The 142760-nt window shown below is 41.3% G+C and overlaps 12 protein-coding genes and 1 long non-coding RNA gene across 22 annotated transcripts; 10 read left to right on the plus strand and 3 right to left on the minus strand.

The window, feature by feature from the left end:
• Nucleotides 1–2622: 2622 nt before the first annotated feature.
• On the plus strand, nt 2623–9553 carry scrn2 (secernin 2). 3 transcript variants are annotated; one of them, XM_083765147.1, is made up of 9 exons: nt 2623–2766; nt 3534–3704; nt 4200–4381; nt 5729–5928; nt 6513–6728; nt 6881–7046; nt 7310–7490; nt 8537–8693; nt 9046–9553. In XM_083765147.1, exons 2-8 carry the CDS (start codon nt 3543–3545, stop codon nt 8687–8689), a joined length of 1260 nt encoding a protein of 419 aa, XP_083621273.1. In that variant the 5' UTR covers nt 2623–2766; nt 3534–3542; the 3' UTR covers nt 8690–8693; nt 9046–9553. The 3 variants fall into 3 exon arrangements, with proteins under 3 accessions (XP_083621273.1, XP_083621274.1, XP_083621275.1); XM_083765148.1 differs by lacking the exon at nt 9046–9553 and adding an exon at nt 7873–7927 and having other exon boundaries at nt 8537–8606; XM_083765149.1 differs by lacking the exon at nt 9046–9553 and having other exon boundaries at nt 7310–7516; nt 8537–8656.
• A 2631-nt stretch (nt 9554–12184) lies between these two features.
• On the plus strand, nt 12185–17864 carry LOC310858785 (uncharacterized protein). Of its 2 annotated transcripts, none has more exons than XM_083765046.1 (5): nt 12185–12364; nt 13473–14280; nt 14422–14523; nt 14803–14904; nt 15340–17864. In XM_083765046.1, exons 2-5 carry the CDS (start codon nt 13513–13515, stop codon nt 16516–16518), a joined length of 2151 nt encoding a protein of 716 aa, XP_083621172.1. In that variant the 5' UTR covers nt 12185–12364; nt 13473–13512; the 3' UTR covers nt 16519–17864. The 2 variants fall into 2 exon arrangements, with proteins under 2 accessions (XP_083621172.1, XP_083621173.1); XM_083765047.1 differs by lacking the exon at nt 12185–12364 and adding an exon at nt 12837–12981.
• A 5621-nt stretch (nt 17865–23485) lies between these two features.
• On the plus strand, nt 23486–28881 carry LOC310858252 (uncharacterized protein; the record flags this gene model as incomplete). The annotated part of the gene is made up of 4 exons (XM_083764360.1): nt 23486–23950; nt 25366–25521; nt 26848–27654; nt 28297–28881. The coding sequence occupies 4 exons, from the start codon at nt 23486–23488 to the stop codon at nt 28879–28881; spliced, it is 2013 nt and encodes a 670-aa protein (XP_083620486.1).
• A 7588-nt stretch (nt 28882–36469) lies between these two features.
• LOC310858935 (uncharacterized protein) lies at nt 36470–37855 on the plus strand. The gene is made up of 2 exons (XM_083765241.1): nt 36470–36579; nt 36803–37855. The coding sequence occupies exons 1-2, from the start codon at nt 36481–36483 to the stop codon at nt 37709–37711; spliced, it is 1008 nt and encodes a 335-aa protein (XP_083621367.1). The 5' UTR covers nt 36470–36480; the 3' UTR covers nt 37712–37855.
• An 825-nt stretch (nt 37856–38680) lies between these two features.
• LOC310859107 lies at nt 38681–40827 on the plus strand. Its single transcript, XR_014569274.1, has 3 exons — nt 38681–39349; nt 40312–40391; nt 40616–40827. It is a non-coding gene; the product is annotated as an uncharacterized lncRNA (long non-coding RNA).
• Nucleotides 40828–43968: 3141 nt separating this feature from the next.
• LOC310858253 (uncharacterized protein) lies at nt 43969–52267 on the plus strand (the record flags this gene model as incomplete). The annotated part of the gene is made up of 5 exons (XM_083764361.1): nt 43969–44112; nt 47069–47723; nt 48935–49081; nt 50730–52201; nt 52249–52267. The coding sequence occupies exons 2-5, from the start codon at nt 47106–47108 to the stop codon at nt 52265–52267; spliced, it is 2256 nt and encodes a 751-aa protein (XP_083620487.1). The 5' UTR covers nt 43969–44112; nt 47069–47105.
• LOC310858515 (uncharacterized protein) lies at nt 52188–56155 on the plus strand. Its single transcript, XM_083764650.1, has 2 exons — nt 52188–52976; nt 54850–56155. Exons 1-2 carry the CDS (start codon nt 52317–52319, stop codon nt 55186–55188), a joined length of 999 nt encoding a protein of 332 aa, XP_083620776.1. The 5' UTR covers nt 52188–52316; the 3' UTR covers nt 55189–56155.
• Nucleotides 56156–57918: 1763 nt separating this feature from the next.
• On the plus strand, nt 57919–65115 carry LOC310858557 (uncharacterized protein). 4 transcript variants are annotated; one of them, XM_083764723.1, is made up of 6 exons: nt 57919–57984; nt 58587–59180; nt 59688–59843; nt 61707–63470; nt 63869–63948; nt 64571–65115. In XM_083764723.1, exons 2-5 carry the CDS (start codon nt 58629–58631, stop codon nt 63944–63946), a joined length of 2550 nt encoding a protein of 849 aa, XP_083620849.1. In that variant the 5' UTR covers nt 57919–57984; nt 58587–58628; the 3' UTR covers nt 63947–63948; nt 64571–65115. The 4 variants fall into 4 exon arrangements, with proteins under 4 accessions (XP_083620849.1, XP_083620848.1, XP_083620847.1 ...); XM_083764722.1 differs by having other exon boundaries at nt 57936–58150; XM_083764721.1 differs by having other exon boundaries at nt 57936–58141.
• A 629-nt stretch (nt 65116–65744) lies between these two features.
• Nucleotides 65745–68182, minus strand: LOC310858254 (group XIIB secretory phospholipase A2-like protein; the record flags this gene model as incomplete). The annotated part of the gene is made up of 4 exons (XM_083764362.1): nt 65745–65863; nt 66724–66883; nt 67061–67149; nt 67912–68182. 4 exons carry the CDS (start codon nt 68180–68182, stop codon nt 65745–65747), a joined length of 639 nt encoding a protein of 212 aa, XP_083620488.1.
• Nucleotides 68183–69566: 1384 nt separating this feature from the next.
• On the plus strand, nt 69567–78934 carry LOC310859069 (uncharacterized protein). 2 transcript variants are annotated; one of them, XM_083765441.1, is made up of 12 exons: nt 69567–69951; nt 70043–70181; nt 71066–71422; nt 71606–71699; nt 71863–71976; nt 72108–72217; nt 72300–72445; nt 72915–74815; nt 74912–75025; nt 75600–75769; nt 76368–76499; nt 78819–78934. In XM_083765441.1, exons 1-12 carry the CDS (start codon nt 69851–69853, stop codon nt 78837–78839), a joined length of 3399 nt encoding a protein of 1132 aa, XP_083621567.1. In that variant the 5' UTR covers nt 69567–69850; the 3' UTR covers nt 78840–78934. The 2 variants fall into 2 exon arrangements, with proteins under 2 accessions (XP_083621567.1, XP_083621566.1); XM_083765440.1 differs by lacking the exon at nt 78819–78934 and having other exon boundaries at nt 76368–76818.
• LOC310859068 (integrin alpha-X) lies at nt 78154–93027 on the minus strand. Of its 3 annotated transcripts, none has more exons than XM_083765439.1 (31): nt 92945–93027; nt 92202–92334; nt 91314–91402; nt 91158–91225; nt 89476–89590; nt 89188–89327; nt 88942–89084; nt 88636–88795; nt 88271–88409; nt 88084–88157; nt 87341–87458; nt 86888–87030; nt 86516–86662; nt 86175–86372; nt 85792–85922; nt 85483–85643; nt 84595–84758; nt 84232–84348; nt 84052–84122; nt 83670–83814; nt 83231–83329; nt 82982–83061; nt 82766–82846; nt 82539–82614; nt 80342–80449; nt 80198–80254; nt 79972–80097; nt 79765–79878; nt 79636–79671; nt 79204–79314; nt 78154–79014 (listed from the first exon to the last, which is right to left on the minus strand). In XM_083765439.1, the coding sequence occupies exons 1-31, from the start codon at nt 92991–92993 to the stop codon at nt 78823–78825; spliced, it is 3585 nt and encodes a 1194-aa protein (XP_083621565.1). In that variant the 5' UTR covers nt 92994–93027; the 3' UTR covers nt 78154–78822. The 3 variants fall into 3 exon arrangements, with proteins under 3 accessions (XP_083621565.1, XP_083621563.1, XP_083621564.1); XM_083765437.1 differs by having other exon boundaries at nt 91158–91228; XM_083765438.1 differs by having other exon boundaries at nt 91158–91228; nt 92202–92331; nt 92945–93020.
• A 3080-nt stretch (nt 93028–96107) lies between these two features.
• LOC310858255 (nicotinate-nucleotide pyrophosphorylase [carboxylating]-like) lies at nt 96108–99477 on the minus strand (the record flags this gene model as incomplete). The annotated part of the gene is made up of 4 exons (XM_083764363.1): nt 96108–96305; nt 96436–96567; nt 97891–98201; nt 99225–99477. The coding sequence occupies 4 exons, from the start codon at nt 99475–99477 to the stop codon at nt 96108–96110; spliced, it is 894 nt and encodes a 297-aa protein (XP_083620489.1).
• Nucleotides 99478–100986: 1509 nt separating this feature from the next.
• On the plus strand, nt 100987–119827 carry ppp1r12c (protein phosphatase 1, regulatory subunit 12C). Its single transcript, XM_083765442.1, has 20 exons — nt 100987–101312; nt 101538–101715; nt 101850–101980; nt 102710–102828; nt 106544–106703; nt 109194–109338; nt 109486–109560; nt 109695–109774; nt 109988–110100; nt 110792–110865; nt 111586–111743; nt 112575–112662; nt 113440–113539; nt 114468–114583; nt 115764–115828; nt 115927–115966; nt 116972–117076; nt 118505–118555; nt 118815–118865; nt 119007–119827. The coding sequence occupies exons 1-20, from the start codon at nt 101107–101109 to the stop codon at nt 119091–119093; spliced, it is 2142 nt and encodes a 713-aa protein (XP_083621568.1). The 5' UTR covers nt 100987–101106; the 3' UTR covers nt 119094–119827.
• Nucleotides 119828–142760: the final 22933 nt, after the last annotated feature.

Raw genomic sequence — 142760 nt, forward strand, 5'->3', positions numbered from 1 at the left:
TGTATTTGCAGTAGTCAGTCTGCATGGACAAAATAATATGGATGGATTCTTAGTTTGAAAGATATTTTCAGTTTTGCATTCATTGAGGTTTCGAAATGGTTTGTCTAACCAGGTTTTTACATCTTCAATCTAATCTAAGCAGTCAAATTGACTTTGAGAGGTATACGTACATCTGCAGTGCTAATTCTTTTAATTTTAGTTTTTGGCTAGATCAGTGCTACTCAACCCGTTTGTATCTGCGGCTCGTCATGGTGGTTACCAATACAAATATAATTAGTCATTTTAATTGTTTTGAACAAAATTGTAGGTATTGTATTGTTTGTTCCAAGAGAAAGGGATATGGCCTGATGTCAGCTGAGTATTAACCACTTCAATATTCACCTGTGATAATCTGTTCATTATATGTTCTCTTCACATTTTGTGAATGAACTGAAGCCTCATTTTGTAACTTCATCATGATTAATCACAATGTTTTTGTTCATTGAGGTTTGTCCTTATAGATGGAAATGTGGCTTTTTACTGTGTGTTTCTTTAATTTTTATACTAGTCGTGTGTAGTCTGTTACAAAATCACATTGTAAACGTTTCAAAATAATACTGATATTTTTAGCGTGCAGACTTTGGACTTTTGTAATTTCGCTGAGTGGCCCCTGAGCCATCTTAAATTCAGTAGCCCTGGGCTAGATTGTCAATGGTGGTACAATGTTTTGCTAATAATTAAACAATAATTATTATTTATTTATTTTGACCTGATTTTATCATGTCACATGAACCACGTCACATTGTAAGTGTTTATTTTGAAGATGACTTGATATGAATTGTTTCATTTCTAAATTAATTCACACTGTGCTTGTTCGACCGTCTGTACATACAGTATGTGCAAGGTGTTACTAGGGTGTGACTGTCTTTGGCTCAGGTGGGTGTTTACTCCTCCTGGTGTATTTAAGTGTTTGTGTCTTTGGGCAGACAGGATGTGCGGCTGTTTTCAGCACGCTCCAGGAGATGAAAGGCCGGAGGGGGTGTGGAAGTAGCCAAGTGCTGTTCAGGTAACAGACTGTCTACTCAGAAATGTTTTAAAGAATCCAAGTATGTTGTCCTCAGCATTCCATGTGTGCCACAAGGAAACACCACTCACCACCATGCCACTTTGATATTCTCTCCTCCAAACAACTCAACACACCCTGCAAAGCTGGGCATATTGCTACCACTTATAGGTCCAGGTGCTCAGCGGAATCTTGAAACATGTCCAAAAGTCAAAAGCAGGATCTGTGATTCTAAAATTGTCCATTGTCCATTAAGTCTGTGCTGTAAAACATTGTCACGTTACTGTCAGTTGTGTTGAATTAGACTGATATAACATCTGTCTTCAGGCTCAAATATATTGCAGAAGAATAAAGAACTGCAGCTTAGTCTTTATGGTGACTGACATACCAAGACTGCAATGCTGTTGGGCAGGTTTACTGTTTTTTTTTTTGTTTAATTATTTATAACCACATCCTTAACAAAACCCATGGTTCACATAGGTGAAACCATATATTTTAGAGTGTTTCTGTTTGGATTCATGTGTCCTTGAGACTGAGCTGTTGGTTTCATTATGAGGTAGAAGGAAAGATTACACATTTTTGAGACAATAAAGATCTTTTGTGTGGAGGTACAGTGTAAATATTCATGAACGATAATAAAAACCTGACTCATTTGTCTACATATAGACTGTGTCATTAAGACATGTGAATCCCTTGACTCCTTCAAAACCGCTCTCAAAGGGCACCTACGGACGGCTGCAATTCGAAACTGGCCCCCGTAATATCTGAATCCCCCACCCACCCCTTTTCCCCCTCACTGTATATGTTTCCCCCCCCCCCCTTTTTTTACCTACTTTATGATGATTTCCTGTTTTTGGCTATATAGTGTATATAAGTGTATATTTGTCTTTAAATGTTATGATGAATTGAAAACGGTGGACCCTCTTGTAAACAAGTGTAATGCTTTATGGTGTCATCAACTCACAGTTAACAGTTTTTGTATTGAGTTGTGCTTAAATGTAGGCTACTGTAATTCTGCAAACTGTTAATAAATACTTCAATCAATCAATCAATCAATATCTTCCACAATAGTACGAAAATAACAGTTGGCTGGCATCAAAATATACTTACAGTATCAAAGTAGAAGTACCTATTAGCATTAGTAGTAATGTAAAATAGGCCTATACATAATGTGAACATGTTTCATCCTTCAACTTCAAGCCCCCAAATGACTGGATAATATACAGGTTTTGTATAGCAATTTGTAGCCCTATTAGACCTTAATCGAATGTTTAATCATGTTACATGTGGGCACATAAAATGTCCTGTTACAATTTTTACACAGGTCTGTTATCTGGTTTAAACAACAGCTTTCTATTTATTGTAGGCCTACATCTTTTTGTTCTGCCCTGGGTTAAACCAACATGTGTATATTTATTTACTGTAGACCTACAGTTTCTGTATCAGGTTCTATGGGACTGGGTTAAAACAACCTGTGTTCTATGTATTTACTGTACAGTAGGCTACATCTTTACACATGGTCTATGCTCTCTAGACTCTGAGACTGCATGGGTTGTTAACCATGTGTTCTATTTCCAGACAGTGATTTGCAATGGGCAGACGAGACGAGACCTTTAAGTACAGACCAGAGTGGATGGATCACAGTGGGTCACGTGATACAGTACTAGCGCTACAACCTGCCTTCTCCCAGCTAGCTGTCCGGTCCGTGTGTTGCGATTGAAAAGGTAACATTTTCTCCGCCAGGTTTGAGGATTATAATTTAGTTGTAGTTGTCACAGTAGCCCTATTGCTCACACTTTTATAGAGCCAAACGCCCCATGCATTGACAATAAATGGCACGCGTGCTTTCTTTCGTTCTCCAAAAAGGAAACGATCAGACTATCGACTGTAGGCCTGAATTCATAATTCAATTGATTGAAACACGTCGTAGTAGAATCAATGCCAGCAATTATTTCATATTTGACTGCATTATTCCTTCCGCAATGAACAGAAAACAATATCGATGGCAAGAATGATATGACAAGGACCTGTGTCGAGTCGGATTTGTGAAGATTACAGTCAATAAAGTGCTCTGCACAAGACTCAGACTGCTTCCTAATCCCTGTGTGAAAGGGTTGGGCAGTGACTGACTGACAGTGCACCGGTTCAATCTGACTTTTCCCCAAACGGTGAAGATTTGAAGCATGAATGAATGGAGATGAGTCATTCTGATTTGTATAACCAAACCTGGCTGTAGACTATATGTATGCTGGGTGTCATACGTGGTTTTAGATGCAAGCCCACACTTAACAAATTACAGAATGTTGCCATTGTGTAACTTTATTTATTTGTGTCATTATAAAACGTGCGTGGTTTGGCCGATATATAATCAAAGAGCAAACAAAGTCACATCACATGTATCATTATAATGTATGCCTGTTAAGATTATTTTTAATTAAAAAAAGTGAATAGATACATTTTCTAGCCTACTCTGGAATTCTATTTTGTTCAGTTCTCTAGGATGGCAGAGCCCCCCCTGTCATGTGACTGTTTTGTGTCCTTGCCACCTGGCTCTCGTGATGATCATGTCATTTTTGGGAAAAACTCTGATCGTCCCAGGGATGAGGTTCAGGAGGTGGTGTACCTCCCCGCTGCCTCTCACCCGACAGGCTCCGTGGTGGAGGTAGGCAGGCTAAACTCTATATTAGCTCATAGCTGTCAACCCTTGCAACACAGTTGCTAATCTATGCTACTTCATGGATGTTATATCAAATTGTAATTGTATCTGGACTGGTATCTATATGGTAAATGTGAAAATTGTATAGCTATATCACAACTCATTCATGCTAATAATTTGTTCAGTGGTATACTGATGGCATGGATTGAGTATGTTTTAATAGAAAGGTTTATTTTGCTACACTGACATTGTGGGACGGTGGACCTATTTGTTGTCAATTAACTTAAACAATCAAATATGAGACATAGACTATTTTGTACAAGCTGAAGCTGGTCGTCAACCAATACACATTACAGTCTACTAGGTATTATATCCACATTTAGGTATAAAATACCGTATAGCACTTGAAAATATAAAATACATGTGCTCTTTGACATCATTCATTTTAAATTTTTACTGCTACAAATCTTTCTCTTTTTCTCTCTCACTCTCTCTGTGTAGTGCACATACATTCAGATCCCTCAGGTAGAGCACACCCATGCGGTGGTCCTCAGTAGGCCTTCCTGGTTATGGGGTGCTGAGATGGGAGCCAGTGACCATGGGGTCTGCATTGGGAATGAGGCTGTGTGGACCCGTGAGCCTGTCACGCCTGGGGAGGCTCTGTTGGGCATGGACCTAGTCCGGTAAGTATTGAACAATGGAGAGAAAAGTTTTTACTTAAGTACAAGTATCAATACTGCAATTTAGAAATATGCTCTGTTATTAAAAATCTGGTATTCAAAATTATTGTTCTAAAGCAAATCAATTATCAAAATTTAATACTTAAAAAAATCTTTATTGAGAGACTATATCAATGGCTAGGATGCAATTCCTTTGTTCTTATTCTTTGCATGCTTTATTTTTATTTTTATGATCAGTACTTTATTTTAGATTTTTTACAAACACATAAAACAGAAAACCTACAATACAAACACAAGCAACAACAGCAGAGTACGTATTCACAATCAAATTAAAATGTGAAAATTTTTACAGTATTTACACGACCAAACGCAGCATCATCAACCGTATCATAATGTGTAGTAATACAATAAACAATCAAGAGGGCATTGCCTGACCATGGATCACACCAAGGGACCTGCAACATGACTGAGGAACACGTCCCACTTCAGATCATATTTATCCAACTGATTATTCATCTTAAAGGATAACCTCTCCAAAGCAGCCACAATACCGAGCTGAGTGAACCATACATGTGCTGGAGGTAAAACCTCAGACTTCCATTCCTTTTTGCATGCTTTTTATAATGTTGTGTCAGAGCTGTTTTCTTGTTTGTTTTTATGTTTATATTATGTATGTGTGTTACATATATATATATATATATATATATATATATATATATATATACTTAAAGTTCCGAAAGTAAAAGTACCATACTTATTATTGAGAATGTCCCGTTTCACAAGTTATATAATTTATAAAAACTCTTTTGAAAACAGCCAAAGTTTAAATGGGCTGAAGTTTACAGTGAAGTTTTCACATTATTGTAGCGGAGTAAAAGTACAATATTTGTCTCTGAGATGGAGTAGAAGTAAAAGTATTGAAAATTGGAAAAGTACTTCAACTTGTACTTGACTGAATCCTGAATCCTGGTCTGTTTCCAAAAATATATAAAATCCATCCATTTGATTGGCTAATTGATGGCTTTTCTGCAGAGGGTTCTGTAATTCTGTTTAGTTAATCATATCAATTATTCTCAGTCAATGAAATGAGTCAGACAAAATGTTATCCCTGGATGATGTCCAAGCTATAAATCACTGTCTTCATTCCAGTAATGTTTCCTATCAGGTGCAAGCTCATGACATTTTATTAGCAACCCCTTGATGGGAAAATGTAGCTTCTTTAATATGTAGTCACAATCCTTCCTCCATAAAACATCCAGAGGAAAAGTGCAGTGCTAAACATGACAGCGTTTTGGCACCAGCTTGTCCTGTTCCTGTTCAATATAAACAAGCATGTCTCATAATTGGCAGCTTGGGACTGGAACGTGGAGACAGTGCATGGGAGGCGGTGACAGTGATCACTGACCTCATGGAGCAGTATGGCCAAGGAGGACCTTGTAGAGAGGATCCTGAACCATTCAGCTACCACAACACATATCTCCTGGTGGACCGCAATGAGGCCTGGGTTCTGGAAACTGCTGGCAGGCTCTGGGTGGCACAGAAAGTCACAGGTGAATTTTGTGTTAAAGCTGCAATCCACAACTTTCATGTTCTGACAACTGACGGGAAATACACGATTTCATAGTAAATGCGAATCTATTGACAGTATGGAAAATATGAACAGTCTATACACAGTAGATAATGGGAAATGCAAATGAGACAGGCCTATTATGCTAGTTTGACGGGCCGGGCCAGCCCAGTTAGTGCCCAGTTATGGCCGCAGGCCAGGTGAGAACTCTATTCCTCGCCTCCACCACCACCTCCACACCATCCATTTTAGCACCAACGATGGAGCTGGCCCTCTTCACCAGCTTGTTCAATCTGTTAATGTCCATTGTGTTGATGTTACCCACGCATGTTTTATGATAAATGCTTTTGTGATGTATTCCCATGCTTTTGTTCTTGATTATTGTAAATCGCTCTGGATTAAGAGCGTCTGCTAAATGCCTAAATTGTAAATTGTAAATTGTAGATGATATGTACAGAACTGAGGCTTAGGCCATTCTAGTACTTGAAGTCTTGAGTTTTGTATAGAAAAGTTGACTTCATGTTCATTGGGATTTCTACACAGAATGTAACTACTTGTTTCTCTCAGAGGGTGTGAAAAACATCTCCAATCAACTGACCATCGGCACTGAGATCACAGTAGAGCACTCAGAGCTGCGGTCTGTGGCCCAGGCCCATGGCTGGTGGGATGGAGTGGGACAATTCAACTTTTCTCAGGTATTCAGCCCAGAGAATCCCCCCGCAAGAATGGAACTGGCCAAGCAGCGATACAGTGGAGGCACAGAGCTTCTCCAAAAACATGATGGTGAGGGGGACACAGCAACACCTCACAGGATCAGGATGCAACAGAGAATGTTTATGCCCAATTACGGAATATGTAATTTATTTATTTTTTTCTGTGAATGACACAGCCATACGACAAAGTATAAGTTAGGCCTTACCTTGTTTTATCTACAGGCTCAGTGACAGCAGAAGTAATGATGTCCATTCTAAGGGACAAGCCCAGTGGCATTTGCATGGATTCAGAAGGTTTCTGCACCACTGGCAGCATGGTGTCCATCCTGCCAAGGGACCCAAGCCTGCCCTGCATTCACTTCCTCACTGGGACCCCTAACCCTTCCAGGTTTGTCACTGGCCCAGTCCTAAATACACACTTCAACTTTCTTAGTCTGCTGTATCTAAGTCCTATTTGGACTACAAGGACTGGACAGACACCAAAAGCTGGATATAGGAGGGGCTAGTGTCCCTTAAAAAACAAAATGGTGGCATATGGAGTTATATGCCATGGTTTCTGCCCAACAACAAGGTTTATTTTATTTTATTTTTAATGTCTGTGTTCGTGCCTGTATGTCCTGGTTACCTTGTTGTCCCCTTGTGTTTCTGTAGGTCTATATTCAAGCCTTTTGTCTTCACTGACTGTATCACCCCAGTTTCGAGGGTTGTCTCCCCACAGTATGGACCTGACGACCCAGTCAGGATGCAGCCTCGCTTTCAGAAAAAGGTGGAGCGCCGACATGACCTTTACAAGGCCCATCAGGTCGCTCATAACACTATGAAGACCAACCCAGTGAGTACTGTTGAAAGACTTGCATAGTAAGTCTGATTAACTCTGAAGAGTGTACAATTGGAAGTTAAAGGACGACATCATCACCCATTTTCAACCTATCTTTGTATAATTGATCCTCAGGAATGCTCATGATAAATTGGTTATTTTCTACTCGATCTATGAATCTTAAAAAACAACTGACAGATTACAACTTGTCCAAAATGCGACAGCCAGAGTTTAAACTAAAACTAAGATTTATTACTCCAGTTTTAGCTTCACTGCATTGGCTTCCAGTTGTTTTTAGGATTGATTTTAAAATTATTTTACTTGTTTATAAAGCTCTCAATGGTCTCGCACCTTCTTACCTACATGACTGCCTGCCTGTCCCAAACCGCCCCCTCAGGTCTTCCACTGCTGGCCTGCTCGCTGTGCCTAAAAAATGCCAACTATAAAACACGGTGAAGCTTTTTATTGACCTTTTAAATTCCTTGTTATTCATGTCCTCACTGTATTGCATCACTGCTATTGTTTAATGCCTTGCTTTTCTTTTTCTTTTTTCTCCATTGCTCTGTAAAGCATTTTGAGCTGCATTTCATGTCATGGTGCTATACAAATATTATTTTTTTAAATTATTATTAAGATAGACACCCGCCTACCAGCGACATAGGCCGTTTCTTTTTTTTCTTTTCAAACGAGATGTAGATTAAAAAATAAATAAAAACGAGAACGATGACTTCTATTATAGCATGCTAACTGTCCAGGTATAGAAAACCTGCAGTTTCTACTAAATTGGATTCCCCATCGATCGTCACTGGTAGGCGGGTTTCTGAACTATTCACAGCCCTCCTATGAGACAGACTGAGTTGGCAAAAATGGTACCATATTATAAATTACTGAGGAGGACCAATTATATGAATAAACGTTGATAATGGGTGATGTCCTTTAAGGGTTAATTTTGTTGCACAATTCGAACGCTCTTCTGAGTTAAATTAACACTATTTTAATGTGTGGCATGATCTTTGTTTCTCTGCTTTCTATCTCTCTGACCCACGTCCTGTGTCCTTCAGGAAGAGGGTTTAGCTGTCTATGAAATCCTAAGAGAGCTGGAGGTACAGTGTCTGAGTGAAATTTCAGCCATGCTGAACGGAGAGATATCAGGGGATGAACTGGGCGACTTGTTCTTCGACTGTGTGGACACAGAGATAAAGTTTTACCAGTGAGAAGGTAAGCAGACATTCTCTTTTGTGTACCTTTATGTGAGTATCACATGGATGTGTGCATGCGTGCGTCCGTGAGTGTGTGTGTGCGTGCGTGCGTGCTGTTGTAGCTGGTAGGTGCGAGTGAGTGCATGTGAGCACTTTCTGCCAATTTCTGCCAGTCTGTATGTTGATACCTTCTTGTTCGTTCATTTGTTTAAAATATTTGAAATATGTTGAAAACGTTTGCTTATAGTTATACTGATATGCCCAAAATATTAACACCAGGTTCAAAGTAGTGGTAACATATTGCCCGAATGTTATGCCAGACTGTTGGTCATTTTTCAACATCTGCTGTATTAAATTGTCTTTTGTTACAGTGCCCCCAAGTGGAGATCCCTAGTGCTCTCAGACGGCCCTGGGACTGGCTCCTTGTTCCCTGTTTGAGCAGTCTCCCTCTCACAAAACACACAACCCTGACGTCATCATTCCATCATTAACACAGACTAAATGTCTCAACCATTGTTTCTCTCTCTCTCTCTTTAATTCTTTTCATTTCAAAGACCCCTTTAACTGTTACAGACCTGTAAGAGTACTTTTGGAACCCCCTCAAGGAGCCCTGAGTGGAGAACCACTGGTCTAAACGCTCCACGTGATTGGAGCATATTATCATCAGTATCTCTCCGGGGAGCAATGACTGCACCTCATTAGTGAGTGAATGTAATGCTGTAGATTACACAGGCGTATATGTAGAGCTGAATATGACATTGCACAAATATTGTAAGTACAGTATGGTATTTTGTTTAACATGCTATTTATGTTGCCAGTGAATGGGCTCATTCTATGGACACCCCTAGGGGAGAGATTTAATAAAGATTGTACTCAGTTGTGTGTTATGCTTTTTTAACATTATGTATAGTTTTTAGTTAAATTGCATAACAATGAAAGCATTTGAGGTGATGAATACCGTGGCGCTGTTTATTCCCCCAAAATCTTAAAACTCAAAGAAAATACTGTCAAACTGTTTGTCAACTAAGTATATTACTATTATGTAATGTATGCGTAAAACTATCTTGCTGCTTAAACACTTAAATCCCAGCATAAATTTTGTGGGGCAAAACCGAAGATATTTAACGTAGAGTGAAAAGTCACTAATAGCATAGAGCCCAGGAGCCAGTATAATGTCACTAATAGCATAGTGCCCAGGAGCCAGTATAATGTCACTAATAGCATAGAGCCCAGACTCAGAGGACTATGGTATGGGGTGGTTAATATTTATTTTAGTAGCAAGAACATGGTAAAACGTAGTCCGTCGCCAACTATGAAATAAACTTGCGCGTGTGCGTGTGTGTGTGTGTGTGAGAGAGAGAGAGACAGTGAGTGTGTGTGTAGAAATAATTATTAACAGATTGGAGAATTACAGTACATTTCAAGCACAACTCAATACAAAACTGTTAACTGTGGACGACACCATAAAGCGTTACACTTGTTTACAATAGGGTCCACCATGTTCAATTCATCATAACAAAATTTAGAGATTTTACAATAGGGTCCACCATGTTCAATTCATCATAACAAAATTTTGAGATTTTATACACTTCTATATTGAAAAACAGGAAATCATCATAGAGGAAGTAAAAAGGGATTGGTGGGAGAATCAGATTTTATGGGGACCAGTTTCGAATTGCAGCTGTCCGTAGGTGCCCTTTGAGAGGGCATTTGAAGGTGTCAAGAGAGATGTTGGTAGGGCGTTGTTTTTTTGGTAGGAGCGAAAATAATTTAGTCCCTTGTTTGTGCCGAATCTGGGTTAATGGTTTGTTGACCTCCTCTGGTGTTATGGGTGTGGACTTCGTTGACATTAAGGAAGTATTTAGACACATGGGTATCTTGGTGGTGTATCGAATCTTGTGGACGAGTCACGAGACCAATTGCAAGAAAGATGCTTTACTCTGTCGTCGACCCTAAACCATTCCAGCCTATATTAAAGTGGGCAGGGGTGAGGTGGGTCCGGGGAATGAGGCCAAGTAGTAGCCTGACCAGTTTGTTTTGAGAAGTCTGGAGCCTTGTTTTAAGGGCCTTTGAGGTGCTGTGGTACCAAGAGGTGCATGCATAATCAAAGAACCTTGTAGTGGGTGACAATATTATCACACGAAAAGATGAAATTACCTACCTAGGTTCCATCCTGGAGGCCAATCTTTCCGGTGATAAAATGGCCACCAACGTAATCAAAAAGCTCAATCAAAGAACAAGATTCCTTTACAGGATCTCCTCACTGGTCAACAAAAACACCTTGAAGACCTTAACAGGAGCCCTCGTACAAGGTTTCTTTGACTATGCATCCACCTCTTGGTACCACAGCACCTCAAAGGCCCTTAAAACAAGGCTCCAGACCTCCCAAAACAAACTGGTCAGGCTCCTTCTTGGCCTCACCCCCCGAACCGACCTCACCCCTGCCCACTTTGACAGGCTGGGATGGCTTAGGGTCGATGACAGAGTACATCATCTTGCAATGGGTCTGGTCCACAAGATTCAATACACCACCAAGATACCCATGTACCTGTCTAAATACTTCCTTAATGTTAACGAAGTCCACACACACAACACCAGAGGGAGTGCAACAAACCATGTAGGCCTACAACCCAGATTCGGCACAAACATGGGACTAAATTATTTTCGCTCCTATGCCACCAAAATGTGGAACGCCCTACCAACAGTCATTAAGACATGTGAATCCCTTGACTCCTTCAAAACCGCTTTCAAAGGGCACCTACGGATGGCTGCAATTCGAAACTGGCCTCTGTAAAATCCGAATCCCCCCACGCCCCCTTTCCCCTCACTGTATATGTATTCTTTTCCCTTTTTGCTTCCTATATGATGAATTCCTGTTCTGTTCTTTAACTACATAGAAAAGTGTCTATTTGTATGTCTCTAAATGTTTTGATGAATTGAACAATGTGGACCCTGTTGTAAACAAGTGTAATGCTTAATTGGGTCGTCCACTCACAGTTAACAGTCTTTGTATTGAGTTTGTGCTTGAAATGTACTGTAATTCTACAAACTGTTAATAAATATTTCAATCAATCAATCAATCAATCAAAACGAGGGCTCCTGTAAGGTTCTTCAGGGTGTTCTTGTTGGCCAGTGAGGAGATCCTACATAGAGAGACTATATATGTTGTTTATTAACTAGAAATAAAAAGACATTTCGATGAATAGTGAGTGTGACTACTTCACATGCTTGGCGTTTAAGCCTCCGTCCAGTGGGTGGAGGTAGTGCAACTCATGTCAGACACTCAGAAGTCCAAACAGTCAGCAAAGAGATCTCTTTGCAGTCAGTAAACTGACGGCGTCGACGTCGAGTCGATTAAACCCATAGAGTATATATACTCTAAGATTAAACCTCGCGTCACCACTCACCAGCTAGTCTAGAGTCTATACTGTATGTGGTCACCAGACTTTCAGAAAGCCTGGTGACGCGAGGTTAGACTTTCAGTAGACGACAGAATTTTTGGGATCGCAAACAAGCAAAGCAACTAGCTCACTGTCACCCCGGTCCCGCGCGAGCGCCACATAACGTTTTTAAAGGCGGTTTATTTGTATCCAAAAAAGTCATTTCACAAAACAAGAATTCCATCATTGTTTTCTTGTAGTAAACGCATGCATTTGTAAATTGCTATGACGATCGGAAGCAGCAGAGAAGGTAACTTCATTCTACAACAGCTAAGTGCACGTTGATGCTATGCTAGCCCCGATACGTTCCCTCAGTCTCTACGCTCATTCTGTAGCTCCGAATGAGCGTAGGGACTGAGGGAACGTATCGGGGCTAAATGCTATGCTAGGTTAACGTTAACGTTGTGTAGCCTGGATCTGCACAAACGCAAATAAAAACGACGTATCTTTTTTAAATCATAGATTTTACATTTATTTCAAGAGAGCTAGTGGTAACACATACCACCATTCATTAACTAAGCAACAGTAGCCACCACTAAGATAAATGAGTTGAATTGCTAAGGTTAACTTAGGCTTTTCGCTCGGGCCGAGCCAGTGAGTGATCCTCTAGTAGTCTAGTTGAAAAACGAGTATTATTCCAATCTAATCAATGGAGACAAGTTATTGTCACCAACACCAAGACAACACCTTGCTTGTAGTGTTCAATATGGACACCCTTCATCTCCTAGACTCCTGATGAAAATGCATTTGCAGCAGATCATGATATCAATTTGATCCTATCAGGAGAGAGAACTCATACAGGATATTGAGGTTAAACAAGTGGAAAAAAAATTTGCAAACTGGAACTAGAACACTGATTTGAAGCTGGTGGGTTGGTCACTTGATTTAAAGAGTGGGCATTCTCCTGATCCCAAGCACTGGCAATTGCATTGCAATGAGAATATAGAGCTTCAACATTTAACTTTTGTTTAAACCAAATATATTTCTTACACTTCCTGCATAGTACTTGCTCTGTTATGGGCCTTATGTATGTTGGTAATATTGGTGTAAAACTGATAGGAGCGTGCTGAGGGAACATGGCACTTACCCCAAACAGATCTGCCTTCGAAAACAATGAAATAGGATTGTGTTCTTTGCATTATATACATTTTAAATCAGTCATTAGTTTAAACTTGTGTTTTGTTGAACATTTTTGACATAGTAAATAGCTTTGCAAAGTTGGCATGGACCCAAAGACATTATTTTGCTTAGTAAATGTGGTATGGGGTGCAATGCATCGAGGAGTAATTGAATTTTGTTTTTGTGAGATTGGCCAAGTGTAGTAGTGTAATTGTTTTTGTTTTTTATTTTTGTTGCAGTACACCTTTGAAAAACACCCAGCCAGGCCCACTTGAGAGAATGAACTCAAGGGAATCAACGTATTACCGAAATCCCCAGTATGAAGATGAAGACACAAGACATGAGGATTATTATGATGACGGATGGGAAGAAAGACAAGAACATAACCATGATACACAAAGGGATACACACTGGTATGGTGGAGAGGTACCGAGTAGTATGGAGAGGTCCGGAGGAGATGGGGAGCACAGTGACACCCCTAGGAGACAGGTGTTCATTGAAAAATCGTCGAACAGCGACCAGACTAGAAGAAGCCCATTGAAGAGGCACAGTGACAGTCTTGGTAGCATTTCCCCTGTAAAATACATGGACAGGGAATATCCAAGATTCAAGGAGATGGACGAGGAATTTGTGCGAAAACAGAGACAGCTTCAAATGATCGAGGAAGAGATTGCCCGCAAGAAATCGGCCATCAAATTCTTGTCTTCTGAGACCGAGCGATGCCTTTCTGAAAAGAAACGACGGAGGTTTACAGAGGATGTTGACGATTTCAAATATGGGCAATCACCAGATGATTCTGAATACAGGCAATCATCTAATCATATGTACAGGGAAAATGATTTCCCATGTAGACAACCACCTAGGGATAATTTATCCTACAAGAAAACATCTAGGGATTCATCACACAGGAACCAACCTGAAGATTTCACATACAACCAACCATCTGATGATTCCACATACAGAGAATCACCTGCACACTACAAAGAGAGACATTTTCAAGACTGCAGCAATGATGAAGAGACACAATCTACCCAGTTCTCTTCAACGGTATTGTGACAAGTGGTTTATGTCTTCACCTTTGTTTATTTAATTTCCAGATCCATTTGTATTGTGGGATTAACTCAGAAGTTTGATTTTAAAGTTAAAACATTTCCTAATTTGTATCACTATTCTTCCATTTTTAATCAGGTCGATGCCATACCCCGGGAGAGAGACTACAGTCCTTCCTCAGACTATGGGGATCATCGGAAAAATAGTTTGAGACATGAAAGGAATACATCTTATGAACAGGTAAGCTCTTCTTTGACAAGATGCTCATTGATGTTTAATGCATTATGTATCTATCCACATCTTTGCAGTGGCATAATTTTACCAATTATTTTCAAGGTTATTGTGACGATTGATTCAAACTGGTTTGTTTAATTATTGCAAACTTTTAATTTATTTATTTCCAACTGCATTTGTATTATGCTTAGGTTGGATGAACTCAAGTGTGATTTTAAAAGTTTAAACTTCATTTCCTTTTTTGTTTATTCAACATTGCAACATTCTTCAATTTATTTTCATCAGGTTGATGCCATACCCCGAGAGAGAGATTACAGTCCTTCCTCAGACTATGAAGATCATCATCGAAATAGATTGAGATATGAAAGGAATACATCTTATGAACAGGTAGGCTTATTCTACGAGATCCTTTTATGAATGATATTTATCTCTACTCACATCCACGTCTGTGCAGATAATGGTTGCTTAAGTCTGTTCTCTTGCCCCTCTCTCTTTCACAGTCCATATTTCGGCATAATCATTAGCAAAGCCTATTTGCACATGTTCATATTTCGGCATATCTGCATGCCGTTGCCGGAGTAATTCACGTGCAAATGTCCAGTCCATAAATGGGTATATCTGCGCACCCTCCACAGACAGACACTGGCCGCCTGCCCACCACATTTTGAACTTTATATAGTAGATACATTGCAGTGCATGCACATTTGTTAAGATGGGGCAATCTCTGCTCATGGCGATATGTCAAAATTAGACTAGTATTGTGACTATTGTCCTTTAATGTGTGATTGATTGCTTATTTATGTTTATTATTTTTCATTTCAGGCTTTTGAGGATGAGCTTGATGTCACCGGCGAAGGTCCTGGTCTTGGTGAAAGGCCAGCACAGGAGCACAATGCAGCTGAAAAGGGTTTTGAACGTTTCCTTGGTTTGCTTAACAAAGGAGTGAATGTTGACAAGCTCATCAAGATTGTTAGTCAGTCTACTGTTGCAGCTGATGGCCCGACATGTCCTCAGACTCCTCGCCTGAATGCTGAGAAGCCTTTGTGGTCTGACAGGACAACTAGTCGACAGGAGCGACAGCCAGATAAGCTTGCCTGGAGTGAGAGTCGGGGATCCCCAGTTCCCCAAAAGGGGAACGGGAGCAGTCAACTGCCCCGTCAAAACTCATCCTACAGAAGTTTTCAAAAAGGCTCTCAGTCTGATGAGATCTCTCTGAACAAGAGTAGTGTAGAAGGCAATCTTGTTCGCTCTAGAGCGATGTCTCCCCAATTGGTGGAAAATATTCTTGTTAGACCTGTAGATGAGCAGAAGAGCAGGCAAATGCAGGATCTATTGCAGGTCATTGGTATGGATCTAGGGTTTGAAGAGCTGGGCCAAATGTCAAGTCGAATTCAGGAGCGGTTGTATGGAAAGAAGGATGACTTTGAGAAAAGCGATAGTGACCTGAGGAGGGACAGAAGAGTGTCTTCTCGTCATCATAGCAGATCCTTGTCATCAAGCAGATCTAGTTATGGTCCTCAGAAAAAGGAGTCAATAGAGATTCCAAAAGAGGCAAAGCCTTCCTACTTTGTATCCAAACCGCCTGGGATGCCACCTTACGATATGTCTAAGCCACCTCCTACGCTTGTGATGCCAGTTTACAACGATATGTCTAAACCACCTCCTACGCCAGCTTACCCTCCACCTCCGTTCTTTCCATATACATATTCAACAGCCACCCCTGCCATGCCTCCTACCTGGGGAATCAGATTTGGAATGCCGCCTCCTGTCCCTTTCGTTCCTGGATACCCCCCTTGTCCAAGTGTATCGACTTTAAACACCTACCAAGCACCATCTAGCCAAGTGAACACATCATACCAACCTAGTCCTACTATAACTCGTCAGCTCATTCATTTGAGTTGTCCAACTCAAAATCAAAACACGATTCAGCCTCGACCGAAAAAAACACCGGCAATGTCAAGGCCTCGCTTTTTGCAAAATGTAGAAACAAAAACAGACTAGAGGCTACTACTGATACAGAAAAGCATCTCATGGAAATGTATTGCAAGTACCGTTAAACTTTTAAAATGTTCCCACCAGACAAACAATTAAGCAACTATTGTCAGAAGAGAATTGAGTCATGGTTGCTACCTGAACAGGAACAAATGGACTGACTTCCAGGATGTTTGGAAGTGCCTTTTGAGGCAGGACCAAATCATGGATTCATATGACCTCATTTTTATCACAAGATGTAAAGGCTTTGAGGGGAATCACCTGTGCTGAAGCAGTTTATGGTAAACAAAGGAAATAGAATCTGACTAAACTATACACACTTAGCTAATAACCTAGTGCACTGGTTTGACCGAGTTCCACACAGGCAGTATTGAAATATCCCTTAAGCACTGAGATGACCAAGTATTGTGAGCAGCGAAGGTGGCGTTCTGATGTGGGTATGTCTGTTTCTTTACACCCCATGTGACCAAAGTGCTTTTGATCAATGTTTTTCATTTTCTCATTGCCAATTACGCCATTTCATTGCACCCACTACTAATTGAAGGTGTACTTAGGCAACCACGTTTCCTCCACTACTAGGGTTGCAAATTGTCGATTAATTAATGAATTGATATCCTTATCTATCGATTAACTGGTTAGTTGATAAGTGTTTTTTTTTTAATTTTTATCTAAGAATCTTCATTTACCTCCCCTGTCTAACATCAAAATAAACATTTTGCTGATATACAGAAATAATACAAAAGGCATATTATAGCCATTAATCAATTTTATATTTGACCATTTGAGTTACAGGGCCAGGCAATGGCATCTTTTGAGGCATAAAATTAAATGAAAAGTGCATGGTCACACTGTCACATCACATGCAAAAGCAGAGATGTTTCTGTGGCTACCAAGGTGGTTGAGACTTAACCTGCGTGCGTTCCTCTACCGCGTGCAGACAGCATTACATTCACAGAAAATTGCTGAATTTTCAGTTCATTAATTGTTTTGTCGATTTTTGATTAATTAACATCCCTATCCACACATAGTCACCAGCCACTTTTCAGTTTTCAGTGAAGACAGTGAAGTTTCACCAGGCTTAATACACGTGGAGGAACAGTAGCACTCCTAGTGCTTCTCCGTGCAGAATTCCCACCCACAAACATGGTCAAATGTGTGTTTGGAGCACTTGGCCAAGCTGGAGACACGGTGGAGGAAAACAACTCGGTCTCTACAATGGTGTTCAGGTACTTTTCCCCCTGCACCACAGAGGGCTGATATATTGTTGCCGATTAATTGTCATGTAAATATTTGCGATTAGAAATTGTTTATTTGGCTTTGAACAGTGGAATATAAATAAAACATACATTTCCGTTTGCCTTTTCGTCATTGTAAACAAAAATGTGACATAACTTAAATATACAAAGAAATTACTGACTTGTACCCATAATCAAATTGGTGGAAATCTATGCATCATGGTGCAGTTGAGCTTAAATTTCTAATTAATTTGTACATAGTAATGGTGACAATTGTTACTAGTATAGAAAAAGAATTGCAAGTGATTGTGACAGGCCTAGTGCCACGAGATGTCCTAAACAAAGTGGTTTTAACTGACTGACTGGCCTAGACTAGTCTTGTGTTCTCGTAGCCCCATACCTCTCCCTACCTTGATATTGTATCTCTAGAGCTACAGTATGAGGGGGGGGCTAGTGTTCTAGCTGGTGCTAAAAAGAGAAAAAATTAATACTCTGCAGCATGCAGTGTGCACATCAAACTGTTGCCCACAACGGTATGTGGCAACAGTATTGAATTTGACTGTATTAGAGATATTGTACGTAGGCCTATGTTTAGTCCTGATTCCATTGACGGACCTTGATCATGTGGTTGCTAAGTACAACAGTGCTTGAACACCTAGACAACCCTGTTGTAAGTGGGGAGTGTTGTTTGGGAATATGTTTTAAATCATCTTTGCACCATGGGACGTACTACCCTTTTCTTTTTAAGATTTGTTTTTAGCATTTTATGCTTTGTTTCAGAGTGGTCAGTCAGTGTAGGAAACCAACCATGGGCAAGAAGAGACATGCAAGATAAGACTGGTCAGATTCGAACACGGGTCCTCATACTCACTATGTATATATTCATATAATATGGTCTGAGCCACCAGCCAACTATTACAGTCTAATCAGTGGAAAGGGAATTGGGCTCTCATCAGTGTCATCACTGGATCCTTTAAAATGATACAATACCAGTGGTTGATTATTTCATAGAAAAATTGTAAAGGGCAGTTTTGTAATAAAAGCTAAAATTATTTTACATGGCTAAATTGAGTCCCTTTACTCTATCAGGGAAATTAAATGTTTAGTAGTATATGTTTTGCTGTCTGGCAGAAACCTTGCATCTCCATATTTCAATATTTTGGTTTTTCGTAAATTAACACCCTTGAATCAGAATCAGAATCAAACTTTATTGTCACATCACATTACAGGTAACATGAGTGAAATTCTTGTTTGTGCATGCTCATCATTGCAGTTAAAAGAAAGAAAGTGCATAGTACATGACTAATCTACATGGTACAATATGTATGCATATAAAAAATAAATAAGGTGATGTAGCCTATGTGTATATACAGAGTAGTCTCTACTAAAGGAGACCAATCCGTTCAGTCTGTGTCTGCGTCACCAATCCTAGCTCTTGTTCAGCAGTCTACTTGTGGACAAGTAGAAACTGTTCAAGAGTCTGGTGGTGCTGCTCTTGATACTCATGTAGCGTTTGCCCGGCCGTGGGCGTGGAAGTGGTTTGAACAGGCTATGGCTGGGGTGATGGATATCCCTGATAATGCTCTCAGCCTTAGCCACACAACGTCTCTCGTGTATTTCCTGGAGTGGGGAAAGCTCCCCTCCCACGATGCGCTGTGCTGTTCGCACCACTCTCTGCAGTCTTTTCTGTTCTGCAGCGGTGCAATTTCCGAACCAGGCAGTGGTGCCGCTCGTCAGAACACTCTCGATGGTGCTCTTGTAGAACGCTCTGAGGATGCGGGGGCTCACTCTGAATTTCTTCAGGCGCCTCAGGCAGTAGAGCCGTTGTTGGGCTTTTTTCACCACTGTGGTTGTGTGTGTGGCCCACTTCAGGTCCCTCGAGATGTTTATCCCGAGGAACTTGAAGTCGCTGACCTGCTCCACTGCAGCACCATTGATGACAATGGGCGCGTGCTCTCTCTCTGGTCTCCTGAAGTCCACGATCAGCTCCTTGGTTTTGCTGACGTTTAGAGCCAGGCTGTTCTCGTGGCACCACTGTGTCAGCGTTCCAACCTCTGCTCTGTAGGCCGTCTCGTCATCGTCGTCGATCAGGCCCATCACTGTTGTGTCGTCCGCATATTTGATCACGACGTTGGAGCTGTGCGTGGCTGTACAGTCGTGTGTGTACAGTGAGTAGAGTAGAGGGCTCAGCACGCAGCCCTGGGGGGCTCCAGTGTTGAGGGTCAGGGGGTCCGACGTGATGTTGCCCATCCTCACCACCTGACGACGGCCGGACAGAAAGTCAAGTATCCAGCTGCACATGGACGAGTGCAGGCCTAGGTCCTTGAGCTTTGTGTCCAGTCTGGTTGGGATGATCGTGTTAAAAGCAGAACTGTAGTCCACAAAAAGCATCCGTACGCATCTGTTCTTCCCCCTCTTGTCCAGGTGGGAGAGTGCAGAGTGTACGGCCAAGGCAACTGCATTGTCAGTTGATCGATTTTGACGATAAGCAAATTGCCATGGATCCAGCGTGGCAGGCAGTACGGAGCAGATGTAGTCTCTCACCAGTCTCTCAAAACACTTACTGACAATCGGTGTCAGAGCGACCGGTCTCCAGTCATTAAGGCACGTCACCTTAGAGTGCTTGGGAATCGGGACCACGATAGAGGATTTAAAGCCGGAGGGGACCACAGCTTGGGAGAGGGAGAGGTTGAAAATATCCGTGAATATTCCCGCCAGCTGGGCTGCACAGACCTTGAGCACACGGCCGGGGATGCAATCCGGGCCTGCTGCTTTGCGGGTGTTAATCCGTCCGCCTCCGAGATGATGAGAGGGCTGGTCTCCACAGATGGTGCAGGCAGTGGCTGTACTGTACGTCCAGTCTCGAACCGGGCATAGAAGGTGCTAAGCTCGCCAGGAAGGGAGGCAGAGGGGGTCTCTGCAGATCTGGCTCTCCCTCTGTAGTCCGTAATAGTATGCAGCCCCTGCCATGTAGTCCTCACGTCCCCGCTCTCAAACTGGGCCTCCAGCTTGGTGGTGTAGTCCTTCTTGGCCTTCCTGATGGTTCTCAGGAGTGCCGCACGGGTGTCCCCCAGATTCCCAGATCTGAAGGCGATGTTGCGTGCATGGAGAGCAGCTCGTACCTCGCTGTTAATCCACGGTTTCTCATTGGGGAAAATCCGAACTGACTTTTTTGGAACAATGTCCTTGTAGTGAACATATTGCATAATAATGCATTTCAAATATCTTTGAAATAGTAATGAAAAAGAAACTGTTTTGGACAAAAGGTTTAAACCTGACGGCAATGATATGCATGTGTGTGTGTGTGTGTGTGTGTGTGTGTGTGTGTGTGTGTGTGTGTGTGTGTGTGTGTGTGTGTGTGTGTGTGAGAGTACTCAAACACACACATGGGTTCAAATGGTAACTTAAAATTATAATATTGCAGCCAGCTTGCTTTTGGGGATTATTGAACCTTGACCACCAGGTCAAAATTTGTGTCAGATCCTAGATACATTGACCTGTGACACAGTTTAAAATGTCTCAATTAAAGAGCAGGGAGACAAAATACAACCACCCCAATTGTATAATATATTGTATTAACATACTCTACCATAAAGATCTGGTAAAATTATGCTGTATTCATAAAAACGTATTAACATTGTATTAACGGATACAGTGATATCCAGCAGCATATTAATCAGGCCCACCTTTAGTTATTGTAACATGAAAGTTATGAACATAATGCTGCATTGCTAATGCTACAATACAATAATATGCTTTTACGGTACATTTGGTAGGCCTACTGTAATTATATTTTGAACACTTTTATATGAGCTCGTCTGTGTGTGTGCGTGCGTGCGAGAGAAAGAGATTTGTTTTTCAAAACAAATAAGACACAGGCTACTCCGCCCAGATGGTGGCAACCTAGGCCTGTTTGCGCCTTCCGCTTTGCGCCGCAGAAAAAGAATAGATGGGACGATGTGTTGGCTAACTTTGCTAACATTTACATTAGCTAGCCTCTTACTCACGTCACGTTAAACTTCCATGTACATTGTCCTTTTTTTTGTTAATGTGCAAGCATTAATTTGTAACAGTTAATGTTATTGTTTTACTAGTGTCACCAGTGGCAGTGATGTGAAGTGGATAAATCATATGTTTCGTCGTTGACTGAAGAGGGGCTCGTCTGGACTGGACAGTTAAAAATAGGTAAAAACCATGTCGGTCAATTTGTCTATTTGTACGTCTCTAAATGTTTTGATGAATTGAACAAGGTGGACCCTCTTGTAAACAAGTGTAATTCTTAATTGGGTCGTCCACTCATAGTTAACAATCTTTGTATTTAGTTTGTGCTTGAAATGTACTGTAATTCTGCAAACTGTTAATACATTATTTAAATCAATAAAAAAAAGCTATGAAAAAAGGTCTATGTTCTGATAGCTCTGGTCCATAGCTCTAATGCCTTCATTAGGGCACTTATAGGGCTATCATGGACCAGACAGAGCTATATGTTCTGATAATCATGGTAATCACTGAGTGTGAGACTGGTGAGTGTCAGTAACAGCCGGCCGGGTGTCTTTCTACTACAAAATGCATTTTCATTGGGGTCGGTCGACATCCCATTAACGAGTTGGTAGGGGTAGTGAAGTTGGGGAACTATACGTGGGCATAGGGGGTGTCATGATGAAAATATATGCATCAGCATATTGGAACTGTACGATTATGAAATTAAAGCTGATAAATGGGTTCTATCTCCTGATTGGATGAAATAGGCAACCCTCCTGAAAATGTATTTTTGTTTATTAAGGGTTGGGGTCGGGGAGAGAACCACTCTAATGATTATACTATCACAATAGAGCTCCCAACTTTTTAACCAAAAAACGTTTTGTTTTAACGAAAAAAATATATTCCTCTAATGTAATTTAAGTCATTGTAATAACTAGGTAAAAATGCAGTCTCTGTCACTGTCTTCTAATCTAGCTAACCAGTAATCTAGCTAACTAGTGTGTATTCTCACTAGCCTTGTATTTTCCCTTTAAACCCTATAGCAAGATCTTTTGCTTGTCAGTGAGACATTGTGGAGACCAGATAGACATAACAAGAACTACAAATACATCAATGTCTTTAGTCTACTCTAAATGCCAACTTGTTGTCAGTTTGGGATATCACGTGTGTCACACATGTGTGTATTACTACTGTATAAGGGAGGGAGGAGAAGGCCCTGATGTAAGTTTGTAGTAAGCATAAGCAAAGCTAAGGCTAAGAGAAAACGAGTTTGAGACAGGGAGCAACGGTCTAACATGAATGTATATCTGTCTGTCTACTGTTTACTCAATCTTTGGCCGATGTTGTATATGTTGATATACTCTCGAATAGGCATCAAATAATTATTAGTGTAATCATTATTATTATTAACTTGATACTGTTGCATGCTTTAGTAATGTTACCTAAAAACAGTGGTTATGGACCTAGACACAAGCTCACACAAGCTCATGTTCTTCCCATCTTTTACTATGCAGTGATCCCACCAACATATGAAGTGGAACTGTGTAACAATGGATCCTACAGACTGGCAATACACTCACCAGAGACAATGGGAAAGCCTTGATCCAAGACAGATGTCTGATTCCAGGGAAAATACAGAAAATGTCCTATATTGTGGTTATTCAGTGAACAACAAAAGGTCACATACCATGAAGGGTACTAATGCAGATTTGGAGTATCATAATCCTTCGTCCCATGATAGACATAGGTCATACAGACCTATGTCAATCACGATCAATAACGTCGCCACCTCAGAATGTGTCACAGACCCAGAAAGCGAACCAGAGGAACTGAGTAAGATAGATGAAGAGTTGGCAAGGAAGAGGAGAGAACTTCAACTGATTGAGAAGAAAATACTCCACAAGAAAACTACGGATGCTATAAAAACAACTGGCAAAGCAAAGACACCATGTCAGATGTTTAAAGAAGATCGGGAAGAAGATCTCTCGCATAGCATAGTGGACAGTTCTGTGAAAAATACTCCCTATATACCCTTTATAAGTACAGGAGAAAACTATATACCCTTTATAAGTACAGGAGAAAACGATATACCCTTTATAAGTACAGGAGACAAGGATGTAGGTTTCTCCTGCAGGAAATGGTCTTCAGCCTACAACAATGGACCACTGAAAGAGAGGGTGAAAGTTATTTTGCAGCGAAGGTGGCCTGATGGGTTTCTTGCAAAGGTATGTGGTAGCTTGATTTATTTGTTATATCTATGGAGACAGAACAGGCTTTGTGAATAACTGTAGTCTCGGGTTTCCAATCATAATAAGCTATATAAGACACTGAACTGAAACAGGAAATTGGTATGCCACCTTCTGGAAACCTGGGACTAGAGCCAATTTTTATCTATATATAGGGTTACAGTATTTTTATTTATTTTTGATGCGTGGCACTACTTTTAATACTCTATGGTGGCGCTAGATGTGAGCGTGAAGGCGCTTGAAGCTGTGAACATCTAGAGCATGGGTTCCCAAACTGTGGTGCGTGCACCTCTTGTGGTGCGGGAATGCCCTCTAGGGGGTGCGTGACATGAAAAGGGTAATGGCGGTTTTATGGTGTTTGTGGTGCACAAATGGCAAAATCCTGTAAACCACTGAGATGTATAGGAGCTGTGGGAGTATACAGCAGCTGCATGTCTCTCAGTGCAGTGACATTCTGTGATTATTTGCCATAATCATGTAAAAAGAATATATCATTTCTGGCCAAATACAATGAGACTGAGCGTTGGGGGGTGCATGGCCAAAAGAGTTTGGGGACCGCTGCGTCCAGAGTCTAGTAACTAGACTCTAGACTAGTGGATAGATATTTACATATTGACATTTGCTTTCTTACAGAACACTGCTTGTGGCCCGGGCCCGGTTGTAATATACTAGAAGCTTGCACACATCTAGAGACTAGAGAGCATGGTCAGCAACACGCCACGCGTCTATGTGGCAGTGCGATCTGAGTGAGACAGACACACACAAACTGTACATTTTGAACGAAGGCAGACAGCGATCTATCTTTGGCCACTGGCACTGACTGTTTCTTCCGTGCTGGGCAGGTTGTGTTGTTTCTGCGTGAATATCACATGTCTGCTGTCTGTATATTTATGCATTATTATGGATAAATGGAGTAGTTGAAGACCCACAAAGCTGGGTTGAAAACGCAGAGGTAGAGTCTTTGACGTGTCGCGGTCGCAAAGTACAGGCGTAAACGGAACTTCTGCATAATCCGCATAGTACGTCACAGTCTATGACTTGGCCACCCGAACTGCGACACAAAGTCGGATGGCACATTCGAATGTCAGAAAGGATACACCTAATGAGTTTCTGGCTATAGTAATCAAAACATGCTGCACAGACCTCATACTTACTGACATTTAATGCTGTTAAGCCTTCATCGCCCTGAAGAAGGATTCATAGCTGAAACTTTGATGGGTGATGATTATTAAATGTCAGCAACTATGAGGACTGAGGAATGTGTGGCTATTTCTTGGATTAATACATGTCCTACACTAGTACACCATATGTTCGAACGAACTACCCCAGGTAGCAACATGCGTTTTCCGTTTTCTAATTTATATGTACTGAACAATTTTCTTTAAACTGTGCAGGCTTTCTCCACTCCATCTGACCACCTTTCATCACCTAATCCTGTGGAGAAGACAAATACGTCGACCTTGAACAAAGATGACCATCCTCTAAAACTCAGAGTGAGAGCCTTGATGAACAGGCGCTGTAATTCTGGTGTATTGGATTCACATGTGGAGGTTTGTAGTTCCTACAACTTTATGTTAAATGTTAATGTACACAGAATACACATTTTGATGCATTTCTTTAGGAAAATTCCATGCTAGAAGGCTTTCTTGCCTTTCTTACCTTTCTTTGTAGTCGTTACGTCCCCACCAAAGAGGTCCAGGTGTTTCTTTGTGCAAAAACTCCTTATTGGCTATTTCCCCTACCATAAGCCCTCAATGAATTGCATTGAATTGAATGGGGCTATGGGGTGTTGTGCTAATTCGCTTATTTCCATCGAAATAAGTAGTAAAGTGTGCCGCTTGGGATATTATTTACATTATGAAGAGAGGATATATACAAAATAATAATAATTTTGAGCGATGGAAATAAGCGAATTAGCACAACACCCCATAAACCCATTCAATTCCCATTCAATTCAATGCAATTCATTTAGGGCTTATGGTAGTGGAAATAGCCAATTAGGAGCTTTTGCACAAAATAACACCTGGACATCTTTGGTGGGGACGTAACAACTACAAAGAAAGGTAAGAAAGCCTTTTAGTATGGAATTGTGTACAGTATTTGTTAAAATATCATTTTGATGTGGACATGCCCACCAGTTCATTAAGTATGCCTGGTTTGCCTGGTAGGTGGTGATGGGTCGGGTGGTGATCCACCTGAACTGAAACCACGCCTACAGCCTACCTACAGTTATATGATAAAGAGGGAGGGGATGATATTGTGATGTAACTATATCACTGTTTATTTATTGGCATGTTTGACTGTCAAGGATTCAGCCTCAAGGAAGAATCCCTAAATACAAAAGGAAGACATCATTGCACTTAACAACAAAAAATCACGGCACTCTATCTTTAAAATTCAAATCAACATTTTGGATATAATGATACTTTTATCCGCACAATGGTTTAAAGCTGGCCAAATGGACCCTTATGGGGTCTTTGAGAACAACTAGTATTAGTGGACTGCTAATGTGCCATAGTGTCAATTATTATGACTCATAATAAATAAGTGTCATACATATTTTGAAAAAACCCTGGAGACTTGACATTCAGTAAGTGGGTATCAAAATGAGAACATTATAATGGTGTGTAAAACAGAAAATCAAAAATTTGCCACAGACAACCTAAAATTTGCCACGGACAAGACAAAGTCACTGCCACAGTGCCACAGACAGACATGTTGGTGACCCCTGGTCATTAGACATTCTTAATGTTTAACAACTCACACAAACAAAGCACACTTGAAAATGTATGGTTCATTGTTTTGTGTAGTTTTGAATTACATGACGCATGAAAGTGAACAGATAATGATATTGTCTTTTTTGTGCCCTTCGGTAGGTTCCTGACCCTGTTGTTAAACCACACTCTCTCGGCCAGAGCCCTAGTACCACAATTGTGGAAAATAACTTGGTTGTCAACGAATTCCAGCGCTTCCTCAGTATACTTAACGAAGGGGTGGACATTGAGATGCTGACTAAATTAGCCAATGATGACAATGAGCATCCTCCTACTGGTCAGGAGCTTCTGCATAGTCAAACCCCTGTTGTGAAGGAAAAGTCAGGTGTGTGCAAGAGTGACAGCCAAGGATTACAATGTGGAGCTGGGCAGATGGACCGTCGGTCTTGCAGTGAAGAGAGGAAGACTGAGCTACTCGATCAAGATATTTCACATGGGGGATGTAAAAGAAAAATCCAGCCTGAGGAGAAATCTGCCCAGAATGATGATAGAGACAGTAAACAATTTGACCCTAGTCTAGGATCCAGGTCTCCCCCAGTGGTGGCAAAGAAACCCAAACTGGAGCAGCATCATGGACAGCTGCAAAACATTCTGAAGACAATTGGTTTGAGCCTGGATGCAGATGACTTGTGCAAACTAGCAGAACGTACACAGGAGAGGCTCTATGGCAGAAAGAATAAAACCAAACGGCGGTTGGACAGTACAGGGGAGAGCAAGAGAATTGAGCAGCACATACAAACTGTTCACAGTCATTCCCCTTCATCAACCTCAGTGTCTGACAGGCAAAGTTCTAGTCCCTCTCTCACTATCATTCCTACAGTTAAACCTACAGGGATAGCAGAGAACAAACACAAACATCTGAATACCAACACACTCGATAAAAAAAGCAGAGAGAAAGAGGGAGAGAGAGTAAGAGGTGGTTATAGAGATCATTATATCATTTGTTCCAGGGGTGGCTCTTCTGATCCCCATCCCTCTCCAGAGGACCCAGAATATCATGTTTCCTTTGCTGATGTTGCTTCTGCAATTCCAACATACAATACTGCTGCTGCATCTGCAATTCCAACATACATTTCTGGTGTTGCATCTGCAATTCCAACATACAATACTGATGTTGCATCTGCAATTCCAACGTACTATTTTGATGCTGGATCTGCAATTCCAATGTATCATTCTGATGTATCTGCAATTCCAACGTATCATTCTGATGCTGGATCTGCAATTCCAACGTATCATTCTGATGCTGGATCTGCAATTCCAATGTACCATTCTGATGCTGGATCTGCAATTCCAACGTATCATTCTGATGCTGCATCTGCAATTCCAATGTATAATTCTGATGCTGGATCTGCAATTCCAATGTATAATTCTAATGGTGCATCTGCAATTCCAACATACATTTATCATGATGGTGCTTCTGCAATTCCAACATACAATACTGATGCTGCATCTGCAATTCCAACGTATAATTCTTCCTCCTATCCCCCTGTTTTTTGTAATTATTCAACTACTCCTTTATGTCCCTCTCCTGACACTGGATCCTTTGGCCAGGATTACCCTCATCCACATCCACCTGCTGGTTGCGACACTACACTTGGACTTTCTCACTTCAACACAGATCTGTCACTGATTGAGGGCCAAACTGGACAGAGATCAAGCTGTTTCCTCCACGTCATTAATACTGAGGAGTCTAAGGGGACTACGGAAATCTTGGACAACTCCCGAACGGCCGGTCTAGTCCAGGACAAAAATAACACCTTTCCCAGGTTGAATCAGAGGCCAAATCACTGTACGGGTTCATTCGTCGCACAACCAAAGGGCCTCGACAAATCAATTTCCCAGCGCGAATCCATAAAAATTGCTAAGAAAAAAGAAACGAGGAAAAGAGTACAAGAAGAGAAAAGGATAATACGGCAAGGACGAGCAGAGAGGCGGAAGTTAAAGAAAACTGACAAGTGGCTTAGAAAGTACATACGTCTTGCAGATTCAAACCGTGATAACTACTCTGATGCGAAGCAGCAAAAGACTTTGAAGCGCCTACAACAGAAGCAACAAAGAATTGCATCTCTGAGAGAAGAGAAGCATCAAGACATGATTGTATCACTCTCTAGTCAGGTTCCCAAGAAAACCCTTTAGAAAATAGACCTGTATTGAGGAAATAATGTGTTGTTTCTATATGATTTGTATGTGCTGAATCCATTTCTGCCGTATGCCGAGTGTCAGAAATTCCGTTTAGTCAGAAATTGAGGAATTAGGTTGGTGAAAGGGCCGTTCTCCCCGTGTCCCCTAGGGTAGGTACCCTCACAAAAAACATGCAGTAATCCTGGTCTCTAAACTGCCTCCCCCTGGCCAGCCGGGGCGCCTGATGGAGGGGAAAGGAACTGGTTAGAATAACGTGTTCCTTCCACGCGCTACGTCCAACCAGGGAAACTCCCCCCTGTCGGGTGTAAAGGAGCGACTTGGATACTCTCCCCAGGTTGGCGGAGGGTGTGTAGAGCCCAGGATCACAATAGATAATTTACATAGGGGTGAAAAATGGGTTACAAAATCATGGGATAGAAATTATACTTAAAAAAATAATAATTGAGGAATTGGCATAATTAATCACCAAAACTGGAAATGGCTATTATTCTGATGAAATCAAGCAATTAATCTATCATAAACACATATTTTGCCATTGCCATAATTTTCACAACTTTGTAATAGCTAGGCAAAAACTAGAAAATATAACAATAATTGACAAATCTCCATCAAATGCCATAGGTACTTAATTTGATGTTTCTGTATTAGGTCATGAATCAATTTCTGTTTTATAATAAGGTGTAGAAGTTTAGTAAATATTAATACTACGTAAAAACTGAAACCCTCATGGGATCCCTGGTAGCCTGGTTTCCAGCCTGATTTGCTGCGTTCCATGAAGAAGCCCTAAGCGTAAAATAAAAGGGTAAAATGAACATCTCAGAGTAATCAATGTTGTCCTTTTATTATACCATTTGAACAATTGACATCATACACATCATACAAACTGGCTGTCTTCGATAGAATTCAGTCAAATGGCAAAAACCCTGAACAGTGAACACTCCACATTTCACCTGTTAAATGTTATTTGTTATAAATTTCACAACTAGTGTAACTAATTACTGTACTATTGAATAACAGTTTGGGTAATTCCTATTTTATACATTATCTACTCCACTACATCTGAGGTAAATATTGTATTTTCCTGTCACTCGTTTTGTCTGGTGTATGTCTTTGTCATGTCTATAAAAAACCAAATTAAAATTAATATAAAAAAAAACAATTAAGACAATATATTGTATTTCCATTTCAGGTTTACATGATAAATATAAAACATGCATGAATGATATGATTATGTAATATACTAGGTTAATAAGGCTACCCAGCAGCACCTGAATTAATTCAAATCTGTCCCATCTTTACCAGCTGCTAGGTAGCCAGGGTATGATCTCTTTTTAAGTGTTAAATAATATTCTGGTATTAATCATTGCAATAGTTCTTTCTCCCTCTCCAACTCCTTTTGTAACATTTCCTTGGTAAACAGAACATACATTTTCAGGTCGGGATACTGTATTGTATCCAATCAACAGTGTTGATGACTTGAGTACAGTATAATGACAAAGAAATGAATAGACAAAATTGATACTGGAACACAAAAAATTAAGCTGATAAATGGGTATCATAATACTTGTTCATAAAGGTGTCTATGTCGTGACTCGTGTCTATGTCTACTAAAAAGCCAACTCCCTAGGGAAACTTTGTGGGAGCCAATCAAAGTTGGGGTACCCGGAGGGCATAACCATACTGGTTAACAAGCTAAAAGCAATTGGTTTCGATAGCACATCAGTGAGCTGGATGCAATCCTACCTGGAGGGGAGAGAACAGATGATGGAGGTGAATGGAACACTGCACCCGCCCCCCTCCCAGTGAGCTGTGCCGTTCCACAAGGAAGCATACTAGGGCCTTTACTGTTCCTAATATATGTAAACGACATGACATCAGCTTGTGACTGCAACTTGTTCCTGTTCGCAGATGACTCGGCACTGCTAGTCTCGGACAGGAACAAACTGCAGGTTGAAAAGGCCCTCAGCTCTGAACTCGGTAGAATCTGCACCTGTCTCGCTGATAACAAACTATCTTTACACCTGTGAAAAACTGAATCCATTCTCTTTGGATCTAATAGTAATCTCAGCAAGGCAAATGGCTTCTTGGTTAGAGTGGGTGACAATGTTATCACACGTAAATTACCTACCTAGGTTCCATCCTGTAGGCCAATCTTTCCGGTGATAAAATGGCCACCAACGTAATCAAAAAAGTCAATCAAAGAACAAGATTCCTTTACAGGATCTCCTCACTGGTCAACAAAAACACCTTGATTGAAGACCTTAACAGGAGCCCTCGTACAAGGTTTCTTTGACTATGCATGCACCTCCTGGTACCACAGCACCTCAAAGGCCCTTAAAACTAGACTTCCCAAAACAAACTGGTCAGGCTCCTACTTGGCCTCACCCCCCAAACCCACCTCACCCCTGCCCACTTTGACAGGCTGGGATGGCTTAGGGTCGACGACAGAGTACAGCATCTTGCAATGGGTCAAGGGATTCGCATGTCTTAATGACTGTTGGTAGGGCGTTCCATATTTTGGTGCCATAGGAGCGAAAATAATTTAGTCCCTTGTTTGTGCTGAATCTGGGTTGTACATGGTTCGTTGCACTCCCTCTGGTGTTGTGGGTGTGGACTTTGTTAACGTTAAGGAAGTATCTAGACAGCTGGGTATCTTGGTGGTGTATCGAATCTTGTGGACCAGACCCATTGCAAGATGCTTCACGCAACACATCTGTTTTTACTAACCTACGCTATGGATCAGAACTACAACTACTAGAGGTGCACAGTCTTCTGGAAGACTGGCCACCTATGGGAGAAGAGTAGGTTAGCAATGTGATGACTTGTGTTCGACGAGTACAGCATCTTGCAATGGGTCTGGTCCACAAGATTCGATACACCACCAAGATACCCATGTACCTGTCTAAATACTTCCTTAATGTAAACGAAGTCCACACCCACAACACCAGAGGGAGTGCAACAAACCATGTACAACCCAGATTCGGCACAAACAAGGGACTAAATTATTTTCGCTCCTATGCCACCAAAATGTGGAACGCCCTACCAACAGTCATTAAGACATGTGAATCCCTTGACTCCTTCAAAACTGCTCTCAAAGGGCACCTACGGATGGCTGCAATTCGAAACTGGCCTCTGTAAAATCTGAATCCCCCCCACCGCCCATTTTCCCTCACTGTATATTGTATCTTTTCCCTTTTTTGCTTCCCATATGATGAATTCCTGTTCTGTACTTTAGCTACATAGAAATGTCTATTTGTATGTCTCTAAATGTCTGTATGTCTTTAAATGTTTTGATGAATTGAACAATGTGGACCCTGTTGTAAACAAGTGTAATGCTTAATTGGGTCGTCCACTCACAGTTGACAGTCTTTGTATTGAGTTTGTGCTTAAAATGTACTGTAAATTCTACAAACTGTTAATAAATATTTCAATCAATCAATCAATCAATTCTGCTGGAGATCAGAATACAATCATATCATGGGTAATAGGATAGGTAGGTACTACTAGAGACATCTCAGCACCTCAATTAAATTGTCTATTTTGACAAAATGATTACACCTCATGTTTTCCTCTTGTTTTACTACACAGTAATAAATCCAACCAACATATGAACTGGAATAGAGTAAACGACAATTAATCCTACAGACTGGCAATACACTCAGACAACGGGAAAGCCTTGATCCAAGACGGAGGACTGATTCCAGGCAAAAGACAGATGTCCAATAACATCACCCCAGGAAAGGCCACAGACCCAGATGGTGAACCAGTGGAACTGAGTAATGTAGATGGAGAGTTGGCAAGGAAGTTGAGAGAACTTCAACAGATTGAGGAGCAGATAAGTCTGAAGAAAGCTACCATTTCTATGAAAACAACTGAGCCATTTTTTAAAGCAAAGACACCATATCAGATGTTTAAAATTGACCGGGAAGAGGATCTCTCACTTAGAAAAGTGGACAGTTCTGTGAAAAATACCCAGCCCTTTATGAGCGCCAGCGGAAAGTATGTAGGTTTCTCCTGCAGTACATGGTCTTCAGCCTACAACAATGGACCACTGAAAGAGAGGGTGAAGGTCGTTTTCTTGCAAAGGTATGTGGTAGGTTGATTTGTATCTATGGAGACAGAACAGGCTCTGAATAACTGTAGTCCCGTTTTTTTGTCTCCACCAGGCCGTGAGCAGCTAATCTCGGCCACCGTTAACCCGGTCGATGCCAAATTTTGCACACACACTCCCTGGATGCCAACGATGAACCTCTGCCCCAAACTTTCCAGAACGGCCTGTTATAGCGCCACCAAGAGGCCGCTTTGTGCAAAACAAGTTTTTGCACAGTACACCTACAGATTTTGTCCAAACATCACGCAAATTCGTACACAGTCTCTCTAGAGCCATTCAACGAAACCGGTCTTTCAGATTTCCAGAGCGGCCTGTTATAGCGCCACCAGGAGGCCGCTCCAGGAGGCCGCTTTGTGCAAAACAAGTTTTTGCACAGTACACCTACAGATTTTGTCCAAACATAATGCAAATTGGTACACAGTCTCTCTAGAGCCATTCAACGAAACCAGTCTTTCAGATTTCCAGAACGGCCTGTTATAGCGCCACCAGGAGGCCGCTTTGTGCAAAACAAGTTTTTGCACAGTACACCTACAGATTTTGTCCAAACATCACGCAAATTGGTACACAGTCTCTCTAGAGATGAACCTCTGCCCCAAACTTTCCAGAACGGCCTGTTATAGCGCCACCAAGAGGCCGCTTTGTGCAAAACAAGTTTTTGCACAGTACACCTACAGATTTTGTCCAAACATCACGCAAATTCGTACACAGTCTCTCTAGAGCCATTCAACGAAACCGGTCTTTCAGATTTCCAGAACGGCCTGTTATAGCGCCACCAGGAGGCCGCTCCAGGAGGCCGCTTTGTGCAAAACAAGTTTTTGCACAGTACACCTACAGATTTTGTCCAAACATCACGCAAATTGGTACACAGTCTCTCTAGAGCCATTCAACGAAACCAGTCTTTCAGATTTCCAGAACGGCCTGTTATAGCGCCACCAGGAGGCCGCTTTGTGCAAAACAAGTTTTTGCACAGTACACCTACAGATTTTGTCCAAACATCACGCAAATTGGTACACAGTCTCTCTAGAGCCATTCAACGAAACCGGTCTTTCACATTTCTCAGACTCCATCCTGATTGGTTAAGATTGGCTTCCAAAGTTCACAGGAGTGCTCAGTTTCAAACTAAATGCTGCAAATCATGAACACATCGCGTGATTTCCGTGAAATTGTGCACCCACATTCCCACTAGGCAGAGGACGAAATGCCACATGAACAATTTCAACTCAGCCTCAAGGTGGCGCTATAACTGGCCGAAAAGTGTTTTTACCTCTAACTGCACGGATCTGTGGATAACTTTGTATGCCAACTCCCTAGAGGCCAAGGAAAAACCTTTGCCTGGAATTCTTCACATCTGCTCATCCTGGTGGAGACCTGTGCCCAGTAGGGCACTTTTTCTAGTTTATACCTGTTTCAATTTCCAGTTCATTGCCCTATCGCTTCATTTAAATGGATAGGCAGCAGATTTTAATGGGAAACACATGAAGGTGTTATTTGTGTTTTTCGGTCAAATCTGCTGCCAAGCCAATCAATGCCACCTTCTGGAAACCTGGGACTACAGCTCATTAATATATACTGTATTTATGTACATATTTTGCTTTATCAAAGCAAATATATGATATATTAAATTTGTAAATAATAGCTAAAATATTGAGTCATTAGTCAGGAACTATGAGGACTGAAGAATGTGTCGCTATTTCTTTGATTAATACATGCTTTACACACCATGTTTTTTTGTGTTGTATACAGATGTACACATACAGTATCTGTACTATTTCTTTAAAGATGGAGTGTGTGATGTCTCGTCCTAGGGGAACCGAGACAACATAAAGTGTGGAAAACCGACCTTCCCAGCTCCCAAGAAAACCGCCGTCCAAACAGTTTACTTTTCAATGTTTTCTTTTTATTTGTTCTCTTCACTTCAGGCAACGGGTACTGAACATCAAAACAAAACTAGGAAGAAAAAGTGAATGCTTGCCTCAATGGATTCAAAACCAAAATACAATCTCTAACCTCCCTGTCAGAAAACAATATATAAACGGAAAACAAAAGATCAGCCCTCCTCCCAATATCTTTAAATGAGAGCCATAGCCTAGCGGAGCAGAACTTGGCAGGAGGCAGTGTTCAAGTCGGACTGTTATCTGTTAGCTATACTGGATCAAGTGAGGATCAAGTGAGGCAATGTTCTCACTTGATCCACTGACATCCTTTTAAACTTGGCGGCGTCGTCCTCTGTGCACCAATCTGGCAAGGCTGCGTCTGTTCCTGGTACTCCCCCATGTTACAATCACCCACTCACACCATGACACACACGCACGCGAGCCTGCACACACAGGCCATGCGCGCACACACGCAGACTACACATACACAGGAGAAAACACTGCCCGACTTCCCCTGCATAACCTTTAATATCATCACAGAGTGCCACGATTGTTTTCCACCCTAAAACAAGATCATCAGGTATTATAAGGAGGAAGAACTTTTTCCAAAAAGTGTACAGTATTTGTTAAAGTAATGCTTTTATGTGGACACGCCCACCAGTTAATTAAGTATGCCTGGTTTCAGTGGTTTGCCTGGTGGGTGGTGATGGGTGGTGATCCACCTGAACTGAAGCCGCACCCACAGCTGTAGTTGTATGATAAAGGGGGAGGGGCTGATAATGTGATGTCACTATATTACTGTTTATTTCATTGGCCCGTTTGACTGTCAAGGGTTCAGCTTCCAGGAAGAAACCCTAAATACAAAGTTAATACACCATTGCACATAAAAATGACTCCAGGGTGTCTAATGAAGTACTTTCACCACATAGACACATGAAAAATACAAATATTGTGGCACTCCATCTTTAATACATGCCGCATTGCCCCTACACAGTGTATACGCTACAATGTGCAGGCCCAGGTATGTCCCAAACTCCCAAACCGCCCCCCCTTAGGTCCGCCACTGCTAGCCTGCTTGAAAAGCCTAAAAAATGGCATTTAAGAAATATGGCCAGACCCTCTCTAGATGTTTTTAAAACACAGCTTAATTAAATGGGGCGGCTGTGGCTCAGAAGGTAGAGCAGGTTGTCCAATGATCCATGGGTCAGTGGTTCGAATCCCGGCTCCTCCTGTCTACATGTCGAAGTGTCCTTGGGCAAGACACTGAACCCCAATTTGCTCCCGATGTGCTGGTTGGTACCTTGCATGGCTTCCGCCGCAATCGGTGTATGAATGGGTGAATGTAATGCATCACCCAATCTATGTAAAGCGCCTTGGATAAAGGCGCTACATAAATGCACCATCGCTAGGGACACATGCATCAGTAAGCAGGAACTGGGGATGGCAATGAAGGACCGGAAAGTCTGGCGTGGCATTGTGAAATCCATGATCTCGACTGTGGTCTCGATGATGATAAATAAAGTTGATTATTATTAAAATAAGTGTAATGGAGCATTTTCATTCTAACTGCAGGCCTTTTCCAGTCCATATCCTGTGGAGAAGACAAATATGTCGACCTTGAACCAAGATGACCATCCTCTAAAACTCAGAATGAAAGCTTTGATGAACAGGCGCCGTAGTTCTGGTGTATTGGATTCACATGGGGAGGTTTGTAGTTTTGTTGAACACACCAAAAACTTTATCATGCCAACACTTATCTATTGTTCAATTCCCCTTTTCTTCCTGAGACCGATAAAAAAAAAAAATATATATATATATATATAGCCATATACTGTACATAACAGGGGTTCCCGTCCTAAATGGGTTAATTACTGTAACTGAGCATCTTTAACAAACACAGTGATGATTTCTTTCATGTGCCATTCGGTAGGTCCCTGTTGTGAAAACACACCCTCCCAGCCAGAGCCCCAGTACCACAGTTGTGGGAAATGACTTGGTTGTCCAAGGATTCCAGCGTTTTCTCAATGTACTTAACGAAGTTGTGGACATTGAAGTGCTGACTAAAATAGTCAATGATGACAAGGAGCATCACCTTACTGGTCAGGAGATTTTGCATAGACAACCACCTATTGTGAAGGAAATGTCAGATGTTTGCAAGAGTGACAGTCAACAATTACAACGTGGAGTTGAGCAGAAGTACTGTCAGTCTTACAGTGAAGAGAGGAAGACTGAACTACGCAATCAAGATAATTCCCATCGGGGAGTTAAAAGAAACATCCAGCGTGAGGAGGAATCTGTCCAGAGTGATGATGCAGGCAGCCGCAATCTTGTCTCTAGTCGTATATCCAGGTCTTCCCCAGTGGTGGAGAAGAAGAAGAAACCCAAACTGGAGCAGCATCAGGAAGATCTCCAAAGCATTCTGAAGACAATTGGTTTTAGTTTGGATGCAGAAGACATGTGCAAACTGACCGAACGCACACAGGAGAGGCTCTATGGCAGAAAGAATGAAACCAAACAGAGGTTGGACAGTACAGGGGAGAGCAAGAGAATTCAGCAGCACGTACAAAGTGATCACAGTCGTTCCTCTTTGTCGACCTCAGTATCTGACAGCTCTAGTTCTAGTCCCTCTCACCATCAGCATTCCCCCAGCAAAACCTTCAAGGATAGCAGAGAACAAACACAAACTTCTAACTCTAGACAAAAAAGCAGAGATCAAGCGAGAGATGGTAATGGAGACAATAATATAATTTGTTCCAAAGATGTCTCTCCTGATCCCTCTCCAGAGGACCCAGAATATCATGTACATTATCCTGATACTGAATCTGCAATTCCAACATAAATTTTTGATGCTGCATCTGCAATTCCAACTTACAATTCTGGAGCTGCATCTGCAATTCCAACATACAGTCCTGTCCAGCACTCAGAGTACACTGCCTACCACACTTACCATAGTAACGGTGCTCCCTCCATAGCTTGGAACTATGGGCCCAATGCTATTCCACTGTCTTCCTACTCCTATCCCCCTGGTTTTTGTAATTCAGTGAATAATTTATGTCCCTCTAACTTTGGAGCCTTGCCTGCCCAGGTTTACCCTCATCCACATCTGCCTGCTGCTCCCAACAATGCACTTGGACATTCCTGCCAAACCGGACCGCAATCAGGCCCTCAGTACCACCACGTCATCAATACTGGGAGGTCTAATGGCACTGTCCGCTATCTGACACAAGTCAACATAAAACCGCAAGGGCAAATGCATCATGTGCAGACAAGGTATTTACATTCTGGGATCACTACAAATACCCTTCGTCCAGAGCAGCCTGTAGTGGCCGGCACAAATGTACAGCAGAAGAAGACAGCAACCCACGTCATCAATACTGAGACGTCTAGTGGAACTGTTTTCTGTCAACAACTAAATAAAAAACCCAAAAATCGAAGCCATAGAAGAGCAAAACTTAAAGCAAAAGCAATTAAAAAAAAGCAGAGGAAAATTGAACAATCTAAAGTAAGGGAATTAATGACTCCAGCTCTAGGTAGTATCTCTGAGAACAGTCAAAAGGATCCAGCTCAAATGCAGTCAAGTAATTCCCCTTGTGGGATCACTACAAATACCCTTTGTCCAGAGCCACCAGAAGAGGCTGGCACAGAAGTACAGCAGAAGACAGCAACCCACGTCCTCAATACTGAGACATCTAGTGGAACTGTTTTCTATCAACAACTAAACCAAAAACCAAAAAAGAGAACAAAAAAATCAATACGTAAAGCAAATAGAAAAAGGAACAGGATGAATAAAATGCAGGAACAGCAGTCTAGTGGAACTGCCCACTGTCTGACACAACTCACTGAGATGAAAATAGACAAGATGGAATTCGCCACATTTGAAGCATATAAATATGCAGTATGTAAACAATATAAAGAAATGCAGAAGCTAGAGAGCACAGCAAGTTGGATTGAAAGGTATATTCGAGTTGCAAAATCGAACCGTAAGGGATACTCTGAATCGGCGCAACAGGAGAATTTTAAAAAACTTCTCAGGAGGAAACGGAGAATTGATATTTTGAGAGAAGAAAATAAACAAGAATTAGATGCCCTTAATTCATATCCGCTTGATAAGTTTAGCACAGAAGCAAAGCAGTTGGAGGGAGAATTGCCAACTGTCTTGTTCAACTCAGATCTGTCACTGAGCCAAACTGAACAGCAACAGGGCCATCGTTATTGCCACACCAGTAATACTCTCACCGATGTGAACATACAAAGAAAAGAAGCGAAAATAGCAGAACAAAACGAAATGACTCTAGCAGCCTGCAGCTCTGTAAACGATGAAAAAGATCCAGCTCAAATGGGAAAAAGTAAATTACCTTCTGGGAACACTACAAATAACCTTTCTCCAGAGCTGCCTGGAGAGGATAAATCGGAGGCAGGGCAGATGGAACGAGCATTGCCAACAGAAGAGCAAATAAAGGCAAATCTGAAGAAAAAGGTGAGCAAACCTTTTTATATGGTCTCTTTCATACTAGCATTTACACATTTTCATCATTTCAACTGATTTAATGTTTCCACTATGTCAGTAGTTTTCAATCAGTGGTCCAGGTGGTCCCCAGCTAAATTATGGAAAGTAGAGTTACATTTTTGTAAACATCTGTATTACTAAGTTAATTTACAAGAAGTTTACACAATTGGAGAATGTAAAATAATTGTTATTTTGGTCAATGTTTGCCTGTTATCTCTCCTGGACAAAATCTTAATCAAGGACAACAAAATATACTTTAGTTTTTTTTGGTCTGCACATGCATAAAGTGAGTGGCAAAGAGAGTTTAACATTGTTTAATGTAATTTAATGCAATGAGATAGCACTATTCTGTTTGGATGTATGGGCTGTCAAGGCCAGAAAGTAGTTTTTTGCCACTCAGTTAGTCAGTTCTCACCTAACGTATGATGATGATGATGTCATGCACATAGCCTCTGTAGACGTCCTCTAGTCCTGAGTATTGACCTCCTTCAGCATTTAAAGTTGACATCAGGCAGGGTGTGTGTCTACATCTCATCCAAGCTATCTGCTAGTTAGTATTGCACAAATGACTCGATAGGGATTTGTCCCTTTTAAAAAGGTTCATAATGTTGCACTAGTGACATTAATAAGAGCCGAAGTTTATAATATGATTTTAAATATATAGTAGAGTATGACGTTGTGCTACTTTTAACCATTGAACACGTCATCGTTAATGGTCACTTGACAGAGCTCATATAGAATAATTTAACAGTTGTAGCATGCATCATGGGAATAGGGTGCCGCACATTGATTTTCTTTGTTTTCTGGTAAACAAAACAACAACAATTCATGCATGCTGTCGTAAAGTGATGCCTGAGGCCCTTGACCAAGTGGGGAAATATGACACCTTGGGGTTCATTTGACATTGACAATTTTGTTATTCCAATGTTTAGCTTGCAGCATTTAATCAGAAGATGAAGCAGCAGGTCCAAAAACCAACAGAAACTCAGCCTAATGCAAATGACTGATGAATGTAAGTTAAACCGCTCTACTACACATTCAGTGAATTATTCCAAGTCAAATGTTTTTGTGTTTTTAAAACATATAGCTCATACCAAGGTGCATGAGCTTGATGTAGCCTAACTCCAGATATAGACCAACTCATTTTTATATACCGTATATCATACAGAGCCTGTCAAACATTTGGACTCAAGGTTTATGCTTACTTGCCATGGCTTGCAACCCCCTTGCTTACAGGTTGTTGCTGCTGGCTAGCCCTTGAAGGGAGCAAGGAAGCAAACCCTAAGTGTAACTGTTCTCCTGCCAGAACACAGCCTCCCCATCACCGTGACTCCTACTGGGCCTCTTTCTTCATGGGCAGCACCCTAATTGTTATGCACAGTATTTTGGTATTTGTTATGTACAGTATTTGGGTGCTTAGAATTGTCAACATTTCTCGAAAAAAGAAATGGTTTCGAATAGTCAAAAATAAATAAATTAAGTCTAAGCATTTAAACTGTTCCTCATTTTACTGGACACCAAATGGATTGATTGATTGATTGAAGGTAGTACAGTCAAAAGGTTATGCTAAAATGATAACACAAAAAGCCCAGGAGGCTTGTTTCATTGTACTCAATACATACATCATTTACATCATTAATCTTCTTCAAGGAAACCTGGGGGACCCCAGGACCCCATTTTTCAGGCAACATCACCCCACAAGAATCACATTTTAATTGGGGACCCTGGTCCCTGCACCCTGACAAGCACTTGGAATTATAGGCCCTCCTGGATTGTCTATTTTCACAATATTTTCCTCTTTCTTAGGTAATATTTTACCATTTTTATAATGTTTTTAAGGTATTAAAAAGGTTTTAAAAGTTAATCAATTTTCACTTTAGGGAGATTCACACTGATTCAAAATGTTCCTGAATGCGATTTCCTGGTCCCTGCTGTCCATGATTCACATCGGCCTTAATTTCTTCCACAACAGAGTACACTTCATTCAACTGTGTTCAATGCTTTCACATTGCATCAATCCGTATCCGAGTACACTTCAATCGGTCCTGAGACTACCTCCATACCGTCCCGGGAATGGTTGGGTGATCCTCTGGGGAACGGTACGCAGCATTCACACTACCACAGCATCTGCCAAGTGTGTCCCGAGTGCGCACCCGGGACCTTAGTTACTGTGAATCTGCCCTTAGATTAGAAATGTGCAGATACCCTTTTATACACTTTGAGTGAGAAAACAAGTATGTTGCACTTTGACTCATGAACCTCACCTCCTCACCTTGCAGTTTAATGACGAGATAACACATTTGTGTATTTTTGTACATAAATTAAAAGTAAAATAAACATCTCAGCTTATATCAGAGTAATCAACAGTATCTTAAACCTAAACCATTCAATGTCAGCAAAATCGACAACATCACACAAACTGACTGTCTGACAGAATTCAGAAATGTCAGAAACAGTGAAAAAACAGTGAACACCAGTCCAAATGTCATCTGTTAGTAGATTGTACTTGTAATTAATATTAAATACCAGTATATTATTTGAGATATGATCATTAGACTACACATATCTACTCCACTACATCTGAAGCAAATATTATATTTACTTTAAATTGTTAATAATAAAAAAAAAGATACATAATGATGTAATATTTAAAGGTTATACAGAGCAGCACATGAATTGATTGAAATCAGTCCCATTTTTAACAGCTCAGCTGCAACATTAAAGCGAACACATGATGAATTACAAATGACAATCCATAGGACTTTTAAATGGGCTGTTTAGCACAACAAGTAGGCTAGTCTACTGTCTACTATAAAACTATTATTACTTAACTGTACTGGTTTTCAACATCCCGATTCCTGAATAGACTACTTGGGTGACCAGATCCAAACTTCATTTGAGGGAAAGGAGTATCACTTGTGTGGGACAGGGGGCTTTTGATTGATTGATTGATTGAAATATTAACAGTTTGCAGAATTACAGTACAATTCAAGCACAACTCAATACAAAGACTTAACTGTGAGTGGACGACCCAGTAAAGCATTATACTTGTTTACAAGAGGGTCCACCTTGTTCAATTCATCAAAACACTTAGAGACGTACAAATACAAACTTCTATAAAGCCAAAGAGCAGAACGGGTATTCTTCATAAAGGAGATAAAGAAGAAAAGAAAATAAACATATACAGTGAGGGGAAAATTCAGATTTTATGGGGCCAGTTTTGAATTGCAGCCTTTGAGAGCGGATTTGAAGGAGTCAAGGGATTTGCATGTCTTAATGACTGTTGGTAGGGCGTTCCACATTTCGGTGGCAGAGGAGCGAAAATAATTTAGTCCCTTGTTTGTGCCGAATCTGGGTTGCACATGGTTTGTTGCACTCCCTCTGGTCATCTGGTGTTGTGCATGGGTGTGGACTTCCAGACCTGGTGGAGATTAACCTCGCCTCACTAGTAAACTCAGCAAGGCAGATGGCTTCTTGGTTAGAGTGGGTGACAATATTATCACACGAAAAGATCAAATTACCTACCTAGGTTCCATCCTGGAGGCCAATCTTTCCGGTGATAAAATGGCCACCAACGTAATCAAAAAAGTAAATCAAAGAACAAGATTCCTTTACAGGATCTCCTCACTGGTCAGCAAAAACACCTTGAAGACCTTAACAGGAGCCCAAGGTTTCTTTGACTATGCATCCACCTCTTGGTACCACAGCACCCCAAAGGCCCTTAAAACAAGGCTCCAGACCTCCCAAAACAAACTGGTCAGGCTCCTACTTGGCCTCACCCCCCGAACCCACCTCACCCCTGCCCACTTTGACAGGCTGGGATGGCTTAGGGTCGACGACAGAGTACAGCATCTTGCAATGGGTCTGGTCCACAAGATTCAATACACCACCAAGATACCCATGTACCTGTCTAAATACTTCCTTAATGTAAACGAAGTCCACACCCACAACACCAGAGGGAGTGCAACAAACCATGTACAACCCAGATTCGGCACAAACAAGGGACTAAATTATTTTCGCTCCTATGCCACCAAAATGTGGAACGCCCTACCAACAGTCATTAAGCCTCTGTAAAATCTGAATCCCCCCCCCCCCCCCCCATTTTCCCTCACTGTATATTGTATCTTTTCCCTTTTTTTGCTTCCCATATGATGAATTCCTGTTCTGTACTTTAGCTACATAGAAATGTCTATTTGTATGTCTCTAAATGTTTGTATGTCTTTAAATGTTTTGATGAATTGAACAATGTGGACCCTGTTGTAAACAAGTGTAATGCTTAATTGGGTCGTCCACTCACAGTTGACAGTCTTTGTATTGAGTTTGTGCTTAAAATGTACTGTAAATTCTACAAACTGTTAATAAATATTTCAATCAATTTAAAAAAAAAACAGGCTTTCCAAGGTGGAGATAGCGCAGACCAGAGCTGGCGCAGACAGAAATGCAAAGCGCACTCCGTCCAGATGGTGGCATCATATTTGCAGTCTTTATCATTTGAACACCACAAAACAAGTTGGACGAATGGATGCTCTTGTTTGCTAACTTTAGCTTCCTCACGTAGATTTTCATGGACATGGTAAAAATAATATTAGTTGTGTGCAACCCATATAACTCTACTTTAAACTCAACTCACTTTAACAGCTTACACCTGTGATGTGAAATGGACATATTGATGTTTCGTTGGAGATGCGACTGAAGATGGGCTCGTCTGGATAGTTATATTTCATTTTGAATAGGTAAAAGTCGTTTGTCCAATTTGTTGAATTAACACAGTAGGTCCTTGCAGACTAGTCGCGTTTTTCGGAAAATCAGCGGAAAAACGCTGCTATAAATCCGAAAAACGCAGCAGTGTGCAGGGACTGTAGCAGCATGTTTTTATAATGTCAGGTCTACCTAAAATGAGACGGTCATTATGGTCGTAGAGAGAAATGTGTCATGCTACTCAACTTAAGATGGCTAGGAGCCACTCAGCAAAATTCTAAAAGTCCAAGTCCACAAATGTATTTTGTAACAGACGGGGTGCATACTGCATACTTCGTTTAGACTAGTCATTGATTGATTGATTGATTGAAATATTTATTAACAGTTTGTAGAATTTACAGTACATTTTAAGCACAAACTCAATACAAAGACTGTCAACTGTGAGTGGACGACCCAATTAAGCATTACACTTGTTTACAACAGGGTCCACATTGTTCAATTCATCAAAACATTTAAAGACATACAGACATTTAGAGACATACAAATAGACATTTCTATGTAGCTAAAGTACAGAACAGGAATTCATCATATGGGAAGCAAAAAAGGGAAAAGATACAATATACAGTGAGGGAAAATGGGGGGGGGGGGGGGGTGGGGGGGGATTCAGATTTTACAGAGGCCAGTTTCGAATTGCAGCCATCCGTAGGTGCCCTTTGAGAGCGGTTTTGAAGGAGTCAAGGGATTCACATGTCTTAATGACTGTTGGTAGGGCGTTCCACATTTTGGTGGCATAGGAGCGAAAAGAATTTAGTCCCTTGTTTGTGCCGAATCTGGGTTGTACATGGTTTGTTGCACTCCCTCTGGTGTTGTGGGTGTGGACTTCGTTTACATTAAGGAAGTATTTAGACAGGTACATGGGTATCTTGGTGGTGTATCGAATCTTGTGGACCAGACCCATTGCAAGATGCTGTACTCTGTCGTCGACCCTAAGCCATCCCAGCCTGTCAAAGTGGGCAGGGGTGAGGTGGGTTCGGGGGGTGAGGCCAAGTAGGAGCCTGACCAGTTTGTTTTGGGAGGTCTGGAGCCTTGTTTTAAGGGCCTTTGAGGTGCTGTGGTACCAAGAGGTGGATGCATAGTCAAAGAAACCTTGTACGAGGGCTCCTGTTAAGGTCTTCAAGGTGTTTTTGCTGACCAGTGAGGAGATCCTGTAAAGGAATCTTGTTCTTTGATTGACTTTTTTGATTACGTTGGTGGCCATTTTATCACCGGAAAGATTGGCCTCCAGGATGGAACCTAGGTAGGTAATTTCATCTTTTCGTGTGATAATATTGTCACCCACTCTAACCAAGAAGCCATCTGCCTTGCTGAGTTTACTATTTGGTCATTGGTTAGACATGCGGTTTAAGGTTAGGTTTAGGTGTGCTGCCCCGTGGGAGGTTATAGGTTTAGGGTGAGGGTTTGAGATATAGGTTGTAGTTGTAGGACTAATGACTGGTCTAACCAATTACAATGTCTAAACCAAATACTGTATCTAAAAATTAAGTAAACAGAGTAACAAGCCACAAAAACATTGTGATTAATAATGTCAGGTCTACCTAAAATGACAGTCATTATGGTCTTAGAGAGAAATGTGTCATGCTACTCAACTTAGATGGCTCAGGGGCCACTCAGCAAAATTCCAAAAGTCCTATCCACAAATGTATTTTGTAACAGACTACACGACTAGTCTAAAAATTAAGTAAACAGAGTAACAAGCCACATTTCCATCTATAAGGCCAAACCTCAATGAACAAAAACATTGTTATTAAAATTAGGCGTCATTCACAAAATGTGAAGAGAACATAATCACACACAGGTGAAGTAAGTGGTTAATATTCAGCTCTTGGAACAAACGATAATTTTGCCCCGCTTCCCTCAGGCAGGAGGTGAAATGTGTCATAGACATCGCTTTAGGGGCAATCTACTCAATTTAAGTAGGCTCAGGGGCCACTGCAAAAGACAAGTTCAAGTCCACACATTTATTTTGTAACAGCCTACACGACTAGTCTAAAAAAAATTAAGGAAATAAGCCAAACCTCAATGAACAAAAACTCAATTAAGCAGGGGCCCGTGCGGCCCATGGGCCGTGGGTAGCCCCTTTCGGGACCCTACGTAAAACTTTTTTGATATTTTGTTGAGTTTTACGTTGGGTCCCTGCTCGCTACTGTACTTTCGTATGGAAATTCCTATATGCGGATATGGAGATTCTCTCTAAAATAGGACCCGCGGCATGTGACGCCATTATTTTCCTTGAGTTATTCTGAATTCGGTAACTTTAAGTAGCTATACATCCCGGTGCGAATATCTCCTGTGGCGCGGAAGCCGTTAAGTATTTTTAATCTTTGTTTGACCGATTTGGTCGCTTTATTTCTTCTTGTTTGTTTACCGTTTATTGTACCGCCTCCCGGTGTGCGGTTGGCTTGTGAGGCTACGTCCCTGCCTCTGATCTGCTGTGTCATAGCTATAGCGCCACTAGCTAGCCAGATAGGCGGTACAATGAGGTGTCAATAAACAAGCAGAATCCAAGCTTCCAAATCGGGCAAACATATATTAAAAATACTTAACGGCTTCCGCGCCACAGGAGATATTCGCAAAGGTATGTATGTGTACTTATACTTTACATATTCAGAAAGCCTCATACTGAAGAATATCGTCAAAGAGCGCGGGGAGGCGTTTTAACATGTAAACATGAGCCAGTAAATGTTTTAATCAGGTGGCATGGACGACGCGGAACAGGATGTCAAATGTCAGAAACTTCAGTAGCATTTGGGTTCTGCTTGGAGGGCTAGGCCGTGGGTTGAGTAGCAGTGTTAGCCCCATATGGAACCTCTCCCTCCGCTCATATTGGAGGGAGAAGTTCCATATGAGGCATAGGCCTATGTGTTATTTCCGTTGGACATTGTTGATTTATTTTAATCTTCTTTAATCTTTCCCCCTTGTTTTACTATGCAGTAATCTCACCAACATATAAACTGGAACGGAGTAAACAATGAATCCTACAGACTGGCAGTACACGAACCAGAGACAATGGGGAAGCCTTAATCCAAGACAGAGGACTGATTCCAGGGAAAATACAGAGAATGTCCCACATTGTGGTTATTATTCAGTGAATGACAACAAACAACCACATACCATGATGGCTATTGCTACTAATAAAGAATTAGAGCATCACAATCCTTCATCTCATAGGCATAGGTCATACAAGCTGAATTCCAATATTCTTAACCCAGAAATGGTCACATCAGAGTCGGACCAAGACAGTGAACCAGAGGAACTGAGTAAGATAGATGAAGAGTTGGCAAGGAAGAGGAGAGAACTTCAACAGATTGAGAAGCAGATACTCCACAAGAGAATTACGGATGCTAGGAAAACAACTGGACCATTAAAAGCAAAGACACCATGTCAGATGTTTAAAGAAGATCGTGAAGATCTCTCGCATAGCAAAGTGGACAGTTCGGTGAAAAATACTCAGTCCTTTATGAGTACAGGAGAAAGGGGTGTAGGTTTTTCCAGTAGTAACTGGTCTTCAACCTACAACAATAGACCACTGAAAGAGAGGGTGAATGTTATTTTGCAGCAACGTTGGTCTGATGGGTTTCTTGCAAAGGTATGTGGTAGGTTATTTATTTACTACAGCATCAGTATGTGAGGGGTCAAAAACTAAGCATTTGTTTTACACAAAAAACACTCCTTGGGCTAACTGTTTTTAGCCACGTGTTTTTTGTGCAAAACAAATACATATGCAATGGATTCGGAATAACAAAAAAACCCTAGTTAGTAGTTTGACCCCTCGCATGCTACTTGAAGCAGAATTAAATTTAGCAAACTTTGCCTGCATATAGGTTATTAATGGTACACCAACTGTCAGCAGCTGTCACAGGTGTGTTACTAGACATTTACAAACACATAGAAGAAAGTTATTGGTAAGGAATCTATTCTCAGGTCTCATAGTTACAGTGACTTTAAATCACACACCAACTTTTCGGGTAGGAAGCCTTCATTCAACCTTTTATTTTCTCTGAAATACATAGAGGGCACGACTCGTTATCAATAGTGCAGAGATTACAGAAGGCACAACGGAATCATGTTATTGAAATAAGAACCTTATAAATACAATAGTTATGTTAACTAATCGTACGACGTACACGTTTACCATTGGTAGCTAAATTAACTAATTAAGGCTTCACAGGGCGGCTGTGGCTCAGGAGGTAGAGCAGGTCGTCCAATGATCCTTGGATCGGTGGTTCGAATCCCGGCTCCTCCTGTCCACATGTTGAAGTGTCCTTGGGCAAGACACTGAACCCTGCATTGCCTCCAATGAGTCTGTCGGTGTGAGCTTGCCACCATTGGTGTGAATGTGGGAAGTGAGGACGCTGGCGTCTGCTGTTCCCCGCTTCACCTTCCAATGTATAAATGAATGAGCCATTGTAAAGCGCTTAGAGCACTTGGATAATAATAATAATTATATAATACTATAATAGGGCAATTCATTATAGCCAAAATATTGGTGTTTGATTAAATGTCTGCAACTGTGAGGACTGAGGAATGTGGCTATTTCTTAAATTATTCATGCCCTTCACGCATGTATTCTTGTGGTCTATTGTGTGTGAAGGTTTGTGAACATAATAATTTATTAATATATTGTATTAATATATCCTCCATATATATCTGTTTTGGTCTTGAAAAATATGTTTTAATCTCAATGGGATGATTATTAAAATAAAGGTGATTTTAAAAAAAGTTAAAAGAAAAACTATATTTAATATGCCTGCTGTATATGTGCCTCAAATGGTGTAATGAACAATTTTCTAACCGCAGGCCTTTTCCACTCCATCTGACCACCTGCCATCACCTAATCCTATGAAGACGAATACCGTGAACAAAGATGACCATCCTCTAAAAGTCAGAGTGAAAGCTTTGATGAACAGGCACCATAGTTCTGGTGTATTGGATTCACATGGGGAGGTTTGTATGGAAAATGTCAACACACTATATTCTGATGAAGTAATCACTGCTATTGAGTGTTCAGCAAAGGGGTTTCCCTGTCTCTCCAGCCCTTTAATAATCAGAAAATACATTTTCAAGTGGGTTGCCATTCATTTCAGGCAATCAGAGCTAGTCTCTCGAGACACTGTTGAAGCATGTCAACTTCAAAGGAAAAGAGGGCGTTGTTTTGCCAATGGGTTCTCAGATTGCTACAGAGCTGGAAAGACGGGGATACACATTTTACTGAAAAAGCACTCACTATACTCACACACTATGTATAGCAATGATTAGTATCAGAAGACCGTATAGAACTATCACTTAACAAAAATATCACATACCCAACCTTAACTATTGTACAATTCCTCCATGCACAATATTTATTTGAATTGTCACTTTGGATTGCCACTTTGGATATGAAATCTAAATATTTGTCTATATATATTTGTTTGCCAGTTAGATTTAGTTTTCATTCAACTTGATTGTCATTGGAATGTTTTCTTCATGTGGGCATCACCCACATCAAGAAAACCATATCTATGGTGACTGTTTTGGCTCAACAATAGAACATTGGAAATTATATAGCCTAAGCTGATGAGAGATGTCATTAGCACCTGCATGGAACACTGCACTTGATACTTACAGTATAGACAGAGTAGTCTAGTACAGTGGTTCTCAAACCTTTTTTGCTTCAGTACCCCCCTTTTCCTGGTTTCTGCATCAATGTACCAGGACTACATGTTAATTAGAAAAAGATAAAATTTTAAATGGTAAATGAATGCCCCACTGCCATACTACAGTGTCATACAAAAGTAGCAACACATTTTGAACATATAGATCTGCAATTGTTTTGTTACTTTTGAATCCTTGAATCCTGAAACGTAGCCGTTTTGGACATAGGCCTCTGACATATCCACCCGATGCTAAGAATGAACGATAACCCCCCTTTTGAAGAATGTATTGAAGAATATAACGTTACAAATAAGAAAAGCAGTGATAGACTTAAAAGTAGTCTACATGTTCCACATTCTCTCACACTCCCCCTTTAGTACCTCTACATACCCCTAGAGGTATACATACTGGTAAAATGGTAAATTGCTTTACATAGATTGTGCATTACATTCACGCACACATTCTTACACCGATGGTGGCGGAAACCATGCAAGGCACCAACCAGCACATCAGGAGCAATTAGGGGTTCAGTGTCTTGCTCAAGGACACTTCGACACTAATTCTGGGGGAGCCCGAGTTCGAACTGGCAACCTTGCGGTTACCATCCAGCCACTCTACCCCTGAGCCACTGCCGCCCCCATTTGAGAACCACTGGACTAGTATACCACCCTCAAACAGGTGGCCCATATGTTATTAGTTTTGTCATTATTATCGGGTTGGACTTGTGTAAAATAAACGAGTGACGGCCGAGCTACACCAGGCTTTTCAGCGTGCATTTACGTGTATATGCACACACGCACTTATAGATCCAGTCTTATTTTAAGTGCGTGTATGGGGGGCTCGCATGGGTAAACGTGCACTGAAAAGCCTGGTCCAAGCTTGAAGCTCACTCGCATAATTTTTAAACTGAGGCTGACTATTTAGCGAACTGATCTCTTTTTAATCTGCTCTTCGATAGGTCCCCGTTAAACCACCCCCTTCCTGTGAGAGCCCTAGTACCACAGTGGCGGAAAATGACTTGGTTGTCAGCGGATTCCAGCGTTTCCTCAGTGTACTAAACAAAGGGGTGGACATTGACATGCTTACTAAAATAGTCAATGATGACAATAAGCTTCCCACTACTGGTCAGGAGCTTCTGCATAGCCAGCCCCCTCTTGTGAAGGAAAAGTCAGATGTGTTCAAGAGTGAGAGCAAACAATTGCGAAGTGGAGCTGGGCAGAGGGACCGTTGGTCTTGCAGTGAAGAGAGGAAGACTGAGCTATCTAGTAAAGAAATGTCCAATGGGGAAGGTAAAAGAAACATCCAGCCTGAGGAGATATCCACCCGCAGTGATGATAGAGGCAGTAGCCATTTTGGCTCTAGTCGTATATCCAGGTCTCCCCCAGTGGTGGAGGAGAAGAAACCCAAACTGGAGCAGCATCAGGAAGAGTTGCAAAACATTCTGAAGACCATTGGTTTTAGTTTGGATGCAGATGACATGTGCAAACTGGCCGAGCGCACACAGGAGAGGCTCTATGGGATAAAACATGAAACTAAACAGGAGTTGGCCAGCACAAGGGTGAGTGAGAAACATCAGCAGAATTCACAAAGTCCTCGCAGTCCTTCCTCTTCATTCACCTCAGTGCCTGACAGCCCTAGATCTAGTCCCTCCCGCCATCAGCATTCCTCCAGTAAAACCTTCAGGGATAGCAGAGAACAAACGCAATGTTTTGAATACCAACACTCTAGGCGGAGAAGCAGAGAGAGTAGGAGAGCGCAAGAGAGAGAACGAGATGGTGATAAAGACAATAATACAATTGTTTCAAGAGATGGTGCTCCTGGTCACCATCTGTATCCAGAGACTCCAGAATATCTCGTTCCTTATCCTGATGCTGCATCTGCAATTCCAACGTACCATTCTGGATCTGCAATTCCAACGTACCATTCTGGATCTGCAATTCCAACGTACCATTCTGATGCTGGATCTGTAATTCCAACGTACCATTCTGATGCTGGATCTGTAATTCCAACGTACCATTCTGATTCTGGATCTGTAATTCCAACGTACCATTCTGATGCTGGATCTGTAATTCCAACGTACCATTCTGGATCTGCAATTCCAACGTACTATTCTGATGCTGGATCTGCAATTCCAACGTACCATTCTGATGCTGGATCTGCAATTCCAACATATAATTCTGATGGTGCCTCTGCAATTCCAGTAGAGCACTTGAAACAGGAGCTAGAACTGAATACAGTTAGAAAGGTTATAGCTCTAGTAAACAGTGACCCTGGAAATATTTCAGAGAAGGAGCTCAAGGTTTTACAAGAGCTAGCAGGAAAAGAACACAACATTTTAAAGAGACTAGAGCAGAACTCAGACCTGTCACTGAGTAAAGGTCAAAAGACGAAGAAGAAGAAGAAGAAGAAGAATACTGTCCAGCACTCAGAGTACACCACCTACCACAGTGACCCTAGTAACGGCGCTTTCTCAACAGCTTGGAACTATGGGTCTAATGTCATTCCACCTTCTTCCTCCTATCCACCTGGTTTTTGTAATTATGCAATGACTCCTTTATGTCCCCCTCCTGACACTGGAGCCTTGTTTGGCCAAGATTACCCTCATCCATATATCCATCCATATCCACCTGCTGGCTGCAACACTGCACTTGGACATTCTCACTTCAACACAGATGTTTCAGTGATTAAGGGCCAAACTGGATGGTCATTACCTCATAATAACCCCATAAAACTCACTGGTGTGAAAAAATATCCTATACCGCAAATTAGTCTGTCAGAAGAGCTGAAGTATGTTACAAATTATATAGCTCGAGCAAAGTCTGGCCCCGTGACCAAGTCAGGGGTGCAACCAAAACTAAATGAAGGCCTAAAAAAACCTGAATGGTCATTACCTCAAAGTAACCTCATAACACTCACTGGTGTGAAAAAATATCCTATACCGCAAATTAGTCTGTCAGAAGAGCTGAAGTATGTTACAAATTCTATAGCTCGAGCAAAGTCTGGCCCCGTGACCAAGTCAGGGGTGCAACCAAAACTAAATGAAGGCCTAGCTAGACAGCAACTGCAAGCACGCGTCTCTACTATCAAGAAAGCAAAAAAGATAATGGCAGAACAAAAGGAAGGGGAAAAAGAAAGTCAGAGAAAAGGACGGCAGGAAGTAGAATTACCAACAGAAGAGGAAATAAATGCAACCCTGATGGAAAAGGTGAGCAGATTTGTATTCATTGTCATTTTAAACTAAACTAGATTTTAAATTTAAATCTAATGTTTTCACTTCATGAATTCACTCTGTATCCTTGCATTTCTTTTAAGCACATATATTTTCGTAGTATAGTAGTCATTACAACATTTAGCTGGCAGCATTGAGGGCCCTATTTTGCGTATCTTAATTCTCCAAGTCTAAGCGTCACTCACGTAGATCCCGTAAATCAGCTTTAGTCTGGCCGCCTGCCAATCCCGTAAATAAATTATTTCACGTGAATTGGTGTAATCGATAGCCGACTCCCGTTTAGGGATGGAGCCTGAAAATCGGGTTCATTACACATCCGGTTCGGCATTTATCGAGACCCGAGTATCAATAAGCTATTTGCTTGACGAGCCTGTTACAGCCATAGCGGCTGACGTGTTTATGTTTATTGAAGGATCCCCATTAGAGACACATGACTGAGCCTCTAGTCTTCCTGGGGTCCTGACGTCATGGGCCACTCGCTATATATGGGGCCGGGACATGACGGGGGGTTGCGTGGTGCGTCATCGTTTGCCTGTGTCGCGTTTCTCAGACTATCGTTGCCGAAAAGGGAGATCTACAAGCCCACAACGTGGTGCATCCAGACGCGGTGTGAGAGAGCATTTGAGAGCATTTGTGCACAGAAAGGAGCGAAGCAATATATTCTGTGATTTTTCAAAGGTAGGTGAAAAATCACTATAAACCCAGGCACAGAAAGAGTTGGTGTGTTAAAGGTAATACTATAGACAGGGGTGTTTTCCTGTAGTCAGCCTCTGGGGTGTTTTGAGTTCTAGGTGTTTACAGCCGGGACGTCGGTGTGTGGGGGGGAGAAGGGGGTTAGTGGGGGAGTGACAATAACAGCGCAAGGGTGTGACGGTGTCTTCAACCCCAGTCCCCAGCTGCACAGTTTTATATTATGAAAATGGGAATTACGCCACGCAATATATATTTCCCCTAAAATATTGTAGTTTTACCAACATTGTTCATATAAAATGGTATGTTTATGATTATTTATCGAAATTATGAGAATCGCTATGTAGCGCCTGGTCTGAAATCCAGCAGAAGTTCTCACAACGGTGGCTTACTGGCTAACCTCCCACGGGATGTATATTTCTCGGGTCTGCTCAGACCTCGCTCGCTGAGCAGTGGCCAGCCAGAGGAGGAGGGGAAGGTTCCGACTCATCCAAGATGAGAGAACGTCGGATCCCCCACCAAATCTCCTGGTTACATCAATATCGTTCATGTGAAGTAGTTTGTTTGTGCTTATTTGTTGAAATGGTGGAAGTGGCGTCACACTGCCGCCGGATGACCATGGCTGCCTCAGCCTGCCTGGCGGGTTGAAACGTGGATTCTACCATGGTAGTCGTGTGACTGTCTGTGATATTGCGATTATGCTACAGTTACCCTTAAAAATAACACGTCAACTCAATGACATTGTAACTAAGATATTTGGCAGAAATGCACAACTTTTTAATGCCATATTTAGACATACAAGCACAAAAATCCATTGCGTCCCTCCTAGCAGCAACAACAACCCATAGCCTGAAGTGACCTGGTGTGGAGCCAGATTTGAATCTGTTTGGAAACATCACACTCACTTCTGTGTACAAACACTGAAAGTGTCTATATTAGCTTTAAAGTCCCGGCCCTAATTACGATGTCATAAAAGCTGGCCAAAATATATTTTTGTATCAGTATTCCAAATGAACCAATGATGTTGCACATTTCATAAACGCAAAGGTTAAATCCTCAATCTCCATGGCTACAAAAACATCATTATTGCACACATTGTGCTAATAATTGATTGATGATTGATATTTTGATTATTTTATGTTGCTCCACGTGTCCCCAGGAGTCACCTGCCAACAACACGGACAGCCACACAGCGGCTGCCACGGCTCACAAGGAGGACACAGCAACACCTGGAGAGAACGACTTGACTGTCCCCGGTGGAGAGAGCCAAAAAGAAGACTTCATCATGGACAATGGAGACGGCGCTGCCACCACCACCGACAGATATTTCGAGGAGTTTCCCAACAACTACGGCAAAGTCTGTGTTTGCTGTGTACTTTGTTCCTACCATATCCTGTGCGCGGCAGACTGCAAGAACGTTGCCCGATGTAAATCGGAACACAAACATGGGAGAAAACACAAAGCAGCGCTTAAAGCAAGGTACGTAGCAAATAGCTAAACCTAATAATTCAATATTGCAAACATTCTTTCACAGAGAGGCTGAGATTTGAACGTTTGTAGCGGTCTACGGTACTTGCACGCTCTGCTTGCGCACTAACAAGCAAGTAGGCACTCGACAGAGTGCAGTTCTAGTTCTAGATATATTGAGGACGAAATGTGTGGACGGAATGCGTCCTCAGATATTGTGCACTGTGATTGGCTGGAAGGTGTGTCATTCTGCGCTGCGATTGGCAGAGCATTGCATAGCGAGTGTGCCACAGGGGACACCCGGTGGGGGGCAGGAGGAGTTTGGTAGGTAGGGATTGGGTATATATCCCTGAACGGGTATGGACTAATATTATTAATTGAATTTTACATGAATTAGCCCAGGGGTTCAATATCGATTTTTGAGGCACGCTATCCCCTCACTTCATACAAGTGTGATTATTTTTTTTCTTTTTCTTTTTTTGAAAGGGGGATGATCTTGTTTTATTACATGTTAATTGTGTTATTCAGTGCATTGTGTTACAAAACCAGATAAACTAAAATGAACAGCGAAGATACTGTACCAGCTTACCTACCTAGGACTTTGTGGTGTCTTCTGTGGTTCCAAAGCACACATGCTTTTGGAACTACAGAAGAAATCTGACACTTTACACTTACAGTAGGTAAGCTGGTCTATTTTCTGTTTGGTTTTGCATTTGTTATGACCATGACAATGGCATTGTTCTCTATAGGTGTATACTGTATATAATATACAGTGTTATACTGTATGTACATATTGTGTTTCATTGTTTTTCTGCAATTGAGAAATTATGTGCAAGTTTTATACCTGAATACTAATTTTCCTCTAGTCCCATTTTAAGACTGATTGGCAGTGTAGCTCTCCTATTTCATATTTCAAAATCTTTGTAGACACTAGACAGAAACATTATGTAAATGTTGACAGGGCTAATAACAAGGAAACAAATTGTTTTTGTTTTGCTTTCCCCCCTTGTTCCCCTGTTAAGAAAATATGTTTTATCTTTTGGTGATTTACTTTTCCGCAGCAATAAATGGCAGGGTGTTGTAATAGGTCCTGTCTGTCTGAGTGTGTTTGTTAATTTTTCTTATTTTGTACTTTATGGCTTTCCGGTGCCTCTGTGTCCCCTAGTTGCTGACAGTATCAGTCACCATAAAAAGACGGGTGTTTTTGATGAATCTATCATGGTTAAAATGGTTTAAAGTTACTATGGATTTGTATAGGGAGGGGGCGGGGCAGCTAAAATGAATATCAAATAATATGATCTAAATACTGAATCGAGCAACTTAAAAACTGTCTGGGTGTTCACATAAGACTTGCAGACGATGAAATGACCAAAACTCCAAAAGTGAAATATCCCTTTAACATTGTCAGTAGGCTTATCAAAAGTGTGTGTGTGGCATCGTATTTGTAATGTATGCTGATCCTCGCCTCACCAGTCTCCCTTACTCTAGTATAGTATTCAACATATTTTGTTGTAAGCTTGATAATTACGGCATATAGGCCCACAGCTCATGAAAATAAACAATCCAGTATTTATTTAGCAATAAAATATGTTCATTTATGCACTCAATACTTGGTCTTTTGAACAAATCACTGCATTAATGTGGTGTGGAATGGAGGCAATCAGCATGTTGATGTTATGGAAGCCACTTTGATATTGGCCTTCAGCTTGTCTACATTGTTGGGTCTGGTCTGGTGTCTCATTTTCCTCTTGCCAATAACCCAATTCTCTATGACCCCTGTTCCACCGGTTGGTTCCCAATGGGAACCGGTTCAGTTCTTTTTGGTTCTTGGTCCAGATGAGCCAGAGTTTCAAAATTGGAACGTCAATTAGATTGTTATCACCATGAAAATTCCCCAGTTGATTATTACACGAAGACAATGATTTATGATATTACAAATTTTAAAAATATGAAAAATCTACTACTGTGGAAGTGTTATCGTATATTAATTGACTTATATTGATCCTATAAACAATTTAATATATGTATAGTTTCGCACACTCAATTCATGACGTTCCAATTTTGGAGCTCTGGCTCATGGACTAAGAACCAAAAAGAACTGAATCGGTTCCCATTGTGAACCAACCGGTGGAAAAGGGGTCTCCTTCATGTGGCAGTGGTTCACTGGTTCCCAAACCTTTTCCCGGGACTCAAACTAGTGAAAATAGCAGACTTGTTGATCAGCTATTTTCACTACTTCTTTTTTCTTTAATTTCTTAATGAAATTACTGAAAGAATCATTGAATTTAGTTTTTAATTAATTACATTTTCTAAGAAACAAAAACAAATCAATAAAAATGTGTCCACGACCCCAATGTTTGGGAGAATCACCAGACAAATTCAGATCAGGAGAGTTGGCTGGCCAATCGTGCACAGTAAGTAAGTACTATAGGCTACCATGATCAGCAAATAAATCAGTTAATAGTTTTAGAAATATGGGCATAAGCCTATGCAAAGTCATTGTGAAAGAAAAGTAGGCCTAAAATAATGTGATTGTGAAATGGGCCATTCTGCATAATGAGTAATTTTTACCGTTTACGGTTGGTAGGCTACTGGAAGTTACCTGGCTGTAACATTGTCATATTGCTAACGTCAGTATTTTGTGTGTGTGTGTGTGTGTGTGTGTTTTTAGTTTTTTTTTTTTTTTTTTTTTTAAACAAAACCTACTCCGTCCAGACGGTGGCGTCGTATTTGCAGTGTCCTATTGAACACCACAGAATAAGTTTGATGTGGCTGGCTAACTAGCTTTATTCTTCACGTTAATCTTTCATGATGTCAGGTGTTCATGGTCAGTATGGTTATTATTTGGCAATAATTCCGGTTTTTTTACAAGCACCGTGACACCGTATTTGCCTGTAACAGCTAAATGTTCCTGTTTTCCACATGTGATTTGAAATACACACATTGATATTTCGTTGGACTGAAGATCTGCTCCAGTCTTATAGGTAAACAACGTATACTAGGTAGTGAGTTATGTTATTATTATTTAACTATGGAAGTACTGTACTGTACTACTGTACTGTATTGTACTGTACTGTACGGTACAAACTACGGGTCCGTTTTTTATGCTACACACGAGGTTACAAATGTAAGCTATACATTAACACAGATTTGACTGTTTTTTGATTGATTTTGATTGAAATATGTATTAACAGTTTGCAGAATTACAGTACATTTCAAGCACAAACTCAATACAAAGACTGTTAACTGTGAGTGGACGACCCAATTAAGCATTACACTTGTTTACAACAAGTGTAGTTTTAACTTTTAACACCGTTGATACTTAAATCAGTGGTTTAATATGGACCTATATGTTTACATTTGTAGAATAGAAAAGCTTTTGGCAGGTGTTTTTGGCATCTCATCTTTCGCCTTTCTTTTGCTATGCAGTGATCTCATCCCACCAACATTTTAACTGGAACTGAGTAAACAATGAATCCTACAAACTGGCAATACACTCACCAGAGACAATGGAAAAGCCTTGATCCAAGACAGAGGATTGATTCCATGAGGTCACATACCATGAAGGGTACTAATGCAGAAATGGAGCATCATAATCCCTCATCCCATAGGATCTGCAGGTTGAGTTCCAATAACTTCAGCCCAAAAAAGGCCACTGCAGACCCAGATGGTGACCCAGTGGAGCTGAGTAAGGAAGATAAGGAGTTGGCAAGGAAGAGGAGAGAACTTCAACAGATTCAGGAGCAGATAAGTCTGAAGAAAGCTACCATTGCTATGAAGAGAACTGAGACATTTTTAAAAGCAAAGACACCATGTCAGATGTTTATAGAAGATCGGGAAGAGGATCTCTCACATAGCAAAGTGGACAGTTATGTGAAAAATACTCAGCCCTTTATGAGTACACTAGATAAGGGTGTAGGTTTCTCCTGCAGTAAATTGTCTTCAGCCTCCAACAATGGACCACTGAATGAGAGGGTGAATGTTATTTTGCAGCACAGGTGGCCTGATGGTTTTCTTGCAAAGGTATAAAGATGTAGATGTTTTTATATATTTACATATTGTCATTTACTTTCTGAAAAAACACTGAATTATATTCAATCCATAAATAAAATGATGTACTTGCCCTACACAGACGAATGGCCCTACAAAGGACGCATGCCTAATGAGTTGCTCGATAACGTATACTTAACTAATAAAGGAAATAGCCACACATTCCTCAGTCCTCATAGTTGCTGACATCACGCACCATCAGCATAATTAACGCTTCATTGCTGAAACATTGGAGCATGAGGGCATGCTATTTCTTTAATACACGCCCTATAGGCCTACACAGTATATGTGTGTATAGAAGTGTATAGAAACCAGTAAAATCTAGAAAAAGGGAACGGGGGCACCCATTTTTTCCAGCGTGGGAGACCGGGTCGGGGTCCCTTTGAGATTTAGCTGGTTTATCGATTTTACTGTAACATATACGCGTATCATTCTGTGCCTAAAATGGTGTAATGAACAAATTTGTCCTCTATGCTGCAGGCCTTTTCCTCTCCATCTGACCACCTTCCATCACCTAATCCTGTGGAGAAGACAAATACCTCGTCATTGAACAAAGATGACCATCCTCTAAAACTCAGAGTGAAAGCTTTGATGAACAGGCGCCGTAATGTTGGCGAATTGGATTCACATGGGGAGGTTTGTCGTTTTGTTGAACACTCTTACAACCTCAAACTCATCAACCGCTCTTACAATCTCAAACTGTCACTTATCTATTGTACAAGTCAGGTTCACCAGGAACAGCATATATATGGTGACTGTTTTGGCTGCCAATAGAATACTTGGCCAGGAATCTTGGCACTGATGGGAGGTTTCGTTAGCACCAGTGCACAGAGACTCTGAGAAAACACTTGACAGTGCTCTAGTTCAGTCGTTTCCAAACCTTTCAAGTCGAGACCCAGTAGAAGGGTCAAATCAGCCGCCAACGGCTTCTGCCAGAAAGCCGGGGAGGGAAGCCTCCCCTACTGGACGGGGCTTTTCTTTCCTTTTACATGAGTTGGGTGTTGTCATATTCTACTCAATCTACTGAAAGTCTGAAAACCCACTCTGGCAGCCAGCTCGTAGCATGGCTCGTTAGTCATTAGACATGTAGCCTCGGAAACCCAGACGTTTTTATTTCCAGGGAGAAAAAGAAAATCTGGGACCGAGTCCACTTCAATTCGGCATAGAGTAGCGCAAGCGTCGATCACTCTCTGCTGATTTCTGATCGTCTGCACCTTTGTTAAATTGACGCACACACACACGTGCACAAACACACACTCCTCTCTGTCGCTCTAATTAATTAGTCTCATGTTGCGCCGCTACGTCTAGATTCTCCTGGCGGATCCTGCCGGGAGCTGCCTATGCCATAGAAAGCATAGGTGGACCCCAGGCTAATAGACGTGTAATCCACACCTCGTGGGTTCGAATCCTACTTACGCCACTATTTTTGTGACAACTGCAAACTACTTTTTTTTGCTGATAAAGTAAAGTTTTAGACCGCAACGAAGTCCGACATACTCAACCGTAGCTTCCCTGTGAGGTTAGGGATAGGGTAGCCTGAGCTAACGTGTTAGGTTTCTGGTCTAGAGGGGCGGGTCGCAGCTCAGATTTGCGCACGCCCTGATTGGATCTCATCGATCTGTCCGTCACCCCCGGCCCCTCCTCTCCCCCTAGTGCAGCGCTACGTCACATCATTTGGAGCGACGCCCACCCGGAAGGGTTGACTCCCAGACTCCCAGAGCGGCCAATGCGTTCCTCCAGGCTTTAAATTTTTGCACCAACAAAAATGAAAGCCTGGTACCGAGGCTAGGGGTAGGGTTAGTTTTAGTAATGTCCGACATAAGTCGCTATTAATCAGATGGTATTTCTGTCAGTTAAGCAGTTACTAGACTGGTAATTCTGTCAGAAAGGCAGTTACCAGACTTCTATTTCTGTCAGAAAGAAATGTATCATACTGTATTTCAGAAATGCATGAATCAGATGATATTTCTGAAAGAATTACTGGTAATTCTGTGTGTGTGTGTGTGTGTGTGTGTGTGTGTGTGTGTGTGTGTGTGTGTGTGTGTGTGTGTGTGTGTGTGTGTGTGTGTGTGTGTGTGTGTGTGTGTGTGTGTGTGTGTGTGTGTGTGTGTGTGTGTGTGTGTGTGTGTGCGTGCGTGCGTGCGTGCGTGCGTGCGTGCGTGTGTGTGTGTGTGTGTGTGTGTGTGTGTGTGTGTGTGTGTGTGTGTGTGTGTGTGTGTGTGTGTGTGTGTGTGTGTGTGCGCGCGCGCGCGCGCGCGCGTGCGTGCATATATACATATACAGGGCATGGCAGTGGATGCGCTTTTCTGAATCAGCCATTCTTTTTTGGCTGAGATTTACAAACACATTTATATCATTATATATATATATATATATATATATATACATACACAATAAATACCCTTTGTTTAGTGCTTTTATTTGTATTTCTTTAATGTCTAACAAATCTTGTGAGTACTGACAGTACGATAGTGACCTTTGACCTCTGCTCTTTGGTAGGTCCCTGTTGTCAAACCACACCCTCCCAGCCAGAGCCCTGTTGTCAAACCACATCCTCCCAGCCAGAGCCCTGTTGTCCCTCCCAGCCAGAGCCCTAGTGCTACAGTTGGTGAAAATGACTTGGTTGTCAAAGGATTACAGCGTTTTATCAGTTTACTTAACAAAGGGGTGGACATTGACATGCTGACTAAAATAGTCAATGATGACAATGAGCTTCCCCCTACTGGTCAGGAGCTTCTGCATAGTCAAACCCCTGTTTCGGAGCAAAAGGCAGAAGTGTGCAAGGGTGACAGCCAACAATTACAAATTAGAGCTGGGCAGAGGGACCGTCAGTCTTGCAGTGAACAGCGGAAGACTGAGCTACAGAATCAAGAAATATCTCATGTGGGAAGTACAAGAAATGTCCAGCCTGAGGTGAAATTCACCCGCAATAATGATGGAGGCGGCCGCCATTTTGGCTCTTGTCAAAGATCCAGGTCTCCCTCTGTTAATGAGAAGAAACCCAAACTGGAGCAGCATCAGGGACAGCTGCAAAACATTCTGAATACAATTGGTTTGAGCCTGGAGGTGAATGACCTGCGCAAACTAGCAGAATGTGCACAGAAGAGACACTATGGCCAAAAGGATGATTCCAGCACAGTGGTGAGCGAGAGACGTCGGCAACACTTAAAACGTCATCACAGTCATTCCTCTTCATCCACTTCAATGTCTCACAGCCCTTGTTCTAGTCCCTCCCGCCACCAGCATTCTTCCAGCAAAACCCCCAGGGATAGCAGAGAGCAAACACAGCAGAGACACTCTAGAAAGAGAAGCAGAGAACAAACACGAAGTTCTAGATACAGACACTCTAGAAAGACAAGCAAAGAAAGAGTGAGAGAGCGGGAGGGAGACTGTGATAGAGACAACAATAGGATTGATTCTAGTGATCGCTCAAGTTATCATCGTCCGTCTCCAGGGAACCCGGAATATCACGGTCCCTATCCTGATACTGCGTCTGCAATTCCAACATACAATTCTGATGCTCTTGCAACATACACTTCAGTCCAGCACTACACTGCCTACCACAGTTACTATAGTAACGGTGCTTCCACAGCTGGGAGCTATGGGACCAATGCCATTCCACATTCTTCATATTCGTATCCCCCTGGTCATGTTTATTATTCCGTGAATCCTTTATGTCCCCCTGCTTACACAGGAGCCTTGCCTGGCCAGGTTTACCAATATCCACATCTGCCCGCTGGTCCCGTCAATGACCCTTACTTTTTTAACTCAGACCTGTCACAGAGTGAGGGCCAAACTGGACAGGAGTCAGGCCCTCGTTACCTCCAAGTCATTAATACTGAGAAGGCTAAGGACAAGGACCGCTGTCTATTGAAACTCACCAATGGGACATGGGAATCCGGTAACTCGAGAGCAAACGCACGAGTAAAGAGGCATGCAAAAAGGCAGGTCGAACAGAAGGTTGCACAGATGCAAGCTCGAGCAGACTGTAGCTCTGCAAACAATGTACTCAATCTATGTCAAAGTCAGACAAGTAATTTATCCTCTGGGATCACTATGACTAGTACTGATTTATCCTCGGTTGGAGGTGCGTCAGGCAGCAATGCCCAACAGGAAGACCACTTGTATCATGATATGTTATCCTCTGTGATCACAAAGAATACTATTCATCCAGAGCCACCTGTAGAGGCCAGCACAGAAGTACAGCAGTTGGAAAAAGCATTGCCAACAGAAGATGAAATCAAGGCAAACCTGAAGAAAAAGGTGAGCACACTAGCATACAGTTTTCCCTCATTTAAAAAGGTTTGCACTTGAATGCTGTCTCTAGTGTATACAGTATATATTTGAAGGATTCTTTTTGGCAAGGAAATTTTCAGGACATTCATTGAGTTTTTGTCATCAATGTTTAGCTTCAAGCATACAAAAAGTACCGGTAATAGAATACTCACATCACTTGTTTGAAGTGCTTGAAGTTTCATGAAGTATAAGAATAATCCTGCACACTCAACTGCTCCTCAATTGAGTTAAATTACATTGGAGCAGATGAGTGTGCACTGTGCAGGTTTTCTTCTAGCTTCCAAGCATAGCCATATCCGTATGTATCCAAAGGGCAATTTCAGGACATTAATTTCTTATCTTTCTTTTTTTGTCATCATGTTTAGCTTGCAGCGTTCAATGAGAAGATGAAGCACCAAGTCCCCAAACCAACAGAAACTCAGCCTAATGTAAATGACTGGTGAATGTAAGTTAAACTGTTGAATTTACGTAAGTTAAACCAGTGGTTCTCAACCTGTAGGTCAACCTGATTTTGGGGGGGTCCCCAGGTGACTGTAAAGTGACGTAGTTGGAGTAACAGATCTCGGACTAATGGGCAGTCCCCATAAAAAATTATATAAGAAATATAACTATGTTTCTGTGGAACCGAGTCAAACTAAATTTCATGCCTCAACTGCTTGTCATGGTGGGGGATCGCAAGTTAAAATATATTCAAATATGGTTATTTTGGGGAGGGGGATCACGGCCTGAAAAGGTTGAGATTGAGAACCACTGGGTGGGTTAAGTGTTGAACAAATACAAATATATATTCCACTTCAAACAGCAACCATTTGCCTTGGTGGTGCAAGGCTGTTATGAAGGCACATATAGGTTATTTTTAAGAATTTATATATATACTGTGTATTTCGATTTGTTTGTAAATTTTTGATTGCTACACATAATTGCATGTGTTAGTTCATAGTTTTGATGTATTCGCCAGTATTTTACAAACTAGGAAAGTCAAATGCAACTTTCGTTATTTATCACACTGGCGTCTTCTCAATGAAATAAGAGATGGTCACTCATTTGACTCTTCTATTTTGCTTTAGACCTACTGTACAGAGAGCTCCATTGCTTGCTGCAAACCCATGCAGCTCATGAGGACCTCATTGGCTTGCATAGAAGAGCCAACAGAAATGCCTGTCCGGTGTTACAACACTATCATGTCGTATTTCAGTTAATTTCTGCTTTAATTGGATAGATGAGATATAGTAAGAGCCTCAGATCAGATTAGATCCCTGGTCTTTCTTTATTATAAAGAAAGTCTCTTTGTACCTGTGGTGTCTATCATCTGCTGAAGTTTCTTTAGCCCAGCACCCAGCCTGTCGATGTGCGTATTCTACGTCCGCACTGGCATATTATCTTTAATCCTACTGCCCCTATTCTGGACATGTCATAATGGGCGAAATTAGCTGATCTTCAAGCTCACAACATGTTGCGTTGTGCTGTAAGCTTGTGGATCGGTTATTTGTTAAAAGTGTACTATCATCACAAATGTAATGGTGTACATTGAAGATGCTTTTAATTACCAACCATTTATGAATATTTCACTACAATTTGTATGCAGTTCTTTTTCTATTGATCCTTTTTTACTTTGTACTATATACAATTGACTAAATAAATATTTTTAAGTGTTGTTGAAATACCTTTTATTGTGTTCAAAATCTTTATTCCATAGATGTATGTGACCAATTCTATTGTCACTGTAGAATTACAAAAAAATAAAAATAAAGTGAGCAGTGAACAACAATAAGAAACTACTATCATGGAAACTATCTCCCATAAATTGTTAACCAGTGCTTGAGAATAGGTGAGCAATGTTTCAGACATATACTTCAAAGATTCAGTTTCTGACTGTTGTGTGAAGTCAAATATAAAACAATTTTATGTAAACATGAAATTGTGTTGAGAGATGGTTGATTGATACTAGTATGAAAGATAAACTACTGTAATAAACCATTTAGCATTTAACATTTTCATACAACAGCTTAAAATAACTAAGAAAATGTTAATTTGTGCGGTAAGATCAACCTGACCCTGAACCATCTGAAGGCATTTTTTGTAAAGAGTAATACAGTATTTCTGATGAACAAAAACAAAATAACCAAGAAATAAATTACAGAGGTAAAAGCAGTCTCTTGTAACACCCAGCACCAAAACAACATATTTCACATGGTGCTCTTGTACCCTTTAATAGGTGGGTGTGGTATATTTGGAGGCTTTTCAAAGCTCATCCCTGTCCTCCCCTTCACAAAGGCAGGATGCCCTCTGGCTGTTCATGTAGGGCCGACAGCCTAAGGTCCATACTGTGTTGAACAAGGTGTCTGCTAATGTTTCACATGCTGAGGAAAAAGGGAGAGATGGAACAAGATCAGCCATGTACACTACATTATGCTTAAGAGTGAATGTTGTCATTTTATATTCATATTTCAAATACACATATATAAACACGGATATTATATAAGAATGTGTTTTTATGTTTCTGAACTACAGAATAATGCAAATGTTTCTTTGAAACTGTGGTCTGAAATCTGGATCTCTTGAGACTAAGAAAGGCACTGTAAATCTCATGACACTTGATACTGTGAGGCTTTTTTTCAGACTGTCTGCTAATCTGATTAGGACTACAATCTTTAGGACTGACTGTCCACACTGTTATCTGTGGTAACGACGTAATGGCATAGGTGTGATTCATGCTTAACTTATACGCCGTTGTATGATGGTGACACTCGTGGAATATAGCCGAATAACATCATTGTAGATCGCCTATTTCCGTCAAGCAACACCATCATAAACAAAGTATAAATCTGGCTTCAGTGTCCGAGAGTCCAGACAGGCACAGCTTTATTTCAAACCACCTAGGAATGTGGTTCAAAATCTGATAAGCAAAAGTGTGTGTGTGTGTGTGTGTGTGTGTGTGTGTGTGTGTGTGTGTGTGTGTGTGTGTGTGTGTGTGTGTGTTTGTGCGTGCGTGCGTGCGTGAGCTCAGATTTAAAACTAGCATTCCAATCTGAATAGGCCATAAATCTGTTTTGTTTTTTATTTATTAGATGCAAATGTCAATAGCCAATATGATGATGTATCCATTGGCCAATCGATCATATGGTTCACTACAACTCAACAGTCGGTGTGAGGGGTGGTCAGGAGATAGATCTATGTCTATGAACTCTGCAGTCTGAACATAGCCTAATGGCTCACCCACCTTCAACTTTTGAGACGAAACCCAGGCTCTTCTTGAGATCAGAACAGATACTGTGGAGGCACCATCGGAACTTGGAATCACAGCGGTACTTGTTGGAGCCACAGGTGTCGTAACACACATCCAGCTGATTACAGCACTTTGTCATGGCGGGTATCTCCATCTGGTTTAGGACAAAGGTGATCAGTCCGCTGGGTGTGGAATACTAATGTACAATAGTTAATCTATAGGATTATAAAGTCATTTTCTTAATCAGATTAATGAAGTCTAGTGGCATGTAATGTTAAAATGTATCTGGGTGGGTGTCAGCATAATTAAAGTGTGATTAAAAGGTACATACGCCCTCTGGTGTGGGAAGGCCAAGAAAATAGGAGTTGCATCCATCTGGCTCGGGCATCTGGAAGTCAGGACGTGGAACAGCAGCTTTACCTGAGAGAGATGTGAAAGATTTACACACACACACACACACACACAGAGAGACATCAATATGTCTGCTATCTCCATTAGGACTGGTTCATAGTCCATTACTCATGATGTCATGATGTTGATAATGATAAATCACAGAGGAAAGCAATAATTATTTACGTGATGGAGGGATAAAATAGAATATATAATATTGTATATATAATATATGTAAAATGTTACACATTTAAATAGGCCTACATGCTAACAGTCTTTAGGTCTTTTATTTGTCCACATTGTTGCAACCTAATTTTTCTATATCGACTTTCAAGGAGGTTTATTTTTGAGTAATCTTAATGATATAACCAGCAAAAGGTGTGGTAAGGTCCGCAATACTATGCAACATAAACGCAACAATAATTAAGCTAAGATGAGAAAAAGCATCAAATAATTACTATAGCAGCAATAGCCACCTCAACAACGGGTGAGTTCGGTTGGTTAGTGTCTGGATTAAAGAATGACAAAAGGGCCAGGCATAACACATACAGATATCTTAGTACGTTGTTCAATATCGGTTTGAGCAATCTGTACTAGAATAACTAAAACCAGCCACATTGTTTTCTTTTCATTATCTCTATGTGCTGTCGTAATATCACTGCACAATTAAAAAGGTATACAAAAGTACACTTATTTTAGTAGGATACCAACAGTGTTGTTTAACACTTTGCGTTTTGCAAAAAAAAAATCGTCAAAGCATAACTTATTCACCTTGGAATAATTATAACTTACCATATCGACAGCGGTACTGGCACACCCCATCACGTCCACCCATTAGTTCAAGCATTGAGTCAAAGTAACTGTTGACTGCCTCAAAACTTCCCCTGAGAGAGTTCACTCCCCAGATGGTGTCGTCGTCCTCCTCTGCCTGTGCAGGTTCTGGAGTCTGGCTGGCTTCTGGTGCTGGGGCTTCTGGTGCTGGGGCCTCAGCATCTTGACTCAGGGCCACTTGGATGGAAAGGCCCAGAAGGAACAGGAGAGAAAGGCCCAGTCGTTGTGTCATGCTGCCGGCAGAGCACTGTGGACAGCAAGTTACTCTGTGAGTTTAAGTCAGGGGACTGATGGAAACACAGACACATGCAGGGAATACTGAAACTATTGAAAACCACCATGACATGGACTTTGATCTAAACAGAGGGATGGCCTCCACTGTGGCGGAGCAAAGTCCCTCCTCTATCAAGATGTTACTTCTTAGGCCTATCTATTTCATACTGCCACATGATTAATGAGCTTTAGGTAGGCGTAGGCCTATAAAGGGATTTAATTTAATTTGAATCTAATGTCTCCTAAGAAGAGTAGGCTACTAACCCTTCCCTGTTTCCTCCATTATTCCAGTGTTCTTGTAAACATATAGGCCTATAATGCAAACAGTTATTACTGAGATACACACTGTACCCCTCCTCTGATCCTTGATCGCTGGCTGTAAAGCATTATGGACATTAGATAATAGCTGTGTCCTTCCAATGTGAACTCAACAAAATAAAGCTTGATCGAAACCAGGGTGCGTGTGATCAAATCCATTTGTATAGAGATTTTTGGACAAATGTAGCGTACTTGTTACAACATTGTTGCAACACTAACACTGTTATGCAGTAATTCCAACTTCATTATTATAGTAATTTCAGGACAATGGCTGCTCTGCTGAAAGGTTTGATTGATTGATTGAAATATTTATTAACAGTTCAGAATGACAGTACATTTCAAGCACAAACTCAATGCAAAGACTGCAACTGTGAGTGGACGACCCAATTAAGCATTACACTTGTTTACAAGAGGGTCCACCATGCATGTTCAATTCATCAAAACATTTAGAGACGTACAAATAGACACTTCTATATAGTCAAAGAACAGAACAGGAATTCATCATAAAGGAAGCAAAAAGGGAAAAGAAACATATAGCGAGGGGAAAAGGGGGGGGGGGGGCGGTGGGGGGATTCAGATTTTACGGGGGCCAGTTTCAAATTGCAGCCGTCCGTGGGTGCCCTTTGAGAGCGGTTTTGAAGGAGTCAAGGGATTCACATGTCTTAATGACTGTTGCTGAATGGTGATACAATTTCAATTCAATTCAATTCAAAGGGCTTTATTGGCATGAGAAAACATACGTTTACATTGCCAAAGCAGAAAGAACAGTACAACAATACAGCAATCAAAACAAAAACAAAAATTATGTACTTTGTCAGATTCTTCAATAGATCAACTTCTATGTACCAAGATCACTCGATGCAGGTATAGTGCAGGGCTGCAGGCATATACACAATGATTAGTCTTTACGGTGGTTGTGTTCCAATGACCAGTAGTGGGCGCTATTCGGCATTTCAATCCATTGTTGGACGTCTTTTAGGGGTGTTGACTGACCTGACGTACACGGAAGTAGGGGTAAACAACAAGCCATGCACGCTGTTACGTTACTGTAACATATTGGAGATATTCGATACCTCTTTCTCAAAATCACATTTTGTATTTTTCACTTTTTTGACCATTTATTGACCAAAACAAGCAAGCACCAATTTCGTGTGCGTTTCACGCGCGTGTACTTATGTCTGACACCTGAATACTTGCTATTGTATGTAATTAGTTATGCAAGTTATGTTTTGCCGACTTTAAGTTATCTTATATTTAATGCTGCGACCACTGCTATGGCTGCAGTAATAACGCGTCAAGAAAAACAATAATGGCATTCGCAAACCTTTTCAAGGGTCTGCCTACAACGGCTGCTACAGATGACACAGCGACAGCACCCCATGAATCACGCCACCGCGGCCACCCACAGAGGTAGGTAGATTTAGAAATTAGAATCAAGCCTATTTCAGTACTATGGTATTGTCATTATTTGCTTCATTTCATGTGTATGTCATTTCCATAGGAAACCGAGCAAGCATGTGCCTTATAATAGCCAAGAAAAGGATCATGACGGAAGCTTTGTCCATGTCCGACAACAACGGCATCGTGGTGGCAGGGAGCTGAACGCCTCCAATGAGAAGATAAGAGGACACCATAATGAGGTACACGTACACATACAGTACAACAGCAATTCAGTTCATTCAGACTACTGCACTACTACCTTAAAGGGTACTGTACTGTTAAAAAAAAAATATATATATACACACACACACACACACACACACACACACACTGTGTGTGTTATTATTAAGGTCTAGCCACAGGTACTAGCCTCATGTTTTCTTGTTGATTATTTTAACAAGATGTACAAATAATACTAACAATAATAATACATAGGAAAATGGTCCTAGGTAATAATACATTTGAGCAACACAACATTATATCATCAGATGTACCCTTCAACTTCTTTATGTTTATGCCATAATGCCCATAATGACTATAACGGCTATACAGGCTTTGTAGTGATTGTATAAATATAGTCGCGATTTGCAACACTAGATGTTTTAAATAATGGGATTAATCTAGAGTTGCAATACCATATTGTAACGTTGTTATTGTAACAAGGCAAGCAACAAGCCGCGGCTCCTTCAGAAAGGAGGGGGTAGTGTAACGACCCTGCAAAAGACCTGGCCGTAACTTGCTCCTCCAAGGGAGCTAGCTCTCTTGGCACGGCTTGTTGCTTGCCTTGTCTACTGAGTTGGAGATCGGGGTTCGACTCCAGCTCAAGGTGCTAAACGTTACAATATTCTTCAGGCATGCCTGAAGAAGGTCCGGAGGGACCGAAACGTTGCCTTAAAAGTAAAACTCAAAACCGAGTAGATACTCAGTGTGCGGGTGTATCTTTCTTCTTAGAAAATCACTTTTCCTTTTAACTGTTTTGGGTCTCAAAATGATTGCCATAATTTCCTATTTACTTCAGACATTTGACTTTCACTCATGGTCGCTGTGTGCATTCTGCTAAATGTCTTCTATTTCTGTTCTACAGAGGCAGGGTCACAAAACCAGGAAATCATTTAGCCATAAAGACAATCGTATGGGCAACTATAATAAGCAACCAAGCCTTGGTTTCACCCAACAGTTACAGAACTACATCCACAGCAGAGATACTGGTCTGAACAAGACCAATAGTGGACCAGAGGTAGATTTCAGAACAAAACATAACAAGCATGAGAACCCACAACAGCAGCAGGAACAGAGGAGCAGGACATGGATACATAAAGAGGAGTACAATCGGCATCGTCCAAACAATAGAGGGCGTCATTTCACCAGACATGGGCAGCAACAGACTTATTGTAACAGAAAGGACTTTTCTCGCATAGGCACCAATACAGGTGGCAAGAAGGTTGGTAACACCCACATAATATAATATATGTTAAAGTGTGTGTGTGTGTGTGCGCGTGCATGCGCGCACGCTAGAGTTGTTATAATTCCAATACTGCCTAAAATGCTGGTATCGATATCAGACTATGCCAGTCTCTGATATATAATTTACTGTAATAAATGATTTTGAATGCTTTACTTGTAGCACATGACTCAGGAGTTCAAGGACCAGAATGCTGTGGAGTGGGAGGGACAGTGGATCTGTAGCCATTTTCTTCGTGGAAGATGCCTGAAGGCAGGTTATGTTCAGTTGTAAATGGCTTTAGATTTGTCAATTCAAAGGTGCTACTAGTACAAAGCCAGCAGTGCTTTTTGTTTAATTTTTGTTTATTTAGCATTTACCTATGCTCATATTCACCAGTATCTTAACCAGTGTGTTTCTTCTTCATTGTTTACAGAAAGATGAATGTCAATTGCCGCATGTTCAGAATATGACCAACAACATGCTTAAAGAAGCATGCAAATTTTATATCCAAGGATGGTGCCAAAATGGAGAGAACTGCCCGTTCATGCACAATATCCTTTAAAAATATAAAATATCTATAAGTAATCCTGTGGTAAAGTTGGCCTACGTAAGTGAAGTGAAGAATGTTATATTATTAACTGATAAATGAAATTTGAAATAATTTCCTTAACCAATGAGCTACATTCCTTTCCCTGTAAGCATTTCCATGCCCGTGGAAAGTGTTTTAATGGAGCAGAATGCAGATTTTCCCATGAGCCCCTTACTGACCTCACACAAAGATTGCTGGATGGGGTGTGTATAAAATTATATATAATATATATATTATATGACAACTGTGCTGAAAGCAATTAAGTTAAGTGTCTATTCTCTGCAGGCATTACAAAGGGAATTGGATTATGCTGAAATTCAGAAGAAAACCCAACTAGATGAACCTGGTCAGTCAAAGACAGAGGAGCCACTTGCTGCAGAGAACATTGCTGTTGATAACCCAAAGCTTGAGATACGGCTGGATCCAATCAGGTACTGGCATATTCTGATAGTCTGCCAGGTTGAAGGCTGTAGATTTTTATTTTATTAAAAAAAAGATTGCTCCTGTCCATTCGTTTGTCTATGTGTCTGTCAGCAGCTAATCTCTGTCGCCGCTGGACTGATCAACATGAAACTTTGCATTTGGGTACAAATGTTGCCTCAAATTGGCATCTTGGTGGTGCTATAACAGGCCGCTTCACATTGTGGCCTATAATTCTTGTACTTTTGTACAGGCAAATATTTTTGATCACATCCCCAGCCTGTATTTGTGCTTGGGAAGAGGAGTGATAAGCTTATACTGAATGGTCAGCTGACGCATAAACCCTAGGGCTGGTACACCAACTGACCAATCAGTGCAAATATAGTATAGTGATTTATATGTATGTGATACAATGCTCTTTTGGGTTCATCATGTTCTACCTACCACAATAAGTTTTCTTTCCACCCTTTGATTTTCCAGGCCTAATTTCTACAACAGCAAATGCTCATCAGAGGCACATGACGAGAAGGTTACCTTGGGTCATGCTGGTGTGTCAGCTGATACAGAAAAGGATGGTGTTCCGCAGTATGACACAGATCCTGCCCTATCCAACAGTCTTGCCTCAAGCCACCCTAGTGATGATGAAATAGTACCTTATTCAGTTGAAGCAGTGCTTGGATCTCAAATCATCAAAAACGTCCCCAGTCTCCCTGGTGCCCCTGAATGCCAGCAATCCACTGTCCCTTCTTTTCCATCGACATCATCTATTAATTGTCCTTCAAACTCTGCAAACCAAAGTGCAGTTCCCTACTCTGTAAATGCTGTTCTTGAGTCCTATAAATCAGAAGAAACCTCTAAGTGTAGCCTTTCTTTTGGCTCAAGCAGTAGAACTTTATATATTCCTCTGTCTTCAAAAACGGCACCATCAACCAGAGAAATCCCTGACCCTCCAGGATACTCTGCAACCTGCAAGGAAAACGTATTTTACTCTGACAATTCTGGGAGTGAATCAAACCTACCCATACCCCTAGAAAGACGGGCCATGGGCCAGACAGCCAGCCATGGCCCCCTCAGACAGTTTTCAACTACAAAGCCCAACCTTCCCCATACCTCTGTCGGCTCTAAAGAGCTAGTTGGGAACATTTCAACGTTCCAAAAGCCTCCCATCACCAAAGAGGATAGCCATGTTCCTGTTGTTCAGAATTCTATGCCCAAAAACTTCATAAAAAGAATTGCACATCTAACAACGGATATTACGGAGCCTATAGAATCCCTACAAGCCAATAATTCTGCAGTTTGCTCTGATGGCTTGACAATTAAAGGTGTTCTCCCTCTTGCACCTGTAGTTGCACAGAGTAAGAATAAAACAGCTTTTCACAGCTTTTTCTTAAACCTAGCTAGTCAGAGCTCTGCGCCCAAATGTTCTGTGCAGCTAAAATCTCATCGTCCCTGTGCACCATCTGACCAAGGAGAACCAATGCAGTCACTGGATCCTTCTTTGATTGTTGCATACCGTAAAAGTGCACTTGTTGTTCCTGCTGCACATATCACATGTCAGAATTCTTCTACAAACCCTGTCACACAGAAATGTGTTTTGAAACAAAACAAAAAGACAAAATGTAAATTTTCAGACACATTGTGCCTGACAGACAACACACAATCACCTGACCAAGCTCAGGTCAAGTTTAATGACGCAGACTGCAAGATAACGATGACCCAAGATGTCAAATCTGCGGTTGATAGTATTAAGCCTATAACTAAACCCTTTCACAGCCTTTTTGCAAGGCCACTTGGTGAGATCTTACCTTCCGTACAGACAACACCAGATTCCCTGACGACGCTCTCTTTTCCTCAAGATTCTAGTCAGTCGTCTTATGCTGCTCCAAATTCTACAGACTGCAAGGAGAAAGTTACTCCTATGAGACCTGTGGTTGAATCTGGTGAGGCCACTGAAAGACCCTTCCTCAGCCTTTTTTTCAGCCTTCCATGTGAGCCTTCTGTGCCACTACCACCTGAGCAGACTAAACCACTCGAGCCAATTCATTGTACATCAATTTCAGGAGGCTGTAAGCAAAATGGATCTCATTTAGGTATAAAGAGACTGTTCGCAGATAGCACCAGCGATAGTGACACCGATATTCCAGCAGCACCACAGTCCTCTCAGTCCCCTCCTAGAAGTAAAAGTAAAAAAGTAAAATGCACAAGTGCAACTGAGTATAATCCGAATATAAATCAAACTCTAAAGCAGTCAGAGAGCCGAGCCTGTAGACTTTCATCAGAGACCCCCAATGAGAAGTCCACCATTCCAGTTTACACCACTGAATCCAGTTGCCCCAGAACCCTGACTGACCAGCATCCACCTAAAGCTTTATCACACATAGGTAAGAATCCGGATTTACACTGTTTTAAGAGACTAATACTATTATTTACACACTTCTGCTGCTATGTTATTTCTATATATATATTTTTAATTTCAGTATCACCAATGGCAGCTACTACGAATTCAGTTCTGAGTACCCTCTTCATCCACTTGAGTCCATACCACGAAGACATGGAACCACAGAGCTACATCCAGAACAATCTCTCTTTAGGTATAATTTGTGGCTAATGAGCATTCAGCATTCACCCCTAATCATTATGTATTTATTCATTTCTTTCAATTTCTATCCGACGATTTTGCAACCGATTCTTTTTCACCCAGCGTCAATTATCTAATGTAATCCTGTGCGGTACACTTCCTCTGCCAACCTGGGGATGCCTCATGCTCGCTTCTATGCATGTCCAAGCTGCTTCTTTTCACCTGACAGGGGAGAGTTTCCCCGGCCGGACGTAGCGAGTGGAAGGAACACATTATTCCGACCAGTTCTTTTCCCCTCCATCAGGTGGAGGTAGTTTAGAGACCAGGATTACTGCATGTTTTTTGTGAGGGTACCTACCCTAGGGGACACAGAACTCCACACAGAAAGGCCCTTTCGCCAACCCCGCCTTGGGTATCGGCACTGATGACGTGGCCTAATCATTATTGATTGATTTGAACACTTGAAAATCCCTTAGAATCTAATTCTAAGGGATACAGACCGGAAAGAAAGCCGGCAGGCTTGTTTCCGTTGTGGTCCTTTAGGGGAAAATTATGTTATTAATTATACGTTTTTGGTTGCCTTTCAGAATGTGAAAATGAGGACAGGTCCACCTTAATAGGACAACAGCAGGAAGGAGAAGTGGAGGAAAAGAAAGCAGATGAGCTGATGGAGAAGACGATGCAAGATGAGCCTGTGAGGTTTCCAGTAGAATCTTCACCATGCCTGTCAATGAGTGAACCTCCTCAGCAATGCCAGGTTGATATTGTAAACCTCACTTTACTAACCTGAGCTGGCCCTGTACTTGGTCTGATCTTGTTTCCATCTACACCAAATCTTTTCACCAGAAATAGCAGATCTACAAGCTCACTTTGCGAGACTTGCAATGCGTTGTGAGGTTGTAAATGTAGATCTGCTATTTTGTGAGATGTTCAAGTGGTAGATAAAGTAATCTTTTATCTTATGTCTTATTTTTCTACAATGGGGATTTCTTTTAGATGGTTTATAATTCTTAAATTGCATCTTTATAAATGTATAAACTGATGCAAAAAATATATTAAAATGTCTAATTGTTATGTTGACTGTTGAGCACTAATGTACAGCATGAATACATTTAATTGAAGCAATATACAATGTAATGGATCATGGATGGACCCAGAACTGTACAGTGACAGGTCTGTGGAGTTTTACACATAAGCTAAGTAACAGTCAGTTATTTAATGTGTGCAGCCTTGGATTGAAAATCTGATTGTAGTCTGATTTTTATTCAGTACTTTTCAACATGTGGTATTGAAAAAGTGTTATCTACGTACATTTGACACCCCTATTGCCTCTTCTCCTCTCCCTCAACAACCAGTCTTTAGTTCCACGGGCCCCGTCTACTGAGAAAACGATTCCAACAAAGCATGGTCCCTTTTTTCACTCCATTGCTCTACAGAGGACAACAACTGGGTCTGCTTCCAGGGCGGCATATCCTACTGAGAACCAGGTGAGCACCACTAGTACCCACAGCCTACCAATCCAGCCAGTAACACAACCTCACACCCAACTAGCAATGAAGCAAAGCTGTCAACAACGCAAGTCTGCAAATGGGAATGGAGACGATACACCATTCAGCACCATTAAAAACCTTTTTAAGACATTAGACCCTACTGCCTCTCCTTTTGGACAGTAACCCTGGAATAATATCAACGTTTTAAACATTTGAACAATATGCCACTGGTTAGATATTTGAAGTTAATTTGATTTTGCTTGCTTTATACCATTGCTTTACTGTCTTAGTATAGACATTTTGATCTTTTTTTCTTCCCTTTTTTGTGTCACAATTCAAGATAACCATGCCTTTACCCTACAGTACAATATATCATTAGCTATGAATCTATTATCAGAGTAGTTTGGTACATGTTTTGCCATCCTCTCCACCTCCAATCTACCAAGATAGATGTATGATGCAGTCTGTTAATGAGGCATAATAGTTGTCCACCAAAATTACTATTAATTTACAGCTTCCGAGTAGAAATGTAAGCTAACTGGGAAAGTGCTAATGGCATTGCTATAATATGGTGCTCATTTGGACGTCAAAGTATAGAATAGGGAGAAAGCACTGTTCATAAATACTGATTGCATTACTCTAGGCCAGGGGTGACCACACTTTCTTGACTTGAAAGCTACTTTCAAAATGACCAGCTCAACAAGATCTACCTACCAAAAAAGTTATTACCCATTGGCTGAAAATAGTTTAAAATGTATCTGTGTGCGTCCTGCGGGGGCTTTGGAATAGCGGCACTGGTGTTACATAGAATAGACGACAAACCCACTTGGAATGGGAAATTGGTGTTTAAGTGTGTGTGTGTGTGTGTATACCTTTGGGCACCCCTGCTATAGGCCTTTGGAATAAAATAGAGTGGAAAATTTATATTTAAACAGCATGAGTGAACTCTCATTGCAAGCTCTATATTCCCATTGCAATTATTGCTATAGAGTGTATGGTATGGTTTTTCCATCTCTTTAGGTCAGGATACCAATTTAGGAGAGAGAATGCATACAGAACACTTAGGGCCGATTCATACTCCTATTTTAGAGCCGAATAAAAGTCGGTTCGGCGCTGTAAAGCCTACAATTTGACGTCATTTGAGGTTCGGGGGGTGGGTACCGTCCTAAAGTCGGCTCTTCGGTGCTACTGAAAAATTCTGACGAGCCGAAATCATTTCGGTACTACAGCGCCGAAACAGCTGTAAAATAGGAGTATGAATCGGCCCTTAGATTTCAATCTTTGTGGGGTTCTCTATCATTGGATACATTTGTTATCCCAACCTGAACATTTATTTTGTGTTTACAAAAAACCTGTATAAATGGCAATAGCTGATTACTATTGGCATAGAACTTATTGTTTTATTTTTTTAGTGTAGTGTTTTCTTTTAACTAAGTTAACAAAAACACCCCCTTTAATGTCTCTTCCTATTATATGCACACATCCACATGTTTAATGCTAACCATAATGAAAATGCAAACGGTGAATAAAGCTTTTTTTGTACAGCAACCCAATATTAAAAAGAGAAACAGATTTATTCATGTATGTATCTTAACACTTATTGACATGCGTCAAACTGTTACTTTTCAGGATTCAAATAAAAAATGGCAAAAGTAGCAGATTGATGAGTTTAAAATGCATCACGTTTTGAGCTTGCAAGATCTGCTACTTTCGATACTTGTGTGATGCTGTAGTATAATTAAGTAGGGCATTAATTTACAAAAAAAGAAGAATATGGAGAGAGAGAAGTTTCTGCCCTACAGCAACATCCAGACAAAGTTCAAATTTAATTTGAAAATGACACAATGGCATGGTGCCAGACACATTGTTCAGTATTTGTACAGACACAACGTACAAAAAAAGTACAAGTTTTATTTTGACTAGTTAGTCATAGTACACACTGGGGTGAAGATGTCTACTGATAATCATAAATTAACACATTTAGGACTGCAGATTCTAAAAACGCCTTCTAACTCTTCTGAAAAACTTCAAATATTTATTCAAAAGCTATAAGAAAATATAATAAAAATTGTTATACTGTACATGGCAACAAGAACTCCAAAACACCCCATTCACCCGCATAGAATATGCAAAATCAACCGTCATCACGACCATGCAATGGGTGATGTCCCTATTGAGTGAAAGATTAGATCTTTCTAAAATAAATAAAACATTTAAATTGGATTTACTTATACAGGGTGATTATAAAGGATTCAGATCCCAGCATGATGGTCTTTTGCTGTGCTGTAACAGTAGCAATGCCTTATGTTTTACCAGATCACTACACTGCATTGCTAGTTGGGGTGCTGCCATTTCCCTTCTCACCATCAGCTAGAAGTGGGTTTGCTTCTGCAGGTCCATCAGTGTTTGGTTGGTCCTTTGAAGCAGTGGTCACAGGAGGCTGATCATAGTTGTTGGCATTATCTACCGCTTCTTGGAAATCCTCACGTGTTTTCCTCTTAAAGCAACCCATCTTAGGAGACGCACAAAGTCATTACGTTAAGAGTTTTTTTTTTTTACTGTCAAAAAATAACTTGTGTGTCTAGCCCTTACAAATGTGTGTGTGTGTGTGTGTGTGGTGGGGGGGGGACAGGGACAGGGACAGAGTTTTTAATGTACTATCATGTTTTAATTGAGACCCTTGGATGATGTGTGCAGTCACCTTAAACATCACCAGTGTGATGATCAGTAGAAGCAAGATGCCACCTCCAGCTCCTGCTCCAATGATCAGCTCTTTATTTGGGGGGACAATGAGCTCAATACGAACATCAGTCTGTTGGAGGGGGAATAGGTTGTCAATTTGTGAATATTAAACTCTGTAATATGTCTTATGTTACAGAATAAATTGCTCCAAAGGTCATGTGAGTGTAGATTGAATAGTAACCATTGCATTGCTCACTAGTTGAGCCCTATTGCAAAAAAATAAACAAAATTAGATGATCTACAAGCTCACAGAACGTGACGTCTTGATGCAAAGCGTCGTGAAATTGATTCGGTATGGAAATGTTTACCTTTATGACATGCCCAAACTAGGGATTCAAAGTTGAAAGTGGTTAAGTACTTTCTTCCAAACAAATTAATTTAAATGAATTACCTGTATTTGGGGAAATCTTATAGAATCGTCGTTAATCTGTAAGAAATACAAACCGGAGGAATTAGACATGATGACAAATTCGTAGTGTGGAGTGTGGTATTGCTTGGAGATCAAAATAAAATAACCCACCCCATGTTTACCGGAAGCCTGGACATAACGTTTGTTATCATAGGTCAATTCTATGAAGCTTTTAAACTGAACCACTTCTCCAGTTCCAGTAAAGTGTTTGGGTAAAGGAATACTCTGTGAAGTGAGAGCATATGAATGAGGTTTTGGTGCCAGCCAGTAAACGATCAATCTGGACTTGTGCTTCAAATAGTTATTTAAGATACAGACCTTTGTATATTGCTTGAGGTTTTTAAATTCTACTTCCATTGATAGATTAAAGCGAACTGAATTTGATTTGTCCAGAACAAAGTTTTCACACATTATGGATCTGCAAGATTTGTTTGAAGAGCAGTACTGCAACAGAGCAAAATTATTTCATGATTTATTTAAGTTATTTTGTATAGGTTATTCATGCTAGAATGTCTCCATATTAAATAAAACAGGTTTTACTTACACCAGATGTTTTTGTTTTGCTGGCGATGGGCTGGTGGTCTGTGCATTGAGTTTTATTCTTAAAAAGAAACAAGACTTAATAATTATAAATTGTAATACCGGTAGATCATGGCAGTACAGATATGTATAATGGCAAACATGTTACCTCTTGCACCGAGACATGATAGTTCTTCACTTCAAAGTCATGCTCCAGTTTAGTTGGTATATGGATGGTCACACTAACAGGCAAAGCCTTGAATCCCAAGTTCCTCACCTATGGGCAGCGTGACACATTGAACCTCTCAGTATCCACCTTTACCGTACACTGTGAAATGTCTACAGATTGGACTGTATGGGTACATTTAGGTCAAAGTTTTTACTGTGTTACATTTTCTTCAGGAAACTCGTCTCGTCTGCTCACGGTTGTTAAAGGAGTAGTTCACACAGTTTGTCGCATTACTAAGCCAATAATTTGATGACTGGGTCATTTCAAGATAAACATGTAAACAGAGCTGTGTTATATTAACACTTTGATTAATACTATCTTGTGAGACTATAAAAGATTGTGCATTTTCTTTTGAAAGTTGACAGCAGTATTTCAATGTTTTAAACATGTTATAAACATGTGGTGGTTTTCAAACTCTCCTTTGGTGATTGTAATCCGTGGGAAGTACATGTCTCTGATGTCTTGGTACAGTCGGCAGACGGTAGCTCAGTCTCTACCTCGTTTTGTGTGCAGTGGGTGCATATAGTCTGTCTTCTTGTGGGAGCCAGGTCTGTCTATGGGGGAATTTCTCAATCGTAAGACTGTGCTCGCTGAGTCTATAAGGTTTGTAATCCATTTTGGAATTATATTCCACTAGTAGTTTTGGACTGGAACCAGTTGGTGTAAAGCTCATTGAGCATGTTGATGAACTCATTATGCATGTTGTGCTCATAGGGTGTGATTCTTCCATGTGTGGGGCTGGGAGTGGTTGTTTTCAGAGCTTGGGCATAAGTTTATTGGGGTGTGGTTGGTGGTGCTTGCATGTGCGTGGATGGTGGTGGGTATGTGTAGTATGTGGTGGGCATGAGGGGGGGTGGGCCTGCCTGTGGTGTGCTGGCATGACCTCCGGGTGGGGCAGGGGGGGCCTTGGCTGTAGGGTGGTGTCCTCTGGATGCAGGCGGGGTCCTGGTTGTAGGGTGGTGTCCTCTGGATGCAGGCGGGGTCCTGTTTGTAGGGTGGTGTCCTCTGGATGCTGCTTGGTGTCTTCTGGGTGTAGAGTAGTTTATAGGCGAGTTGTTCATCGGCCAGTTGCTTCTGTAGGATATGTGCAGGGTGCGGTCGAATGCGGTGTCTTTCAGGCTCTTTGCAAAGGTTGATATTGCTGCTTTGCTGATGTGTACTTTGTCCCACAGGCTGCTGCCGTCCAGGTCTGGGTGTTTTGCAAAGTAGACTTTGTGCTTCGTGTCACAGATTCTGGAGATCTGTGCATTGGTGTTGATGTCATCATCTTTGATATCCCCTCTGGGTAGCATTGCAGATATGACTACTTTTGAGTTGGGAAAAGTCGAGCTGGCTGGTTCTATCACTTCTTTGATAGACTCAAAAAGTTTGTGTTCTCTTCTGTGCGGTTTCAGACTGTGTGTGCCTGTGTGAATTATTATGTGGCTGGGGAACCCCAGTTCATCTTCAGTCAGTAGCTCCATGGCACGTTTGTTGTCCTGGCACTTGATGTGTTGAACATGTGATTTGGGAAGAGTTTTTTCCAATCCACGTATTTCCCATTTGAGTCCTATTGAGGATAGCAATGTGTCTGTTTTGTGGCTGTCCCATGCTGGGGGGATCTGGCGCCGGGGTTGTTTGGAGTGGAGGTTCTAAACTTGATATACACAGACGGCTTTCAGGATTTGCTGTTTCTTGGTTCAAATCATGTTGTTCAGGCCCTCCTGATTTCTCTTCGGCATTTTCACCTCTTTTTGTGAGCTCATCAGTGAGCTGACTTTGCTTCAACTTTGACGAGTGTTCGTTTTCTTCCATTTTTTTCTGGAGGTTTTTTATCCGGTTATAGCGGATAAGTAGTTCTGTGTCCTTGCGTGCTTCCTCAAAGTCTGTGTCATCCTTAAGGGCTTCTAATTCTATTTCTATCTCAACTTTTTTCTTTTTCTCCAACTGGGTGAATTTTTCTTCCATTTCTCGGATCCCATTGTTCTTTGCTTCTATTATTCCACTCTGCCGGTCATCAAATTATCGGCTTAGGAATGCGACAAAAACAAAAACATTTGATAGAAAACTACTCATTTAATGAACGTTTAAACCTTAAAGCGCTGTTTCCTTGAAATGAGCCTACTTTTCAGTTTTCACCTTCTTTCTACTACTATACCTCATAGACATTCACTAGCCACTTAGGTGCGCTATGCTCTGGAGTAAAGTTGAGAAAGGTCATCGTTTCCTCATTCCTGTGTAAAAATAGATAAATTACTGTATAATAACTACTGACAGATTTTCTAAGAAATTGATCAAATTGAAAGGTTAAGGATGTGTAAAACCACAATATTGATACATATTTATCATAGAAATATGAGACCAATTCACTAATGTTATACTTACACTCTTACAGCCATTACGTTAATTTCATATTGTACAGGAATGGTTTTGGTCTTGGAGCCTCTAGTCGAGTTGTCATTATCACTTCAACAAAGAGAATGAAAAGGGATTTACAAACAATTCATTTTGATTCATTAATTGATTTTATTAATGCAGGGGATATAATTGACAGTACTGTACAGTATATGTCTGAATTATTTACTGTAACGAGGCTCCTACCTTTTTCCAGTAATGGTCATTGACATTGTGTCATCCCATGCATAGTCACCGAGGATGCGGAAAAGAGCCTTAAATGTTGTCTTGAAAGAAAAATCGGCAATGACATTAACACTAGATTAGATTTCATGAAAGTCTGCAGAGAAATGTCAAAGTGGTGATGTCACTTCAACCTAAAGTTACATTCATCATACTCCCTCACAAAGCAACAAGTTTCACTCTTAACATTTTAGTTATGAAGCAGCGACTTACTGCAGATCTACTGCGATAAACAGGAAGGCTGACACCACATGTGGTTCTGTTCATCACACCTTCAAGTTCCTTGCAGCTATGCAAAGTTGGCCTTGTTGACTGTTGAAACCAGTTGAAACACACCACAATAAGCCAAATAGATTCAAACATAGGAGATACTGTGCAGTACTGTCATGCTCAGTTGAAATTGCCTGTGCTTTTAGGGAAGTATTTAGACAACCAGCGAACAAGTCATAATTAAAAGCTACAGTATTATCTAAAATAATTTCCTTACAGGATGTTCATGCCTTCTGCCTTGAATTAAATCCTGCTAGTACATTCACCTCTTAGTACACCTAACCCTATACTCTCTCTCCAACTCGGTATTCTTGCTATCTCAGAAAAGAAAGCGACATCTGAATTGTGCTGAAATATCATATGAAGATATATCGTATATCACCGTCACAAGATCCATCTTGGAGAATGAGAGTCCTGGTGGGTAATGTAGGCTGAGGTAGGTGTTGTAGGAGTCATCACCTTGATTGGACAGTTCCACGGTCACATTCAATCTGTCCATATGTACTACTACCAGTGTTGTTGGGGTGCTAAAAAAAAAATATATATATATATATATATATAGTCAGTCTCTCTCAACAGGCTAGTAATCCATAATCACAATTTGAACACGATTGGTTCTCAACCTGTAAAGTGTGAATTTAAGACCTTTTTAATACCTCAAATGAAGTGCTTGTCACGGTGGGGGGGGGGTCTCTATTTCAAATATGATTATTTTGGGGGGTCACGGCCAGAAGATGTTGAGACAGTAGTTGTCATAAACATACCTGAAATTGAAGTCCACCTCAAGATCTGCTATACAAGTATCATTTTGCCTACAGTTCCTTTGAAAGGGTACCTATAAGACGAACATTTTCTTTTATTATCTGATGATTTTAAATTATTAATAAACATATCGGCATATAAATACAGTATGTAGGAATCACTGTCTTTGCTGCTGTACATACCGAAACATCGACCTTTCTTAGGCTGGCCACATTCAGGGTGGCAGTCTCTTTATGGCTTTCAGGTTGAGAAAAGTTTAATCTGATCTTGATGGGAGATAGCGTGTCTTCCACACATTTCTGCAAGGAGAAAAAACATGCTTAACATTCCCAATTAAAAAACAGGGAGGGTTAATGTGGCAATAGCCTAATGCTAGAGGTTCTGTGTACCGTCTGACATACGGTAGTTTAGAATGTAATAGGTTGATAACGTGAAATAACGCAAAATGTCACCCTGCATGTTCAGATTTGCCTGGGTGCTGATTTGACAGGCCTTATAAAACACCTCATCAGTGCATATAATGTAAAGCTATTGTATCACCATACTGGCATATAGACGGAGTGATTGAAGCAGGATTTTTCACTCTTCAACACCACATCAGAATGATTCCAGGATGCTTTGTCTGTTTCGTCGAAGAAACCTCTGGCTATGTGTCTCTCTGGATCCACACCCAGTGTGTAGGAGATGTTCAGTCCAGTTGGCACTGCCCCTAGAAAGGTACACAATTATACAATGTCTGAATTTGAGCCCTTACTGTCTGGTAGACAGTATTAACAGCTAGACACATTATATTGAAGTATTTGTGGTGTTCTATGGACATTTACGTCCAGTTATTTTTGTCTCCACCAGTCCGTCCGTGTGTGTGTGTGTGTGTGTGTGTGTGTGTCCGTCCGTGTGTGTCCGTCCGTGAGTGTGTGTATGTGTGTGTGTGTGTGTGTGTGTGTGCGCGTGTGCGTCTGTGTGTGTGTGTGTGTGTTCGTCCGTCTGTGTACAGCTAATCTCCGGGCACCGTTAACCCGGTCAATGCCACATTTTGCACACACACTCCCTGGATGCCAACGATGAACCTCTGCCTTTTGAAAAACATTTTTTTTTATATTACTCCTCCAGATTCTGGCCAAAGATCCTGAAAATCGTTACACACTATCTCTATAGTCATGTGTTCAAGACGGATCTGTCCGATATTTCATATTCCTAATTGGCTAACATTGGCTTTCAAAGTTTGTAGGATTTTAAACAAATAGCCTCAAATCATGAACGCAGTGTGCAATTTACTTGAAATCTTTCACGCACTTTCCTACTAGGCTGAGGAATATATCCCACCCTTTTCACATTGGCCTGTTATAGTGCCACCAACAGGTGATTTTTTTATATACATTATGATTATACCAAAACCTAAAAATGTCATTCCAATCATTGGACATGGTTCTTACCCGTTTTGCTCTGGGTTGATTCTGTCATATGAAAGCATGCTCGTACGGTACCCATATGTAGAGGATCTGCTTGTAGATGACCCACACAGGCTATATCCTCAATGCTTATCTCTTCTGGATCAAAGTGCAGATGCGCGGAGATGCTTAAGACTGGCTTGGATCTTGACGACATAATTGGCTGATTATTAAATGTTGTACATTTGCTATTGGGCTGTATTACACAAATCTCACAAAGATGACATTTTGTGGAAAGGGAGTGATTTTTCTCCCTCCCATACTGACTTATTATTTACACTTATTTATTAATACCTGAAGATGTTGACACTTCCACGTGATCCGACAACAATGTCAGTCAGTCCATCCTCATTAAGGTCCATTTTCCCATCAAGTGCCAGTCCAAAGAATTGCAGTTGAGGGTTCATTGTCTCTGCTGTGATTCTCTGGAAAAGAAGGCCATGGTGTTTTCACTGCTACTAATATTGTTGAATCAACCTTTCACCTGCCCTACTCCAAAGGAAGGTTATGATGCAACAGTGGTGAAGCAAAATTCTGTCTCATGATACATGATCTAGATTCTAGACTGACCCTGAGAACTTACATCAAGGGTGTCCTGCTGTTCTCTCTGGGAAAATAAACTACAAATTTCCACTCAGATTTACATGAACTTTGTGGATTTTACATGACCATCTCACCTGGCTGAAAGTGTTTTGTATTCCACTGTGTTTGTCACCTAGGTAAATATATACTGCCCCCTTGTTGTTATCTTCAAGTGGAGCACCAACAGCCACATCTCTGAGACTGTCTCCATTCAGATCTTTGACAGAGGAAATAGTCGTTCCAAATCTCCCCCGAGACGGCACAGACAATTTCAACCCATTCTCCAGTTGCAGCTGTGAAAAAATAGGTGATTACGATTAAATAATTTCATTTATTTATTTTAAACACTTTCAATCATCTTTTCAAAAATGTCTGAGAAGATCATGCTAATATTGCCATGCTGGATTTGTTGGTCTTAATTCATATCAAAGCCCACCTCTTGAGTCAGGGCGTACACGTAGATCTGACCTTCTCTCTTTTCCTGAGCTTGGTAAAACAATGGTGCACCCACCAGGACGAAATCAGTGTTGCCATCCGAGTCGATATCTGTTGTGCACAGCTCTGCACCAAAGTATGAACCAATCTGTTGGATACAGATAAGAATTGAAATATTCATATTGATACGGTTACCTATACCTATATAGTGTATACCAATGTATGTCTACATTGTGTACCTAAAACAAAATCAATGAAACACCTTTATGAAAGCAAATAAAAAAAGACGTAACTTTTACACATGAATTCCTTCACGTCTTTCATAAAGGGAAACATTCCTCCAATAACATATTTCCTCAAGACAGTTACCAACCTGTTCCCCATCTACTCTTCTTGCTACTGTCCAACTGTTGCCCGCTTTTTGGAAAAGCACAACTTGTCCTTTGTGTTCATATCGTGGTGCACCAGTGAAATAAAGAGGAACATTGTTCTTCTCACCAACAGCAACAGAGTATCCTGCATAATAATTATGGAATCATAGTCATTGTAAATTGCAGAGGTGGTAACAAAAAATACGACAGCTTAATGAAACAAAATGCAGTATGGTGATGTCTTCGGATTTCGGAATGCAAACATTGTGTTTCCACATATTAACAAGCTGTGCATGAAGCACTATGGCATTCTGTATAATGGTATAGATCAATACAGTATATTATTATGCACAAAATGTGTTTATGCATAGAACAAATCCCTGTAAGTTTAAGTAAACAGAAAATGGCTCAAATAGAGAAAAAGGTATTTGACTGATTTTGTATTTTTTTCATACCCATATAAGAGTCTTCTGTCATTTTGTCATCCTGGATTTTCTTTTCCTTCAAGCCGTCAATCTCATTGATGGAACCCTGCCAGGTATTTGTCCCCACTGAACCGAGAACTAAGATATCCTGTTAAAAGCACAGCGCAATGTTTGTGGTCTGTCAGTGTATTTGTTGTACCAGTGTGGTGAAAATGCAGTTGATATATTGATATCATATTGATATAATACTGAAATTAAGCAGCATCCTCTTAACACCCAAGCCATGTTTCTACTCATCCTACATTAATAATTATTAGAACAAGAGATGGCTTTACTAGATCTAATTGTAACAAGCTAAATCATAGATGTTGCACGTAACTGTATTTAATCATAAGAAGTGCAAGACAGTGATATCCTGGCCTGAGTGTGTCTTGAGATGCCAAGACCAAGTTAAGTTAACTTAAGAAAGAACAACACAACGAGCTAACAATTTCGTTAAGGTAGCCATATCAGATCCATTGGTAACTTGTAGCATAAAACATGTACAGGTAAACCTCTTTTTTTGTAAATGAGTATTTCCTCATATAAGGGTGTCATACAAAAGTAGTGAAAATAGCAGATCTACAAGCTCACAACGCATCGTGATCTGTTCACTATTTTAAAATGCTTTAAAAATAATCATAAAAAAGGAACAGTTTTGGACATACAAGGTTTCCACCCGACAGAAATGAGTATGTTAACTGTCTTCAGTTGGTTACAGTGCATTCACTCACCTTATGGTAGATGGCACTGAATCCACTCTGTGACATTGCATCTTTCATGTCTTCAGCCCATGTTGTTTTAGAGCCTAAATGAAATAGTACACTTGTCAATACTTCAGAAGTATTGTCGAATAAAAATATTGTGACGATTGTCGACCTCTATGGTGTTCAAAGAGATGGGGAAAAAATATTAAATTACCCTCAATATTATAGATCTTTTTTTCAAAGTCTTTCAGTATTCCTGTAAGTCCATTGTAGTCATCGATTTTGAATGTGTTCTTTTCTTTTGGTTCTGAGGCAATAGCCTGAAGTTTTTCCAGAGTAACAGCTAGGCTGACCTTTCAACAGAATACAACTTGGATGAAGTGTAATGATTGTTATCAAGGTAGAAGTTACACATCATCCATAGAGAAACTATTGAAATTGAAACTTTGATAATAATCATAGTCATTGATGACGGTGATCAAATAGATTGCAAGTAATTGTAATGACAGTGTTTAGCGTTTACTGCAGTCCAAAATTAAAAATGTAAAGTACTGTATGTTTAAACACCAACCAACTTACCGCGATGACAAATCGAGTTATGTTTTTGCTTTTATACTTGGCGATAATCTTGAGTCTCTCGTCCTGTCTTTCGTCCGTTGGATTGCCATCCGTGATTATTATCACAACTTTAGTTGCGTTAGGGGTGAAGCCTGAATTTTGGTTTTCGAATATGTTTTTTCTGAAACAAATGTACAAGTACAACACGACCTGTTCAGATTTTATAAATCAAATAAAATGCTCAAACTTGGACGCATTGATCATCAGAGGGAAAGTGTAGGTGGAGCTTTTGAACAAACAAATATGTAATAGTATTTCTTCACTCACAACACATAGTTTAGAGCGTTATATGTCTGGGTGATACTTTTCATTTGTTTTTCTTTTTTAAGATATTCAGAAGCGCTCCCATTTTGATATTCATTGAAGTTAAAAACTGTTGAAAATTTGGAGGAGAACTGAACTGCAGCAAACTAGAGAGAAATGAAACAGTAGCATACAATTAATATTACATAGATAAACAATATTGTATGTTCAACATCTGCAGCTTCGTGAATGTTATAGTACAATAATAACCTTGATAGATGATGCATTGTTTTCTTTAAGTTTTGTCATTATGCCCAGTATAAAATCCTTGTTTTTTTCAAAATCCAACTCGTTCATGCTCTTTGATCCATCGAATAAAAAAACAAGGTCCACTGGTTGCTTTGTACATGCTAGACAAAATATGGAAAGTAAGTTTAGTATGTTAATATGTTTAGCTTTAGCTATGACATAAATAAATGCACAACATCTGAACAAGTTCATTTCTAACAACATGACAAAAGGATTGGGAAAATCGTTAAAAATCATTCTTTTGTTTACCTTGGAAAGTGGGTGTGAGGTTCTTACTGTCCTGAAAGGGGCTGCTGAACTGGTAGCAGATACCATTGAGGTGGGAGTTCTTATGACATTCATGGGCTAGACTTGGGCTGCAGGCCTACATAAGAAGAAATATTTTAAAGCTAGGGTAAGTGTTTTAGAGTCTCCCTGTCTCTCCAGCTCTTTAATAAACTGAAAATGCATTCAGGTTGGGATACAAATTTTATCCAATCAGGAGAGAGAACTCATACAGGATACAGGATAAACAAGTGACATTGTTTGGAAGTGATGACGCACAGAAATGAGCAGACAAAATTGGAACTGGAACACTATAATTGAAGCTGATAAATGGGTACTCTATCATGATTGGTATAAAATGTGCAACCCGCACCTGAAAATGTATTTTCTGACAGACCCTGTTACTGAACAAACACTAGTCTAGAGCAATGAATATGAAAATTAAATCAGAATATAGGACTTTACCTTTACCCTTTTAACAAATACTTTTTGTTTAGACCCAAAAAATACTTACCCTACCTTTAATGTTTTAAAGGGAAGTAGGTTGTTGATCACAATGAATTTGTAAAACAGAGGCATAGTACACAGCAAATGCTGTTCATTTTTAGTGTGTTATATATACGCACATAGTTATGGGAAAATATTACTCAACTACAAGTGACATCTGCTCTGTCAAACTTGAGTTAAAGTAGCCATACGTACTGGTATTCAAAAGTTTGCCTACATGCTTGTTCAAAAGTGTAAAAAGTGCAAAAGTACAAACTAGAAAGTACATTTCCTTTTCTTTTTCAATGCATTGCTGAAACAAATCTGATTAAAAGAATCACACCTGTGTGAAATGAGGGTGGCACTCTTATCACCGTACATCATCATGACGTAAAATAGACACTATGGGCTCTATTTTCGTCCAATCTACAAGCTCACAACGTGTCGATGTAGATCGGATAGTTGAACTACCGGTATTCAAAAAAGATTTTCAAAATAGCAAAAAAAGGCAAAGTAGTTTAGGGATAAGGGGTTTAGCATGGACATGAATAGAGCCCTATGTCTATTTGCTCAGACACTATGACGTAAAGGATCCATTCATTGTCAATGGGAATTTAATGTTTGTGTAGGTCGGACAAAGTTTGCAAACATACATTAAAGCTGGATATAGCCCTCAAAAAACTGTTGCGTAGATCTACAATTTTCACTATATTTGAAACAGGCCTTAAGTGGTTAATTAATAATGAACTTTTTCCCTTCCTAGAAATTGTGTGGGGTCAAAAGTACAATATTTGTCTATGAAAGTCAGAAATTCTTAATAAATTGATATTAAAACATGTTGACTACTTAAGTACTTAAATGTTCTTTGTTACTGTCCACCACTATGTTTTGGAAAGCAGATCTATAGACCGATTCACAGAGGGTTTCCTGGGCCATTACTGAGGTGTACCATTGAGTGCAGCAGCACTGATTAGCTACACCTGGCCTACGGAGCACCTGCTCCATGGATTACACCTCAGTAATGGCCGCGCCCAGGGCACCCCTCTGTGAATCGGTCTATAGACAGGACGGAGACACATAGAGGAGTTGACGAAACGGAAACGGACTGTAGGCCTACATATTTTCTATTCCATGAAAACAATGCATGTGATTTGTATGTAACAGGTTATGGATTTTCTTACAGTAAACTTGGAGTGAGAGGCTGCTTCAGCGATAGACAATCCAAAGAGCTTTACTGAACCAGTTGTTTCTGCTGGGAAGGAAATAGATAATGGCAGTAGCATGATCAGAGTGACATTCATATGCTATGAGAATCCAATATGTAGACCTATATCTACCTTCTGGACTATAGCAGTGTGTTTCGCCATGAATCCAACTACAAACTGCTCCAGTTCCATTTTTCTTGAAGGGTGCTCCAACCATTACCCTGTAGATCAGGAAGACAAGTTTTAAATATTAAGCATGATTTATACTTAATCATTGTGATAGATTGTGTCACTCATTGGAATTTAACTCCATTGTTTACTCCACAGTAAATTGCCCAGATTAAGATGACTTTGTCAGCATTGTCTGTATTGTCAGCCATGACAAAAGTAACAAACCATTGTCTTTCTCTTTTTTGATTCGAACTTTATAATGCTTGCAATATGAATGTTGTGAGCTGGGAGTGAGTTACATTGAGAGGAGGCTGCAACTGAAAAGGCTGAAAAGTTCGTCCCAGAATATCAAATATAACAATAGTTTTGACCAAATTCCTTGATATCATATTGTGATTATATTGTGGTAATTGCTATTGAAGCAAAAAGTCAATGCAGAAAGTCAATACTCATGCCATATCAATTGAAAATCTCAACAATAATACCAGTTGACTTTATGTGGTAATACCACAGAAACTATCCTTCTGTATCCTTCCTTTTCCTCTATTTTCATTAGCCTACTTATTTTTATTTTATGGAATGCTTTTGAAAAACATTTGAGTTTGTTTTAAACTCATTTATTTTCTTTCTTTCTTTTTTTCATTCTTTTTTAATATTTTTGAAATAATTTAAATTAAAAGGCAGGTAACAAAAAATAAAGGGGTGTTTACTCGCAACCCTTTATAATTGGTCTGCAACCCACATACCATATGGCTCCCGACACAGGGGCCTTATGGGGTTTGCCTAGGAAGGGCCTCCTAATCACTAAGCACGGCCATGTGTGGTATTAAAATAGGATTTGATACTTACCCTGTGTTTTTGCCAGAGATATACTGAAGAACTTTGTATCCAAAGAAATCATTTCCCTCTTCAACATCGATGTTGGGGATTGGTTTTGGGTTAGCTGTATCAATGTTGAAAGCCAAGGAAACATAGATGACTGCTATTTTACAAAATAAGAGAGAAGGGTTGTGGGGGAGGGATAAATGAGCTGAGATATTTTATTAAATGTTAATTTCATCAATCATTATCATCCCATCCAATACTTTGCCATCACTTTAATCCATGCAGTTACAAATCATGCACATACAAATATCTAAACAAAAATGCAATAAGGAGCAGCGAGTATTGCAAAATATGTGGTTTTTACTTCCATTATTTAGGCTACTGTCTACTTCATGCTATGGTTTCCTCCACCAAACCACTCTTCAAACCAAACCTCAAGTGTCTTTGTGGCTATGATGAATCTCTTATGCACACAACCATTTTCAGGAAACTAAAAATTAGGATATTAACTCTAAACAGCTTTTCAATAGGCTCTCTTAAACACATAATTTCACAATTTTCATAATCTTTGTTTCAAAGATGGGCCAACATCAGAAACATTTCCTGAAGACATACTGTATAGGCCAATCCCCAGGCACACCCTAACCCTTTTTTCTGTAATACTGTACAATGCTAAATATTATATTTATTTTTTCATTTTCATTTTCATTTTAGATTATTGTGGATCCCAAAGTCAATCTTAAAATGGAATATATCTAGGAGCTTACCCAGAGCTACCACGAAGGTGAGCAAGGAAATGTGCCCCTGCCGAGCCATCACTGAGGAAAATAAACAATGTGTCAGTTTACAATCCACATTCTGAAGATGCACTGCCAATGCCGTGCTTCCTGTGCGCTTCTTATACGAGGGCGCAGTGTTTCCTCTACTTTTTTGCTTCCGGTTAGAACACGTAGTATCTGTAACAAACTATTCTCAATAGTGACAAAACATATGGTTCCTCTTTTACTTGTATATGACTAAAGACCAAGCTTCAGACCTCGCAAAACAAACTGATTCGACTACTTCTCGACCTGGGGCCCATTACCCACCTTTTTCTAAAACATGTTGCTAGCCTAGGATGGTTCAGCGTGGAATACAGGGTTAAACAATTATTATCAATTGGATTGGCTTTTAAAATAGTCATTGTGGGGCTTTGCCCCCAATACCTTCATATCTGTATACCTCACAAAAGTGAGCGACACCCACAGCACAATACTAGAGGGAGCGACAACAACGATCTGGTAACAACCACCTAAAGAACAAACATACATTTTCTTTCTACAGTACTGCCACCAAAGTGTGGAATACCCTGACACCATATCCCTAAAAAAGGTGTGGATCGCTGTCTTCCTTCAAAACAATCAGGAGGCCAAAGGGGGAGGTCAATCTCACATCTCGAGGTGATGGCATAAACTGCCTTCACCCTCCCCCCCTTACCCTCTTCTTCTACTCTGTACTGTTACTGTATAGTGTTTTATATTTGTTGATGATATTGTATTTCAGTGTTATTTTGATGTTGATGAATTGAATACATAGGACCTCAATGGAAACAAGTCCAATTCCTTTTTGCATTATCCGTTTAGCTTAGCCCAAGTGAAAGACTGTAGTCTACTTGTAATGTAACTTTCCTCTTCTACCCCAAACAGATTTGAACCCGGTGCTGGCCTTTTTACATTTGAGATACTAGAACTTAATTAATTAAATCTTGACCTTGAGGTTTACATTTGTGTCAGATCCTGTGTCTAGGTGAGATATGACCTTTGACATGACCTAAATGTCTCAGTAGAAGAGCAGGGGGACAAAATACAGCCACCCCACTTGAGTGGGGTGCGCAGTTGTGCACGCTTTTCCGACATACCATTGGACCGACATGCGCAAAACGACCAGATTAAGGTTGGAGAACATGCGTTAAGGTTGGCGACCGTGTGTACAGATTTCATTTTTAAAAAGTTACTCAGCGCTGCTTTAAGTACAGTACTTGAGTGAATGTAATCAATTACCTCTGCCCACTTTAAGTAAAACATAAATAAAAGAAAAACAGTTCCAAACATTTTTATTGGAACCCTGGAAAACATTAGAATGTATCTACTTTTCCTGTTTGAGATAAAACATGTTCTCATAATACAGTAGCTAGCATCACAGCCAACATTGATTGATTGATTGGAAATTGTATTAACAATTTGCAGAATGGGTACAGTTCAAGGAAAGTACAGGTCAATACAAAATCTGCTAAGAGGATAAGACCAGAAAAAGCACTAGGACATACAGGTCCTCCATTTTCAATTCATCAAAACATTTAAAGACATACAAATATACACTTCTATGTAAAAAAGGAAATCATCATAGTATACACGGTTAGAAAAAAGGGAGAACGTAACTTACAGTATAGAAATGAAGAGGGGGAGGAGGACTTTTACCTTTTTGTCTAGGGATTCACATTTCTTAACTGCTGTTGCTAGGGCGTTTCACATTTTAGTGGCATCAGTGACTTAATTATTACATTTTGTAATGTTTTCATGAATGGAAAAAATATAAACAAATGTGAAATCTAATAATAAACACATAATTATCTGTCATAAGCTGTGACCAGCTCTTGGTTTCTGCTTAACCCAACTGAGGACGATTCTACAAAATGTCTTCTAAATCATGACAGTTTTCTGAAAAACCCATGTTTCTATGTCAGTGGTGCTCAAACTATTTCATTTCAAGGACCCCAAAAATTATATGTATTTGGCCTCCGACCCCAATCTGAAAATATGTTGCTCCAGGGACCCCTGAGAAGCAAAGATTTGAGTTAAAAATGTTCGCTCTGAAAGAAATAAAGAATATATATTCCAAATTTGCGACACATTTTCACGATTTAAAAAAAATAGCAGACCTACAAGCTTGTAGATCTGCTATTTTTCAATAGCTAAAGTAGAACATAATGCTTAAAACATCAAAACGGTTTCCCGCCAGAATGGGTTGGACAGACTGAGCCAGGGGTGGAACAGTCCAGGATTTACTATGACACTATGTACTATATGGCATATTAGGAGTCCACTAGCACAGCAGGGAGCGTACCTATGTTCCCCAGGTTCTATGTTCCCCAGGTTACCCAAAAAAGGTTCTATGTTCCAAGGGTTCTATGTTCCCCACTCAACTAAAAAAGGTTCTATGTTCCCCATTTAGCTATGAAGGTTCTATGTTCCCCTTTTTCCTCTAAAAAAAGGTTCTATGTTCCCCGCTCACCCAAAAATGCAGGAAATATTCATTTTGAATTTCAAATTATTAATATCATCTCTACACACAACGGAACATAATGGGGAGAAATTACTATCAGAAACCTGCCCTTTGGGCGACCTAAGGGCACCCTGGTGGCCATCTTGGTGGTATAGACTAGACTAGAGCAGTGGTTTTCAACACTGAGTCCATTATTGTCTCCACCAGGCCGAAGGCATGTGGAGAGTGTATGTTTAGCGGATAGAGTTTGCCATTAACTGCATTTACATGGACGATATTTATATAAATAAATGTCACCCTCTTTTACATGCCCCAGTATTAAGTATTTAATCAGAATATAACTTTTGTTTTCTTTCTGTCAATGTTCAAAATAGACTCACATTGTGTTCTCTGCCCGAACTCGACCTGGTCTTTTTTATCTGGCCTCTGCTCCAAAATCATATATGTTGATGCTGATCAATTTACAAAAAGTGTATACATGATTCTTTACACATTTACAGACACATTAAACAGAACAGTAACACAAACAGCAGAGCTGCACAGGAGAAACCTAGTCAACCAAACTCAATCACTTTGGTGTTTGATGCAGGACTGTTTGCTATTACCGGCTTTTACTCAAAACATAGTTACGCAGAGGCTACTTTCCCTTCTCTTTTGACCTCAAGACAGTCATTTAGACTTGACTGGCTTTCGGACCTTAAGAGAGAAGTCCACGATGGGGCAACCTTGTGTTATGCAGCCCATGGAAATGATGTCCACATGGGGGGAGAAATAGTCAGATAGGTTCTCAGGAGTCACTCCTCCACTTGCCTCTATTAACAAAGTTGGGAACTCCCCTTTCAACACACTGGCTGCAGTGTGGAGCTCCTGAAAATGTGAGAGGGGTTGAAATGAGGTGGGGAGGATGAAGGGAAGAAAAGTTCAAATAATAAAAATGAGCGATAATTACAATTAATCATTATCGAAAGAGAGTCTTGCTGCTGGCATCCATTTTTACCTGAGGTTTAAAGTTATCCAGCATAACAATGTCTGCTCCTGCCTTTGCCGCCTCACTGCCTTCCTCCCAGGAGCAGCACTCCACTTCAATCTTACTGCTGAAGCCACACACTGAACGGACAGCCTTCACAGCCTAGTGGATGAACACACTCTTGTCAATGTAATCTTAATCTCAAAGGTCATGCAGCCGACACAACACAGAGCACACTTTCTCAGGTTTAAAATAACGCTGAGGATTTCTACTGTGCAAAAGGTCTGCAAAAACATCTCATTGCAACATTCAGAGAAAATGTAGGCCTACTTCCTTAGGAGCTAGCTGTTGCGAAATATGTCACACGTGAATCGTGATTGTGAACTTTGATAGTACATGAAATCCACTTTTAGTGTCCCAGTACAGACTTGAATTGTTTGCAAAATAATTTGTAGCACGCTTTTGAAAAGTCAAATATATATATTAATATTCTAAATAAAAAAATAAAAATTCAAGAATTTGCAAATTGGTGTTTTGCCTTTATTGATAGGGTACAGTGGGGTCATCCCTATGTTCCCCAGGTTCTATGTTCCCCAGGTTCTATGTTCCCCACTCACCCGGCCCCCCAAAAAAGGTTCTATGTACCCCACATAACTAAGAAAAGGTTCTATAAAAGGTTTTATGTTCCCCACTCAACCATGGAGGCTGTGGACAGTTCAGAAGTTAATTAACATGGTATTATGGGAAAAAAGGGGTGGAGCCTAACAATGATGTCACTGGTAGGCAGGAGTGTTCCCTTAATGATTAGGTAAGCAGAAACGTTTTTTTTTCTGTAAAAATGTAAAAGTCTCCTCCTTTTATTGATTTCAGCTGTTACAATTCCAAACATGCATAGCTTAATCCCCATACATGGGAATGTCTGGTGGAGACAATAATGGACTCAGTGTTGAAAACCACTGCTCAGTCTATACCACAAAGATGGCCACCAGGGTGCCCTTAGGTCGCCCAAAGGGCAGGTTTCTGATAGTAATTTCTCCCCATTATGTTCCGTTATGTGTGTTTAGAGATGATATTAATAATTTGAAATTCAAAATGAATATTTCCTGCATTTTTGGGTGAGTGGGGAACATAGAACCTTTTTTAGAGGAACATGGGGAACATAGAACCTTTGAGTTGAGTGGGGAACATAGAACCCTGGGAACATATAACCTTTTTTGGGTAAGCGGGGAACATAGAACCTTTTTTGCGGGGGTAAGTGGGGAACATAGAACCTGGGGAACATAGGTATGCTCCCAGTACAGTAACTAGACAAGAAAGGGGAAGAGAGATGGGGAGTGACACGTGGCAAAGGCCATCAGGCTCGGGAGTCGAACCCCCGGCACGCCGTCCGGCTGGCTTGGCAGCCTAGGTGCCCAGACGGTTGAGCTAACCGCCCGGGTATTTGAGCTATTTTTACATGACACCATCATACAACACTTGAGACACCTTTGTAATACTTCCTGATGCCCAGACATGGTTATCCTTCAGCATCACCATTCCGCTCAGATCCTGCCTGTGCATGGACACACCACCAACCAGCATGGCATACTTCTCTACCAGACGGAAGCCTGGGGTGGTCTTGCGTGTACCAGCCACCTCTCCATGCCATCCTGCTGCCGTGGCCACCTTCTGGAGTCGAGAGCAGCGAGTAGCTATACCTGAAGCCCGGGCCAGGCAGTTGAGGGCTGGCCTCTCACCCAGGAGGACACAGTGTGCTGGGCCTCTGACTGTAGCAGTGGGCATGATAGCATCTGGACCTGGTGGTAGGAAAGGTAAAGCTTAATGTATTATGTATACACATAAAATATGTTCGGCAAGCAACAAAGTATGATGCTTTATACATGAGACTGTCATGGCCAAACTGCTGCATGAGATGGAATTAATCCTACATCTTGTGAGGTACACATATTAATATAACTAAAAATACATTGCATGGATGCACCTGGGATGTATCCTCAGTGTTGTATCCTAAGGTCAACAGGGTTTCGAGTCTACCAACATCATACCCCTCACTCAGGCCGGGGTTGATCAAATCCGATTTACGTCCCAGTAGCTAGTAGCTACCCTCGATCAGTCCATCAGGGAATGAGCAAGGCCACACAATCCGTTGCTCCGGAACTACTCTGCCGGGACTGGGAGAACCATATTCTGGCGTGTGGAAGGACTAGGCTCTGTGGGTTGACTCCTGTCCGGGCCCCTCCGTATACGTCTCACCAGGTCCACTCCTGCTCTCACCAGGCCCAGGACCTGTGCGCAACGCACAGGTCCTGGACCAGACTACCAGCACCAGGCACTTCATTCAGGAGTGGTGGATTATAATGGCCCTCCTAAAGGCCTCACCGAGGTTTGTTGGGCTTCCTCCTCACGGAGGACAAAGGCTGGGGAAGCTAAACCATACTGTTTTACTTTAGATTATCCATCCATCTTCAACCGCTTATCCGTAGTCGGGTCGCGGGAGCAACAGCTCCACCAGAGCCAGTGAGTCGATGTGTTTCCTCCAACTGCGCCTTGGTCTGCCCCGGGGTCTCCTCCCAGTGGGACGTGCGTCGAAGACCTCCCTAGGGAGGCGCCCGAGAGGCATCCTAACCAAATGCCCGAACCACCTCAGCTGGCTCCTTTCCAGGCGAAGGAGCAGCGGTTCTACTCTGAGTCTCTCTCAGGTGACTGAACTTCTCACCCTATCTCTAAGGGAGACTTTAGATTGCTTCATCTCTCTCTCAGCTAAGGGTTTTTTGGGCTGAAAAAGTGTACAGCCTACAGTATAACCTTTCAATGCCCACCTAACTCAGATCCGTCTTGGTACATCCATTCCACTACACAGCCGACCTCAGAGAAGACCGCCGTGAAGAAGGGACTTCCTGCCAGCACACTGTATGGTGATTTACAGAACAACGTAGCCTCAACTTCCTGGGATCCCACACAAACACCTGCCGGGTCAAAGTTTGGTGTATCCTCCATCAGCCACTTCTGTGCCAGTCGGCTCAGGGTCAGGGGTGGGATTGCGTGCATTGCTTCAGGTTTGGCTTGAGTCATCTTGAGTTGGAAAAAAATATAATATATCTCGGATCAGGTGATGATAATTTACAATTGTTTAATGTAATTTAATGCAGTTAGAGCAGACTTTTCTGTTTGGATGTAAAGGCTGTCAAGGCCAGAAAGTAGTTTTTTGGCACTCGGCGTTCCTCCATCATCAAACTGGGTTTGATGATGTCACACGCACTCTCTATAATGGTGTGTTCACACGGGCAAATGTAAAAGTCTACCATTCATTGTCAATGGAAGCCAATGACGATGCAAAGACACAATGATGCATAACTGCTCCAAAATTGACAATGAATGGTTACCGAACTAGATTGCATCGATTAATTTGCGTCTGCCCGTATGAACGCAACATAACAATTGATGAGCCTGCCTGCATGGTGTTCTGAGAGAGAAGAAAATGGCTAACAGGAAGAATGAAAAGAATGAATGAAGCACCACATGCACATAAGCAACAACAACAACATGGATCCATTTATTTTCTACCGTTCGAACGGCAGAAAATAACTATAGGCCTATGCTGCAGTTCTCTGGGGTGCAGTAATAGAGCCAATATCACCAAAAGCAAACCCTCATTGTCCAATATTTCTTTTGACATAAGTGTCTAAAGGTTTTTACAATTGTGTAGATGAAGTTTGCCCATGGCTGAAAAATATATTGCAGTAGACTATTCTAGCCAGTGAAGCCACATAATTTAAGCTATTTCCCCATGTATGAACATATTAAAAAAGTACAAAACATATTGATTGACCCAATATGTTGAAGCCCAGAGTCTGTTGCTGAAGTTGCAACACACATTGTTTTTGTGTTTTTAACACAGATTCAGAGATATCTCATTATAGGCCTATCAGCATATGGCACATTATGATTAGGTCTAAATATGACCAAAAGCTACTCACTTTTTGTAGTGCACCAAAATAAAGTTAAGCAAATCAAGATAAACGTGTCCGTTGTTGTGAATGAGGTGTAATGAATCAAAGCACTGAGCAACTGAACTGTTGTGAAAATGTGGAATTTGACCTAAACATTGATTGACCACATGGCTTTTGTTTGTCACCCAGCCAGGCAGGCTCAGTGTGTGTGCGTTGTATGTATGTGTGTGTGTGTGTGTGTGTGTGTGTGTGTGTGTGTGTGTGTGTGTGTGTGGCGGCGGCGGGGGACTTTTTTATTAACTGAAAAATATACGTAGATAACATTACCGCAAGAGAACTGGAAATAATAAGGTTACATAATTGGACAGGTTATAACATGTCACGTCACGTAACAATTAAATGTAATTCGATAATGCGATGCTCATCACTGCAGAATCCAAAATCGAAATAGGCCTATAATAAAAGGACAGAAATGGTCGCTAAAACAAACACAATTCCTGGATTGGTTATGCTTATGATTAGCTAAAATAAAGGGGGGGGGGGGGGTCTGACGTCAGACAAAACACTGCGCAGCCCTGCGCGTTCAGGACGACCTCGAACGCAACCCGAGACATTTGGCTTCCCAACCGAACTGAGTGAGTGCAAGAGAACAAGGAAGTGGAAGTGTACACATGGAGGGTGTGTCTTTTCCTTGCGATATATTATTATCTTCTATTTTGATATAAAAGCGGTCCTCCCTCGGGAACAACAAATGGGGGACTCTGCGAAGGCCAAGCGGCGGGAACAGCTGAAACGCTGGGTCGGCTCGTGCACCGACAAAGCGCCGGCGGTGCCCAAGCGGAGATGGCGGGGCGATGATGAGACGGAGGCCGTAAACAGCGACCAGCAGCCCGGGGACCAGTCCGCCGCTGGAGACGGAGACGCCACTGGGCCAAGTGGGCATCTCTCCAAGAGACGGTATTAATCACAATTAATAATAATTTTACATCTCACTCAGAGAGCGTACACATGTGATGGACCCGTACGGGTGCTTTTGGTTAGGTTTTGTCTTTTGTACACTCTCGGAGTTGGAAATGGATACACATCAACACTGAGGGTTTTACTGTGTAGCAGCAGCTTTTCGCTTACGGTATATTAGATTATGCTACTAAATGAGGTGTGCTGCATCTGATTTTGTTTAAGGAGAAAAGTGAGGTTCGACAGAGCTGCCGAGTTCCTGGCAGCCTGTGCCAGTGGTGACACGGAGGAGGCCCAGGAGATGCTGAAAGAAGCCAGAGAGACCAAGAAGAACAACACTGGCGAGGGTGCTATCGAGATCATCAACTGTGCCAATGCTGATGGAATCACTGCTCTCCATCAGGTAAGGCTGGTCTTGAATGTCCATAGTGTCCGTGTGTTATTGTATACACGGTGAAATGCATTATACTACTAGTAGGTTAGGTTTAAGTAGCTATGCCGATTCATTTGTTTCCCCTCATCCTCCACTATTCGTAGGCTTGTATAGATGGCAGTATGGAGATGGTGTCGTTTCTTTTGGGGCAAGGTGCCAACGTTAACCAGGTGGACAGTGAGGGATGGACGCCGCTGCACGTTGCAGCCTCCTGCGGAAACCTGGACATTACAGAGTATGTAGCTTAGCTGCAGTTCCTCGAACACACACAATAGCCATAGTACTCTTCATTAGCACAGTTGTCATGTGACAATCATCGCTGTGATGACATGATTATGCAGCGTGGGTGGCAATGTTTTCTACACTCCACAATAATAACATTGTTGTCCCATGCATGCGGTGTCCCAAGACCACATGAAACGTATTACCACACACAGTCACACACGGATGAAAAAGCTGTTGCAATGTATGCACCTTTTATTATACTGTTTTTTTGTTCAACATCTCTGGATAATCAAAGTAGTTTGCCACATCTCAGCTTCAAATTTAACCCATGAAGACCTGAGGCTGGGTCTACCAATGTCTTCTAAATCTTAACAGTTTTCTGAAAAGCCTGTATTTGCCCCCCCCCCCCCACACACACACACACACACACACACAAATCTCAAAATATTTTGTTCCATGGGACCCCAGAAGCAAAGATTGGAGTTTAAAATGTTCAAAGTGCACTTGTATATCTGCTATATTAAATAGACAAAGTATAAAATAATGCTTTTAAAAAAAACTTTTAGCTCAATCTAAATTGACACAGATGCTTTCCCGGTTTTCAAAGATCACCATAACGACCATATGCTAGCTGTAGTAGAATGTAGATATGTATGTAGAATATGTAGAATATCAACTATTCTCTGCAAGCATTGTTGTGGACAGGGTCCTTAAAATCGACCAACCTTGGGTGTGTCAGTTTCCTTTTGCTGCAGGGTGCATCTCTCTCTGCTGTGAACTGTGATGGTGACGTCCCCCTCGATATAGCTGAGGACGAGGCCACCGAATCTCTCCTTCAGGACTATACACTTAGACAGGGTGAGTACTGTACTGTACTGTGACAACCAATCCCTCCTTCAGGACTATACACTTAGACAGGGTGGGTACTGTACTGTACCACGCTGGGCACAATATACGCTGTAGAGTGCATAGCTGAAATTTGGTTTAAGTAGTGGGATTTCAGCGGAAGTACCGCTCAAGGAAATGACGTTGACACTTTACAAATCTGTTTACATTCTCCGTGAATTAAACAAGTGTTGTGATTGGTCAAAAAATATTGTATCCGGGTGAAATACATCTGACGGATGTTCCGTCCCAACATTTCCGCCTATGCAGATGGGTAAGCCTCGGACCGAGGCTAGGCTACTGTACTATGACAACCAAACCCAATCTTTGAACGGATATGTCATTTTAGCTCTTCTATGTGTCTACTTTTGGGTAATCTCTCAAGACTGATTAAGAGCTCGGCAGCAAATTCAATGGAATTTAATTAGTGTTGCATGATTCTTGCTCAAATGTGAATCTTGATTTTTGTTTTCTCCATGAAAATATTTATGGTCTGTAGTTGTTGAACGTTACTACATAAAAAATGTAGCACCTGGAGCCAACTACTGTGGCTTTAAACAGACAACATCAAAGTGCTTGACTTAAACCTCTCTTAAAGTCTCTGTCTTGTAGCAAAAACATAAGATTAACTCAAATTAATTGGACAGCCTGCCAAACAATGCTGCATGATTCTTGTTCAAATTTAGAAATTACATTGCAGCCTGGGCCGGCCAAGCGGTTCTCGCACCAAGGCTGGTAATCCAGCCTGGCAGCATGTCACGGGTTCGAGTCCCGAGACCGACGACCTTTGCTGCGTGTCTTCCCACCCATCTCTCTCCCCCTTTCATGTCAAACTACTGTAAATCTATCAATAAAAGGCAAAAGCCCCAAAAAATGAGATTGCATAGTTTTCTGAATCTAGCTCGCAATCTTTTTTCGATTTAATTGCGCAGCACTAAATTAATTTATTTTATTTATGAATCTTTTGACGATGGGTTCCCAGATTAATGTGTGCTTTTTTCTTTTATAAATATGTTAATACTAGAATTTCGCGGCCGCTCATCCCAGAGTTACTTTGCCACGCACTATGGGAAGAAGGAAATTGCGGGAGTTGACTCCACATGTAGTAACGGATGGGTTATTAGTTATTATTATGTGTCCTTATTAGTGTAGTGTAGTGTAGTCAACACGTTATGGCTCATACACACTGCCCGGTATTTGCTCCGATTATGCTGTCGGGGAGCATTTTTGGCGCTGGCCGAGATCGTGATCTACCTTTTGGGCACCGCTTAACTCAACCTTTTTTGTCCCAGGGCACACTTTTCATAGCCTAAAAATCTGGGGGCACACCTAGATATACGGTTTGTGTACACTGTATATATACCGGTGTGTGTGTATATATAGTAAATATATATAGTACATATATATATTATATATAATATATATATAATATATATATATATATATATATATATATATATATATATATATATATATATAGAATATTAGTGGTCCATGACATGAAAATGTTTGAGAACCACTGCTCTAAAACAACATTGGACAATGATGTTTGACAGTTTATGACTTGATCTGGCCTGTTAACATTTTCCTAGACCTGGTTGCTTGTTTCCCTCTCAGTCAATGTGGCAACCCTGGTCAGAGCCGTGTTGACTGTTGTGGTTCTGTATGATGTGATTTAGCTTAGCACACAACAGCTAGGAGGATGCAGCAGGCTGATGCCGTCATGTTTAACAGTATTTTGCGCAATTTATGTCCCCAAATTTATGGATATGGACTTATGGCTCCATCGCTGCCTCTTTCTTTAGTAGAAGTAGAAATTTAACGTGTTGCTGACTGTTTATCGTCCCTCTCACACCCGCGCACACACACACACACACACACAGCTGACGTCTTCTCCCACCGACGTCAGCTGTTCATTTATCTCCTTATTCATACACGCTTTGAGCTGAGAGAAGCTATAAAGCGCCTTTTAAATATGACAATGCTGTATGTTTTGACAGCTTAAATCCGCGCGGCAGTGTTGTGTGTATGTGGGACACGGGGTAGTGTGTGTGTGTGTGTGTGTGTGTGCGCGTGCGTGCAATCAGGAGTACTGGCAGTAGCGAAATAACAAACGCGATCTGTCTAATCGTAGTAGTTAGGAACAAACCAAGTTACTAAGACATTCGCTTAGTGCGGAGACGGAGGGAGATCCATAGGGGAGATCATATTACAGCAGCCAAAGAGGAGGGGGGGGTGGGGGGTTGCGAACAGTTTTCATGCGCACATCTTTTCATTGGCTAGTTCGCAAAGCGCACATCTTTTGCCACGTGACAACTTCTCTCTTGTTAATATAGATATTGTGTTGACATAACATTTGGAAATGTGTAGTGTTTAAATACAATGTTTGGTGCCTCAACCTAGACACACAGATGCAGGAACGGACACATCCGTGCTAAACAAACTGGTTCAAATGATGAAATGTCACAGAGTAGAAATGAAGATAGAGCCACCTGGTCTGGATTCTTGTAACAGTGCTGCCGTTTTTGTTGCGTGTATAATAGGATTCTGACTCCTGAGTGACAGATCTAGGCACAGAGCCACACCGATATCGGTTTTGGTATCTGGAATTATGCAAGCCAATGCGTCCCGACTTTTAACCCCTTTCAACCTGCCATCGTTATTTTGGGCATGTAATTATTTTGAAGTGGTTACATAAATGGTAAATATTGTTGGTATTGAGTGGTAGGGTGCATCTAGTCACAGATGCAGACGTGTACAGAATGGTACAGACATGTAGATGCAAATTAATGTATGTAATTAAGCACACCATTGTAAACCAGTGGAAATTGTAAAACAGTGGAGATACTGAAATATCCAATGTGGTTATTGGTAGTTTATTATTCCATCTGTCTTCTGTCTTTCAAATTTGGTCAAATTTGTCACTGTAATGTTTATAGCATAATAAATATTACAGTGACGGGCATTAATAGACTCCAGAACAAACCAGGCTACAATTCAGACTAACTTGTATTGGCTTGCAAAAACAATTGTGATAATCATGTTGTGATTTCACCTTCTTTAACTGTTAAAAGGCACTGGTAAAAGAACACGTTATGTGTTCCATTACACGCACACACACACACACACACACACACACACACACACACACACACACACACACACACACACACACACACACACACACTCTATATATTTATTATAGCAGCTACTAGGGGTAGACTAGCCCTTTTCAACCCTAACCCATACAGATCCGTTTGGTAGGGCCCTGCCTGTGTCCTGGATGGCACTTTACAAGTAGAGCTAGGCTGAAAGAGGAGAAATGAAGAGTGTGCTCATTTAGCGACGCTTCAACACTAGGCAAGCCGAGGGTGAAACCAGCTACCTTCCAATTTCCAGAAGGCCTCTCTACACACTAAGTTCCTCAAAAGACACTGAGGAACTGAGAAAGGGAAGGGCGATACTCGGTTACATCATTCATGCAAGATTTTACTAATTGGTTCTAAACTTTCCAATATTGTATTAATCACGTTAAAGAACATGAGAAATATCCTGCTTAACCAATTTACAATTTACAATTTAGGCATTTAGCAGACGCTCTTAATCCAGAGCGACTTACATTTGAGCAAGAACCAACTACTTAAAGGAAAGGGCTGAACATCTTTCAACCTTTTTTGTTTGTGTAAAGGTGTGGATTTGGAGGCAGCAAAGCGATTGGAAGAGGAACAAATCATGAGAGATGCACGGTCCTGGCTGACAGAGGGCCTACCTAAGGAGTTAAGGCACCCCAAAACAGGGGCCACCCCACTGCATGTGGCTGCAGCCAAGGGCTACCTGGAGGCCATCAAGTGAGTATCTCTGAGTCTCTTCATAGTGGAGGGAAGATATGTTTTTTGTGGGACAATTTTCTTTACACTATATATTATTTCATGTACTGCTGATTTTTTCCCAATGGCGCTTGCTGCCGTTGACATCTTTGGCGTCTTTTTAGGGTTTAGCCCCTCCTTTGCACAGCTTTGTGTGTCTTGTCTGTATAAGAACACGGATGTGCTCAGCTGATTGGCTGAGCACGGAATGTGACGTATGATGATGTATGATACGTAATAAGAGCGCCCCTCACTTCACATGAGAGTGATTATATTAATTCAGAATGGTCTCTCTGATATCCACCGAACGTCTTGCAGCTTCCCCGTCGCTAGGCAATGCTCGGCTCGCCACTGTCCGCTGCCATTACAAGCGTGATCTTAAAACCCCCTTTTTCTCTGACTTGAGGCTCAGATTGAGGCGTTTCAACAGAACATCGATGTTAAGGGCTCATTACAGAATAGTTGCTACCTCGCGGTAACAATAATAACGCTTCTGTTGACTTTTAAAATTACATTGGCCCGGTTTCCCAAAGGACACTTCTTTTTTTTTTTTTTTAAGATATTTTTTTGTGGCTTACGCCTTTATTGATTTTTTAAGGGATAGAAAGTAGGCTGACAGGAAACGGGAGAGAGATGGGGGGATGACATGCGGTAAAGGCCGTGTCGGGTCCGGGAGTCGAACCCGCGGCACACCGCGACTGGATCACCAGTCCGGTGCCCAGACCGTTACGCTACGGCCTGGGCCCCAAAGGACACTTCTTACACCATGGTATAAGAGGTATGGTGTTGCAAATGCTCAGTTGCCCTCTAGGCCGCACATGAAACCTGTGAACATAGACATTCCGTGCATAGATGTACCACGCAATGTTAGGCCTCAGGCCTGGTATGGTAGGCCTCAGGCCTGAGGCCTGGTATGGTAGGCCTGAGGCCTGGTATGGTAGGCCTGAGGCCTGGTATGGTAGGCCGCAGGTCTACCATTCTGAAATTTAATTTAATAATATTTGGACAGTTGACAGTAGGCTCTCTTCACATTTAATTTATTTGATGTAGGCCTTTAATTTTTTTAATTTTTTTATATTTAAATGAGATGAAGAAAGTCACCACTCGCACCACACATTTCTCTGCGAATGGTTTTAATACTGCCACATGTCGACAGGTGTGTGTAGGCTAAAGAGGCTTTAGGGAAACGGGTTTGTGTATTCATGCAGGAGGCCTTACGTGTGCAATGAGGACAGGTATGGCTGTGCTCTAGTCTAGGTTGTGTATTTCTATGTTGTTGTGTTTGACAGTGTTTCCCAAAAAAGTACATAGTGTTTGATTGGCCGCACACAGGCCGCACACAGGCTTCATGTAGAGGGCAACTGGGCATGTGCAACACCATACCTCTTACACCATGGTGTAAGAGGTGTCCTTTGGGAAACCGGGCCATTAGCTTTAGGCAATTGCTTTTGGTTAATTTGGGGGTCTTCAAAATAAAAGACAAGAAAGTTGCAGCACCGGAGTTGGTGTTACGGCATTTTTATGACGTCACGCACCCGCATGTCAAATGCGTGCCTACATGTGTGCTTGCGCACAGAACAGATGATAGCCTAGTAGTGTTTGTGTATGAGAGTTTTAGACCCACAAACACAAAGGTAGACTTAAAATAATCTGACAACTTCTTTACTGTGCTGCAGTAGCGAAACTTAAATGTTTGCTTTGGACGGATCTCTTCTTAGATGGAGGAGGAGGAGGCGGAGGCGTTTTTGTTGCATGCAGAATACCACAGAAGCAGTAGCTACTGGAGCCATATTAGGCTACTGCTGTGTTGCTTTTATACAGTGTGTATGAGAACGTTCAGGTGAACAGTTAAACCTGTTGTTATGCAAAGTAATAGCCATTTGATTTGGGTACCTGGCTGACATGTCGTGAATCTAGGGGAGCGTGCTCACCGCCAGTAAACCTGTTATGCAAGTAACGACTGGGTACTTTGTGTGTCTTTGGTCTTATCTTGAATTTAGGGGGGCACGTTCTAGCGTGCACATGTGTGCACCGCATGTACGTAATTTTTTTTGGTACCACGCCGTAGTACCCCGTGCAATGAGCATAACGCCACTGGGTGGCGGTCAATGAGTTATTGGAAAGGAGTGACAATTTCTTTTTTTTTTTTTTTTTTTTAAGATATTTCTTTGCGGCTTACGCCTTTTATTGATTTTTTAAGGGACAGATAGTAGGCTGACAGGAAACGGGAGAGAGATGGGGGGATGACATGCGGTAAAGGCCGTGTCGGGTTCGGGAGTCGAACCCGCGGCACACCGCGACTGGATCACCAGTCCGGTGCCCAGACCGTTACGCTACGGCCTGGGCCTGACAATTTCTTTATTATTATTAGAGTGGTGAGTCAACGTCCCTAGTGTACATGCTATTACTGTACTTTATTTGATGCAGTTCCTGATCCTCTTGTTGTTGTCATTCTGGTGCGGCGCTTTGCAGATTGTTGTGCCAGTGTGGGCTGGATGCTTCCGCCATAGACTGCGATGGTTGGACGCCTCTCCATGCTGCTGCGCACTGGGGCCAAGGGGAGGCCTGTTGTATACTGGCTGAACAACTCTGCAACATGGAAGCCCGCAGTAATGCGGTGAGCAAGATGCAGAGATCCTATGTTGTGATACACACAATGTATATGCATGCCTCACTTTGTAAAATGTACTGATCAATCAAATGTTTTTTAAGTGTTTTTTTTATTTAAACCTTAATCTTGTTAACTTTTACCTGCCTTTTGCAGGGTCAGACGCCATTCGACGTGGCTGATGAAAGTGTTGAGACACTGCTGGAGGAGCTGTCACAAAAACAAGCCAGCGTAAGATTATTTTTTGCCATCCTCTCATGGTGGCCATTTTGCTCTGATGTCATAATACTGCTACTGCCATATGCCTTCTGTTAGTCAGCTTCTGCTCTGTCTTTTATAATGGTCATCTGTGTGTTTCTCTACAGTGGCGAAAAGAGCAGTCCATCATTGATAGACAAGCTCCCCCAGGCTCTAATGCTGCAAATGCACAAAATAAACGGCGGAGGTCAGTGTCTATACTACGTCCTCGGTCCTGAATGCAAAGCATCAATTACACAATTCTCTGTTGAGTTTGTCTGTTACAGTAGTCTCAATTTCAGAGAAGAATAGCCATGCTGTGATTGGTTTATTGGTTGTGAGGCAACTATTGATGCATAATGTGATTGAGTCATTTGATAATACACAAGAACTGTCCTTACTTTCTGTCCTTACGTTCCAGGAGCTCAGTGTGTAGGATGAGTAGCAAGGACAAGATGACCGTGCAAGACCAATCTAAAGAGAGGGGCGTTTCAGGAGGTCTGGAGCTAAACGAGGAGCGAGAGAGCAGCCCTGGTAAACCAGACATTGTCATTATGTCTGACCACTAGAACATCATGTTTTCATCTTCTTTGTGATATGATTTTCCAAAACAAAGTCCTGCGATATCCATCAGCACTGAAATCGTACACAAATCTTAGTGTTATGGCATTTCATAACGCCATCGCAACATCCAACAAGACATTGCATATTTTCTCCATATCATACAGCCCTGCTGACCATAATTTTTTTTTTTAAGATATTTTTTTGCGGCTTACGCCTTGATTGATTTTTTAAGGGATAGAAAGTAGGCTGACAGGAAACGGGAGAGAGATGGGGGGATGACATGCGGTAAAGGCCGTGTCGGGTCCGGGAGTCGAACCCGCGGCACACCGCGACTGGATCACCAGTCCGGTGCCCAGACCGTTACGCTACGGCCTGGGCCCCTGCTGACCATAATTGATCTTACATTATCCTTAACTGATTTAGACCTGGTGCAACCTCTACGTTGTTATACTTTTGAATCCGGGAGCTAGCTCTGTGTATCATTAGTTGGGGCTATATATGTAGCAACATCATTATTACAAAAATAAGAAGAAGAATTTGAAGGTTTTCAGAAACCTTAGGTTAGATTTTAGAAGGCATTTTTTGAATTGGCCTCGGGTCTAAATGGGTTAATTTCAGTTCATAGTTTTTAATATGAAAGGATGCTTTTTCATGTTCCCAGAAAATTCAGCTGTGTCCAGTCCAGATAGCGAAAGCATCTCCACAGGCGCAGACGCTGTCAGTCCTCTTAATAAGGTAAAACTTTACACATCACACCCGACTTAGGTTTGTGTAGGAAGTAGGAACCCATTCATTTCTTAGTACTACTACTTTGTGTAACAGTAATCTCGAGTTGGATCTTTTTCGATCAACCTATACCCCCAAAACAATCGTATCTTCATTGTTTCTTCATCACAGTGAAAATGCAGATGGTAATGTGGGGCTTCTTACATATAACTTGACTGATGAACGAAGGAAGACCTATTCCCCTGGTAGTACATTTTTTTGGGGAGCTATAACTCAGTGTGTGGATATTTTACCGCTCTTTCATTTCTGCATTTTTATCCAGCATCTGTCCTAAATACAAGATTCAAGTTTAAGATGTGCACACATCTCTTCATTGAACAGTTACTACATAAATATACCTCATAATTCACAAAGGAACAGAGCAGAACAGAAAATAATTTGATTCAATTCAAATTTAACCACTTGCAACTGATTCTTAAAAAGAACTGACAAACTCGAAACGAATCCCCCCCAGAATACTGGGGACTGTTTTCTCTCATGGGTTCTATGGTCGGGAGGTAGAGCCACTATTTGGGAATAACCGGCATCGTGTCAAAAGAGTTGGAACCCTGAACTTGTCCCCAAGTGCCTGACCACTGCTCATAATAGTTATCAAGAGTTAAGTGCAGAGGTCAAATGCCAGGTATACTTTGCCAATAACCCCCCACCCCACATGCCTTTCCCTTTTAGCCCCCTGCAGAGAAAGAAGAGGAGGAGGAGGAGGAAGAGGAGGAGGAGGAGGAGAAGGAGCAGGACAGAAACACTCCCACAGCCCGAGTCCAGCCCACTCCTCAGAGGAGGGATCCCACGGTCGAGAGCCCCAACAACCCCAACACGGACAGACGCAAGTAAGACACATCACTGTGATTAGTATTTATTACACGGCTTGGTTGAATGCCTCATTCTGAAGTCAATCACTGCATTCAGCGGTGTGTTATTTCTGTATAAGGACCGATTAACTCAATCTGCCATCTAATCAAAGGCTCAGTGCACCTGCTGCCTTGCTTGATTTTGTGCAGTATCCAACATGATGTAAACAAACACATAATCTCATTTACAGCTAAACATTGCTCTCAAGAATGTTTTTGAAAACATTTGAAGCGAGAAATAGCCAATTCAGTAAGATAAACTCTTCTAGTTTATCAACACTTCCTGTTTTCTGAGGCGGGCGACCGTGTTGCACAGGACTGACGTAATGGAATACTTTCATTACCGTGAGCAAGGAAATACTTTATTTTGTTGCTACTTTTGGGTCAATTTATGAATGTATTTATTAAGTACCACTAGCCGTGTAATAAGGGGGATAATTGACAGCAAGGCTGTCATTGTTTAGAAATAATCCCCTTCAGGATGATGATTAGACATGATATAATTATCAATGACTGAACAGGGGAAGTCAATAGAAATAAATGGGAGCTACGTGTCCAACCAATCTCAAAGCCTGACAAACCTAATGCAGTGGTTGGGGAAAGCTGAAGTGCAAAGACACTAATGAGCACTGTCAAGTGCCACTGCCAACACAGGAGTCTGTCATCAAACACTTGAAATTAGCAAGAAATATATAAACAAATATAAAGTTAGTTGTTACCAGCTGAAGTGTACCTGTTAAGGCATCCGTTTAAGAATTGTGGTTGGGTGTTCGTGGTTTGTGTTTATTGAAGGGGCATTTACTCTTTCAGGTTCCAAGCTCCTGTCAGAGACGAGGAGTCAGAGTCTCAGAGGAAAGCTCGCTCTCGCCTAATGCGTCAGTCTCGTCGCTCTACGCAGGTAATGATGATACTTTAGTGTATCGTATACTTACAGCACATGTGTAAATTAATTTGTGGTAAAATACTGCAATTAAGATTCATAAAAGAACAGTACGATTTGTTAGATGGATAATAGACTATGAGAATGCATAGCAACTACACAGTTAATATTTTGTTTCATTTCATTCGTTTTCACTGTTTATATAGTATATATAAAAGTATATAAAAAAGGAAGACATAACCAAATATATCCACAAACACATGGACACACCTGCCCCCACTAACGAAACACTGCCGATATGAAACCAAAGTACACCGTTAAAGGGGAAGCTACAAAGATATGTGAGAGTAGGTGTGTTTCAGAGAACTTAACAAATGGTAGTGTGTTGCCCACTATCTGCAAGCCAGTGTTGCTTTTGACAGAACATTTTGATTTAATTTAGTCATATGAACAAAATTCCATGTAGTTTTAGTTACATTTTAGTCATCTCAAACATTTTAGTCTAGTTTTAGTTGACTAAATATCATAAGATTTTAGCCGACTAAATGTACAGTTGATTTTGTCGACAAATGTATTTTGGCAGGCCTTGATGGTGTCGTAATGGCTGATTTTACACTTGGTTGCATGCTGGAAATAGACGATTTACAAGCTCACAGTGCGTCACAGCGAACATTTTTCGCCATAGTGTTAGCGGGACCAAATCAACACTGCTGCAAGTGTATGCTGACCCAAACTAGCACCTGCTAGAAATAAGGCTTGTGGGTTACAGCATGTTGTTGTCGCTTCCTTTCACAGGGTGTGACTCTGACAGACCTGAAAGAGGCAGAGAAGTGTGTGGTTAAAGCTGCCATCCAGCCTGTCAGCCCCATGGTCACGATCACCCCCGCTGAGAGAGGTGAGCGAGAAAATGTGTTGCTCTGCAGGAAAACGTTTTTCTTTCTTTTTTTTTTTAACTTTTGCATAGCTGCCACTGGGTGAATTCTACAGTTCAATGGATATTATGCACAGTGGTGGAAAAAACAACTATTTTACTTAAGTAAAAGTATAAATACTGCAATCTAGAAAAACACTGTTAAAGCATGTCCATAATTCAAAAATGTCTTGAGTAAAAGTACACAAGTATTGGTATGAAAATGTACTTAAAGTAACAAAAGTAGAAAGTACTAACTATGCAGAATGTCCCATTTCAACTTTTCAAAAGTATAAATCTTTTGAAAATAGCAGATCTACAAGCTAAAAGAAAGTACAAATAACTCAAAATTGTACTTAAGTACAGTACTTAAGTAAATGTACTTAGTTACTTTATACCACTGATTATGCACTGTTTTACCAGCCAAACTGTCTAGCAGAGACCTGTTGAATCTTGAATTCCGTGCATCGGAGTTTCACATACAGTAGTGCTAATTTCTACAAGCGCATGAAGTAAGTGCAAAATGGTGGCCATGTGAATATAGGCAATGAAAGCATTTTGGGTGGAGTGTTTCCCAGAGTAGTCTTGAGGAAACACAGCTTTACCGCAGTAGAAACACTGCTGTCAGCGGATTTTGAGATAACATTTAGTTTGTTTGGTTCTCATTCCTTAACCACTTTAACCCCAGCCGCCTTATTTTGGGGTGAACATTCGCCAAAAATAACATACCTGTACAAGCTCACAACACGCATTGCAATCCGTTGTGAGCTTGTAGATCAACAATCTTTGGTAAATACATTTGATGTAAATGGGGGGAGGGACCCTCACTGTAAAAATGAAAATTCCATAGAAATGTATATTTTATTGGTAAACCTTTGCAGGGATGACATTCTTCTGTCCCCCTGTGTTCCAGATACAGACCCAGTAAAACCGAACGAGCCGGAGGGAGAGACGAGGCTAGCAGTGAAGGACAGACGGAGGGGAAGGAAAGAGAGACGCTCCACTGGGATAGCACAACTGTCTGGAGAGGTAAGACAATAAGATCCAAAGTAATTGATGAATAACATGGTCCTGTGTTAAGTACATTAGGCCTGTCACAATTTGTTACAAAAAGTATATAAGTAATGAATGTCAGTAATTTCTTTGTATATTTCAGGTATTTATCAACACAAATGTATTCTTTATTCATAATGTTCCAATGCCAAAAACACATGAAATCGTTAATCGCAATTATTTGTGTGACAATTAATCGTGAACTAATAGTGGCAGCCCAAGTAGATGTACCTTGATATCAAATATGCTAAACTTACATGTTTGTGTATAACAGACAGTGGTGGAAAAGTACTCAATTGTTTTACTTAAGTAAAAGTATCAATACTGCAATCTAAAAGTCCGGAATTCAAAATGTACATGTACAGTAAAAGTACAAAAGTATTGGCATCAAAATGTACTTAAGTAGCAAAAGTGGAAAGTACTCCTGTACAGAATGTCCGATTTAGAGATTTCAAAGGAAGTCACAAATGTTGCTCTGGAGATGGAAGTCTGGTGCACTCTGGTGGAGCTGTTGCCCCCGTGACCTGACTACGGATAAGCGGTTGAAGATGGATGGATAAAACTATTTAGAAAATATCAGATCTAGCTTGTAGATCGGCTATTTTCAAGTGGTCGAAATAGGGTTGAAGTGGTTAATGCATGTTTTGTAATAATACAAATCTATAAAGTAACTACCGGGTAGTAACTAAGTAGAAATACAAATTTTGGACCTGAAATGTAGTGTAAAAGTATTGGAAATTGGAAATACTCAAGTAAAGTCTAAATACCTCAACATTGTTCTATACTAAGTATAGAACTTAAGTTAGTTACTTTCCACCACTGATAACAGATCCTTGCTAATCTGAAATGCATGCTATCCTCTGTAGCAGCAATATGTTGCAGCAACCAGAGATACATAGGAAGAGTGATACAGCAAAATGCTGTTGCATAATCGTCATAACTGTTTCCATGTTGAAAGATGTTCATACATTTTACAAAAATAACAAAGTAATATCTGCCCTGTGAAACTGGCAAACAGAAATTAACCAGATTTTTCTTTTCTTGCTTCAGTTAAATCATTAATCGCTATTATTTATATGACAATTAATCATCAAGTAACATGATTGTGATGGCCATACTTTTAATTACCTATCTTTTAATTTAAATGTTGTTATAGAATGAAGATGAGGATCCCACGAATGAGACATCTGCAGATGACACACTCACTAACAGCACTTCCAAGTGAGTGTCAACCACATTCCAAAATAAAGCATGTTTATTTTGATTGTTAATCAGTGTCATATTTATACTTTTCCTTCATTTTTTGTGTGACTTTGCAGTGAGACTCAAACCAGAGGTTTATCACAAGACTACAAAATGGTATGTGTCAGACCTGTTCAGACGCTCTCATAACAAAGTCCACACATTCTCGAAAACAGTCCTAAGGCATATACGTGGCAGCAGGATAATGCCTTTATTGCTCTTTTAAAGAAGAATGTTGTCAAACAAGCTCTAAACACAAAATGTAATATATACCTGTTAGTTGCACTACAGCATAATAATTAGGTATAGTAGAGGCTCCAGGAGGGTTCCACGCGCACCCCCCTATTTTATTTTTCTAGTTTTTTTTTGGCATCCATAGGATGATGATGCCAAGAAAAAAAATGGTCTAAAGTTTCTTTTTTTTTCTCCAATGTTTTATTACCCCTATGATGAGACCTGTGGAATTGCTGGCTGGAACACCAGCGAGACTATCTTTCGGAGACTGTGGCATTCTCAAATTTAGAGATAGACCAAAGCTAGAGATACCAATTGATTCCAGGCATCCTCAGGTTTATAATGGTACCAACCTTGTCATGCAACCTTGTCAGGAAGGGGAGTAAATACCTAATTGATTCAAAGTTTGACTACATTTTGGCGAGGGGGGAAAAACAGCCATAGCTATTTCCCAAAAGGTCCCTTTTGCTGTCACTTCAATATATGTGACTGGAAATGGGTTACATGGATGCCTACAAGCCTCCCCTGTACAGACATGCCAAATGTATGCCAATCTCATGCAGTTTGGGGCAAGAACCATGCAGTTTTATACATACAGTACAAATGTGTAATTTAATCATACCTCCTGTTGATCGGCTCTAGAGTGTTTTGGCTACATTTAGCTGCTACATCCACATCCGGGATGACATCCGGGATGACATCCGGGATCGGTAAAAGTGCTCCGCTGCTATAAATCGCTGGGGGCTATGATTGAATGGATTAAATAACCCCAGGCAATCGGAGTGTTAAGGGGGGTGCTCGTGGAACCCTCCTGGAGCCTCTACTAGTATTCATCTACAGTAGGTTGTTCTTCTTAATTGTAGTAATTGCTTGATTGTGTCCCTCTAGTTATACCTAGCAGTACTGCAGGAGAACAACGCACTCAAAGACAAACTGCAAGAGACCGAGTTGCTGCTCAGCCAGAACAAAGTTGAGCTGGAGAGACTGCGACAGGTTGGGGAGGTTTTCTGTTTGCAGTTTTGGCCCTGTGGCATATTTATGATCTATCCATTTAATTAAATAACAGCATTACATGAGTTGTATAATTATGTTAAACCAGCGGTTCTAAAATAAATTATGTCAAGGACCTCCAAATAAATTGACCACATCTGAAAATATTTTTTTCCAGGGACCCATATACAAGATCTTTTTATTTATTTAAAATGTATCAAATATTTAAAAAAAATCTAAATAAATTAAAGACAAAACAAATCTGAAAGTTCACACATTGCGATGCGTTGTGAGATTGGCCATATATTTTTAAATGGCCGATGTATATGGTTAAACTGATTTTTATGCTTTAATTTTTTTTCTTCTGGGGACCCCCTGGAACCCCCTCAAGGACCCCTTGGCCTCCCTAGCCTTGCGTAGCCAGCCTTTTCAATGCGTATTGCCCCAGGCAGATTAAGTCTGGCCCCTCTCAACTGTGGAATTTCACAGACTAAATGGTGACGACTAACCAGTTTCGTCTGGAACCAGGCTATAACCAACCAGGGCCTAGTATGCAAATATGGGGTGGGACATTGCAGAAAAATCATCTAACACTGAGAGGGATGAGACTAATATCCACACAGTGATTGCGACCGTAGGTCACGGTCGCAGTTTTCTATGAAAACTAAACCTCATTTCCCGTCACTCGTGTTACACCTCATGTCACGCCACCATATATAGCAGTCAACATATATGAAGATCACGACACTGACCTCATCAAACCCTGGATAGCCATACATGGAGAAGACTGGATCATCACCTGGATCTGCATATATGAGGCCGGCCAGCAACATCTGACCTCAAACCCTTAGATCTCCATATATGGAGCTGACCTGTTCTGACCTTCCATAATGTTGATCCATCCCCACCCGTCCTTCGATGTCTCCCTTTTGACCATTCAAACTCTAGACGGGCCCACCCCAAAGTTTATAGTAGAGTTCTCAACAGGCCCGAAAACTAAGGCCCGACCCTACGTGGGCCCCCACAAACCCTCTACACTCCAGACACCCCCGCTGCCACCCTTACATCTCCAGCTGACCTGTTCTTACATTCCATATGTTGATTTGACCTCATCAAACCTTGTACACTCAAGAGTCAAGACACGCTCCATATATGGCCAGTACAGAATTCATTCTATATGTTGATCTGACCCCCCCCCCCCCCCCCATCCCAAAGAGCCAACACTCGACCAGCAGTCTGCCGTCACCCAGGCGGATGCGTACACGCGACCTTGGTCGGGTCAAGGTCGCTTCTCGCCCTCAGGGTTGAATTACAAGGTCGAAGTCCTTGTCATTTAAGATGTGAATCCCAGGAGGTTTAGTGAGTCATTTTGTCATAAATGTGTTGGACTGGATATCAATCTCTCTTCTCCCCTTCCTCTCCCACTGACAGAGACAAGAGAGGAACACTGAGAGGCCAGCCCTTCTGGAACTGGAACGATTTGTAAGTGTGTGGTCTGTGTGTGTTTGGTCCTGTCGGCAACTTATCGTTGCTGTCAGGCAGAACCCTCCTATCCATTTTTTTTTTTTTTTTGTAAATTACTCGTAAATGTACTTAATTTACCGTAATATAGTACTTAATTAATATTCTTTACTAGAGTATCACAAACATAGCAAAAAGTGCAAGTGTCAAACAGTTGCTGCAAGCACTTTCTTTGCCTCTACTAAAATTATAATTGGAATATGATATACTTCTTCCATAGGAGAAGTTGGCACTCCAGAGGAAAGCAGTGGAATTGGAGGATGAACTGAAGGTAGGCATAATAGAATAGCTGTACTGACTGCTGCAATTGGCTAAGCTTGAATTCCTATATTACTAACATTTGAGGCAGGCACTGTTGATTGAAACGAATGTATGTTATTTTGTGTTATGGTGTGTCATTTTGTTTATTCAGGTTGTGGTGGACCTCAAAGCAGACAACCAGAGGCTAAAAGATGAGAATGCTGCACTCATTCGTGTCATCAGTAAACTCTCTAAATGAACAGCGTAAAAGTGTTTTTAAAGTATTTCATTTCTTGACCAACTCGCAAGGCTTGTATCGGAAACAAAACCCAGCATAAAGCAGCCTATTTGTTTAGTATTTGAGACCAGATAGTTCTTTTTAAGTCGTAAGACCAGGGCTGCAGGGTTAATCGCCTGTGGTTTGCCTATTGTTTTGGCATATCTACTGTATAAGAAGATGAACTGCACCTCCTGTGGATTTACAGGGTACAATAAGGTGATTTGGTTCCACATGTCTCCTTTTCTAATGTGTTTATTCTTTTTTTTTTTTTTTAACTGGAATATTTTATTTGCTTTGTGTATTCATTCTTTTACAAAATAATGTGTCAAGAGACAAAGCCATGTACAGTAAGGTTGTAGAGATCACACTAGAGGTCTTCACCGATCCATAAAGTTGGACCTGTAGTTTGTTACCCGTAACAGATATCATTTTTATGCCGTGGTCCCGGAGGGGGCAGCCATCTAAAACATTGTTTATCTGTTTTTCCCTGGTCTCCAGTTTGATATGTTTCAGTGCACATTTTGTTCATAGAAATAATATATCTTTTATTTTTTCCTGCAAGGCTTTGTAAAACAATGCTCATCCCACTGTTCAATTACTGGACATTAACTCCCTCATAAATGTGCCTTTTTTGTGGATTGCTTCTCCCCTTCAATTCCATTTATTTCAAAGTTAAGAAAAGAGAAACGATTATATTTTCATCACTCTGCACCGCAATTTCTTTTTTTTTTAAGAATATACCATATTTCCAACACAAATTACCAGTATAGTTCTAGATTAAATGTCTAATTTTAAGTTTAATCATTTAATGTTAAGAAGCTGATGTGGTCCGTGATGGATTTCGGGTTCAGGTGGATGTGTAAAGACCTCTAGAGTCTAGATCACTCCAATAAACTTCTTAAAGGAGAATTGTCAGTTGAGTGCCTGAGCTAAGGAGAATGGGAGATGTAAAGACATATATGTGCCAAAACCCAAACTCTGTCTGTTTTTGCATGGTCTTTAGGGAAAACGTGAAGTAAGTCCCTTACACTTTACAGTGGTCGCACTCCAGTGTGTAAACCTGTGTTTTAACAGAATAAAATGTGTATTACACATGCATTCTATAACTACTTAAAGCCATACTGTGTAACATTATTTTCAGTAGTTTTATTTTTGTGACACCTTCTGGTAGCTCTGTGTCATTACAGTGTTTGTTGATTGTGAAAAAGGAATGCTGCAACATGTAATCAAACTATTTATTCATGCTAAATACTATGTTTGCGGTAAAAATTGTATTTAATAGTTTTTAGAGAAGCTGTCAAAAAACATTTATGTAGAATGCTAATTGTGGGAAATGTATCAGAGAGACTACATCACATATAATTTAGTTTTCATTTAGTTTAATTGAAAAAGGTACACAGTATGGTTTTAAGACTGTACCAACAGTGCAAATGCAAGTAAGATTTTCATAATACTGTTGTTACTTTTAGATTCTATTTCTTTTGTTAAAGTGGTTATTACATTGGAATCAGGGCATTGTCAAATGTTAATGTCTATCTGTCAGGAGGACGGGTCTGGGTCAATTTTTTTTTTTGAGCTGACTACTGTAAGTGGGGTTCCCCAACCCCACTCGAGAAGGTTTAACACCAGCCATCAGCCCAACTGATGGCAAAGTTTGACTATGGCTGGTAGTCAAAGTTTGACTATGGCTCTACACTGTCAGCCACTTTCTTAGGAAACTAGCCATAATTTTGGAAGTCCTGTTCTTGTTCTTAATGTTGTATGATGGTGAAAGTGACCAGAATTTTGGGATTTACCAGCCACTGGGGGTGGAGGTGTGGGTAGAGTTAGTTTCCTGCCCAGACTGTAAAGTTTGATCAAACTGTACAGGCATGTTATTTCCTCCCCACTCCTGTGAATGTATATTTAATGTGTATATTTATGTACAGAGACCTATGGAAATTGTGTTGTGAAAATTGTGTTTGTTTGTTTTTTTCCCCGTTTTTGGTGCTTGCAGGGTAGCCTGGTTCCAGCCCCTGAATCGCTAAACACGCCCATTAAAAAGAATATGAAGTGAAACAAAATGAAAATGCAGCCAGAGTTTCAGGCTACAATATTAGTGCAATTCACTTTGAATTATTGGCAATCAGGAGTGAATTAAGTGTATTGCAACAAAATTCCCTTCAAGCACGCAAAACATGTTTGTTTTTTTTGTTTTTTAGTAGAGTAGTTTGTAGTGTACTTTAACCACATTAACCATAGCATCCCTATTCTGAGCGTGTCTTAATGGGCGAACATTCTGTGAAATTAGCAGGCTCACAAGCTTGTAGATTTTTTGGCATACAGATTTGGTGTAGAGGAGAAAACCCTGGATCAACAATATATATGGTTTAAGTGGTTAAGCTTATATTTGATAAAATAGAAAGTCCATTGACCACTCCCCACCCCAGCTCGTACTGTGATGGAGACCTGTTGATTCAATGGCAGGCAAGATGGGTCAAATCTTTTGAATGTTTACTGCAATTTTTTAAGAACTTAAATGCATGCCAAATTGTATTTTGACAATGTGCCTTTCTATATAAGTACATTTGTAATTAATATTTCTATTTTGCTTTGGCAAAAGTACAGTGTCAAATATAAAATGGAGAATGGCCATTAAACAATGGAGGCTGGGTTTTTTTTCTTTAATGCTCCAAGCACAGGAAGGTCCATTATTTTTATAATTTGTATTGTATAATTTCAAAACCACATTCAGAAATTAGTGGTTAGTTTACAATAAATCTGCAAATAGTATAGTGTACTTAATTGATTGCTACATTTGGGATATTTGTGAACAAATTCAATTCAACTTTTATTTATCAGAGTGTCTGCAGACAGACCTGACATTGTCCCACCCGAGCAAGCATATTTGTAAGCATATATTACAACTGCTCTACGTCAGTAAAACATAAATACATATAGTAGCATTATGATTAAGCAGTAGTAAAAGCTATGATGACCATAGCAGATTTCTTAGCTGTGAATAAATATGATTGTACTATTGCCATTGAGAATGCATTGGGCCTTTAAGTTAAATAACTACAAAACATTTCAAAGTGAAAAGTTCCAGCATGTAAGCTGAATTATAAAAAGTGCGAATGGAGTTTCTAGGTGAAAGTGGGTTTTTGTAGTGCCAAATCTCAAATTTGAAAGCACTATATTTCTAAAACTATGAAACATTTCAAAGATTCATTTTCAGGCAAACACCGTAAGATGAACCTAAATAGGTTTGACTAGTAGGCAGTAGCACGCCAAAGTTAGCTAAGAAAGGTTCTGCGATTAGTTAATTACAATGCTTCAAACTAATTATTTATTTAATCGAGTCCCAGTCCTAAAATAAATACATTAAATTTAAAAAACGTTTTACTATAGGCTACTAACATTTTAAAACAATGAATATAAACGTTAAAAGTTGAATCATACACTTCAATGCAGCCAGATAATGTTAGTCAGTCATACTGTCATGAAAATAATAATAATAAAATAAAATAAATAGACTAGCTTGTGTGTGTGTGTGTGTGTGTGTGTGTGTGTGTGCGCGCGCGCGCATCTTTGCAGTGGGGGTTCTGAGCGGGGGTTGCTTGAGCTGAAGTGGGATCCATAATAACGCACGTGCATGTATTTAAGTCATCAGCTCGTGCACGCCACCTTTTGGTCACACCACCATGACCACACACGCCCAACAAGCACACTGCTCTAGAGACAGTGTTTGTTACAACAATCCGTTTGTTTTAAATGTAACTTTTATTGACATGTAGGCCTACATGGAGTTAATGAGAGTCGTCAGTGTTTTTACGAGGCTGGTGAAAAACCAACAACTAAGAAGCTGTGGAAACAGAAGTAGGCCTTTATGCCCATCAGCTGATCAAACTCAGGTGAGTGCAGGTGTTACTGTTAGCTTTATAGCTCAGTGCTTTTCAACCCTTTTCACATCAGGGTCCATTATTTAAATGTTGTCGTTGGATAAGAGTTTGTTTGTCCACGCTTACTTCCATGCTGTATTGATTTTGTTTTGGTACCATTAGAGATAACAGGCAAACGTTGATCAAAATGACAATTATTTTACATCTAATTGTACAAGACTCCTAATGCAGGTATTTAACGTTTTACTCTTGACGGGTCCATTTGGTTTCATTCTATCTCGAGTTAAAGATCTAATAAGGGTACATTTGGTTAAACGCCATAGCTGCATGGGAACCACCTGGAACCTGCACAAGGACCACTGGTGGACTGGCTTTAGCTAATTAGCTGCTTACCATTAAATTAGTTGATGGAATTGCGTGTAATTTCACTTTGATGTAGCATCAAATAGTTAATTGGATCAGTGGTTCCCAAACTTTTTCATACCAACGACCCCCAAATTTACACTAATTAGTAATTAGCCAGCGGACCCCCAATTGAAAAGATATGCCAGGGACCCCCATAAGAATATTTTGACGGCTCGATCTCTAGCAGTGATTTTCAACCCGTTTAATTCAAAGGACCCTCAGTTTGACATGCATTAGTCTACGGACCCCCATTTAATGGAATTTCTATCTCTGAGCGTGAGACCCCAATTCATAGTGTAAAATCAATGTTTATTTAATTCTGAGTGTATAAATGGAACCAAATGGTTCCGTAGGACGGTAGGAGTCCATTTGGTTCCATTTGTACACTCTCAGAGTTACAGACCCATTAGGGTCCATTTGGTTACAAACTATCATTTAGCTGGGGACCCCCTGGAACTCTCAAGGACCCCTGGGGGTCCCCGGACCCCACTTTGGGAACCACTGAGTTATAGTGTTGGACACACTTACACACACACACCGCAGCTCTAGACTTTTTAAATAATGGGATGAATTGTATTAAACAACGTTAAACTCACCAACATTGCAGCTGTAGGGAAAGCTTGAATTATCCTCTTTCAATCTGCCGAGCGTTTGTTTAATAAAAATCACACCCGTGTGAACTGAGTGGTGCAACTCCCCTCTCTCCCCCCCAGGGATAAATTAGCCATTGGGCCAGTGGGGCCATGGCCCAGGGGCCCTTGGCTCTCAGGGGCTGATAGGTATTTTTGTGGTATTTTGTGGGTGAATGATCAGTGATTCCTTTGACCTTTTAATCTGGTTGCCCTGTGCTCCACTCATATGTAGACATTATTACTTCACGCTGTCTCAGCGTCTAGAACCCTGCATGTAACTGACCTTGAAGGCCAGCCGCTCCCTTATCCGCTCGCCATAGCCGAGACTGCATGACAATTTATCCTTAAAAGCCGGGTGCCAACCTCTGTGCTCTTCCGGTTTAGGGTCTGTTGGTTGGCCAGTGATTGAATTATGAACTACAGGTCATTCCCAAAACTACATATCCCAATGCATTGTTAAGATGCTCCCCTGTATTGCCACGTCTACTTTGTATCATTCTCCATTTTGTATTGAAGAAGTATAAATACTCCATGCCATTTTGAAACGGCATTGGGAGACCACGTTGGACCGCCCCTGCGGGGTCGGTCTGATTTGATTGTAAATTATCATTATGCTGTATGTGAATCTCGTTCTGTCTCTCTAAATCAATATAAAATATGACTAAAACCCTCTGAATGGATCTCCTCTGTGGTGGACTCGGGTAACATTTCGGTATTTATAAGGTAATTCTCCTAAAGTAACATTGTTTATATTGGCTATTTACTTAAAGTATCCTGGTAAAAGCTAAAGTTAAGTATATATTGTAATTCGATTACTCCTAAAAGTATTTGGAGAGTTCCGGTGTTCCGGAGCTCTCTCAGCTCTCAGCTCTGCTGTCGAAGCTATTTATAATAACTAAATTTATACAGTCCTTGTCGTTATAGTCCTTAGTGAAACATATGGTGGAAATAAACCCATCAGGGGCCCTTCAGGGAAATTGGACCGTAAGGTACTAGGTTTGACACCCTGAAAAGGGCTCCTGGGGCCCTTCATTGGCCATTGATTTTGTTAAAGGTTTTATGACATTCATTTTCATTTCTTTTTCTTTTAGGTTTTAGGTTTTATGACCTCAATTACACCCAAAAAACCTGAACTTTGAACATTCAGTGGATTTTCTGTGGTCTGAAGTTTTCTTTGGGGTTTTTTGGGCCTTTTGAGCTACAATGAAAAAATCTCTCCCTCCCCCCCCTCCCCCTCTGTCTCTCTCTCTCATTACTTAGCAGGCAACAGTGCATGCAGCACTAATACTATCTCTCTCTCTCTGTTTCTGGCAACAGCGCCCCTACTGGTACTCATTATACTGGCTCATTAACGTCACATACCGTAGGTTAACCACACATAGGTGAACCACACATGGGTGGGTGAACACGGACATTGCTGTTCCTTGGAGTGGCTCTATCGCTCGCTAGCTAGCTAGCAAGCAGGCAACAGTGCAGCACTATCCCTCTCTCTGTTTCTGGCAACAGCGCCCCTACTGGTACTCATTATACTGGCTCATTAACGTCACATAGGTGACCATGGACATTGCTGTTCCTTGGAGTGGTTGCACAACTCAAAAATCCACCATAGAACATGTTATGACTATGAGCAACTTTCTGTCAAGACATTCTCTGCAGGTGATTATTTGGAATCACTCGTTGAAGTCACTGAACGGCCCTGCGTACCACCTGTTTCGCATTTGCACATAATACAGGAGGCAGCAGCACGACCTGTTAATAAAAAATCACACCTGTATGAACTCAGTGGTGCAAATCCCCTCATAGTCACATAGGTGGGTTAACACGGACATTGCTGTTCCTTGGAGTGGTTGCACCACTCAAAAATCTTTATTCAACAATTTAAAGATTTTTCAATGCCTTCAAAAAGAGAGAGAGAGAGAGAGAGAGAGAGATTAATTAAACGTCTCGACATGCGCTCGTGTGCATTTCCCTCCTGGTTTACCTGCACATTAACATTCTGCTAATGTTCAAGAGAGAGCAGGCCGTACCGTCCGCTCCATCTATGAGTTGGTACCGTGTATAGAAAAGCCACATCACATTAATAATAGACTACGAGACACCCAACAGCCTGTAAGGCTTGTACTATAATAATAATCTTTATAGAAAACATAACATGATAGCTGAGATCTAGTTTACCGCCAGGGTTTGCGGTCTGGGTGAGTTCCGTAATGCTCGCAGCAGTCCATTAGTTTCAGGGCATATTGGATGCGGTATGAAAATGCAACGTATGAGACTCAGACTTTGAACATGATTATGGATGGTGTCCAGAATGTTAATGTTCATGTAAATTACCCCTTTAATGTATACATTCCATTTCCCCATGCATGATTATTTTTGTGGACCAAACAACTGTGCTTATGGGTACCGAAACACAGTACGTACTGTATGCTGTATGCAACACCTGTCCCCATTCACAGAGTACTTATATTAGTTCAAACTGGAAACCCCACTTCTAACTAAATTACTCACCTACTGCTGCAGGTCCATCAATAATCCCAGTGTTGTTCAAGATGCATAATAATGATTGTCCCGTGGTTTAGCGACGACTACCACAGTCCACATACCACTATGAGAGGAGAACGACACTTTGGGACTTTTGTCATAGTAGCTTGTTTACAACTGAAACAGCCTTCCTGTGCAATAACTTTCTCTTCAAAATAAGAGCTGCGTGTAATGATTAGTCAACACTAGTTTTATTGCTAAGTCTACTTACAGGACATATTTCACATTGCATTCTCTCATACTTTGGATGCTCGACGCAGCATTGTTTTGCTACGTTGCTACACACACACACACACACACGTGTGATACCGCACGCACGCAGCGCATGCAGCATTGACGTGTGTTGCTACGACGCAGCATTGTGTTGGTACGTGCTAGGCACTCATTGTTCAGGCACGCGCATTGTACACACACGCGCAAATTTCACGCATGCGCACACCACTCTACATGATACAGGTACACGGACATTGCTGGCCATTGCTGGTTTCACGCATGCGCACACCACTCGTGCTCATGATGACTGATACATGATACATGATACAGGTGGATATTGCTGGATGTAGGAGTGGTTGCACCACTCAAAAACGAGAGCTTCCAACACTAATCACCTGCAGAGAATTTCTTGAATGTAGCTCATAACATGTCTACGGTGGATTTTTATGAAACAAACGCTTTGGCAGATTGAAAGAGGATAATTCAAGCTTGGCCTACGGCTGCAATGTTGGTGAGTTCAACGTCGTTTAATACAAGTGTATCGCAATCAGCTTACCGGAGTTTGTCTGAAAGTTTAACAGGAGTTTCCTGTAATATACACATCCGTATTCCATGCTTTTTGCGCAGTGTCAAATGACTAATTGACATCACCAGCTGGATTGGAAGTGACTGTGCAGTCGTGTTGTGTTGCATCATGTGTCCTGGTGTACAATACAATATATAGACCATGTTTAAGTAACGACACACACAAGAGAAGTAAAAGTTTTTTAAATGTGTTCATTTGTTGACACTGTGCGGAAGCTAAATTATGTGTGAGTCACCGGCCTGTCATCTGCAGTGTTGGTAATCCTGTTGATTAGGAAGGTGCCAAAGCTCTGTAGAGGGGGGGGGGGTGTTAATGTTCATATTTGTAATATGGCGAATTGTCTTTTTGAATGGTGCAACCACTCCTATAGACAGCCATGCATGCGTGTCCCTGTGTCCGAGCACGGAAATATATTGGGTTTGTTCACCACCAGGTGTCACTGTTGCACAGCCTAACAGACGGGCCAGGGAGGAGGGCTTGTACAGTACAGTACAGTACAGTACAGTACAGTACAGTACAGTACAGTACAGTACAGTACAGTACAGTACAGTACAGTACAGTACAGTACAGCAACACTCGCTTCAGACGGGTCTGATTTAATTGGGCCTTTGAAATATAGTGGAATCAGTTTGGAAATTCCTTCATGATTAAGAGTCATTTAGCCACAATTTGCAACACTTAACAATGCGATGAATGTAGAGTTGCAATACCCTCCATTGACATCCCATTGATCCAGATTGCATTCATGATCTGCTTGTATTGAACAACGTTAAACTCACCACCATTGCAGCTGTAGCAGGGCAAACTTGAATTGTCCTCTTTCAATCTACCAAGCTTTTGTTTCCTAAAAATCCACCGTAAAAAAATTATGAGCTACTTTCTGTCAAAGTCTTTGCCGTGATATTTTTGAGTGTCGCAACCACTCCTATATACAGCTTGTATATCTGCTATTTTTGAAAGATCTTGAATATGTGGTGCAAATTTGGAATATATATTCTTTCCGGGCGAACGTTTTTAACTCAAATCTTTGCTTCTGGGGGAGGGGATCCCTGGAACAACATATTTTCAGATGGGGGTCCACGGCCAAATGCAGATAATTCTGGGGGTCCTTGAAGTGAAAAAGGTTGAACACCACTGACATAGAAACATATGTTTTTCATAAATCTGTCAGGATTTAGAAGGCATTCGTAGAATCGTCCTCTGGTCTAAAATGGCTTAATTCTCAGGGCTTCTGGATAATCCAGTCCCAATGCAATGCCTATATATATGGAGTGTCATGGCAGCCTCCCTGTCGCTCTGTCCTCATTTCTTGTGTCACAAGGCATGATGGACTGATACGCCCGTATATGGTGACGGAGCCACGGGTTTTGCAGGTTTTCATAGTAATCTACGTACGGTTGCAATTACTATGTAGAATGTCCCATTTCACACAAGTTATCAAATGTATAAATTGTATACAAATATTTTTGAAAATGGCAGATCTACAAACTCCCAATGTGTCACATCACATGCTTGTAGATCAGCAATTTTCAAATGGCTGAAGTGTATATAGGGCTTAATGTGGTTGATGTGTGTTTTGTATGATCTAAAACTGTGGGTCTCAACCAGTGGTCCGGGGACCTCCAGTGGTCCTTGAGGGGCTTCCAGGTGGTCCCCAGCTAAATGATGGAAAGTTGGTAACCAAATAGACCCTTATTAGATCTTTAACTCTTGAGTGTAAAATATCTCAGTTAGTTAAATTATTGTTAAACATCTGCATTACTTAATTTACCAGAAGTCCACACAAAAAAGAATGTAGAAGAATTGTTGTTTTGATCAACGTCTGCCTGTTATCTCTCCTAATGGTACCAACATCAATACAGCAAAATCTTATCCAACGACATGAAAATATTCTTTAGTTTTGGGTCTGAGAGGCTAAATGTCATCAAATGGTGGTTCCGTGGCTCAAATGCCCAATAAATAAATACTGGGCCTTGATATGAAGAGGGTTGAAAACCACTGCTCTAAATGTACAAACTAACATACAGTAACGAGTTTTCAAAATAATGTAGTGGAGCAAAAGTACAATATTTGCCCCTGAGATGTAGTGAAAGTGAAGTAAAAGTACTGGAAATTACGAAAGTAATTTCTTTTTTTACTGTTGTAGCCTACTTATGTTTTTCCCTATATAACAACGTCCAACAGTTTCCCTATATAACAATGTCCAACAATAGCAGATCTACAAGCTCTATTTGACATAGAAACATGGGTTTTTCAGAAAAAAATTAGGATTTAGAAGCCTTTTTTTTTTAATCGACCTCAGCCCAAAATGGGTTAACTGAGTAATGTCACGTCTTTCTCGACGGCGATTGACGGCCCAATTCAAACAGTTTTCTTGTTTGGTTTATTTTTTTCAGTTCCCATTGACAATGAATGGTGAATGTGTATGAGCAAATCGACATACGTTACGTCATGATGATGTACGATGATAAGACACCCCTCACTTCACACGAGTGATTCTTTTTTAATACAGCATTTGTCCCCACACGAATCAATATTTGCCAATGACAGGAGAAATTAGGTCAAATTTCCTTCAAATATGACGTAAATTAAACATCAAAACATTAATTGCCATTGACAATGAAGGGAAAATGTATGTCATATGTAGACGAGCAAATCCGCTAACCAGTCAGATGTCGGTGGGAACACTAGGGAACACTAAGGGACCACCAATCTTGATGATGATGTACGATGATGAGGATGATGATTATGAGCACCCCTCACTTCACACGGGTGTGATTTGAGTGGTGCATCCACTCCTATAGACAGCTATGTGTGTGGCTGTGTCCAAGCACGAAAATAGTTATAGCATTTGTTCACCAAGTGTCACTGTTTCACAGCCTGACACACAGACACACACAGGCCACGGAGGAGGACATGTACAGTACAGTACAGTACAGTACAGTACAGTACAGCTCACTTCAGACGCGTCTTTTTATAATATATATACTTTTTTTGTTTGTTTTTAAAGGAGAATGATGCCTGGTGCTCTTGGAACCCTCCTCAGAACAGCGGGGGGGAGAGGTACAGATTTGGCTCCCTGCCTCTCCCCGGCCTGTGGACCCGGCAGACCGGTGAGTGTGTTGTTACAATGTTACAATCATGTTATTACAGTTTTACAATGTCATTAGCGTTACAATGTTATTGCAAGATTACTACAATGTTGTTACAATGTTAAAAAACAGTTTTCGAGAGAATTTGAGTACTTCCGGCCATTCCTTGAAATGTTGAGGTATTTTTCCCCAATATCTTTTACTTCTACTAACCCCTACATCTCAGATCCAAATATTATACTTTTACCTCCACTACATTTATTTGAAAACATTAGTTACTTTGCAGATTTCTTTTAATATTTAAAGGGATAGTTCAGATTTTTTTAACTTAAGTTGTATGAAATACTTGCCATTAATATAGTGGTTGCAACTGTATTAATTGATTGCCAGAGTCCCGTGGTGGGAGTTCTGCTCTGGTTTTGGTGAAATATTAAGTAGTTCCGGTCATTTTGTGGGGGGCACTGGGGGCCACGCAGTAAAAGTAAATTAATCCACAAAACTAACATTATTTGTATTGTTGACCTATTTCTAAAATATTAGTGCAACTTTGGTTATTCTTTTACCCCTCTATCACACAGAACTATGTTTTTTGTGTCCATATCACTACGCCCAAAAAATATTACCATGTGATGGAGGGGTCAAAGTTGAACGAAAGTCGCGCTAATATTTTAGAAATAGGTCAACAATACAAATTACGTTCGTTTTGTGGATTAATTTACTTTTACTGCGTGGCCCCCAGTGCCCCCCCCCCCACAAAATGACCAGAACTACTTAATATTCACTAAACCCAGAGAAGAACTCCCACCATGGGACTCGGGCAATCAATTAATACAGTTGCAACCACTATATTAATGGCAAGTATTTCATACAACTTAAGTTCTGAACTATCCCTTTAATACTTTAGACCTGAGGACTATTCTACAAATGCCTTCTAAATCCTGACAGTTTTCAGTCAGACGTTCTCAAACATTTTCATGTCAAGGACCCCCACAAATATATGTAATTGGCCGCCGACCCCCATCTGAAAATATGTTTTTCCATTGAAATCCATCGCTAAAACGAAAGAAAGCAGCAAATGAAAATAAACAAATGAACACTCATCTTTTACTTTCTCTAATCACAACCTAAAACATGAACCTTGGTTGAAAATAAAGAAAGTTGTCCTTCAAGTCAGAAATGAGAGTATTTATTCCAATACTGCTTATAAATACTTTTAAATAGTATTCATCATTGCTGTTAGAAAGATTGTATTTTTTGTAGCTACAGCATTGCAGTGGCAATACCTTGCACTGCGAGCTGTTGTGAGATTGTAGATTGGCTATTTTCAACTTGTCATAGCACACCTGGTCAGGCTCTGCCAGTGGGCCTAATCAGCCTAAATCCCCTCACTTGTGCAATTTCCAGCCTCTGCCTCAGCCAATTGATTGCCATGGCACCCCACACCTGCCAATTGATTACTTAACCAGTCCACTTTTCAGTCTGTTTGCACTCTTCACATACAGAAAGGGACACAGACAGACAGTTAAAACTAGAGATGCAACCGATCCGATATTATATCGGTATCGGCCTCCGATCCAGCTTAATTAATGTATCAGAAGATCGGATTTGATGCCACCGATACACGCTCCGATACAGGAGGGGGACACGTGTTTAAAGGACAACTTTAGTTTTTTTCAACCATGGTTCATGTTTTAGGTTGTTATTAGAGAAAGTAAAAGATAAGTGTTATTTTTTCTTCATTTGCTGCTTTCTTTCGTTTTAGGGATTTTAGCTGTTTTTGACAGGGGGGCGGGGGCATTCGAGCATGGGGCTAAATAGGTATTTTTTTACAAAATATTATGGCGATTTATTTTATTATTATTTACTATAGTCCTAATAAACCCCAAGAAATTACATCTGGCCACAAAAGATCACAGGATCTATTGAATGTGACAAACTGACATATTGAGCCTATACACACAGTATAAGCCTTCCTCCAGTAGGCTACCTTCACATTCAGTAGATCCTGTGATCTTCTGTGGCCAGATGTAATTTCCTGGGGTTTATTAGGACTATAGTAAATAATAAATAAATAAATCACCATCAAATTTGGTAAAAGAATACACATTTAGCCCCATGCTCGAATGCCCCCGCCCCCCTGTCAAAAAGAGCTAAAATCCCTAAAACTAAAGAAAGCAGCAAATGAAAAAAAAATGAACACTCAACTATTACTTTCTCTAATGACAACCTAAAACATGAACCTTGGTTGAAAAAAACTAAAGTTGTCCTTTAATGTTTACAGTCCGTCCTGCACAGACAGTGCAGTGAGCGAATCCAACCTCCAGTATGTACAGACTGCAAACAGAAAAAAGCCCCACTAAGGTGCAATATGCAAGAGAATGGAATCACTTACAGACTTAACAGTATTAAAAGTATAACGTTTACCCGTCGTCGCACGGATCAGTCAAGTGCTTTCGCAGTTCAGTTGTGTGGTGGAGCCTGATCATCTAGCTGCGTTCTGACATTGTTGATGAGATTGCTCTTGTAATCCATTCTTCAGGTTCAGGTTCAGGTTCAGGTTTATTTGTCATTTGTATAGATACAGAGTATACATACAATGAAATTTATTTTGCTCAGAGCACTCTCAGTCTTACATACACAGGACAAACATCTATAGTGCAAGAAAAGACAAAAACAGGAAAAGAAAAGTGCAAGTGAAGTGAAGTGCAATACAGTTCAAGGTCAGCTGTTCAGCAGCCTGACTGCCTGGGGGTAAAAACTGTTACTGAGACGGGTGGTACGAGATTTGATGCTCTGGTAGCGTTTTTTGGAGGGGATCTGCTATATATTTACTGCACACGCGTGCTGTTTAGCGCTATGTGATTCAATCTTTGTAACTTTATTATTGCCATTGAAAAAAATGCTGCTGTGATGATGATGATGATGAATAATAAGCGCGCGTCGGCGTCGTGGTTAAATCCGTCTTTATATAATTGGCTCAGTTATCAAACCATGACATTGTTGTCAGAAGCTCAAACACTGATTCAGATTGTAAGTGTAGTGCAATTCTTAAGACAAAGACAGAGTTTGCAAACTAAAGTAGCATTAACACAACACCAGCGCCAAAACAAACGTCCTGAGGTATCTTTTTTCTCCCAGAGTAAGGCTCAAGGCTTTTGTCTCATGATAGCGCAGCTGCTTCCCGGCATCGCATTAGGGGTAAAAAGGTACCACGTGTATATAGGAATAATAATAATTACTATTATTATTATTATTATTATTATTAATAAACCATAGAATGAATTAACAGGTTACATGCAGGCATCACTTTAGGGGTAAAAATGCACCTTTGCACATAATAATCCATAGTATTAATTAACAGGTTGCCATTCCCTTAAGGTTTACAGGTTAAACGGTTCATATTCTTATTTTTACAGGTTAAACACTTAACCATAAACATCCCCTCTTTGATTTTTTTTTGTATTTCTTTGTTTTGCTATGTAGCCTACAGCAAATATCGGATCGGCGGATATCGGGAAATTTCAAAATGAATATATCGGATCGGATCGGAATTGAAAAATCAGTATCGTTGCATCTCTAGTTAAAACGGGTGCTATGACAAGTTGACAACGGTTATTATTGGGTTCCAAAGTTGCATCGTTCTCAAGTAGGCTGGTGGCCGACGGGTGTGTCTTTATTTCTTTTATATAATCTTTTTATCCCACGATTTTGTAACTCATTTTTCACCCCTGTGTCAATTATTGAATGTGATCCTGGACTCTACACACCCTCCGCCAACCTGGTCCCCATATATGGGGGACATGGGGAGTCATTTCTAACACTTTTTCTTTATATATTTTTTATTTTTTAAAGGATATGATGCCTGCTGCCCTTGATGTCTGGAATGCTCCTTGGGAACACCGGGGGCTGGATTGAGGGTCTCCCCGCCAGGACAGTGATCTTGGGACATCGAGGGTCTCCTCGCCCGGGCAACGATAGTGGGCGCGCCATGTTGTCTGGAATCCCCAAATGTACCCCTGGAGCCTGGGTACATTGAGGTACATTAGGCCCGTCACAAGTATTAATAAATTATTTACATTACAAAAAAAAATACATGAATTGTGAAAGTAGCAGATCTATGAGATCAAAACAGTTTTGAGCTCCTAGATCTGCTACTTCCACTACTTTCTAACATGGGAGCGATTATGACTATTATCCCAAAAGTATTGCGATTATCACAAATACTTATTATGTAGTAATTGTGATGGGCCTAAGGGTGTGTGTGGGGGGGGGGGGGGGCGTGTGTGTGTGTGTGCGGGGGGGGTTTGTCTGTCTGTGTGTGCGCGCATGTGTTTGCCGTGTGTGTGTTGAATCTGTTTTTGATTGGCCCGACGCGACGTGTAATCTACGAGCATGTTGAATTTGGGGCCCGACGTTGACAACATTAAATCTACGAGCTGAACGACGCTGGATCTACATCAGTTATAGTGTAGTTCTCCCCGGGGTATGGGTTGAATCTGGGATAATCGGGCATAATGGGCAGGCGGGTCATGCAGGAACTGGGTGGTGCACGAACCGGGTCGTACCCAGCGGTCCCTCGTGCGACCCCCGTCCATTGTGCTCTGATACCCGGCCTCCCGTACCAAGGTCTTTAGTCTAGTTTCTCTCTTCTCTAGTTTCAGGTTTCAGGTTTTCAGGTTTCATCTCTTCACATCTCTTCAAAGTACCAACTGTTGAATATCTTGTTTCCTTCCCAAGGTTGTTTCCTTCCCGCCAGGTTGGCCAAATGTTTTCCCTATCTTGTACTTTCCTTCCCGCCAGGTTGGCCAAATGTTGTCGTTTCTGTTTGATAAACCTCTTTTCGTAGTACTTTTCAGGTGGCAAACGTTAACCTCTTTTCGTAGTACTTTTCAGGTGGCAAACGTTGAATTTGTGTCACTCTTCTAGTGACCAAAATTAACATATGAATTAGTGCAGCTCTGTACCGTATTACCCTACATAGCCATTAGGACGTTGTAGTGGTGTGGATGTTAATGCACGCGTGTGTGCGTGTGTTTCATTCAATGAAACAATCTACGCATTTCATTTCATTTCCCATCATTCATTGGAGTCCCATCATGGCAAGGTAACTAACCTATACTATATTGATTAGGGGCATCTGCTAAATGCCTAAATTGTACATTGTTGATGAAATAATATTAAATATATACACAGCAAGGTGTGTGTATTTTTATTATTTTATAAACAATTTGCAATTTAGGCATTTAACAGATGCCCTTAATCCAGACAATTTACAGTAAGCAAGAACAACAACTTGCTAATAATGAGCATTTTTCTTTTGTTTTGTTCTCTCTTTCTCTAGCCTATAGGTTGACGCTATATATTAAGTGACAGATCACATACTACTTCAACAGAAGATGATGCTACAGTTGTATTAAATAGAAATTTCACGAAATACCTTTCGTTTATGGGTAGGTTTCCTTCAAAACCTAGCTGCAGAACATTATTTTATGTGCTCCCAGGACAGAAAATTCTAGACTTTTCCTGTCCTGGGCTCTTAGGGGTGACGTAGGAAGCTACGCCCATGCCGTATAAAGCGGACGTGGCTACGTCATCCCTCATTCGGAACTTTTCTTCTGCTATAGAGAACAGAACGGCGTTCCACGAAAGGTATTTCGTTCAATGTATTTATACAACCGTGGTTACTAAAGTAACCTTTAACGTTGTATTAAATAGAAATTTCACGAAATACCTTTCGTTTATGGGACTTTATGAACTCCCGTGACCTGAACTTCCAGTTCGTAAGTCTTTTGGGAGGGACTCGGACCCTTTTGTTTCCAGAACCTAGTCCTTGTGGAGAACAGGAGGCAGCGCTATGCTGCCCTGATTTTCTACCGAGCCGCTGCCCCCAGCTAGCGAAGGTGCACATCTAGGTTATAGTATGTGGAGAAAGTCGAGGGTGTAGACCAGCTTGCTGCTGTGCAGACTTCCTGAATAGAGACACCCTTGTAGAGTGCCCAGGAAGCTGCCACGCCTCTCGTGGAGTGGGCCCTCAGGGCTTGAGGGGAATCCACGCCTTGGCTAGTGTAGGCCAGACGGATGGCTTCCACTATCCAGTTGGAGATAGTGACCTTCGTGACAGGCTTTCCTTTGGTCCTGGCACCCCAGGACACGAAGAGTTGGCTTCCTTGTCTGAAGGGAGCCAGTCTATCCACGTATATGCGTAAGGCTCTGACTGGGCAGAGGCAGTTAAGCCTCATGTCATGAGGCGAACGGCGGGGGGTGGAATGCCTGTAAGTTCACTGGCACACACACAGAGCATTTTTGGGAATGAAGGCGGGTTTGCTTTTAGGGTGACCTTGGTCGAACCATCATTGAACCTCATGCAGTCTGGAGAGATCGAGAGCGCATGTTAGGTCGCTGACCCTTTTTGCCGTCGTGAGGGCGATCAGGAGAGCCACCTTCAAGGTTAGGAGCTTGAGGCTCACGGTTTGTAGTGGTTCAAAAGGTGCTGTAGCCAGAGCCTTTAGAACCAGGGACAAATCCCACGAGGGGACAATGGATCTGCATGTCCTATGTTCCCTGTGTACACCCTTCATGAACTGTTTTACCAGCGGGTGCTTCCACACCGTCTGGTTAACAAGGCCCGGGTGGCAGGCGGAAATTGCTGCCAGGTGGACCTTGACTGAGGAGAGGCCTAGACCGTTGTCTAGGAGCTCCTGTAGAAATGTCAGGACGTCGATCACTGAGGCCTGGTAGGGGACAACTTGGTCTGGTCTTCGTGACGCTCGAAAACGCGCCAGGCTGTGTCGTAACGGTCCCTTGTTGACTGGGCCCTGCCTTTCTGAATCGTTTCGATGACGATCGGAGGTAGGCCCACGGCGGGCCAGACGTCTAGGTCCTGGGGGTGAGGGTGAAAGATCTCCCCTCTCGCTTGGGAGAGGAGATCCGCTCGAAGAGGAATTTTCCACGGCTGGTCGTAGAGGAGAGGGGTTATTTCCGACCTCCAGACCCCCAGGACGGGGCTATTAGGAGCACCGTCAGACCCTGAGTCCTCACTCTGTCCAGAGTGGGGCTGATGAGGGATAGCGGGGTAAAGGCGTAGAGAAGGGTTTTGGGCCATCGGTGTGACAGAGCGTCTAGCCCCGATGTTGAAGATCCCATGATTGCGAAGAAGAGGGGACACTTCGTGTTCTCCTCTGTGGCAAAGAGATCCACCCTGGATTTCCCAAACCTGCTCCAGACCTGGGACGCTGCATGAGGATGTAGCGACCAGTCTGCATAGAGAGATTGAGTTAAGTGTTATGCCTATGAAGTCTATTGACTGCGTCGGCATGAGCATGCTCTTCTCGTGGTTTATTAAAAACCGAGCGAGGCGAGAGTGGCTGAGCACGCGATGTGTGTGCAACAGTGCTTCTCGTGGAGAGTTTGTAAGTAGGATCCAGTCGTCCACATATGTTGCGAGACGGATTCCTTGCTGTCGCAGGGGAGCAATAGCTGCCGCGGTGCATTTTATGAAAACTCTCGGACTCAGAGACATTCCGAAGGGAAGGACTGTGTATTCGTACACTTTTCCTTTGAACCCAAAGCGCAGAAATCTTCTGTGCGGGTGGTAAATCGGAATGTGGAAGTATGCATCTTGCAGGTCTATTGACGTAAACCAATCCCCCTCGCGGATTAGGCGCAGGAGGAGTGGTGGTGTCAACATTTTGAATCGCAAATGACGGTTCAATGCTGAACCGTCACTTGAAAAAGCTGCGACTCGAAGTGTACTCTCTTACAAGGCCCGCCTGAGCCAAGAGAGAATAGACGCAACACTGCAGTGCGTGGCATCATTCAAAAGGGGACGCTCGATTCCCTTTCATGCATGCCTCCGAATGGCAGGGTTAATGGCCTTGGCGGTCTATCTAATCCGCCTAGCAAGACTACATATGAGACCTTTCCAACAATGGATAGGCTCTCTACATGTACCAATGCACCGTCGCCACCAGAAGGTAACAGTGACGTCACAATGCATACTAGCCCTTCAATGGTGGTCAGACAGAAAAACCCTCTCAGAGGGCGTCCCCATGGGAAAGCCTCTGATCAGGAAAGTCGTCACCACAGATGCCAGCATGACAGGCTGGGGAGCCACGCTGGAAGGATTCACAGCCAGAGGTTTATGGTTGGGGCCACTACGTGCCCTTCACATAAATTACTTGGAGCTTATGGCGGTCTTCCTCCCTGAGACACTTCGAGCAGCGCATCCGGGGTTGCCACGTCCTCGTCAGGACAGACAACACCACGGCCATGTGCTACATCAACAGACAAGGCGGACTCAGGTCCCCTCGTCTTCATCAACTGGCTCGGAAACTAATCCTGTGGTGCAACACACGCCTTCTCTCCATAGTAGCGCGTCATGTCCCAGGTCTTCTGAACACGGGGGCAGACCTGCTGTCCAGAGGACCTCTCCGCTACGCAGACTGGTCGCTACATCCTCATGCAGCGTCCCAGGTCTGGAGCTGGTTTGGGAAACCCAGGGTGGATCTCTTTGCCACAGAGGAGAACACGAAGTGTCCCCTCTTCTTCGCAATCACGGGACTATCAACATCAGGGCTAGACGCTCTGTCACACCGATGGCCCAAAACCCTTCTCTACGCCTTTACCCCGCTATCCCTCATCAGCCCCACTCTGGACAGAGTGAGGACTCAGGGTCTGACGGTGCTCCTAATAGCACCGTCCTGGGGGTCTGGAGGTCGGAAATAACCCCTCTCCTCTACGACCAGCCGTGGAAAATTCCTCTTCGAGCGGATCTCCTCTCCCAAGCGAGAGGGGAGATCTTTCACCCTCACCCCCAGGACCTAGACGTCTGGCCCGTCAAAGGGTGATGTTGACCTCCGTGGGCCTACCTCCGATCGTCATCGAAACGATTCAGAAAGGCAGTCAACAAGGGACCGTTACGACACAGCCTGGCGCGTTTTCGAGCGTCACGAAGACCAGACCAAGTTGTCCCCTACCAGGCCTCAGTGATCGACGTCCTGACATTTCTACAGGAGCTCCTAGACAACGGTTTAGGCCTCTCCTCAGTCAAGGTCCACCTGGCAGCATTTTCCGCCTGCCACCCGGGCCTTGTTAACCAGACGGTGTGGAAGCACCCGCTGGTAAAACAGTTCATGAAGGGTGTACACAGGGAACATAGGACATGCAGATCCATTGTCCCCTCGTGGGATTTGGCCCTGGTTCTAAAGGCTCTGGCTACAGCACCTTTTGAACCACTACAAACCGTGAGCCTCAAGCTCCTAACCTTGAAGGTGGCTCTCCTGATCGCCCTCACGACGGCAAAAAGGGTCAGCGACCTAACATGCGCTCTCGATCTCTCCAGACTGCATGAGGTTCAATGATGGTTCGACCAAGGTCACCCTAAAAGCAAACCCGCCTTCATTCCCAAAAATGCTCTGTGTGTGTGCCAGTGAACCTACAGGCATTCCACCCCCCGCCGTTCGCCTCATGACATGAGGCTTAACTGCCTCTGCCCAGTCAGAGCCTTACGCATATACGTGGATAGACTGGCTCCCTTCAGACAAGGAAGCCAACTCTTCGTGTCCTGGGGTGCCAGGACCAAAGGAAAGCCTGTCACGAAGGTCACTATCTCCAACTGGATAGTGGAAGCCATCCGTCTGGCCTACACTAGCCAAGGCGTGGATTCCCCTCAAGCCCTGAGGGCCCACTCCACGAGAGGCTTGGCAGCTTCCTGGGCACTCTACAAGGGTGTCTCTATTCAGGAAGTCTGCACAGCAGCAAGCTGGTCTACACCCTCGACTTTCTCCACATACTATAACCTAGATGTGCACCTTCGCTAGCTGGGGGCAGCGGCTCGGTAGAAAATCAGGGCAGCATAGCGCTGCCTCCTGTTCTCCACAAGGACTAGGTTCTGGAAACAAAAGGGTCCGAGTCCCTCCCAAAAGACTTACGAACTGGAAGTTCAGGTCACGGGAGTTCATAAAGTCCCATAAACGAAAGGTATTTCGTGAAATTTCTATTTAATACAACGTTAAAGGTTACTTTAGTAACCACGGTTGTATAAATACATTGAACGAAATACCTTTCGTGGAACGCCCTTCTGTTCTCTATAGCAGAAGAAAAGTTCCGAATGAGGGATGACGTAGCCACGTCCGCTTTATAAGGCGTGGGCGTAGCTTCCTACGTCACCCCTAAGAGCCCAGTACAGCAAAAGTCTACAATTTTCTGTCCTGGGAGCACATAAAATAATGTTCTGCATCTAGGTTTTGAAGGAAACCTACCCATAAACGAAAGGTATTTCGTGAAATTTCTATTTAATACAACTGTAGCATCATCTTCTGTTGAAGTAGTATGTGATCTGTCACTTAATATATAGCGTCAACCTATAGGCTAGAGAAAGAGAACAAAAGAAAAGAAAAATGCTCATTATTAGCAAGTTGTTGTTCTTGCTTACTGTAAATTGGCTGGATTAAGGGCAATGTTAAAGGTTACTTCAGTAACCACGGTTGTTTAAATAAACTGAACGAAATATATGCGTTTCATGTTGATTGTAATATTATCATTATGCTTCATATTGACTTTAATATTGTGTTCTGTTTTGTGTTCTGTCCCCTCCCCCCCCCCCCCCCTCCCCCCCCACTCTCGGCCTGCACCTTGTCGTGGTGAGTGGGCTTTAAACCAAGACAGGCCATTCATACCCATTACCTCATTTACTGCCACAGTGAATGCATAAATGTGGCCAAATTTTCGTGACATATTGGTTGTTCAGTTTGACCCACCAGTTTTAGAGATATGGCTTATAGAGTAATGTCTTGCAGAGTTGAGAAAGCAGGCTTGAAAGGTTCACTTCTGTGTTCTCAAACTTTACACCTAGCTACATGTTTAAGCATTTATTTTGTATTTATTTACATGTAGATTTCAGCTCTGACACTTATTTCATACATGCTCCAGTTTGTGAAGAGTGTCTGTGCTATTAACTCATTTTGGATAAAAAAGGATCTTTTCTCCTCTGGTGAAAAGCTGGAGGTTGTGCGATGGCAGGCTCTCAGTCAAATCTGGTCACAAATAATCCACCCCTTGCCCGTGATGTTTTGTTTTTCCTTTCTTTTCTAGTAGTCACAGAATGTTTGTCTCAATTACGACCGTTTAGATAAACACAGAGGTTTACTCTGTTCCGCGATATGCTGTGAATGCTGGACAACATAACGACATGCGACACATAATGTACAGTACAGTACGGTTCACTTTTAACGACATGCGACACATAATGTACAGTACAGTACGGCTCACCTATAACAACATGCGACACATAATGGACAGTACAGTACGGCTCACCTATAACATGTGACACATAATGTACAGTACAGTACGGTTCACCTTTAACAACATGCGACACATAATGTACAGTACAGTACGGCTCACCTATAACAACATGCGACACATAATGTACAGTACAGTACGGCTCACCTATAACGACATGCGACACATAATGTACAGTACAGTACGGCTCACCTATAACAACATGTGACACATAATGTACAGTACAGTACGGCTCACCTATAACGACATGTGACACATAATGTACAGTACAGTATGGCTCACCTATAATGACATGCGACACATAATGTACAATACAGTACGGCTCACCTATAACGACATGCGACACATAATGTACAGTACAGTACGGCTCACCTATAACGACATGCGACACATTATGTACAGTACAGTACGGCTCACCTATAACGACATGTGACACATAATGTACAGTACAGTACGGCTCACCTATAACGACATGCGACACATAGTGTACAATACAGTACAGCTCACCTATAACGACATGCGACACATAATGTACAGTACGGCTCACCTATAACGACATGCGACACATTATGTACAGTACAGTACGGCTCACCTATAACGACATGCGACACATAATGTACAGTACAGTACAGTTCGGCTCACCTATAACGACATGCGACACATAATGTACAGTACAGTATGGCTCACCTATAATGACATGCGACACATAATGTACAATACAGTACGGCTCACCTATAACGACATGCGACACATAAAGTACAGTACAGTACGGCTCACCTATAACGACATGCGACACATAATGTACAGTACAGTACAGCTCACCTATAACGACATGCGACACATAATGTACAGTACAGTACGGCTCACCTATAACGACATGCGACACATAATGTACAGTACAGTACGGCTCACCTATAACGACATGCGACACATAATGTACAGTACAGTACGGCTCACCTATAATGACATGCGACACATAATGTACAGTACAGTACAGC

This window comes from Protomyctophum parallelum, assembly GCF_964188405.1.
Source record: "Protomyctophum parallelum genome assembly, chromosome: 5".
Taxonomy (NCBI): domain Eukaryota; kingdom Metazoa; phylum Chordata; class Actinopteri; order Myctophiformes; family Myctophidae; genus Protomyctophum; species Protomyctophum parallelum.

Coding starts and splice junctions, on each gene's coding strand:
- LOC310859069 (XM_083765440.1), top strand. CDS start 69,851: ATGGCATTCGCAAACCTTTTCAAGGGTCTGCCTACAACGGCTGCTACA. Junction 72,446..72,914: donor ATACGGCTGGATCCAATCAG/GTACTGGCATAT, acceptor TTGATTTTCCAG/GCCTAATTTCTACAACAGCA. Junction 75,770..76,367: donor AACCTCCTCAGCAATGCCAG/GTTGATATTGTA, acceptor CTCAACAACCAG/TCTTTAGTTCCACGGGCCCC.
- LOC310858785 (XM_083765046.1), top strand. CDS start 13,513: ATGAACTCAAGGGAATCAACGTATTACCGAAATCCCCAGTATGAAGAT. Junction 14,281..14,421: donor CTACCCAGTTCTCTTCAACG/GTATTGTGACAA, acceptor ATTTTTAATCAG/GTCGATGCCATACCCCGGGA. Junction 14,524..14,802: donor GGAATACATCTTATGAACAG/GTAAGCTCTTCT, acceptor TATTTTCATCAG/GTTGATGCCATACCCCGAGA.
- LOC310858515 (XM_083764650.1), top strand. CDS start 52,317: ATGACTCCTTTATGTCCCCCTCCTGACACTGGAGCCTTGTTTGGCCAA. Junction 52,977..54,849: donor ATGCAACCCTGATGGAAAAG/GTGAGCAGATTT, acceptor ACGTGTCCCCAG/GAGTCACCTGCCAACAACAC.
- ppp1r12c (XM_083765442.1), top strand. CDS start 101,107: ATGGGGGACTCTGCGAAGGCCAAGCGGCGGGAACAGCTGAAACGCTGG. Junction 101,313..101,537: donor GGGCATCTCTCCAAGAGACG/GTATTAATCACA, acceptor ATTTTGTTTAAG/GAGAAAAGTGAGGTTCGACA. Junction 118,866..119,006: donor AATTGGAGGATGAACTGAAG/GTAGGCATAATA, acceptor TTGTTTATTCAG/GTTGTGGTGGACCTCAAAGC.
- LOC310859068 (XM_083765437.1), bottom strand. CDS start 92,993: ATGGCTCGGCAGGGGCACATTTCCTTGCTCACCTTCGTGGTAGCTCTG. Junction 86,663..86,887: donor GAAGAGTAGATGGGGAACAG/GTTGGTAACTGT, acceptor TGTATCCAACAG/ATTGGTTCATACTTTGGTGC. Junction 80,255..80,341: donor ATCATGTCTCGGTGCAAGAG/GTAACATGTTTG, acceptor TTTCTTTTTAAG/AATAAAACTCAATGCACAGA.
- LOC310858935 (XM_083765241.1), top strand. CDS start 36,481: ATGTCGACCTTGAACCAAGATGACCATCCTCTAAAACTCAGAATGAAA. Junction 36,580..36,802: donor TATTGGATTCACATGGGGAG/GTTTGTAGTTTT, acceptor GCCATTCGGTAG/GTCCCTGTTGTGAAAACACA.
- LOC310858557 (XM_083764723.1), top strand. CDS start 58,629: ATGAATCCTACAAACTGGCAATACACTCACCAGAGACAATGGAAAAGC. Junction 59,844..61,706: donor AATTGGATTCACATGGGGAG/GTTTGTCGTTTT, acceptor GCTCTTTGGTAG/GTCCCTGTTGTCAAACCACA. Junction 63,471..63,868: donor AGGCAAACCTGAAGAAAAAG/GTGAGCACACTA, acceptor CATCATGTTTAG/CTTGCAGCGTTCAATGAGAA.
- scrn2 (XM_083765147.1), top strand. CDS start 3,543: ATGGCAGAGCCCCCCCTGTCATGTGACTGTTTTGTGTCCTTGCCACCT. Junction 4,382..5,728: donor TTGGGCATGGACCTAGTCCG/GTAAGTATTGAA, acceptor CATAATTGGCAG/CTTGGGACTGGAACGTGGAG. Junction 5,929..6,512: donor GGTGGCACAGAAAGTCACAG/GTGAATTTTGTG, acceptor TGTTTCTCTCAG/AGGGTGTGAAAAACATCTCC.